Raw genomic sequence first — 136426 nt, 5'->3', positions numbered from 1 at the left:
TCAGGCTCTACTCACCATCTGGCAGTGCCATGCCCAACGGATGATATGGTGCTAGGAGCTAGATCTGGCCTTTAGGCCAGAGGTTAATCATTCCTGCTCTAGATCTACAAATAAGATCATTCTGTAACACAGGGGCAGGCAAAATATGGCCCATGGACTGCATCTGGCTTACCAGGCCATTCTATCTGGCCTGCTGGACCCCTAAAAAATTTAGAAAATTAATATTTATCTGTTCCTGGCTGCCTGTCAAAGATGACAGGAGCCAGGGGCAGTAGGACCCTGGGGGAGCTGCCCAGACCCAGCCATTTCCTTGCCTTTCTGCCTCCGCACTGCTCTAGCACCATGTGGCTCCTGGCTGCATTGCTGGACCAGGGAGCACAGGGCTTGCACCAGTACCCTGGGGGGGAGGGGAGTTGCATGCATGTAGGGAGGGTGTGTGTGTGTATGTGTGTATTCATAGGGTGAGTCCCACAAGCACACCCCACCATACACCTGCACCCACACCCCACTTGCACTGCCATACACGCAGACTTCCACACCCACACCACCTCACACACCCCAGCCACCCTCCCCCATGCACAATCCCCCACAAACCCCATAACCACCCACACACTCCCTCACTCCACACCCACACCCCCCACACCTATCCACCCCCCACAGACACCCCCACACCCCCCTACAAACCTATACCCATGCCTCCATTCCCTCCACCCCCCCACAATATACAAGAGTAAGACTTCATTTTAACCTATTATATACAGTCACCTCTATCCGCATTACACAAATACATGTCAACCAGGACAAAAAAATTTTTACAGATCAAATTAATATTTTTGATGTTCTCTTTTTAGAATATAATTTGTAGGCCTGTGTGAATAGGGAACTATACTATTTGAATTCAGATTTGGCCAATTCAGATGCCAGCGATTCAATTTGGACATTTGGATCGCTTTTCCAATTCGATTCAGCTTAATCAGCTTCGTAAGATTTGGAGCTGATTCGGAGAGATTTGGAGATTCGGCCATAGAGTATAATGGAGATTCAATTAAATATTTATAACTTCGTTGGTTTTGGGCTGATTTGGTTGAAACTTGCAGGGGTGGTAGCTTCTGCTGAGGGTATGAAGCCTGCCGAGTTTCAAGGTAAAAGGTGCAGGGGTTTCTGGGAAACTGCACCTCAAAGTTGTGAAAGCAAAGCTCATGTCATGTATGTGTTACACCAAAGCAGGGTAAAAACTGCAGAAATGGTAGTTCTTGCTGAGGCCACAAATCCTGCCAAGTTTCAAGGAGATAGGTGCAGGGGGTTCAGGGAAACTGTGCCTCAAACTTCTGACAAGCAAAATTTGTGACATAGGTGACATTGTGTGTGTTACGGCATGGGGGGGGGGGGTGTGAAAACTGCAGGCCTGCTAAGCCCTGCTGCAGCTATGAAGCCTGCCAGCTGTCAAGGAGATAGGTCCAGGGGGAGTCTGGGTTCTGGGGCCCTGCACCTCTGGCTGCTAACAGGCAAAACTTGTGACATGCATGCTTGTGCAACTGTGTCTGTCTTGAGGCACAGGGGACTGAAAACTGCAGGCCTGCTAGGCCCTGCTGCAGCCATGAAGCCTGCCAGATGCATCTGTCTTAGGGCACAGGGGGGTGAAAAAAACTACTGCAGGCCTTCCAGGCCCTGCTGCAGCTACGAAGCCTGCCAGCTGTCAAGGAGATAGCTGCAGTGGGTTCTGGGGCCCTGCAGCTCTGGCCGCAGGCAGACAAAACTTGTGACATGGGTGGGTGACACTGTGTGTGTGTTCAGGTTCACCCTTCCTGGTGCTGGGGCCTCTGCACAACACAGCAGTGTGCCTCAGTGAGGTCTCCTCCTCCCCTACAGCCTCATTCCGGTCCACCACTGTAAACGGAAGCAGGTAAAAATAACTTAGTGACTCAGCAGTCAGCATCAGTAGCACCAACAGCATCTAAGGTAGCCAAAATGAACTGTCAGGCCTTTCTTTCCTCTCAAGTAGGAGCACCTAGTGCATGTCTGTTAGGTGCACCCTCACTCTGTGTGTGTGTGTGTGTGTGTGTGTGTGTGTGTGTGTGTGTACACGTTCAGGTGTGCCCTTCCTGGTGCTGGGGCCTCTGCACAAAATGGCAGTGTGCCCCAGTGAGGTCCCCTACACCCCTACAGCTTCAGTGCAGTCCACCACTGTAAACGGCAGCAGGTAAAATAACCTAGGTGACTCAGCACCAGTAGCACCTGCAGCAGCATCTCAGGTAGCCAAACTCAACTATCAGGCCCTTTTTTCCTCTCAAGTAGGAGCACCTAGTGCGCATCTGTTAGGTGCGCTCTCACTGTGCGACTGTGTGTGTGCACGCATAGGTGTGTGTGTGTGTATTTGTGTTCAGGTGCACCCTTCCTGGTGCTAGAGCCTCTACACAATACAGCAGTGTGCCCCAGTAAGGCTTCCTCCTCCCCTACAGCCTCATCCCAATCCACCACTGCAAATGGCAGCAGGTAAAAATAACTTAGTGAGTGAGCAGCACTAGCACAGTCCCACCAGCAGCATCTCTGGTAGCCTAGCCAAACGGTCACAGAGCCTTTTTTTATAAAGGAATTGAAACAAAAAGTATAGATGTTGTGTTGGATATATGTTACTTGTGGTGTGTGATGGCTTATCTTATGTTTTTATGTTTATATGTTTATTATGAAAAAACAGAATAGTTAGAGAAATACATCTTAGGAAGCTTTTGGGTTGAAAAACCCTTTGTCAGGCTGAGGAAATACCTGCAGTTGGTGTGTCTCCTGGTCCTGGATGTAAGGAATAGTAAAGAAGCCAGAGGCTGGCCTGGCACGCAATGCAGGCAAGAAAGCCGGTCAGTGAAAATGGAAATGGAGGCATCAGGGAGTGAGGGAAAGGCTGAGGCAGTGCGGGACCATCAAAAAGGCAGCTGGGGAGAGACCCAGCTGCCTGGACCAAGACATCGCAACTGTAAATTTAGAACTCGTGTTTGAAAAGATACCGGGGGTAGTTTGGGTGGTTTTGAATTGGATGTGTAAATACACAAATTAAATCTTATTGAAAGCTTATTTTGCAATAATTGGGGTTCACTTCCCTTTCCCTCCAGGTAGAGCTTTGTTTATTAAAGCTATGATTAATTTTAAGCCATTTTAGTTGTATGCTCTTTTATCCCTGAGCCAAAATACTTTGGTGTATAAAGCTTGCCAAAGGGTGGAGTATCACATCTTAATCTATGTTACCCAGGGCACATTCAGCTAAAATTGTGGGGCCTTGAAGACTGGCCACTGCTGGAACAGAGACAATATAATCATTATCATAACTGCTGACAAATCTCAGCAGGGAGGTCATTGTTAGAATGGGCTTTGTGGCTGACCCTCAGACCTAGAGTTTCGACCATATAGTCCTTTCAGATTACTGGTAAATTTGAGAAGCATTGGCAGAAAGGCCGAAGGAAACTTACTGTACTCTTCTGAAAACCAATAGAGAATTTCATTCTCTGAAAGAAAATCCAGCATCTTTCATCAGAAGTAAATGAATAAGGAATTGTATTTTTGATTTGTATTATTTATGCAGTGCCATAAGTATGAATGAAACAATCCATTTATCAAATGCAATTACTTGAATATTGTGATGGGTTTTTTAAATCTCACTGAAGTTGATGGCTGTTACTGTCACACATCATTAACCATTTCCTGACTTGATATGGGCCTTCAACCATAGACAGGCATGTGTCACAGGCCAAACTCGGACAAATGTGAGGCTACTGGGGAATTCCAACTGTGCAAGTTTGAAAGCCCTTGCTAGGCTCAATTCTGGATTTGGGAGTGAGAGAGAGAAGCAGTTACTAAGGAAGAGTAGCAGAGAGACAGAATACAGTTACTAAGAAAGAGCAGGCAACAGCCATCTCCCCAGAAGCATTTGCAGCATGACCCTGAGAAAGAGACCCTGGAGAGAGAGCTTTTCAGTTGGGTTCTGGCTGAAAGAAGCTTTGACCTATGAGCAATGAAACTGTTTCACTATTCCCAGGTGTTTGATATTTTCTGTGTGCAGAGAAACAGGACTTAAGACATTCTTTCTAAATAAACAGAATTGTATCAGAGATGCCTAACTCCATCACCCAGTTTCCTTCAGAACTGGAATAACCTGCAAGAACATACATTTCGGATGCCAGAGGAATAAAAATATGGGGTTTATGAATATGCAAAGGCATCATAATGTGGTGTGTTCTTATACACATGCATCAGTTTACAGTGATCATGATCGCTAGTAAACATGTCTACATGCTGAAAAAGGTACCATGAATCCCATTCCAAGCTAACTCAGTTGCCTCCACACAGTGCTGCATTATGCTGGATAGGCTTACTCTTTATTTGATATTTGAGGGGTTAAAACTCAAGGACTCAATAGAAAATACTGACCTAATTCTCTCAGTAGCATAGAGCTAAGAGCAGGTGAGACTGGCCATTCATAGAAAAGTGTGTCTGTAACTTCTGAGAGATTTACCAATGAGATGCAAATTTCAGTAGAAATCAGAAAGGAATAATTGGGAGTAATTGGAACTTGCAGCCTCAGCTGCAGGCCACAAACATATGCCAAGGTGTTCAGTGAAGGTCATACAATACCAGAAAGTAGATGCTGGCATTGATCCAGTGGAGTCCAGGGAGTTTTCTGGGTCTCTAGCTAAGAAAACATAGGCATTAAAGCTCATAGTAGGTGTGGGGAGGAGGGAGCAGAGCACAAGACATATGCTGATTACTTGCTCTTTTGTCTTTTAGTGCTCTGTCCTGTAGACACATACACATAGTAAATCCTACTGAAGTCATTGTAGAAGATGAGTCTGTAAGATCAGATGCTTAGCAGTTCATTTTGAAAACTCACATCACAATTCACTTTGTCTAATGTCAAGATCTCTCAGATACTACTGACCCAAAAATTAACTTCCTCCTTAGCTGCTAATGAGCTTTTGTTCCACATAGGAGACACTGAAAACGTTGCAGAGCTGGCAGAAAAAACTAATTCAGTGATGAAATAGGTAGGCGAACAGAGATGAGAACAGAGTGAAAGCAAATCAAGGAGGACTCAAAGATGGAACAGATGGGGAAGAGAGAACAAATCATTGGAAAAGCTGGCACAATTAGAGCCCCTGTTAAAGATCTCAGGTTCCATTTAGATACCTGAGGGAGGGTAAGATTTTCTAAGGGGCACAGCCCCTAAGTATCTGTTGTGTTCTTTTGATAGCCTGGCCTTATATAGGTCACCCACATTTGTCTTCTTTGTTGAGCTTCTCCTACAATGCAGGTTTCCTTTCAGCAAAGGTATGGAACAACCCCACTGAATTTTGTGACCTGAAGAAAATCAGGTCATCTCATTCTTGGTGCCTGGGTATGGATTTAGAAGCCAGTTTTAAACACCCAACTGTCAATCTCCTGGCCTTTATTTTTTCAGAGTTCTGTGGCACTTCATTGTTTGCTTCACACCTGCAATCTTAATCCTCATTCTTGACCTCATGAACATTTCCACAGATGCTATTTGTGACAACAACTCTAGTTGAGAAAAACAGCAAATGAATTCTCTGTATAATGATGATTGAGAAAAAATAGAACCTGCCGTGCACTATATATTAACACCCTGACAAAACTAACTTGCTAAGCTAGTGCCCTTCTTATGACCCACCTCTCTCAGGAGGTTCATGATAAACAGCCTATTGATATGGCTGGACAGGTGGACTGTTACTGATACGTTGATACCTCTTCTCCATAAAATGTATTAGAAACAAACTTTTATGCTTCAAGACCATACAGTTAGCTAAGACATTTTCAAATGGGGTTCCTGCTACTGGGGTGGCCCTTCTTGTATGGGGGGGGGGGTCATGTGGCCTGCTGCCAGGGTGGCAGGTGGTACTTTTTAAAGCAGTAGTTGCATTGGCAATCCTCAGCAAAGCTCTCTGAATGGCAGCTGCAACAGTAACCTTGGGCAGTGCTTTCCAGAGCTGTGGCAAATGGCACTCCCAGGCAATGGTGTGCAAGGCCAAAAAACTTCCCCAGTGACATGGTGAAGAACCCCTCTTGTGCCCACCCCTTCCCCCACAGCAGACTGGGCAAGGTGCGACTCCCTGGGCAAGGTGTTAGCCCTTGAAACTGCAGCCCAACCGGCCACAGAGTGGATATGTTAAGGTGCATAATATTTATATGTTGAATGTTTTCAAGTCCTCTATATTTGATATTTTAATGTTTGGGGAAGTTTGACATTAGTTGTAATTGGTGTTAGGTTGTCAAATATTTAGAAGTGTTTTACAACTGCAGTCCTTGTTCATTTTGGGGGGTGCTCAGTGTTTGGGGTTATAAAAGAAGAGAGGGGCTTAACAGTTGAAAGGGGCATTAGATAAGGATTAATTATTTAAATCACCTTTAATAAACTCTTCTATTTATTTTAACTGCTTGCAAGTGGGACACTTGTTCTTTTAGGACTCCCAGTAGGGTCAGTTTTCCCAGATTGCTGGGTGGGGGTGTGAGCCAAAACCCCTTGAATATGAACCATGTTTGTCCTGCCTCCAGAACCTGGCAGAAGGGTTACACTATCACCCTTGTCTCCTCTCCCTCCATTGTGTCCTACACCTCCTGTTGCTGCTTGACTTCATTTACGTCCTGACTTTTCAAACACCTATAGACATGCTTCAATTTAAGGGCCAGAGCCATCCCACAGATATCACTTGGAGTGTTTATGCATATATGCATAAACATATGCATAATCAGGGCCTTTGAGTGCAGCCCTGTTTGGGACAGGGACGGTCTTTTATTTTATACTTGTACAGCATCCACTAGTATGAGGCTCTGCTGAGCAGGGCCTCTGGACACCACCGAGGTAAAAATAATAAATAGCAATAATATGAAGAGCTCTTTCAAAATGTTTCAGTTTTCTACAAGGCATCAAAAATCCATTAAACAGCAACATGTTTAGCACGCTCTTCCAGACCTTGCCCATGCATCTTGCAGAGCAGCTGCAAGACATGCACTGCTTGTTGTTTTTCACTCCAAGAGGCAAGCAGCAAAATTTGAAATCTCCCGAAAGAGGGTCATTAAATTAAAAAAAAAAAAATCATAAAGACTCCCCACACACACACTGGGTTTTCTAAATGCATAACATGCACCTGAAGGAAATGGAATGTGTTCTAACAGTATGGGCTTCATTAATTAGCTGGCGTTTGAGTGAGACGTGGAAGTTTACAAAAATGTATTTAAAAAAAATAAGAGTGGTTGAATGTTTTAGCAGGGAGAACAGAAGAGGTATTGAACTAAAGGAAAAACTGGGTGGGAAAAGCAGTCCTAAAGGTTTAGTAGGCTATCCTGCCATGGATGTTAGGTTTTTTTCTTCTTCATTTTTAACCATGACAACCTCATTTGTTGTGGAGCATCTGGTCTCAATATGTGACCAATTTTAGTAAGTTTAAAGACATCTTCTTTAATCAAGCAGACTTGGAAGATGTTACAGAAAGAGTGGTACTCTTTATTCTTAACTGTGTGTATGCACACAGCACAAACACACAAATTTAAGTCAAAACCTTCTCTGAGTAGGGTTCTACCTTTCAAGTATTACTATAGTAATGGGGGCCATAGAATCTCAATCTCTTGAACATATCTAACCTTGCAGAAGTCTTGTGGGGGTAGAGAAACACTATTATTCCCATTTTACACATGAGAACAGAAACACCAAGAGGCTACATACCTTATCCGAGGTCACACAGGAAGTCAGTGGTTGAGCAGGCCTTAGTTCAAGTCCTAGTATCCAAACCACCAGGTCATCCTTCCTCTTTTCTCCCTTTCAAGAGATGGGACCAGACAGGGTGACCACCTTTTCAAAATGGAAAGGTGGGACACATGATGCTTGCCTTTCCAGTCCCGCCCCTGACAGCAGTGTAGCTGCAGCAGAGCAGAGCAGAGCAGATCAGAGCGGAGCAGGGGCTGATGTGGGTTGCCTGCCGTGGGCTTGGGGCTCCCTGCCCTGCTGCCCATCCTCTGGGCATCCATGCTGGCTGCACACCCGTTTTTCCACCTAGCACCAGCAAGGGCCACAACTCCAAGCCACCACCACTGCCCCCGCTGCTGCCAGACAGGAAGTGGGCACTTCACCACACAGGGCTCCTGGGGGAAGAGCAGCAGGGCAAGGAGCCCCAAGCCCGCAGCAGGTAGCCCACATCTGCCCCTGCCCTGTGCAAAAATCTGGGGGGGGCACAGGGCCCCCCAGGAGTGCACACACTGGTGGGGAACCACAACCCCCTCATGAACCTCCCATGGGTCCATCTTGTTCCCTGCCCCAGCCCCATGCACCACCACGGCTAGGCAGTGCTCCCAGCCCCACTACCTTGCTTACCGAAGAGTGTCAATCTGCCCCCCCATTTCCCCTCCTTGCCCATAGGCTTACCTGCATGGAGCTGCTGTCCATGCTGCCTGGCTGTATTCCTAGCCATGTGCATGTGCACAGGTGTGCACATACACATGCTGCCCCCCAACCCCCCTGCGTCCCACTCCCAGCAGCCCATTGCAGACTTGAATGCTGCCAGCCTGCATGGGGAAACCCACTATTTCCCATGATTTTCCATGGCAAATGGAAAACTCAGATCCCTGCATACTCCCTGTGAATCCAGAACAAATACTGTCCCAGCATCATGTAGCCTGGGACCGGGACTTGAGGTTCCCATTTTGGGACTGTTCTGCCCAATTACAGAAGGGTGGTCACCCTGGCTAGGGACAGGAGTTGTACATAAACCGGTTCAAGTCATCCAAAATTGGTTTAAACCTGTAACAGAACAGAAGCTCAGTGCACATAAACCAGTTTCAAAATGTCTGAAACTGGTTTAAGATAAACTAGTTGAATGTAGTATCAGACTTAACTGATTTGGGACAAAACATTTTATGAAACTTCTGTCCCAGACCCTTCCTTTTTCAAGTTAAATCACAGTCCCCCAGCATCCCAGTATGCTTTTCAGCCCTGAGCTGGACTGTGTTGTTTGCTCCAGCAGAGAAGGGTTGGGGAAGGGGAGGCAGGGACTGCCCACCCTCCAGGCAAACCCCAGCTGGGGTCTGGGGCCAGGGAGGAGGGTTAAACCTAGGTTCCTCCAAGTACAGAGCTGCCCTGCTGCTACACTTACTAAAGCTGACTGCTGGCTGCGAATGTGGACTACAATCCCAGAGACACCTGGAAGCAGGAAGAGGAAGTGATGAGCAACCTGGGAGAGTCTTGCTGCTGTGAGCAAATCCCAGAGACCTTGGGGGCAGCAGGAAGGGGAAGCAAGCACACAACTCATGGGGGCTACATGCCAGACAGCCATGCTCTAGTGCCTCCCCCCCCCAGCTTCTGGCCTGAGCTAATGTAGGCATGTGGCTGCATTTCCTGAATCAAAAGTAAATGTGTGTCCAGTTGTTTTTCAGTTTAATCTCTGCAGTTTAGGCTAACCTACAAAGACTGAATCAATTAAGCCTTGGGCTTTTGGACTGTCTGTACTTAGCCCCTAGGACCAGATCTTCAGCAGATGTAAATCAACATAGCATCACTGAATTCAGTGAAGCTATGTCAATTTAGGTGCTAAATCTTATAAAACTAGAATGTAAAAATATTTACTTGTAGGATTTTAAAGGAACTTGGTTTCCATACTAATAAATGCAGGATAGAGAGACAGGCAGGCAGGCAGACATCCACTTCAGCCCTGCTACGGTCTTGGATTGTTCATGTTAACTGCTTTTGTGGTTTGAATTCATTGTTGTGTTTGTACAATGATTCTCCTGCCTCCTCAAAACACAGCTCTTTAATTCTACTGGAATGACAAGCAGCCATTCCTAAGCAAAGTTTGGTTTCCCCAAGTGAATTGGTGTTTTGTTCTTACCCTTCCTGCTGCAAAAGTGAAAACGTCATTGAGTTCAGCTGGATATCCTACAGATGTGTTCATGGCTGGGAAGGATTTGCAATTCATGTAATTTAAAATCTCTTCAGATATTATGAGATGAAAACACTGCCAACCTGTAAGCAACGACGGTGGGGAAAACAAGATGTAAATCATAATGCAAAGTCTGAAAAGAAATTGGAACACATTTCCATTTAGAAAAATCAAGTATAAATTTTTGCTAACAAGTAAGAAGCAGGGTTCTAAATCTCAAGTAAGAGACTAAGAGTCTGCAACATAACTTCTCAGAACATTGCACTGCTTCTTTCAAAGAAGACTTGGCTCCAGCCCCCCAAGTAAGACAGTGAAGGAGATGTATAAAAAGACTCTGATATTTGTTCAAACTCTAGCTACTTGTGCAAGAAACTAGGAAATCAGTTTATCTGCCACACCCCTCCTCCACCCCCGGATGCTGCTGCAGCTATTCAAGATGCACAAGAGTCTTCTTCCCCAGTGAACCCAAGATGAACCCAAGTTGCCAACATGACCTTTGTGGGATCTGCCCCTTCATTAAGAGAGGCCATATCATCTCTGAACCAAATAACTTGGATTAGAACATCCAAGGTTCATTCACCTGCAACTCTACCAATGTCATATGCATCAGTACCCACTTACAGTGCCCCTCTGGTGTCTACAATGGACAGACGGGGTGACCCCTGTGTGTAAGAATGAATGAACTCTGATCTCAAATAGTTCCAGAAAGGCACACAGACCTATGGCAGAACAATTTAACCTCCCTGGATGCTCCATTGCTGACCTCAGGGCAGCTCTTCTTAGACTGCAAAACTTTAAAAACCAACTTAAACAGGGAATTACAGACCAAGAAATCATCCACAGACTGGATTGTGTTAAGCGTGGTCTCGAGAGGGACTATGGATTCTTCTCCTATTACCTGGATTAGCTTTTGTCACCCTTTTGCCCCTATGGGCCAGCCTGCCAACAGACAGCACCCCAGCCACTGTGCTAAATATATGGAACTGAAAAAGGAACTGGATTTTGGGCAGGATTATACCCAGAAATCCTTCATAGGCCACCCCAGAACATGTCTCTGTGCCACGGGAGGACTCTCCTGGACATTTCTGACAATGAGACTGGCTCGGCCCAAAGGGCCGTTTGGTTATGCCAGGCTGTGAAAAGACAGTACCCCAGCCACTGTGCTAAGTACATGGACATGAATAAGGAACTGGTTTTTGGGCTGGGATTATACCCAGAAATCCTTTTTAGGCCACCCCAGAACATGTCTCTGTGCCACCGGGGGATGCTCCTGCACATCTCTGACCAGAAAGTTGCCCAGCCCAAAGCACCCTTTGGCCGTGCCAGGGTGCCAACTGACAGCACTCCAACAAGTGTGCTAAATTTCTGGACCTGAATAAGGAACTGGATTTGGGGCTGGGATTATAGCTATAAATCCTTCTTGGGCCACCTCAGAACACATCTCTGTGCCACTGGGGGACTTTCCTGGACATCTCTGACCAGAGAGTTGCCCGGCCCAAAGCGCAGTTTGGCCATGCCAGGCTGCCAACTGATATCACCCTAGCTACTGTGCTAAGTATATGGACCCGAATAAGGAACCAGATTTTGGGCTGGGATTATTGCTAGAAATCCTTTTTGCACCCCCACCCTCCAGCATACCTCTGTGCACCTGGGGGACTCTCCTGGACATCTTTGACAGGAGGTTTGCCTGACCCAAAGCGCAGCTTGGCTAGGACAGGCTGCCAACTGACAGCCCTCTATTCCTACTGTATAAAGTGTATAGGATGGAATCTGGGATTACAGATTAAAATCCTTTCAAGGCAACCTGACACCATGCCTGTGTGCTACTGGGGACTCTCCTGGACATTTCTGACCAGAGCCTTGCCTGGCCCAAAACATGGCTTGGCTGTTCCAGACTGCCAACTGTACTAAATATAAGCTGCTTAGTACAGCTGCCAATGTACTAGGTATATAAACTTAAATAAGGAACTGGCTTCTGGGCTGGGATTATAGCTAGAAATCCTCCTTGGGCCACCCCATGGCATGCCCCTCTGCCACTGGGGCACTCTCCTGGACATCTCTGATGAGAGACTGGCCCGGCCCAAAGTGCCCTGTGGCCATGCCAGGGTGCCAACTGACAGCACCACAGCCACTGTGCTAAATTTCTGGACCTGAATAAGGCTCTTGTTTATATAGGCAGCCAGATCTCTAAAATGGCTACTGTAATCAAACATCTGCTGAGTGTTTAAGATAGCCCTTAAAGTGGCAGGCACCACTGGTGTCCTGCCACAATGTCATGCTGCTAACTGTAGCTAACTGTAGCCCACTGCACTAAGTATAATGGCTCAAATAAGGAATTTCTTTTGGGCTGGGATAAGCCATAGAAATTCTTCTTGGGCTACACCATGCCTCTGTGGTACTGGAGGACTCTTCTGGACACCCTTGACCGTGTTTTCATTTGGTCCAAAGAATGCTTTGGCCATGCCAGGCACCAATTTACTTGCCATTCACATGTGCTATTTACATTGCTACCAATAAGGAGCTGCCCTTCTGCTGGGTTCATGGGGCAAAACCATCACGGAATCATCCCAAAACATGTCCCCACTACCAACGAGGATCCTGAAGAAATCTGGGCATGTTTCTGTTCGACGCAATGCTAGCTTTTTGAGTGTCTGCCTGCCAGCTGACACCCAACATTTAAAACCTTTATGTGGCTGTTCCACCAGGGACTAGATGGCAGGACGAATGGCAACATGCAAAATTGGGGCAGAGGTCTGTCACTGGTGCCCCATGTGTGGTATTTTGCATGTGTCAGAGCAGACTTGATTACTTGAGTCTGCTGTCAGTCTGCTGAAGCATGCTAATTAGTGCACTTCAGCAGCCTCTGTGTCATGTGTATTCACTGTACCCATATTTCAAAATGGCAGGAGAAGTGCTTTAATTAAAGCTTTTCGAACCAATTTTGTTAAAGCATCCCCACTGCCATTTTGCAGCATGGGATGCTGAATACATGTGATGCTGAGGGTGTCCACACCTGAGGACAGGAGGGCAATCCAGGCAGATCTGGACAGACTCATGAAATGGGCGGACGAGAACCTGATGGTGTTCAACACCAAAAAATGCAAGGTTCTCCACATTGGGAGGAAAAACCTTCAGCATGCTTATAGGCTCAGTAGTGCTACGCTGGTTAGCACTACAGATGAAAGGGACTTGGGGGTCATGGTTGACCACAAGATGAACATGAGCCTTCAGTGTGATGCTGCGGCTAGTAAAGCGAGCAAAACGCTGGCTTGCATCCATAGATGCTTCTCAAGCAAATCCCGGGACGTCGTTCTCCCATTGTACTCAGCCTTGGTGAGGCTGCAGCTGGAGTACTGCGTCCAGTTTTGGGCTCCACAATTCAAAAAAGATGTGGAGAAGCTTGAGAGGGTGTGGAGGAGAGCCATGCGCATGATCAGAGGTCAGGAAAACAGACCTTATGAAGAGAGGTTGAGAGCCATGAGACTCTTCAACCTGGAAAGGTGCAGGTTCAGGGGTGATCCGATGGCCATCTATAAGTTTATCAGGATGCTCAACAGGATCTGGGGGAACATCTGTTCACCAGAGCGCCCCAAGGGATGACAAGATCGAACAATCACAAAATCCTCCATGACCGTTTCAGGCTGGACATAAGGAAGAACTTCTTTACTGTCCGAGCCCCCAAGGTTTGGAATAGACTGCTGCTGGAGGCGGTTCAAGCACCCACTTTGAACGCCTTCAAGACACATTTGGATGCTTTTCTTGCTGGGATCCTATGATCCCTACTGACTTCCTGCCCCTGGGGCAGGGGGCTGGACTCAATAATCTTCTGAGGTCCCTTCCAGCCCTAATGTCTACGAAATCTATGCTTTAATTACAGTGGCTCTCGGAGCCGCTCTATTTAAAGCACTGCTCTCCCCATCCCAGGACAGTGGCTAGGGTGCTGTTAGTTGGTACCCCGGCATAGCCAAGCCATGCTTTGGGCTGAGCAAGTCTCTGGTCAGAGATGTCCAGGACATCCCCTGGTGCCACAGAGGCATGGTGTGATGGGGCCCAAGAAGAGTTTCTAGCTATAATCCCAGCCCAAATTCCAGTTCATTATTCAGGTCCATATACTTAATGCATTGGCTTGGGTGCTGTCACTTGGCATCCTGGCATGTGCAAGATGCACTCTAGGCTGGTCAAGTCTGTTCTCAGCAATGTGAAGGAGAGTCCCCCAGTGCCACACAGGCATGGCGTGGGGTGGCCCAAGGATATCTATCTATAATCCCAGCTCAAATTCCAATTCATTATTCGGGTCCATATACTTAGCACAGTGGCAAGGCTGCTGTCAATTGGCAGCCTGGCACAGCCAAACTATGGGTACTAATGTGGGTACTAATGATGCGGCCAGGAGAACCCCCGATCACCTGATGGCAGACTACAGTGCCCTGGGCGGCGTGCTGAAGGAGTTCGGTGCACAGGTGGTTTTCTCTTCCATCCTACCAGTGACCGGACGCGGAAGACGGCATGAGAACTGCATCCAAGAGACGAACTGGCGGCTTCGGCAGTGATGTCTCGAGGCAGGCTTCGGCTTCCTGGACAACGACCTGCACATTACAACGAGGGACATGCTCAGCTGGGATGGGCTTCATCTGTCCCCCAAAGGTAAGCGTGTGTTTTCTTCTAGGTTGGCGGATCTCCTCCGGCAGGCTTTAAACTAGGCTTGTCGGGGGGAGGGGAAGATGAGGGCGGGGGAAGCTGTGGACCACCAAACCATGTGGCACCCACAAGGACAGCCCAGCCTGAAGAAAGAGAGCATTGGGAACCTGAAAGCCATGGGGAGGCCAGCACTACAGCACAGGTAAGAAACAAGAAGGTAAGAAACAAAGGGCCCCTTGGGACTCGGAGCAGGGGGGCAGCAAAGGCACCAGTCGCAGGGCTCAAGTGCCTATATACTAATGCTAGGAGCATGGGAAACAAGCAGGATGAACTAGCGCTCCTGCTTGCACTAAACACCTATGACTTAGTGGGGCTAACGGAAACCTGGTGGGATTCATCCCATGACTGGGCGGTACATATTGAGGGCTATAGATTGTACAGAAAGGACAGGGTGGGGAAGAAAGGGGGAGGGGTTGCACTTTATGTCAATGAGCAATATACATCAACCCTCATCAAGACGGAATCCAAGGATGAGGAAGTAGAAGGATTGTGGGTTAGGCTACATGGGGGGCAAGGAGAAAGGGATTTGGTGGTAGGGGTCTGCTACAGACCCCCACATCAAGGGGAAGAAAGAGATTCAGGGCTCCTGAGGCAACTCTCAGAGACCATAAAAGCTAAAGAGGCGGTAGTCATGGGGGACCTAAACTATCCGGACATCTGCTGGGAGTCACAGACAGCAAAGTCCCACCGCTCACGCAGGTTTCTAACCTGTGTACAGGACCTCCATCTGACACAGGAGGTACATGGTCCCACTAGGGGGAATGCCATACTGGATCTGATATTGGCAATGGGGGATGACATGGTAGGGGACCTCCAGATCGGTAGCCATCTGGGGGACAGTGATCACCTAATAATAGAATTCATCATAAGACATCAAGTGGGTAAGGTAACTAGTAGGGTGAAAGTGCTAGACTTTAGGAAAGCTGATCTCAATGAACTCAGGCGATTAGTCAAGGACGCACTGCAGAGTAGGGGTTTTGAAGGGATGGGAGCCCAAGAAGGGTGGCTGTGCCTTAAGGAAACGATCCTTCGGGTACAAAGCAAGACGATCGCCGAGCAAGGCAAAAGAGGGAAAGGGGCCAGGAGGCTTCCCTGGCTGACCAGAGAAATCCAGGGCAGCCTAAGGGCCAAAAGGGGAGCACATAAAAAGTGGAAACAGGGAGAGATCACCAAAGATGAATATACCTCCTCTGCTCGTGCTTGTAGGGAGGCAGTTAGACGGGCCAAAGCTACCATGGAGCTGAGGATGGCAACCCAAGTAAAAGACAACAAGAAATTGTTTTTTAGATATATAGGGAGTAAAAGGAAGGCCCAGGGAGGAATAGGACCCCTGCTAAATGGGCAGAAACAATTGGTGACAGACAGGGGGGACAAGGCTGAACTCCTCAACGAGTTCTTTGCCTCAGTGTTCCTAAGCGAGGGGCAGGACAAGTCTCTCACTGGGGTTGTAGAGAGGCAGCAGCAAGGCGCCAGACTTCCACGCGTAGACCCTGAGATGGTGCAGAGTCGCTTGGAGGAACCGGATTCATTTAAGCCGGCAGGCCTGGATGAGCTCCATCCGAGGGTGCTGAAGGCACTGGCCGACGTCATTGCAGAGCCACTGGCGGGAATATTCAAACGCTCATGGCACACGGGCCAAGTCCCGAAGGACTGGAAAAGGGCCAATGTGGTCCCCATTTTCAAAAAGGGGAGGAAGGAGGACCCGGGCAACTATAGGTCAGTCAGTCTCACCTCCATCCTTGGCAAAGTCTTTGAAAAAATTATCAAGGCTCACATTTGTGAGAGCCCGGCAGGACAAATTATGCTGTGGGGAAACCAGCACGGGTTCGTGGCAGGCAGATTGTGCCTGACCAATCTAGTTTCTTTTTATGACCAGGTTACAAAACTCCTGGACACAGGAGGAGGGGTGGATGTCGTATACTTAGACTTCAGGAAGGCCTTCGATACGGTATCCCACCCCATACTGGTGAACAAATTAAGAGGCTGTGACTTGGATGACTACACAGTCCAGTGGGTGGCGAATTGGCTGGAGGGTCACACCTAGAGAATCGTGGTAGATGGGTCAGTTTCGACCTGGAAGGGTGTGGACAGTGGGGTCCTTGGACCGATACTCTTTAATGTCTTCATCAGTGACTTGGACGAGGGAGTGAAATGTACTCTGTCCAAGTTTGCAGATGACAGAAAGCTATGGGGAGATGTAGACACGCCGGAGGTGTTACCAAATTTGCCCATTACTTTGGGGTGTGCTCATTTATTAGGGATAGTTTCTAGGGTCTTGGTGATTCTGTCAATGTGCTGCTTGTGTTACTATATGGAGCTGTATTTCTCCCTTCTGCAAGCCCTCACCCCCAGTGGAGCTATCTTGCAGGACTCAATCTCAATGGGACTGGGTTCCTCCAGTCACCAAATCAGTCATACACACAAACACACACAAATTAACGTGGCACGCCTGATCTGGCCGGGCTGATCAGCATGGACAGGCTGACACCCTCCTATGCCAAGAATCAGTTCATAAGAGCAACAATAAAATGCAGTCAGACACAAGCACACAGGTAAACAGAATCCCTCTGAATCCGGCTGGGTGTCCAGCTGACACCCTCATGGGCCAGCATTCAGTTCATAAGGGCACGTCTGAGTCAAACTGGGTCAATCAGCCTGTACAAGCTGATCCCCTTATGTGTTTCAAACTCAGCACGTCCCAATCTTTGGCCTCTTGATGAGCAAACCCCACAATAATTTAGGCTTCACAGGGATCTTTAGCATAGGTAAAAGAAGCGTTGCTGCAGAGCACAGGAGGAAAAAGAAGCAGAGAAGGAAAAATATACCCAATTACTACCAGTTTGCCTATAAAAGTTATTTATTGCTAAGCATATGAAATATATAATAGTACTAGTAGTAATAGACATGCAAAAGAAAAACAAGCACAAACAATGACAATACTACCCTGGTTTCACTAAGTATTTGGGGAAACTTAGCTCAAGCTTAACTAATACAGTTCAGGTTCAGAAGTTTATGACTAGAAAGAAGAGAGAACGCTGGGAATCTCACCGAGTCCACGGTACCCAGGCTGCAAAGCTGACAGGCACAGTCTGTAGCACAATCCTTGAAGAGAGAGACGATCTGTTCTTCCAGCGTCCCAAGAATGACAGGGGATGGTGTCAGCACAGGAGTTTTCTTCTTCTTCTTTCTTTCTCCTTTTCTTTCTCCCTGCTTCTTCTTCTTCTTTCTTCTCTTTCTTCTTTTTTTAAGCACACACACTTACAGATCTTTATACCCTCAGTTCAGCTGCTTTGAAGCACCCTCAGTAGTGTAAATCATTGTCTTTTCTATTGACAAGGGGTTATCTGGTTTGGACCATCTCAGGAAACTGATTGATAATCAGGAAACACTTAAGATAAGGGAGTAACCCAAATACTTGGGAGCCAGCTTGAGATTCCTATGGATGGCAGATATCCTGATGGGATATCTCATGGTTTCTTCAGGAACAATAGATAGCTTGCAGTATCAGGATTTTGGATTTTTACTTGTTGTGAACAAGCCTCAGCTTAGCATGACTTTTCCAGATTTTACTATAGTCTTTTAACAGACTTAAAGCAATTATTGGGGTGCTCATAACCTTTTGTGGAGAGGACTCCCACCAGTCGTCTCGGGAAAGATACGACAACACCTGGGATTAGGGCGCCAGCAGGCTGGATGCTGTGATGAACCCTTAACCATTGTTCAAATGTTGCCCGTACCCCCTCTGACTCGGTCTCTTGCCTCAGCATTCCCTAACCCGGCAACCGAGTTTTAGTCAATCAAGTTTAAATAGGCCTCCCATAGTGGGACCGGGGAATGTACGGCCCGAGATGCCTATTAAACTTAGAGCTGTGTGTGTGTGTCTGGGGGGAGAAAAGTCCTTAGCAAATCCAGATTAGAACTGGTCTAATAAATGCTGAGCTGGGTGTGTGTGAACATGGGTTAATTAACATTGGAAGCACAGATTCCCCATCATGCAGCGCTCTCCTGCTTCTCTGGTCCCAGAATTCACTGCAGTCTCTGCTTCAGGCTTTCTGTTTTCCATCTCTCATGTAAATGAATGGTCATCTGGTTCCATCTCAGATGCAGATGAGACCGAGGGCAGTTGTTCACTCTTATCACCCTTATCTGGAGAGTTTTAGGTGCGTCTCTCACTGCATCTTAATCAGTTTCGTTTATGTAGAGGAGGGGAGGGAGGGGGGGGGGGAGTCCTTTGTGAGTCAGACAGACTGCATCCTGTACCAGGGTTGCCCAAGAATACAGAGCTGAGGCGTAACAGAGGGCAGGGAACAGCTGCAAGCAGACCTGGACAGGTTGGACAAGTGGGCAGAAAACAACAGGATGCAGTTCAACAAGGAGAAATGCAAAGTGCTGCACCTAGGGAGGAAAAATGTCCAGCACACCTACAGCCTAGGGAATGACCTGCTGGGTGGCACGGAAGTGGAAAGGGATCTTGGAGTCCTAGTGGACTCCAAGATGAACATGAGCCGGCAGCGTGACAAAGCCATCAAAAAAGCCAATGGCACTTTATCCTGCATCAGCAGATGCATGACGAATAGGTCCAAGGAGGTGATACTTCCCCTCTATCGGGTGCTGGTCAGACTGCAGTTGGAGTACTGCGTGCAATTCTGGGCACCACACTTCAAGAAGGATGCGGATAACCTGGAGAGGGTACAGAGAAGGGCCACTCGTATGGTTAAGGGCCTACAGACCAAGCCCTACAAGGAGAGACTAGAGAAACTGGACCTTTTCAGCCTCCGCAAGAGAAGGTTGAGAGGCGACCTTGTGGCTGCCTATAAGTTCATCACGGGGGCACAGAAGGGAATTGGTGAGTATTTATTCACCAAGGCGCCCCCGGGGGTTACAAGACATAATGGCCACAAGCTAGCAGAGAGCAGATTTAGATTGGACATTAGGAAGAACTTCTTCACAGTTCGAGTGGCCAAGGTCTGGAACGGGCTCCCAAGGGAGGTGGTGCTCTCCCCTACCCTGGGGGTCTTCAAGAGGAGGTTAGATGAGTATCTAGCTGGGGTCATCTAGACCCAGCACTCTTTCCTGCTTATGCAGGGGGTCGGACTTGATGATCTATTGAGGTCCCTTCCGATCCTAACATCTATGAATCTATGGCGGGACTGTGGTTTGGGTTCTTTGGGACAGTCCCCCAGTAGCATCGACAGGAAGTTTGGGGTGGCCCAAGAAGTATTTTGCCCCATAATCCTATCCTAATCTGACCTTTATTTAGGGCTGTGTACTTGATGTGGGATATTAGTTTACATATTAATTAGTACATATGCATAGCTAATGAAATTCTCTCTCTTTAGGATGTGTAATTCTATTTGGGTCTAGATTAGCTTTGAAAAAGGAACCAGGAATAAGGAACAGGGAACTGGGAATAAGGAAATGGGAAAAGCAACCAACTTCAGCCTCATACCTTTCCAGAGCAATGCAGATGCCAATTCAAAACCAATGCAAGCAAGGTTACACTACAAGTAAAACCTATAACCAAACTGCTTTTCCAGAATATGTGAATATTGGTGCCAGCACTGTCAGCACTCCTAACTGTACCACAGACCTCCAAGACAAATGCTGTAAAGTCTGTAAGGGTTACAGATCTTATTGATGATTTATCAGCCACCAGCAGAACTAAAAGGCTGCTATTTGCACTGAATGTTTGGCTTGCTCTGTTCCACATTACAATGAAGCCTACCTGAATCAGTTCTACAATAGAGACACTGGTGGGAGATTTCCTGGGAAACCCATAGAAACCCAGCTGACTGGCAAAGGAGAAACATTTTTCCATCATTAAGACTTCAACTCAATGCAGATGCACAGTCAAAGTACCCAGGGAATAAATTAAGAGGAATTAGTTTCAGAACCATACAACCAATTACTTGCAAAAAATCTCCTGATGGTGAAAACTCTTCCTGCAATTTCCAACAGTAAGAAATGTTTATGAACCAACTTTTAAAACTAGGGGTTTCCTTCTTTCTTGTCTTCTCCTCTGATTCTCTGTTCCTATATTAGTTATACATTTTTTTAGATGTAGTACATACAGTACCTAGTGATTTGTCAAATCTGCTTCCAGATGCCGGTTAGTATTGCCTTTGATGTGACAGAACACAGCATGGTTGGACTGGCTGGCTCCTGAAGTGGCTACAAATGGCAGACTCATAGCATTAATTGCTCCCCTGGAAGCTCACCTTTATACTAGAAGGCTGCTCTCAACTTGTGTGTTTGCTGTATGGGAGACAATATTAAACAGTGATGTGTCCTTTGCAAAGCTTTCTGTTATTCTTCACATTGGGTCAGATCAGGAACATGCTGACACATGTTTTCTGTTAAGACACAAAGTGTAGACCACAGGACAGTAATATCTGAATTCCTCTGCTCTGCGCAGACACCTCAATAATCAGATCATTCCTAACACCAACAGAGGCTGGTTCCACTACATATAACCCTTGGGGGGCAGGACAAGAGCAATGCACATGTCTGATCTGAGGATGGGGATTGGTGACAGCAGGAATGGGAGAAAACCTAGATGAGCACTGAGCCTGAATGATCCCCTAAGTTCCAGGTCATGATTAAAATACTCAGTTGGACCAATTTTGAAAAGGCTTGAAGATCAATTTCTTCTTCAGCACTTCATTTTACAGGACCAATTTCTTCTTAGTCTCATCTACAGACCAAGCAACACAGCATTCGCAGACATTATTGAACTACTCTCCAAAACACATCTTAAGAACAAATCATAGATATTTTCCATTAGGGCATGACCAGCTTTTCACATGCATGAGAGCTCATCACAAAAGCAATGAACACAGGAAACATTTGTCCTTTGTTTTATGCTGAGGACAGCATGGGTGAAGCTACTTTTTTGCCTTCAAGGCTAGGAAAGGACCTGCGAATGTTTAAAGAAATGACACACAGATGCCCATATTAATGACTACCACCTCACAGGAGATTTTGGTCCAACAAAGTTAGATACTAAGCTATAAAAGGCCCTGGGAACACAGCCAATCAGTACTGCTGCAAGCTTTAACTTAAAAGTAGAAAGCATCAGCTTTCAAGTCAGGCTTATTTTAAATAGATTTTTTGAAGATCCACCATGTTCATATTAGTACTTGAAGTTCTGGAGCTCCTTAAATGCTGTATGGGACACAGCCATGTTCTCAAGCTGAGATAATATAGCCACCAGGAAATGTTTAGGTTCTCTGCTATACAAAAAAGAGGAGTAATTATGCCAACATGTTCCAACCCTGAAGGCTGGTGTATGTGATGGACTGGGGCATAAGCAGTTTGGCATAATGGTTAGACCACTGAGAGAAAGCAGGGGCCTGGGGCTAGGTCAGAGGGCAGGAGCCATATTACTGAAACCAGGAGGAAATCCAAGGGCAGAGTCTGCAACACAGTCCACAGTCCAGCATTCAGGGATCAGATACTGAATACCAACCTGAGGCATAATCCACAGGGCAAAGTCCAAGAGCAGTTCCAAACCTGGGTCAGGAGCCAGGAAACAGATCCATGAGGAAATCTAAAAGCAAAATCCAGAAAGAAGTCAAAACCAGAGTGCAGGACCCAGGAGGCTTGCCACAGCAAAACTGTTGACTGGCCTGCAGGCCCAGGGCCCCAGCTGGTGTCAAGGGGATAGGCACTGGCAGCGCTCCTGGCTGATCAGAACGCTCACGGCTCCTAAACTGGGGCAGAGTTCATTAGCGGAGGCTTACTGCAGGTGGCTGTTGAGGTACTTGGCCCAAGCTGGTCTGCCTGGTCAGAGTGCCTGACAGTGTATACCAGGAGTACTCAACTCCTGGCCTGTAGGTCAGATCTGGCCCATGGAGCCAAGCCATCTGTCCCATAGGAGTCCCCATGGGCCCAACAGTTTGTCAGGAAGGGAACAGTAGCAGCAACTGCCTTACCCCGGTAACAAATTTCCAGACCCTTGGGGCCAAGTGAGGCAGTGTGGAGCTACAATCAGGCACCCAGGTGGAGGTGGCACAGGGCCCAATCTGGTTTGTGGACTGGCCTGTGCCATTCATCGGGCCCACAGCACCAAGAAGTTGAGCACCACTGGTGTATGCCATCTGTATTAGACTTAAAGTAATGCAAGGTGCTTCAATGCTAGAGGTCCCTAAATCCTTGACAGAAGATGAAAGGCATTCATAACTTGTATCTGCCCACTGGAGATACAGTGGTGCTGTACTGCAGCACAGAACTGATGCGTCAATCTTGTCTTGGTGTTAGCTATGTCTGGGTGCCTACTATATCATAGCACAGATGTACCTATTCCAAAGCATGTATTTCCTATTAAAGTGGAAATATTCCATATTAGGGAAATTTTGGATGTGCACAGTACTTCATTCTGTTTAAAAAAAATGGCAAACTCCCAGGTCTGACTCTTGAAATCCAAAACATGGTTCTCTTTCATTTAAGAGAAAGGGGAACTATTTCCTTTGCTTCTCTTTTTCATTGGCAGTCACACTATCATTTTTTATTTACAGATGGATATAAGAATGGTCAAATTTGAACAGCTAAAATGTGTGACTCCAATCAGAGATTTTTTTTCTTCTAAGGAAGTTTAATAACTTCTTTGCTTTCCAAAATGATAGATCATTTTGAGGGCTTCTTCCTTCGTTCCTAGCATGTGTGACAACTGAAAATTATGTCTGTGTGATAAAGGTGCTTGCTGAAGGCTCTATGAAGATTAGACCAAGTGTTTTTCTGTCATTTGTTCGGATATTAAGTTATATGTTGTTGCTAAGAGCCTAATTAAAGTCAAAGATTAGTAAGGCCTTGTATGTAGGGAGGCCTAGCAAATTTAGCAAAGTCTTGAAGTAGTAGGCCCTGTGGTGTAGTAAAAATTAACCTTATCAAAAGAATGTACTGCTTGTACTGCTATTGGTCAGTCCTAAGGACAGTTTGAAGTAGGAAGAATCTGGATGTCTGTAAGTTATCAGCATAGCTCAGAAGTTACAAATTGTCTGGCACATCCGGAAGTCATTTAGAAGGAAGACACAGCTCTGTAAAAGAAGCTCCTGATTTAAGATTACCTGCTGACCTGGATTCGGTGGGCCCGTGGATCTCGAGAAGCCTGAGGACTGAATACCAGTGTCCTTCCTGGTATCCCTCAGACAGTGCTGATCAGGGACACCTGACTTCACTGAGCTTTGTGGAAGAGGAATTTGTCATACATCAGGCATCAGAGGGGACTGCCGATAAGTTGCCGACGTGAATTATTATTGTCTGTCCTTGTTTGTCTTGTTACTACACATACTTGTGTTTTTGTTAAGTTAATAAACCTTTCTTACCTTTCTACCCCTGACCACACTCTCAATCCCAAACCTTCTGCAGGCAGCTGGGACAAGCATGGAAATTAGAAGAACCCTGTATTTTCTAGTTAATTTGAAATGCCTAGAGAACAGAGAAAATGGGGAATGAGACCTGAGCTAACCTACACTGTTAAGCAGTTGATGTCAAAGACTAAACAAATCATCTGACAATAAATACAAGGGAAAGAATGCTTAGGCAGAACAACCCACCCCTTTGTGTTTGTTTCTCTCACTTAGGGATACCTAGTTCAATTTGTATTACGTTAAACAAATAAACAGAATAATTATATACTAATATAAACCTGATACTAATTTTGGCAACATATCTTGGCTTGCTGATGGAGGCTGATCTGTATTACTGAGACCACCCCCTGTACTCTATCAATGGGGTACAGAAATATACATTCAAGATGTATATCAGTTGGACAACTGCATCTCATTAACAGTTACACAGCTGTAAACTGCATTGTTCCTGAAGAGTTTCCAAGCCTGAGTCTTTCTCCTCTTAAATGAGTTCAGGAGGCTTTGTACACTTGCATTTTAGTGCTGTACTGTAACAGTGTCCTGCTCTATGGGTGGCCATAATGTCCCTGGAGCCCCCTGAGCTCTTGTCTTCTATACTTTCTTTGGGCAATCTCCCCTTCTACTCACCTGCCATGCTTTGATGTCATTATATCTTTAGAAAAGGGAGGCTGAACCAGGACTTCCTAAGTTTGATCTCACACTCCTGAACTCAAGCGTCTCCGCCCTCTGCCTTAAGGGTTAATTATGTGGGCTCCATCATCCGCAATACCCACACCCATGCCTCACATTATTATGTCACACATAATAATCCCATCATAACCACCCCTACAGGCTCCGGGCTCCGTTCATCCTTACACCAGCCCCTCTCTGGACTGTGGGCACTCTTGTGCCCCTCTGTCTCTGATCATGGCTCTCCTGACCTTCAGTCCTTCACCTTAGACCCTGGTCTTGCTCTTAGGCCAGCAGAGACCTATGGGCTCTCCAGCCCCGCCAGTCTCTGGCTGTGGCCCTTCTTGGCCTTTGGCCCTTTCTGTGCCCTGGCCCCACACCTAGGCCAATGAGATCTATGGGCACCCAGCCCTCTGCTCTCTTTCCAAGCCCACTAGCCCCTGCTCTGCCTCTGGGCCCTCTGGCCCTCCATCCTCTTCTCTCTATCTGGGTCCTCTCTCCCTGGGCCAACTGAAACCTCCTTACTTCCCCTTAGCCCCTTCTACAAACCACCAGAGCTGTTTACCCCAGCTCAGGTGTTAACCAGGAGCCCTGCTACCCAGGAGCCCCTCCATGGCTCTCAGGAATAGACAGTTTGTTTAGCTCCAGCTCAGGGCTTATATCCCAATAGCCCAGCACCTGTAGGTCATGTAGCTCCTAATTGCCCCCTGACACACCTGCAGGCTGCTTCTCAGGTAGCCTGCCTTCTCTTAAAGTAGCAGGAGAGCCAAGCCTTCTGCTATATGTACCACCATTTGGCTTTTAATTCAGCTGAAATTCAGCCCTGATTCTGAGATCCTGACTGGCTAAATTCCCTACCATAAATCTACTGCAAACCAGATATGCACCCCATGATCATCTGTAGTTGGCTGCGCTATAAGATTTTGCAGGAAAGTTTGTGGGGACATATAATGAGATTTCATAGGTTTCATAGACATTTGGGCTGGAAGGGACCCTGGAGGATCGTCGAGTCCAGCCCCCTGCCCCAGGGGCAGGAAGTCAGTAGGGATCATAGGATCACAGCAAGATAAGCATCCAAATGTGTCCTGAAGGTGTTCAAAGTGGGTGCTTGAACCGCCTCCGGCAGCAGTCTATTCTAAACCTTGGGGGCTCGGACAGCGAAGAACTTCTTTCTTATGTCCAGCCTGAATCAGTCACAGTGGAGTTTGTGACCGTTCAATCTTGTCATCCCTTGGGGTGCTCTGGTGAACAGACGTTCCCCCAGATCTTGATGAGCACCCCTGATAAACTTATAGGTGGCCATCAGATCACCCCTGAGCCTGCGTTTTTCCAGGCTGAATAGCCCCATGGCTCTCAGCCTCTCATCATAAGGTCTGTTTTCCTGACCTCTGATCATGCGCATGGCTCTCCTCCACACCCTCTCAAGCTTCTCCACATCTTTTTTGAATTGTGGAGCCCAAAACTGGATGCAGTACTCCAGCTGCAGCCTCACCAAGGCTGAGTACAATGGGAGAACGACGTCCCGGGATTTGCTTGAGAAGCATCTATGGATGCAAGCCAGTGTTTTGCTCGCTTTACTAGCCGCAGCATCACACTGAAGGCTCATGTTCATCTTGTGGTCAACCATGACCCCCAAGTCCCTTTCATCTGTAGTGCTAACCAGCGTAGCACTACTGAGCCTATAAGCATGCTGCAGGTTTTTCCCCCCAATGTGGAGAACCTTGCATTTTTTGGTGTTGAACACCATCAGGTTCTCGTCCGCCCATTTCATGAGTCTGTCCAGATCTGCCTGGATTGCTCTCCTATCCTCAGGTGCGGATGCTTTACCCCAGAGTTTGGTGTGATTGGTGAATTTGGCCAGTCCACTTCTGACGCCAACGTCCACATTATTGATGAATATGTTAAATAGTATAGGCCCTAGGACAGAGCCTTGTGGGACCCCACTGGTCACAGCGCACCAACACGATTGGCTCCCATCGACCACTACCCTCTGGGTCCTACTGCGGAGCTCCAGCCAGCAGATCGTGGTGACGTCAAGGCCGCAGTTAGCCTGTTTAGCCAAGAGGTGATCATGGGATACCAGATCGAAGGCTTTTTTAAAGTCGAGGTATACAACGTCGATCTCTTCACCCTTGTCCAAGTGATAAGTCACCTGGTCATAAAAGGAAATGAGATAGGTCAAGCAAGACCTATCCACAACAAACCCATGCTGGGTATCCCTCAGGATATTGCCTTCAGCTAGTCTGTTAAGGATGGCCTCCTTGATAATCTTTTCCAAGACCTTCCCCAGGATAAAGGTCAGGCTGATGGGCCTGTAGTTTGCCGGATCTACTTTCCTCCCTTTCTTAAAGATAGGCACAACATTAGCCCTCTTCCAATCACCGGGCACTTCACCAGAATGCCAAGAGGTCTCAAAGATCTGTGCCAGGGGCTAAGTTATGATGCTCACCAGCTCCCTGAGTACCCTTGGATGTAACCCATCAGGACCGGATGACTTGAAGGTATCCAGCCTGGCAAGGTGTTCCTTCACAAGGTCAGCTTCGATGGAGGGCAAGGAATCTCCCTCACCTGGGCCTCCCTGACCCATAGTGGGCAGGGCCGTCCCATGGAACTGGTGAAAACCTGATGCAAAGTACACATTTAGCAAGGTCACTTTTTCCTGGGCTTCAGTTGCCAGTTGCTCCATCTGGTTTAGCAGGGGTCCAATGTTTCCCTTGCTTTTCCTCCGGCTCCCCACATATCTAAAAAAGGACTTTTTATTTTCCTTGATATTTGTAGCTAGCTGGAGTTCCATCCCAGCCTTGGCTTTCCTGATTTGCTCTCTGCAAGTCCAGATCAGAGCAGAGTATTCCTCCTTGGTGGCAGTTCCAGTCCTCCATCCTTTGTAGGTCTTCCTTTTAAAATGCAGGAGGTCCGCCAGTTCCCTGGAGAGCCAAGGGGGCTGCTGTGCCCTTTTGCTGCCTTTCCTCTGAGACGGGATGGACTTCGCTTGCGCATCCAGAATTGCTCCCTTGAGGAGCAACCACTCGTCCTGAACTCCCCTCTCCGTTGGGTTGTGGCCTTTTAGGGCCTCTCTGACAAGCCTCCTGAGCTTGTCAAAGTCAGCTTTCCTGAAGTCGAGGACTTCTGTATTACTGACTGACTTGCCAGCTTTACGGCAGATGGTGAAGGTGATCAGTTCATGATCACTGTCACCCAGCTTCCCTTCGATTGTTAGGTTGCTGATTAGGTCATCCCCAGTTGCCAGTACGAGGTCGAGCAGCACTTTACCTCTTGTTGGCCCGTAGACTTCCTGTGTTAGATAGAGGTCATCCACACATGAGAGAAAGCTTTGCGACCACTCGGATTTGGCCAAGTGCTCCTCCCACAAGATGTCTTGGGTAGTTAAAGTCTCCTATGACAACCATACACTGGGATTGTGCAACTTCAGCCAATTCCCTGGTGAACTCCTGGTCAAGGTCTTGACCCTGAGTAGATTCATGGAGGCTTTTGCAAGAACAAGGAGTAGATCCAGGATATGACATACGAGGTCATATGAGGAGAAGCTGAGGTCATACGAGGAGGGGCTGTAAGACATGGGACTGTTTAGCCTGGGGAGAAGACTTAGAGGGAACTTGGTGGCAGACTACAAGTACATAAGAGGCATACATCAGGGCTTGAGGAAGCATCTGTTCACCAAGGCGCCTCAGAGGAAGATAAGAAACAATGGACACAAACTGCTTGAAGATTGCTTCAGATTGGACATAAGGAGAAATCTTTTCGACTTAAGTGCCTAGAGTGTGGAACAGACTCCCCACAGAGGTGGTACAATCACCTACCCTGGAGATCTTTCAAAAATGACCCCAGCAGTCTTTCCTGCCCAAGTGCAGGGGGGCTGGACCCAATGATCTTGTGAGGTCCCTTCCAGCTCCTATCATCTATGAATATGAGAAAGGTGGGACATGGAAAGGTAGCTTTTAAGTGGTAAGGTTTGAGATTCATATAAAGGAAGAAGTAGGGTCCCTGGAGCTACTGGCTTGTGTAGTGTTTCTTTCCATTCCACACTTCCAGTAGGCAGGGGCTCTCTCAGCTCCCTGCTTCTCAGACTGAACCCTCTTGCCCACCTCTGACATCAGAGGTACCACAAGATGGAAGTTACTGAAAGATCGGAGGGAGAGAAGGAGAAAAAAGGAGCCCAAGGTACAGTGCCAGATTATGACATGTTGAGGCCATAAAAATGTCCAGTTTAAGAGGCCCCATATGATAAAAATAATCCACGAAATCCACGAAAATGGATTTTCATCAAATTTTAAGATAAATTATTGTTATTTCTCCACAAATTAATGAACTCAATATGAGTAATGACTGTGGAGCCATATATATGTATATTTTTTGTCATATTAGAATGAAAATGTCCAGTTTTTTTCTTATTTAGAGGCCCCTCATATTGTGAGGCCCCAAACTGTAGCTTAAGTAGTTTAAGCCTAAATCTGGCACTGCCAAGGTAGGAGCTAAGAGGTTGGGAGGAAAAGGAAATGGGGAGAAACAGAACAGACAGGCAATTTAAAAATGAAGAAAACAGGCAGAATAAGGAAACACAAAGACAGTGGTAGGAAATTGCATTAAATAGATTAATAATTGTAGAAAATAGATTAATAATTGTAGAAAGTAATACCCAGATGGGACCACAGTGATTATAGATCTCATCTCCTGCATAGCAAAGGCTGTAGAACCTTGCCCAGCAATCCCTGCATCAAGCCCAGGAAATCCTGGCTGAATGTGAATGTATCTTTTGGAAATACTCCAGTCTTATTTTAAAGACCTTACATGACAGAAAATCCACTACACCCTGAGGTAAATTATTTCAGTACTAAATCACCCACATTTTAAAAACCTTCCCTTTATATTTCTCAGCAGGATTTGTGTAACTCTAGCTTCCAGCTATTAGATTCTGTTATGCTCTTGTCTGTGAAATTGAGGAGCCACCTCCTATCAGCAATTCTTCCTCCATGAAGGCACTTATAAGCCAGGATTCTTTTGTAGAATTTAAGTAACTTTGATACAGGGCTTTAATTAAGAACCATAAAAATACATGTGAGAGATGCCCTGCTCCTGGAAAAGCCATATCACATACAAGAGAATTTAATTTAAGCAAAATGTACAGTGAAGATACAAGGAGCCACTTTCTGAGGGTCCTGCAATGATGCCTTTAATTGCTGGCATGGCTTCTGGCCTGGAAGGTTTCTTCATTTGAAAACTTCAGATGTCATTCAGATGTCAATGTGGGCATAAGTGCAGCTAGGGGAGGACACTCTGTTGTGAAATGCTTATGGGAGGCAATCTCACTATTTTGGAAGTTCTTGTCTGTGAGCAAAGAAGGAAGACAGACGAAATAAAATTGCCCTTGAAAAACAGGTCAGGCATATAGTGTTTACTCTATGCCACTGGGTTCCAGGGATGGGGTACTCACCCAGACCTCCATGCCTCTGGGGTTCTGTCGAGTCACCATTCAGCACAGACCAGTGCGGTGGTAAACAGCTTTATCTATATTAGGAACAGGATTGAGCAACTCACATGCTCACAGCTTGCAGGGAGAACTACAACTACCCACCACCACAAACCACACCCACGGGGCATCAGAGGGAGAGACTGGGTCATCCCACTTCTGGTCCCTTAAAGGTACATTCCATAAACCACAAGGCAGGTTAGCACTCGGATTAATAAAGCTTTGGCCTAGAACAGAGGTCTCTTTCTTGAGACCACAGCAAAGCCCATACCAACACCCTAAACAGTCTAATTTCAGCCAGTTCCAGAGAATAGAAGGAAACCTGCACATGGTTCTCTTCTCATTCCCACCTATTCAGCTAGAGAGACATGGTGTCCTTTCCCCTGACTCTTGCTGTGAGACTCAGCCCCTCGTCCTTACCCTGCTTTTTCAGGAATTAATTTCCACCACCACCCCTTCCCCCCCACCCCCACCCCCATGGTGAGATCTTTGCAAATTCTTGTATTCAGGCCAGGCAACTGCGATCCTTGCTGTAGCCAGATGAAAAGGGTTAAACCCTTCTTTGCTAGTCTCTAGTGGTGTCTAAAGATTCATTCACTTTAAATAAATCTCTGTTTATTTGCTGTTTCTAGCCACTGTTTGGTCAAATTCCATTTTGAGGAATCTGTTCACTGTACCCTGTGCCTGTGGTTTCATCTAACCCCCCTCCCTACCCTACCCTACCCTACCCTTCCCTTCCCTTTTTATCCATCCCCCATGCTCAGTGCAGCCTACAGTGCAGAGAGGGCTACTTTTGAATGTGTTTCTTCTGAACATTGGAAAGTAGTCCTTCATTCAAAATCCCAAAAAAGGGTTGTCATAAGGAAGATGGTAATTAATTGTTCCTGAAGTCCACTGGGAAGTAATGAATGTAAACTGCAAGAAGGGAGATTTAGGTTAGACACAGAAAGAACTTTCTAGCTGTGAGGAGTGGTTAAGTACTGGAAGAGATTACCTAGAGAGGCTGTGGAATCTGGTTGTACTAGTTGTATGGGATGGTTTAACTTTAGGCCAAAAAGGTTGGATCTCACTGACATCCATGATGGTGGAAAGTCAGGTCCTATGAGCCTACTGCCACCTATGTGGTGCAATGCATTCTGGAACCAATGGACACTGCAACTCCTTATACTGTGCTAGATTTTTCCCATTGGGCATTAAACATCAAGTTTGCTGTTTAAACCAGCAATACCAACTCAAATCACATGCTTTACCACAGAGCTGCTTTGTCACTTGTGGCCTGTCATCATTAGAACTGTAGCCTGAAGTCTATGCTCAATTCTCATTGGAATGATGTATAATTTTAAGTTAAAATGTATTATCTTCATTTTCACAATTTACTGCAGTAAGTGCTGAATGCCAGCTTCAATCAAACACCTCATTTTCTCTGTGTGACAATTAAGTAAATCAAAGAATGCAAAGGAAGGATATTGCTCATTATGAATTACCAGCTCATTGCTGGGAATATGGAAGTTATTCCCAATAATCTGAGTTATTGGGAGAATATCAATGACTATCACACATTCAGAGAAGTCCAAGAGTAGCACTTGAAAAACGCAGTGAAACCACAGTTAACAGAAACTGGGAATCTGCTAACAGTATATATATATATTTAGAGAACATAACAGCCTTTTGCTGTAAAAAAATGATTATGCTTATCTTCAATTGACACAAAATCTTGGATATGGGCTGAAATTAACGTCTAAAACAGACTGAGATCTATATGCAAATTTAGGGACACGCTTGCTATGACAATGAAGTCACTACCCTGAAATAAGAACCTTTAAGTTGCCTGAAAGAAAATGTCTGTATTTTCATTAGAGAGATCAGGAGAAGCTACAGAGAGTGGCAATGTAACAGAGACTATGAACCCTCTGTCTGTGTCAGGCCATGAAGCTGAGTGGAGAGAGGGAAGCATAGAAGATCTGCCTCAGCAAGCATGAAGTTGGCAGTTGGACACCAGCCATGTTGACTAGTTCCTATTTTCTCTTCCATTTAGGGAGAATTTAAGTGTTAACTAATGTGGGTTTAATCTATGCTAGGAAGTTTGGTAATTTACCCACGCTGCCTCATTCACTCCTTAGCTAAGAAAAGATAAACAAAACTTTTCTCATATTAATGTGTTTCAAGATAAAAGTAGCACCCTATTAAAAAGGACCTCTCTAGCCAATGCCACGGATTCTGTATGGTGGTACAATCTACAGTTTGTTAAATAATGTAAATTGTAAAAGATCATGGGACATTTCTGTTTATCCCAGAAGGAAACCTCATCTTTGAGGAAACAATTGATTGAGTTGCTAATGAAAGCGACATTTGTACAAGAGACCCATATAAATTGATTATCAGGCAGCTCCCAGCCTTCTTGAGTGAGACTGAATAGGCATAAAGAACCACATTCAGAGTTAAGTCTAAAGGATGAAGGATGACAAGAAGATTCCAGTCACATCAGCCTGGATGACATTAGACTCCATGAGCCAGATTCAACTCTGGTATAATTAATTACACAGGAGGAGTGGTATAGGGACACAGCCAGGTGCCTGGGGCAAAACAGATGAGGTGAATTCTGGTTCACAATTGCAAGTCAGTGCTCAGGCAGTTGCCTCTATCATCCTTCTCTAGCTACACCACTGCACAGGAAGCAAGGAGGTTGTATCAGGATTGTATATGGGTGTTTTAGATGCCCTTATAATGATTTATGCTCATTTATTAATAAGTAATTTAGACTCTTGTATACATCATGCAGAACTGATCGAATGGATGGGATTCTTGCCCAGAACATAATCAATTTGTGCCATTTCAGCAGAGCAAATTGACCCAGAAACTGCCCTAAATGGACTCCTAAATTACTTCATGCACAGGGAATGAAACTGTAGTTTGGTAACCAATAGTGCATTTTCATAAGAATCTCTAACTTTATAAAAGGTCCCATAATCCAGGCTCAGAGTTATCCAGACATTAATGAAATTTTTGTGTGCCTTCTGGATGCATGGAGGGCTATGCTAGCATATGGAACATATATTGAATCTGGCCCAAAATATGTGATATCCTTGAAAATATATATTTCTAAAAATGAATTATATAATTAAAAACTGAACTGCTAAGGAAGCTGAAACAAGAAGGAACATTTTAAACCAGTATCAATCTTTCTTTTAATACTGTTAACAGAAGAGAAGATCCTTTCCCTCTTTCAAAGAAGGCCATCTGACTATTGTCTTCTACATAACAATGCTAAGTATGATCTTATAGTTAGCTATAGCCATGTGTCTTCTCAGGCTACAATATTATGAGACCTTCCAAACTAACCAGCTTGAGCCTGATCATATTTTGAATGGAAGATCTCAAAGATATGCTGCCGGAAATTATGATGACAATTTCATCAAGTAACATGTTCTCTCTGCATTGATTCTAGGTGACTAGTGCAATGTTGCATTTGCGTGCACTGTATCAATGGAGGTACTAATGTTGAGCTAATATACAAAACTAACTAAGACAATTATGTATCATACATGCACACAGTGGAATTCTGTGAATTTTTCACATATGCTCATTTGGGGCCAATCTCCCAAATCACTGCTGTGCACTTCTGTGAGCTATCCCTCTGCATATATGATAATATGATTCTGTGTACAGGGCCAAACTCTGTTTTTACCATGTATCATCTGTGATCCATCAGATGGTGTTCACTATATTTTGTGTTTTAAAAGCTCCAGAGACCAGTCACGGTATTTGCATGTGTGTAGCTACACCATGGAAGTTTCTGTGTATTGAGTATACATAGTTATTTGGGGGGCAGTCATGCCAATGTGATATCATCTCATTGTTTTTGTTCATAATAAAAGACACAAGAATTTAAAGGGGAACAGAAGCAATCCACAACTCCAGGCTGGAGTGAGGTCTCCACGGCCACTGCTGCTCCCCTTTTACACCGCATGCAGAAAATGATCCGTGTCAGCTTCTCCCCTTTCCAGAAAGGGAATTAGTGCTATGCCCCAATATCCACATAGTGAAATATCCAGTGCCATGTGTCTCACTCAGATGCTTACTTTTCACTGAATCACAGTAAGCCTGCATAGACATCTGCTCCACATTACATAACCATGCCTGACAACGCTGACAAGGGAAAACTCTCAGTGGTGCTCTAATGTTTGAAACTGTAATAGATACCATACCTTCTTGCATACAATATGACCCCACTAAGACAGTCACCATTTTTTTGAAAGGCAAAATGAAGAAAAGAAGATCTTTGCTTAAAAATACTGGTAAGTAGCAGTAAGTAACTGAGTAGCAGCTTCTGCAGCAGGAGTCTCTGCCAGGTCGAAAGGTTCACAGCTAGCAGGTAAGAAGCTCTAAGTGCAGTACTACAGCATTACTTTTGTTCACTTTCCACTCCCCACAAGCCCCACACAGACAGAAACTGATATTACCATATTCCTCACTTATGTGTACCCTAGTTTCCAGAAGCTGAATTTTGGAGGTTGTATGTGAAAAAAATGGTTGTATGTGAAAAAAATTAATGTGAAAGGTTGTATGTGAAAAAATATAATATTCAGTACAAACTCATTATAACACACCTGCATGGTACTGGGAGAAACATTCAATAAAAGAGGGTGCTCATTATAATGGAGTTAGCCATTTTTCTGGGGTTAATTTCCATTGAAAAAATCAGTTCCTGCAGTTGGGATTCTTAAAAGCAGGGGTTTGTTATAAGCAGGTGTAACAGGGGCTCAGGCAGAAGCCCTGTTACTAAGGCAGGATTGGACATAACTGACTCGACAATGCACCCTGCCAGGTGGAAGGAATTACACACCCGGGGCAGGACCAGGTGATTAGCCTGCCACAGCCGGTATATATCTGGTGGTGGGACAGATACTTTTTGCCTTTGGGCAGGAGAAGACAGCGAGGGGCAGCCAAAGCCCCAGACTGTGAGGAAGACAAGAAGCCTGCCTGGTGACCTTGTGTGGCACCTCTAGTGGGCGGGGTGAGTACTGTACCATCCCCCTTTACTGGAGCGCCCCTCAACTCTCCTGCCACGACTTGTTATTGAGTGAAAGGATGGGGTTCAGTGGTGTTCCTCTTCTTGGGTGACTCGGTGACAGAGGTACTCACGTTTGCACGGTGATGTTCCTCGGGGCTCCGCCTCCTCTACACCTCATCCACTCGCCAACCACTTGGGCGTTGGTATCGTTGTTTCCGGTGTAAGGTCGGTGTAATGCTGGCTCATGCGGCCATGGCTCCAGTTCCAGCTCCGGCTGCGCTATGAACGGTAAGTTCCATGGGGTGTGGGGGGCCTGTGTGTTCCCCGTGGGGGCTCTCTGGGTTTTCTCACTGCCACACCTTGGAAAGACGACAAGACTGTGGGACCTGAGATGAGGAGATGCCAGGCAAGCTGCATACCTTATGACTCCTGTGGCTTCCGGTGAGTGCAGGGCTTGGCAAAGCAGTGCGGCGGGGGAACCCCAAGTGGCAGTAGGCACCCCGAGATGACGGATGGGCAGGAGGATCCCATGCTGGTCCAGATCCCGACCCCAGATCTGCAATGTCGCTGAGAGCGGCAGCGCGGGAAGTAGAGGAGCAGCCGAGACCACTCCAGGTACGCGGCAGATGCGAGAGACGTGGGGAACGTGCCTTGTTAACGAGATAATCAGTGCTTGGAACATTAAGTGCTACATTGTAACTGGGAAGTATCCAGTGCCGAGACATCTAACCGGCATCTGAGATGTGCCTCGCTAATGAAGTAATTAATGAGGCTATTGTTCTTGAGCTACTTTATTTTTGGAAAATAAACCAACAATAAGCATGTACCATCGGGGCGGCGTTTATTGATCCCTAGCCTTGAAAGACCACTGATCTCCTTCATTTTCTTTTAATCCAAGTTGTGGCAGGCGAGTACAGCAAGGAGATGAAGCTAGGATCGCTCACCTGCTCACAGCAGGGTTCATTACAATAACTTTGTACTGTAAAAATACTCCCCATTTACAGATCGCTTTCCAGCAAAGCAGATCAAAGCGTTTAACTTTTATGAAAGAACAGAGCTCCATGATTTCTTTGGGAGCTAGAGAAGTATTATCCCAGCCTCACTCATTGAGAAACTGAGGCACAGACAAGTTCATTAACTTTGTAGCAGAGTTGAAAATAGAGCCTAGATCACATGATTCCTAGTCCTTTGTGTTTCCTATCAGCACATGCTCCTTTTCATAAATCAATGATTTATTAAAAGTTAGTACAGCATTCTAGAGTGATGACCTCAAATGTGAGAACAATACTATACACTCTTTGGGAAGATGGGGGCAGAGCAGTTACAGCATCTTGCTGCATGGGTGAGTTTGAGCTCTGCTTTGGACTCTTGCCAAAGGCTGGCACAACTGTACTTGATCAATCAGACTGGGGAATCAAAGGTGGTGAAACTGGATGCTAGACACATCACTCCCTTATGTGCTGTTGGTTATAGAAACTGAGTGTTAAGATAAGCCACTCAGCTCAGGAGAAGCTTTGACCTTCTTGAAGCACTCTTCTGAGCTGTTGTGGTGTGGACAATTTCTGCAGCATGTTCCCATGTTTGCCACAGTCAATATGCAAAGCAGAACTGTATCGACTAGTGTTTGGATTAATCTTTGTTATGCACCATGCTAAAGAAATACATTGTGAAAAGCTATAGTACAACAAGAAAGCAGCTTGCCAAGCCTAAGCAGTCATAGCCAGCTCTTTCAGCACCCAGAGTGAGGTTGGAGAGTTATATTGACTGGAGGGAAAAAAGGAGGAGAGAGGGAGAGGAGATTTACTTGCCTGAGCTCTCCTCCCTTGAGTACCAGAAGTTACTGCTGGATAGGGCTGTGTGAGGCTTTGGACCACACTTCAGATCCGGAGAAGATTTGGATGCTTCGGACACCAAAGCATCATGTCTGGATCAAAGTTCTGGCTTTGTTAGGCTTTCTGAAATGGTTCAGAGTTTCCGAACAACTTCGGAAAAGCTTTAGAGCCGCTTAAGAGATTTGGCCATAGGGTATAATGGAGAATCAAAGAAATATCTATAATTTTGTTGTATTTTGTCTGATTTGGATGAAACTTGCAGAGGTGGTAGTCTCTGCTGAGAGTGTGAAGTCTGCCAAGTTTCAAGAAGATAGGTGCAGGAGTTTGGGGGGAACTGCACCCCAAATTCATGAAAGCAAAACTCTTGTCACCTGTATGTGTTACACCACAGGAGGGTGAAAACTGCAGCAGTGGTCACCCCTGCTGAGGTCAAGAAGTCTGCCAAGTTTCAAGGTGATAGGTGCAGGGGGAGTCTGGTTTCTGGGGCCCTGCACCTCTGGCTGCTAATAGGCAAAACTCGTGACATAGATGACCTTGTGTGTGTTAAGGCACAGCAGGGTAAAAGCTGCAGGCTTGCTAGCCCCTGCTGCAGCCGCAAAGCCTGCCAGCTGTCAAGGAGATAGGTGCAGGGGTTCTGGGTTCTAGGGCCCTGTACCCCTAGCTGCTGACAGGCAAAACTCGTGCCATGGGTGCTTGTGCAACTGACTGTCTCTGTCTTGGGGCAGTTGATTATCTGTATTGATTCTTTCCTCTCCTTAGTCTGTGGTTTTGTAGGTGTTATTCCTTGCTTAACTGGTTACATTAGCTAGCTACTGTGTATTGAGCTGGTCCCTGAGTGAATCCTGATTGACTGGTAACTGGTAACACAGTAGCTTAGCAGCCAGGCCTGCAGTAGTACTCCCCGCCCCCTGCAGACAGACACAGTTGCACAGCCACCCATGTCATGAGTTTTGCCTGTCAGCAGCTAGAAGTGCAGGGCCCCAGAACCCAGAAGCCCTGCACCTATCTCTTTGAAAGCTGGCAGGCTTTGTGGCTGCAGCAGGGGTCACTATCCCTGCAGCTTGCATACTGCTGCGCCTTAACACACACAGTGTCACCCATGTCACCCAGGTTACGAAATGCCTGGACACAGGAGGAGGGGTGAATGCCATATACTTAGACTTCAGGAAGGCCTTCGATACGGTTTCCCACCCCATACTGGTGAACAAGTTAAGAGGCTGTGACTTGGATGACTACACAGTCCGGTGGGTGGCAAATTGGCTGGAGGGTCGCACCCAGAGAGTCGTGGTGGATGGGTCGGTTTCGACCTGGAAGGGTGTGGGCAGTGGGGTCCCGCAGGGCTCAGTCCTTGGACCGATACTCTTCAATGTCTTCATCAGCAACTTGGACGAGGGAGTGAAATGTACTCTGTCCAAGTTTGCAGATGACACAAAACTATGGGGAGAAATGGGCACGCCGGAGGGCAGGGAACAGCTGCAAGCAGACCTGGACAGGTTGGACATATGGGCAGAAAACAACAGAATGCAGTTCAACAAGGAGAAATGCAAAGTGCTGCACCTAGGGAGGAAAAATGTCCAGCACACCTACAGCCTAGGGAATGACCTGCTGGGTGGCACGGAAGTGGAAAGGGATCTTGGAGTCCTAGTGGACTCCAAGATGAACATGACTTGGCAGTGTGATGAAGCCATCAGAAAAGCCAATGGCACTTTATCGTGCATCAGCAGATGCATGATGAATAGATCCAAGGAGGTGATACTTCCCCTCTATCGGGCGCTGGTCAGACTGCAGTTGGAGTACTGCGTGCAATTCTGGGCGCCGCAATTCAAGAAGGATGCGGATAACCTGGAGAGGGTCCAGAGAAGGGCCACTCGTATGGTTAAGGGCTTGCAGACCAAGCCCTACGAGAAGAGACTAGAGAACCTGGACCTTTTCAGCCTCCGCAAGAGAAGGTTGAGAGGCGACCTTATGGCTGCCTACAAGAGGTCAGGGAAGCAGACCCTACGATGACAGGCTGAGAGACCTGGGGCTCTTTAGCCTGGAAAAGCGCAGGCTCAGGGGTGATCTGATGGCCACCTATAAGTTTATCAGGGGTGACCACCAGTATCTGGGGGAATGTTTGTTTACCAGAGAGCCCCAAGGGATGATGACTAGGTCGAATGGTCATAAACTACGACAAGACCGTTTCAGGCTGGACATAAGGAAGAATTTCTTTACTGTCCAAGTCCCCAAGGTCTGGAACAGCCTGCCACCGGAGGTGGTTCAAGCGCCTACATTATGCCGGGGCCGAGGGGCTGTGGCCAGCAGCCCGGGCACGTGGGCCGGGGAAAAGGTCAGCACTGCGAACTAGAATTAGGCACTGACGCGTAGAGCTTGATTAAAGATTGTTTTACTTACATCGTAGCCGGTCGCGGTGCAGACAGGAAAAACTTTCTTGAGTTGCAGTTACAAAAAGACACACGTGGAGTTTGCTAGGCTCCACAAAACAAACACGAACAGAGCTCTGGATACGCACTCATGGAGTTTGCTAGGCTCCGTGGAACGACCAAAATGAGAGTCCGAAAGGTGACTCTCGACGAGCGTGCAGGGTAGGGTACGTCGAGGGATCGTGCAGCAACGGGGAGAGAGTCTTGGTAGCTGATCAAACCACTGGTCGGCTCTGAGACATGCGCAGAGTTTGTTAGGCTCTACCACGTGGCTCAGAGTTCTCCACAAGATGGATGCGGAGTCCCCCTAAATGAGGTCCTCCCCGGAGATCTCCGACTTGGGCGGAAACTGCTCAAGCCTCTTATATGGCTACCAAGCCAATCGCTAGCTGCCACGTGGGAATAATTTAGAAACAGCCAATAATGGGGTACGAATTTGCATGCAAGCGGCGGGAACTCCTTTGCACCGGGGTTTTCTCTCTGCAGCTGAGAATTGCACCGTGCAAAGAAAGCTCCATGTGGCAGGAAATAATTCTGCAGTGCCGAAGCACACACAAAATCATTGGGTCATGACACGTTGAACACCTTCAAGAGCAAACTGAATGCATATCTTGCTGGGGTCCTATGACCCCAGCTGATTTCCTGCCCTTTGGGCAGGGGGCTGGACTTGATGATCTTCTGAGGTCCGGTCCAGCCCTAATGTCTATGAAATCTATTAAATCTATGAAATATAAGTTCATCATGGGGGCACAGAAGGGAATTGGTGAGGTTTTATTCACCAAGGCGCCCCCAGGGGTTACAAGAAATAATGGCCACAAGCTAGCAGAGAGCAGATTTAGATTGGACATTAGGAAGAACTTCTTCACAGTTAGAGTGGCCAACGTCTGGAACGGGCTTGGGGTCTTCAAGAGGCGGTTAGATAAGCATCTAGCTGGGGTCATCTAGACCCAGCACTCTTTCCTGCCTATGCAGGGGGTCGGACTCGATGATCTATTGAGGTCCCTTCCGACCCTAACATCTATGAATCTATGAATGAATGTCACAAGTTTTGCTTGTCCACATCTTGAGGTGCAGTTCCCCCCAAACCTCTGCACCTATCTCCTTGAAACTTGGCAGACTTTGTGGCCTCAGCAGGGGCCACCAACCCTGCAGTTTTCACCCCCCTGTGGTGTAACACATACATGTGACATGAGTTTTGCTTTCAAGAATTTGGGGTGCAGTTACCCCCCAAACCTCTGCACTTATGTTCTTGAAACATGGCAGGCTTCATGCTCTCAGCAGAGGCTACCGCCCCTGAAAGTTTTATCCATATCAGACAAAATAAAACAAAGTTATAGATATTTCATTGATTCCCCATTATACCCTACGGCCAGATCTCCAAAACAGCTCCGAAGCTTCGGAGCCGCTTTGGCTGAATTGAAGCAGGAAACTGATCCAGAACTCTGGATCAGATCTCTGGCATCTGAAGCGGCTGGATCCAAAGCCGAATCAAATAGCTGCCTGTTCACACAGGCCTACTGCTGGTGCGATAGCAGGACAGACTAGGGATGCTGCTGCTGAAGGACAGGTAGCAGCAGGGCTCCTGGTGCCCTTTTTGCCCAACCCCACCAGAAGCAGGCTATGCCTCCCATGCCATAACTTCCTGGGGAAGCGGGGGCGGAAATTCTACCCTCCTTTGTTCCCCGAGATACACTGCTGAGCTTGGGGCTGTACCTGCCTGACTCCAGTGGCTGGCAGGAGCACAGAGATGCCTCTGCTGTGGCAAAGACTCCAACATTGGAGCTTGAGGCTGGTGTCGCCCAGCATTCTAAGATTCTCAAGATACAGAAAGCTGGGAGTGGATTCTGAGCTACATTCCTCTTTTGTATTTTGTAGAGGGCTTAGCCCAGGGATTCACATCAGTGTCTTGTTTTTCGATAATGCACCATTTTAGCTCTTACATAAGTGACATCTTCTGGTCTGGAACAGTGCTGCAGCTTTCCTAATATGTGCATTAGGCAAACACACTTTTGTAAAGATCACTCTGTGCTGATAAATCATAGTCCTTCTCACTGCTATTCACTAGCAGGTTTTTTTAAAAAACAATATTGATGAAATCATAAAAGAAACCTTCCAAGTAACACATGCCCTTTTAGATTATAATTGTGATTGGATGGTCTTTGCAGAACTGAATATACAGTTTTACTTCATATATATTTGCCCTTGCAGCATATTGCACATGGAAAATGGTAAATTATTTGGCAGGATCTGGAGCTTCTTGGTACAATCTACTTTATGAAGAGGATAGTGCATAGCTGCCATGTACCAGAAGCAGGCCAGAGAATGCAGGGTAGCTCAGAGTCACCTATCTTTCCTGACTTGAGGGGACAAGGAAATTGTTTTCCTGATTTTTGTGGAGAGGTTTATTCCCTTGTGTACCCAGACAGCTCCTCTGGATAGACAAGGGGGAAGGGGAGAGTGGAGCCAAGTCATCTTCCCATTCCTTGCAAGGCATAGTGTTCTTACCCACATGCCCTCAGCAAGCAATTATAGGCTGTTGGCAAAGACCTGGCACAATCATCACAAATGCAGGCTAGGGCTATGTGACTATGGCTATGTGACAGACCTAAGGTAGCAGGGGAGGCTCCCAAACTGCTTGGGATGGTGTGATCAAATAAATAAAGCAGGAAACTACATTTATATTTCAAAGCAGAACCTGCAAGGGGCAAGAAGCTGGAACACCTGAGCAGGGACAGAGAAACTGAATGCATGAGAGTTGTGAGGAGTATGTGATACATGAGAAACGTCAAAAACATGTTATGGTCAAGGTATCCAAAGGGAAGAAGGAGATACAGATTTGCCTATACAAACCCAGGCAAAGATGAGGCCTGTGGGGTATCTTCCTCATCACCTAAGAAGACCTGTGGATCCCCAAGAAGTATTTTATGAATACCTGGCTACAAGGATCCTGTCCTCAGGATTAGGTAAGACCTACAAGGCTTTCTGTTGTCTTTTTGGCTTATTATGTTACATTTTAAGTTAAGCTATTGTGTGTGCTGTCACTGTGTCTTACTAGGCTGCATCTCAGCTTAGGTGAAGTTTTTCTGTTGTTCCTTGTCTTGTGCTTGAAGTTGCAAATTGCTGTGCTCAATAAATGCTCTCTTCAGAGAAGGGACTATTCATGTTCAAGCATTTATGCATTCAGCTTCCAGAAGCCTAACATTAAGTTTGGTACCAAGGTGCATAGATGCAGTTTTCCTCACTAACCTGAAGTCACAGTCAGAGCAAGGCTGAGCAAAAGGGCTAAAGAGGCTAAGAAGGTGTGTGGACTTAGAGCTAAGATCCTGTCTTACCTCCTCAAGGACTCTGTGTCTTTCTCTGTGTCAGGGTACCTTTAAATTTCAGGTTAACTTTGTATTTGTTTCAGCTAGTATTAGCTTGGTACTACCATGTAAAGCACATTGAGACCTTGTTATTTCAGTGAAAATTCTTATTATAAAGAACAATCTGAATATATTTATGTAATCTTGTCCATCCCATTCTTTTTTCTCTGTTGTGTCCCTCATTTCTTAATGCCTTTTGTTAAATATGGAGGTTTCTCAGTGGCACCCTCTAAGTCAGGGGATGGGCAATTATTTTGGGCAGAGGGCTGCTTACTGAGTTTTGGCAAGCCATTGAGGGCCACATGGCAGGCAGCCAGGGGCACATAAATATTAATTTTCTAAATTTTTTATGGGCCCCATGGGCCAGACAGAATGGCTTGGTGGGCCACATCTGGCCTGCAGGCTGCATTTTGCCCACCCCTACTCTAAGTTCTTCAGAATGTTTATCAAGAACTTGACAGTATTGGTCCAGCATTTAATAGAGAATGAGAGATGAGCAGAAGGCAAAGGTTTTCTGTTGGACAATCAGAAGGTAAATTACCAATGCATGGTGCAGTTACTAAAGGCTTTTTATGCCAATTCTTCACCAAACAGAACAGAAGTTGCTAATGGATGTGCAATGAGCCATCAAAAGTGAATTCCATCTGGAAGCGCCCCATAGCAAGAGCAGCAGCAGCAGGCTCCTGATCTCACGGTTAATATAATGAAGACTCATTCTGTCACTTGTGTTATTTATGCATTAGCAAGGGATATGGCAGGTGTCAGAAACAAAAAACAAAAATATATAGCCTCATTACAATTCAAGCTGAATGATTTGTGCTACAAACTTACAGGAAAGTTGGAAGCTTGCAAAATAGCCAAGAACCAGGGAAAGCCAGCCACTTTTATTTCATCCAACTCCCCTATCATATTTACAGTTGTAAGCACTACATTTCTAACTACAATATAAAACTCCACACAGGGGGAAGAGTCCGTTGATCTCTCACCCTCAATCTTTTTTAATGTTGGATTCAGACATCTTCACTGGATTCTTATACAGATCTAGTCCCTGCAGTAATAGGCATGCTGGGATGAATACAATAAACTGGCTTAAATAAAATATGAGGTGGCTGGAACATTTTTCCAAAATACAAGCCAACCTGAGACTTTCTTGAAGCTTGAACATAATACGTTCTAAAACTGTGATGCCAAAGCTATTTCTGTTTATGAAGCACTCAGAGGTCCTCTGACAGGAAGTGCAAAACAGTAGTCATTCTTACTTATTCATCCTGAGTAGGTAGAATTCCAGAAGATCAAATATCTTCAGAGGGGCTTGATCTATAATGTTCAGCAATAGCAATATTTAGTATAGGCACTGCTGTCACATATATGGGTGGAAAAAGAGTTGTTGCTTGGTCGAGGAAATGGCTACAACTGATCCAATCATACCTGCTTGGAGGGTGAAGATTATATCCAGTACCAAAAATGATTACGGCAGTTACCAGGAGAGAAGGGTAGCAGAGGGCTATTTTTCAAGTGTCTGAACTTGAAATGTCTCAGGTGCCTGGTGTGTTCTATATCCCATTACATTACAATGAAGGAACTCAGGAATGATTTTCTCATGCAATATGTTTCCTTCCTGCTCTACAACTCAGACGGGAGCAGTATAAAAACTTCCACTGACGGAAGCTTTTTTCACAGTCTATACTGATTCTGTTTTTCCAGGGTGGCCCTGAGCCAGATGATGTAAGCTGATTTCCATAAGGGTGGATTTTTGTGGATTCAGCTTTTGTGTCCATAGCTGAAATTTGACCAAGTGCAGCTATAACATTGGCAGAAAAGGGCACTGATTTTCATAGCTGACCTCCCTGATGAAGAGTAGCTTCTTACTGACTGAATGTATATGACTTTAGTTAGTTCATGTCTACATGAGACACTTAGTGCATAGTAGTTTGTTACCAGTGCGCAGTAGCTTGTTACTACTGTGCAGTAGTGTCACTGGGCACAAACCGTGATTGAACACTACTGTGCAGTAGTAATGAGCTACTGCACAGTAGTAATGAGGTACTGCGCAGTAAACATCACTAGGTAACCGTACCACGATGCTACTGCACATTCATGTAGTATTTATGTGAGTACTAAATGGGCAGCTCATGTAGACATGCCCAGTTTGAAGTAGTGTTTTCATTTCCTGGCCATGACAGTGATTCCAGGACAGTGATTAGGATTGCTTCCAGCTTTTTTGTAGCCCACCTGAATTCTATTAATCTATTAAATCACTTGAATTCTATTAATCAAGGTTGACTGTGTGGCTTGGCTAAGAGGTTAGACAACAGATTTGTATATGATGATTTAGATAGAGACAATCCTGCATCAGGCAGGGGGGGTTGGACTAGATGATCTATGGAGGTCCCTTTTAGCCCTACTTCTCTATGATTCTATTATTCTACTTCCCAGTTTTTCATCCTGTTTACTTCTGTCAACTGCAATGAGCACAAGACTTGGTAAACTTCAGAGAGATCTTCTTTCTTCCACCTTTTTGAGGCATTTGGCTAATGGTTCCCTCTTCTAGGTATCTGAACTTGGTTGCCCTGGATTATAAAATCCAGCCTATCTTTGGCAGCCCAACATGCTATTGTAGAGGAGAGAGATTAGTGCCTATATGATTAGGGTGACCGCATTTCTTGAGTCTCAGAATGGGATATGTCTCCTTCCCTCCCATTCTACAGCTTGCTCAGATGTTTCCAAACTCTAGTTTCAGTGGTACATTAGGGAGGGTGGGTTGCAGAGCAGAGTGGGGGGAAGAGGCCTTTCAGTATCTGAGCAGCCCAATGTACAGGAGGGAAAGGAAGTGAAGGGGCCAGGTGAGGGTGAGTTCAGTTTTTGGGGATGGGGGGAAAGGAGCCTGTGCTAGACCCTGTGTAGGTGTCTTTAGCTGCTCTGTCCCCCTCTGTTCCCTGCTTCTACTAAGGAGAAGATGCAGGCTGCAGGAGCAGACCTGGCTCAGCCAGGGTGGCTGCTCTGGTTTCCTTGTCACTTGCAGGGGTGGGAAATGGTAAACAAGTCTAATGATCCCCTAGCAGCTCTGGAGCAGCAGGTAGGTGGGCACAGGGAAAGGAAGGAATTGGCAAAGGTACACTAGACCTAGGAATGGAGGGGTGGTAAGTACCAGACTTCAGCACTGGCTGGGCAGCTCAGTGACAGAGGGTCTTAAACTGAGAGGACAGTGTGAGGAGCTTGCTGGTGACTGGGGGTGAAAGGGGACCCCTGTCTCCAGCAGGGAGGTTTCTGAAAATGTGACAAAAGCATTTGTTTGAAGAAACCAATAGGGCACCTGGGACAGTTGTTAAAAATAGGACTGCTGTGGTGAAAGCAAGATGTATGTTCACTCTAGATATAGCTCTCCGGAGTGTCATTGACTTCTGGGCAAGTCTCAGGCATAAGAAAAAGTTTGATTCCTCCTGCTGAAGCCCTGATACTAGAACAGTGGGAGAACTGGGGAATGGTCTGTAGTCTTCCCCAAAGAGTGGTAAAAACATATATTTGAGTAAAATTTGTGAATTAAAAGAAGAGAGCACAGCACAAAGTGAGACTCTATGAATAAAGCCCATAGTCAATCAGTCCCCTTGAAACTGCAAGTCCAGTTTCAGACTTACTATTTTTAGTATTAATGTGATCAGTGCTTCTAAGGCAGTGGCTCTCAACCTTTTTAGATTCAAGGCACCCCTTTATTAGACTCAAGATCCCACTCAGAAAAATGCAGGCTCTTAGCTTTCACTCATTTTTTGACTATGGAAAAAAATAGAGCATTTCTCCTGTTGTAAAGAACTCAGAAAGACCGTAGCAGGTCAGAATGGTTTTGACACTATGGATTCCTGTTTGAAGTCTCTGGGTTTATCTTGTGAATCTCTGTGTAGGTGTTTGCACACCTCACAGTGCTCATATTGCATGACATTCCTTCGAAACCCCTAAAAGGATCTTGTGGCACCCCAGAGTGCTAAATCACCCTGGTTGAGAATCACTGTTCTAAGGGCTCTTGCTTTTTATTTGAACTGTGGTGTGAACAAAAGAATAAAAGCCCAGGCAAGCACTAGGCCACTTGCTGAGCTTTTCCTCTGCTCCCAGTCTGTAAGGTGCATTCTTTGAGAGGGCTGCAAGTCCAAGCAGAGTCCTAGGCCTGTGCAGTCTTGGGTGAAAGTCTAGAGATGATTAAGACTTTGTACCTCTGTGGTATCCCCTTGGGTTTAGTCTATGCCGTTAAAGTCAAAGGCAATTTTACCATTCACTTCAATGGCAGCAAAACCAAGACTTCAAACTATTTGTATGCATGAACAAACTAAGCCTTGCAGTACCCACAGTGAGGCAGGAGAGTAGTGTCTGCCATGATTTACCCGAGGTCACAAATTAAGCCTGTGGCAAAGCAGGAACAGAACCAAGGACTCCTGCTTCCTAGGTCATGATTAACCCAGAACATGTTTTGTCCCCTTATGTGGCTTTCCATAATGAGAATAAATACATGCAATATATTAGGCTTGTGGGAGCATGCTAACTTCTTTCAGACACAAGTGCTGTTGCAATGGAATTCCAGAGTGCAGAAGAAAGAAATACAGAAGTGCCACTGTATGCTATGAAGTTAATATATCAACACAGATGGCAGGATGGGTTAATGATACAAATACATTTATATGTCAGAAGTGATGTTGTAAAACAAGGCAAATAATCAAAGCAACGTGTACTAATCTTGATGCAGATTGCCCATCCACACGCTCTCAATTATCATATTGTTCCATCCTATGAAGAAAGTTATGCCTAAGAATGGAAAAAAATGAATCATTAACAAGTATGCCTTTTCTAGCAAGAATCATTGTAAGGCATAATGTGGGACTTTTGACTGTGGGGAAGCTATACAAAAAGCTCTAGGAGCAATGTAGAAGCAAAGCAGTAAAAGAACATCTGCTATGGGTAGGGTGACCATATTTCTTTTAAGGAAATCCGGGACACTGCCTTGCCCCCCCTCCCCTGTCCCCACCCGCAGTTAGTGGCACTGCTGCAGGCAGCAGTGCTCTACCATAGTGACTGCCTGCCTTGCACACCATTCCACTCCACCTCCCTGCCAGACTGTGCCCCATACCCCTGCAATTGCAATTCCAGGATTTATGATTTAATTTTTACCAGTCAGGCAGGACCAGCCTACAAAATCCGGGACTGTCCCAGCTAAACCAGCACATATGGTCACCCTAGCTATGGGGTAACTGTAGCAAATATCATAGGTGTTCTGGAAATGGGAGAATTGTACAAAATACAATAGTAGCATTGGCTATGGGGGAGCTGTACAGAGTAGCATAGGATCATTGGCAGTGATGATATAGGAGCATTGGCTATGAGGAGCATTTTAACAGGCCAGACCAAAACTTGAGGGACTGTTTGCCTCATTTTTCCTGGTGAGGCTGGTGTAGAAGCACTGGCTGGGAAGATCCTCTCCCATTGTATACAGGGTGCTTTCAGGTACATAATGCAAGTGTCTTCCAACAGGACTTTAGCTCTTGCTTGTGTTGGTGTTTACAGTTATTCTGGTCCTTCCCAGAAGGAATTACTGTAGGACACTGAATAGGATTGCTCGCTGTAGGGAGTTCTAAAGTCTTCTAGTTTCAGCTTATATGGCCTGTTTGAATAGTGTTTTCCCTTTCCTAGTATAATCCAATTTGACATGAGACCAGCAGACATGCCCTACCTTTTCTCTGCCTCTTTCTCAAAGACACTCATGGTTTGTTCTGGAGTGGTTGCTGGCATTACTACCACTGCCATTGAGTGGACAATTTTTGTTTGAGTTGGCTCCAGCACTGGGATCTGGAAGAAGTTCCAAAAATCCCTTACCTGCAGGAAAAATATCAACAACCATTAAAAAAACTCATTAAATAAATTAGAGACACAGCAACTTTGAAAGCAGCAGCATTTTCCTTTCCCTTTAAATCCAAGTTCAGTTTCCTCCTGGCCTTAAACTGGCAGGGTATTTCTTTTAGTAATTTATTCTCTGAATCCCTTTCCTGATAGGATCTGAAATAAATAAGATGACTCAGGACTCTAGTTTCCATACTTAGGCAAACAAGTACAAGGTAGGGCAGACTGACAGAGAGAAAAATGGCCAGCTAATGTCAGACAAACAACTGTCTAGACTCATAGCTATGTCTCTAGACTCATAGATAAACAGAGAATACAATTGTATACAAAGATATAACAGGAAATAAACAGGAAGAAATATGGGGGCAGAGGTGAATTGTAAACAGTTCTGAAGTCTGTGTTAGAGGAAGGATATTAAGAATTGTACAAGTTACAAATGTTAGCAGTGATCATACAAGAGAATAGTGGCTAAAACTGAGATAGGGTTAGAAAAAAAATGAAGTATTTTGTGTTCCAGAGAGGAAGAGCAGAAAAGGGAAAGCTAGTGAGATTCTGAGTTAGGGAAGGTTAAATAATTGGGAGAGGTGCTCAAAAGCAAAACAGCATGCATGAAAGCTAAATAAGGCTTGATCAGGAAGGCAATTCAGGAGAAAATTCTTAAGAAAGAGTGTAGTTATCATATAGAATGCAAGTTCCCAAGGCAGCAACCATGCAAAAGGGAACAGGGAATACTTGCAGATAGGGAAAAACATTAGAAGACATCAACTTTCATAAGATCATAAGAAAGTAGGGCTGGAAGGAAGCTCATAAGGTCTAGTCCAGCTCCCTGTACAAGGCAGGATCAAACCATACCAGTCAAGTGTCTAACTTGCTCTTGAAAATGTCCAAGGATTCCACAACCTCTGTAGGCAGCCTGTTCCAATGCCTGACCACCCTCAGAGTCAAAACATTCTTCCTAATATCCAACATAAATTTTCCCTGCTGCAGTTTGAGACCATTACTCCTAGCCCTGTTCCTTACAGCCACAGAGAAAAGCCCATCTCCATCCTGTGTATAACTGACGGTCAACTAGTTGAAAACTGTAATCAACTCCCCCTCAGTCTTCTCTTCTCCAGACTAGATAATCCTAGTTCTTTCAGCCTTTCTTCATAAGTCACATTTTCCAGGCCCTTAATTATTTGTGTTGCTCTGCACTAGACTCTTTCCAAACTGTCCACATCTTTCTTGAAGTGTGGGGCCCAAAACTGGACAGAGTGTGCCAGGTGAGGTATTGTAGTGCCAAATAGAGTAGAAGAATTACTTCCTTTGATTTGCAAGAGACACTTCTGTTAATACAGTATGCTGTTGCCATTTTTTTTGCAATAAGAGTCTACTGTTGGCTCATATTCAGTTTATGGTCGACTGTAACCACCAGGTCCTTCTCTGCAGTACTGAAGCCTAACCACTCATTCCCCAGTTAGTTGCGCATGCAGTTATTTTGTCCCAAATGCAGGACTTTACACTTGTCCTTTTTTAAAATTTCATCTGATTGATTCTAGATCATTTCTCCAATTTATCTAGGTCATTCTAGATCCTAGCCATATACTCCAGTGTTTGCAACTCCACCCAACTTGGTGTCATCCACAAATTTGCTAAACATGCACTCAAAGTGTGATGAAAGACCCAGTTACCTGAAATATTATTGTAGAATAGATCAACAGTGTTGGCACTGGATTTATGACCCAGATACCTTGTTCCAGGCAGATGCAAACCCTCAGACCAACCATGACGTCTCCATTCGATAACAGGCTGATTTTATTGATAAGAATAACGAAGGCAAAACAAACAGGTTCTATATCTACCAGTCCTAGGGCTGTCACAGAGGGAAGGTACATCTGGCCAGTACGTGAGTTTCACCCTGAGGTGCTATCTTGAATGTTAGATGTCAGCAGCCTGGAGGTCAAAGGCCAAGGCCCACTCTCCCCTCCCCTGCCCCAGTGATGTGGGTGAGACAGCCTGGTGGTGGGCCTTCTGTCCATGGTGGCTTTGGGTTCCCTTCTTGGGGACCCTTTGCTGCTCTATACTCCCTCCTTTTGTATCCTTTCTCCTCCTTGGATGACTCCTCATTCCTGGACATCATTGATTGAGTCATCATACTGTCCACATTCTGTCCATCCAGCATATACCTTTGTTTCAACAAACCTATCACATGCACACATCTTAATTTGGCTATTTACCAGTGTCTTAATTTGGTCTGTCCACCAAAACTGGAAACCCCAAGGGCTCTACAGTTGGGCACTCTGACCTGGCACCAATGCAGCAGAGTCCCTCATCTCTGGGTACACTGTTCATGTTATGGAACAGTGCAGTACATGTCTTCAATTTCCCAGCCTGTGTGTCTCCTGGCTTCAGACACAGTAGGCCTTGAAGGAAACTTTATCACAAACAGGCTTTTAGAAGCCAATTAACCCTTGCCATTCCCCTGGACCATTGTTCTAATGCAATCTCTACTTTACCTGTAAGCCAATTCCCCAAAGCAAACCTCTAGACATCAAACGGTAGCTATTCACTTTTCAAGAAGCTAATAAAGAGAGAAGGCAAACACTGCATGTTTAAACACAGAAGATTATTTTATTAAATATGTGGTAAAGTTTAAATTTTGAGCTGATGCGGTATTTGAAGTAAGTGTGTGTGTGTGTGTGTGTGTGTGTGTGTGTGCGTATTCACCGTACTATCAGGCCAAACTCAGAGGATGATCCAGACAGCTGGAGGTGTTTGTCAAATTTGGGAGACAAGTTTTAGTATAAGGAAGCACCTAATTTCTTGGATAATTCTATGAACTATCTAATACGAGTTCATCACTTCTACTCAATTAAAATAGGTTGGACTAACTAATATTAGGTCCCTCTGAACATCATTGAGTGGGGCTTCTATTTTAGGGTAATTACACCTCTTAGAAGGAATATTTATCCTTTGAGATCCTCAAGATAAACTCAGTCCTGTTGACCACAGTTGCAATGCTAGGACAGGACATTATGCATATTACACTCCATGTGATGAGACAGAAAACTATTGGCATAACTACAATTCACCCCTGCTATTCCCAGCTAACAAGTCAATCTGGACTGGAGTATGTCTTTATTTTTCATTTAGTCCATAGAGATGCCACCTCTTCCATTGATCCAGTGGAGGAATGAGAAGAATGGAGGTATGGAACCAGCATTTCCCTAAAGGGCTATATTTTCTATTTCGCATGCTTAAGAAACATGGTGTAATCTCTAAAGAGCACATTAAACAGACATTGAAAGGGGGGCATACACTGCCGTGTTGGCTCTTGGGAACGTCTGGCTATTTTTGGGCAGCAAGCATTTTTATGTGTATTACCCTGACTGGAGTTCATTTATTTATACAGTAACACCTACTCCTCCTGAACTTTTGATTTTTTTCCTTTGGGTCAGAGATAGGGCCTCTGGGCCCAAAGAGAGACCGGTAGCTGCAGCATACAGTAACTTTTCAGAATTAAATGGCAAACTCGTGTGAATGTGTGTGTGTGTGGTTTTTTTTAAAAGACTGCATGCCTGACCAGACCATGTTCTTGGTCAGCATCCCATATTTATCCTGTAATTACACATTCAGACAAAAGCCACTTGTCTGTGAGGTTGACTTTTTTTTAGGACACAGTTTTATTATATGCTCTGTTTTCACTGTAATAAAATACCGAAGAAAAAGAAAAGGTAGCACACAAAGCCTGTTCTTACTGGAAATTTTCCCCATGTGGAGAAGGAAAGGCAGGAATTACTCAGCCCCAGCTCCCCATACTACTTTTCTTCTCAGGGAAAAGCATCAACTAACACCCTCACAAGCTCCATACCTCTTAAGGAGAATTAATGGCCAATATTTTCTCCTACACTATGCCAGTTTTCTGTCCCTAAAGAAGAAACATCAGCTAATTAATTACTCCAGTAATTTTTTCTAGTTCTCTGTCCCTCAAGTAGAGTGTTGCCAGAATTTTTCTCCTCCCGTGATCTGCCCCGATCATGTATGCACAGGAAATTTTATCTCCATGGCGGTATAGCTCTGGGCTTCATGATGGCACTGCAGGGAATATTAATCTTGATTTAGAGAGACAATCTTCTGCTGGGGTGAAAAGTGAATTCACTCCACAGGTTCACTCCAGCATCAGTTTTTTCATTTCTTCATCTCTCTTCAGAAAGACTAGCCTTTCTTTGAGGGCTGGGAAGTAGTAGGCATATGTACTGATTCAGGATAACATCAGCATGCAGACCTGTTCTATATCCATTGAAAATGGGCATATATACTAATGGCTCAGCTGAGTCTAGCAAGCTCATTACATTTGGGACCATAGGTTGGACTAGAAGCAAGAGAATCATTCCCAGAAAAACTAACCTCTATTTAATCAACTATCAGATCTTTTCTGTCTTGTACTGAGAAATGGGGAAGAGGAGTTAAGAGGCTGAGGTATGGAAGGATATTGACTTTGTTGCTTGTATTTTGCAGCATAACGTGTGCGTGAATGACTCGGCAGGAAGAGTGATGGGACTTCTTAAGAGCTCTTCTGTTTCAGTGGTTCAGGCCAGACACAGAGCACACAGTAAGCTCCTTCCTAAATCCATCTTTCTACACAAAGCCTTTTTCATAGATTGGGAACAAGGGAAATAGTCTCGAGCCTTACCTAGTCGAGGTAAGTGGAGGACAGACCGGACTCATGTTGGCAACTAGCTGAAGCCATTTTTTTCATCTGCTTCTTAGATACAAATATAAATTCAACCATCTCTTGGGGGCTTGCTTCACATTTGGATTTTCTTTTTTCTGAATCCCATTTCCAGAGGGATTTGTGCAAACAGATACGATTTTGCATATACACACGCTGTATATAAATATATGTATCCATTTCATCCAGCCTGACAAAAATAAGACCATTTTAGCTGAGGCCTGGGGCTTGTGGTCTGTGGAAATGAGCCAGTGGCTGGTGTTCTCTGGCCAGTGCAAAAGTAAAACTGGAAATGAAACATGAGTTTTTGCAAAAAGAATAAATAAAAACATACTTGTTGATTTTTGATAAAAGTAGAGTTTATTTATAAAGCAAAAATACCCAGTGTTCGTTTTGAGAAAGCAGCCAGGAACTAGTCTGGAGGTGGTTTATCTAATGTAGGGGTTTTCAACCTTTTAAAATAAGTGTACCCCGGCAGCCCCCTTTTTTATAAGTGTACCCCTGGGAGGGAGGGAGTGGGAAGCAACCAGATGTGGAGTGCGGGCATGGCAAGCAGAGGAGCAGTGACACAGCAGAATCTGTGCAGCCCTGCTCTCACCCCACCCCGGCCCTGCTCCTGGGAGGCAGCAGTATGGGGTGGGTGGGTGGGTTCTGTCCCTGCCCACCACCATGTACCCCTGGGACCTTTCAAAGTACTCCCAAGGGTGTACGTACCCCCAGCTGACAACCTGATCTAGTGAATTATCTGTGCTTTAACCAGATTTGATTGTAGCAGACTTACTTTTTGAGCTCTAGACGAGTCCTGGGCTCAAGATTCTGCAATTTTGATTGGTGGAGCCCACCCACCAATCAGAAGCAAGCCATGGTAAGCAAGGCCACGCCCTTTCCCTGAAGGGAGGGCGGTAAGGAGCAGGCCGGACCTGCTTTGAGACTGCACCCTGCCAGGTCTGGAGGACTTCGGGGGTGGAGCCCCTGCAGTATATAAAAGGAGCAGCATGCCCAACATGCTGGGGGACGTGATGAGGAAGCTGAAGAAGGAAAATCAGAACAAGAAAAGTGGGGAATAGCCCTGAGCTCCTGAAGATCCCTTGGAGGGTGAGACACCCTGGGGCTTGTCATGGTGTATAGTCCTGAGCTAGAATTTGTGAGCACTGTCTGAGGTCAGAGCTGGTACCATTTGTGAGCCTGAGCAAGTGTTTACGTGTGTAACCCTGGGCGTGACACTACACGCGCCCTCACCTGAATAATGGGATTCTGGGGTACCCAGTAGCCAGTAGCCCTGCCCAGCCCCCCTGGGAAGCTGCTGCAGTGCCCCCAAGCGGAGAGCCTCCCCTTACAACCAAGCACCCTTGCAGACAGTTCTCAAACTATTTACAAGATTTAATTATTTACAACATAACAAATAATCATTAAATAAGCACATGGATATACTGTCTAATAAACCCTCAAGAACTTATTTACACAGTCTCTCACTTGCACACGGTGTTCTGGGGATCCCGTGTGCACTGCCCCTGGCGAGATAATTCAGGGAGCGGGACTGTCTGTGTCCCTGCACGTGGTCTGTGGACGCTCCCTGGCACTGGTGTCCGTCTCTGTGCTCCTGGGGTCTTTGGGCAGCAAGCAGCAGCTCCTCTGCAGTTCCTGCAAGACAGCCTTCCCCTGCCTTTGACCGCCTTCCCTGGTTCTGCTGTGCGCAGTGTCTGGGCTACAGGCTATAAGCAACCCTCCTGTCCCACACAGCCTCACAGCCCCAGCAAATGCAGCCCCTCCCTGGGCTTTGCCTGCCCCTGGGGCCCCTCACCCCTCAGGGAAACTAGGGCAGACTCCGGCAGTCCCCACCCCGGCTCTGCTGTGCTTACCCAGCCACACCGGCTGCAGTCAGGTCTCTCCAGACTTGGCTTCTCCACATCAGCAGTCCCTGCCTGCTCCTGCCGCTGCAGCTTCTCCATTGCTGCTCCTGCAGGCCTCTCTCAGGGGCTCTCTGAGGGACCACTGCACTGAGACACTCAATCTGGTCTCCAGCCTGTCCCTCAGCCCCTCTCTCTCTCTTGTACCCCTCATGGGAAAAACTGCTCCCCCTTTTATCCAAGCCTCTCAACCAATCCCAGCTCAGGGCCCTTCCTGGGCTTTTGCTAACAGCTCTCTTTCAAAACTTTGCTGGGGTTACATCACCCCTCCCACTTCCAACAGGGCTGCTCCCAAACAGCTTCACTTGCCCTCAGAGCCTACAGTGTCCCCTCGGGGACAAACTCTGTCTCTCTGCCAGGCAGCTCTTCCCATTCTGTTCAGGTGGGTCCATTTTTGTAAAGGCTGCTACACATGCAACACAAACACACGGCCTCATGTGTAGGTCAATGATAGCCCCAGTTCATAGGTCCAGATGGTTGAACTAAATTATTAGTCCTAACCTAAGTTAAGAGCTGAAACCATTTCATCAGTCTCATACCATATTCGTACACAGGCACACACTACATGCATGAAGTCAGACTGCTCTATGTCCAGGAAAGGCTTGAAGCAGAGGGTTTTCCTGCTCAACCCAGTAGCATAGGCAGAGGTGCTACAGTATCACCCATACGAGTGTGGTCAGCAAAGAAAAGGACACAAGGTCCATGTGTAAGTGCTCCAGCTGTAGCCCTTCCCTTTGCTGCACCTATTATCTCTGATGGTCTGAGGGCCTTCAGGTAGAATAGAGGGGAAGAGGGGAGCACTATTTTTCTCCTTTGGGTGTGAGACAAGTTTGGTATTCTGTGATTGTTTGTGTGGCAACTGTAACTGAAAAATAGACCATCACTTCCCTCATATTCATTCCCACCTCACTTGAAGTCTAGTCCAACTGTTTTTTGGGGTTTTTTTGCAGTACAGACCATTGTAAGAAGACAATTACTCTCTTCAGACATTTGTTTGCAGAATGCATAACATCAAAACAAGGAGGTATGCAACAGTATTTGTAAAGTAGGAAAACACAGATGCAAAGTGCACAAAAATCTCTGATCCAACCACACTATTTTCTACCTTTCCATTTTCCTGTAGTCTGATGCAGTGCCTCATAATCTAGGTGTCCTCTTCCTTATAAAGGCTTCTTTTATATCAGTTGTTTTGTTTGGGCACATGTTTTGCCATTGGCCCAGTCTTTCTTGTTGGTTAAGCTCCAGAGCTGTAGTCGTCAGGCTTCAGAAGGTTGTTTTGCTGCAAAAGGAGCTGCCTTTGGCCCAGTACTGAAAGGGGGCACTGTTGAGTAGTTTTGCTTGTGAATCTGATCTTCCATAAAAAAAGTTTATGATCTGTTTGGAGAAATGCCATCTGGGTTCTAAACACCTATTTCCTTCTCACTTATATTTTCTTGACTTTATGGCAGGTTGAGAAAAAACAGTTACAATGCCCAGGCAATTTTTGCCTCAAATAAGTGCTGATTTGCATAACTATTTCTAGGCCAAAGAAGTCTGCTGTGAGTCTGCTTAATAGGTTTGTCCAATACAAAAAGATAAAACTAAATTCCATTAGTGAACTCTCTAGGGTATGTCGCTTTACACGGGTACCAATATGTGGTGTAGACTGCCAGAACTCCATAAATGGATCTATGACAGTTTATACAAGCAGAAGATCAAGTGCAATGCAATTTATGGTGTTTTGTCATGAGGATGGCCTTAATCAAGGTTTATACTGCTTTTAGGTATTCTAAGAGTGCTGTCAAGAAGCATGCCACACCTATCCACTTCTGTTCTACACATGCCAAATCCAGAAATGAGACAGTGAATTCACAGTGAAAAGCAGAGCTTAACCTTTGCTTTAAGTGCTTGTTGGCATATTTAAAAATGCTCTTATGCAAGTAGATTATTCCAAGAGTCTGCCTTACAATAAATTATGAATCAGACTAAAGAGATACCAGGAAAATATCAGAGTTGAAAAAAATGCTGCTTATGTTAAAATCCTTCTTGCACTGATGGGAAATGATAGAATCAATATCTTGTTGCCAGCAATGCTGAGCTGGAAGCTGCTGGCAATAGAGACTCTCCTCTACGACACAATCTGCTCTTTCAAAGACCTTTGCCATCGGAAATTGCAAGCAACCTCACTTCCCAGTGGGACCACCCTGACACAAGGACTTTGTACAGAGGGGGAGGAGGTGGTCAGTAAAGGGGCCACAGGTTCCAAACCAGACTTGTTCCTAACTAAAGTGTGTTCTTGGCGTCTCAGGAGCATCAGTGAAGAACCAGGTAAGCAATAAGAGATGAAAAGGCCTGAGTGTGCTCACTCAGTGGCAAACAAGATTTAGGGGAGAAGAATGTTAACAAGTCCATCGAGGAGTACTGCGATGTATTGTGTCATGAGTTATTGACTCTTTAAATAGCATAACTTTGTGTGCCTTCCTAGGCACTAGGTTTACTTGCAGTTTTGGACTCTGCTCAGAACAATAAGGTCATCAGTTCCAGTAGTTGTGTTGTGCTCTTCATCTCCATGGAGTCAAAGATTGAATAGGTACTGCACTGGATATGAATTGTGTTAGACCCCAACTCCATGCGGTGCCCAACGACTAGGGAGATGACAATCCAATTGCTCATGGATCCTGTTACTCATTAGCCAGAGCAAGCAGAGAGTAAACACTAGCACACATTGCTCGCAACAGCTTTATTCAGAATGGAGACAGCTTTGGGTAAAGGTCCCAAAAAACTCAACAAACCTGGAACCTGCACTGAACAATAGTTTTTTTTCACATTTTATACACCTTGGTTTGTACATATTAACATTTGTTCTGCCTGTGTTTACTGTTTGCTTCATTAGCATGGTATTGCCTATGCATTTCATTCCTTTACATGCCTCTCTGCTAAGGGCACATGTGTAAGACCATGAACCTGGCTACTCTCAGTCAACTACTGGTTCTTTCTAGTTCTTTGCTGATTTCAGCACTATCTCCAAGGTCTTGCTTCTGCTTTATCTCCTGACGATAGCTGGTGGGCTGCATTTTTTTTTTAAACACAATGGGCTCTATCACTATGACTTGGTTTAGAAAACTGCTTGCCTAAGCATCTGCACGGTTATTTTAATACATCATTTTGCCTTGTGGTCAGCAGTTCTGGCGAGACACAGATTAAAGCCTTGTTCCAGCTGCAAATCCAATGCTCCCCAAAAATCCACATAGTGTTGGGAAGAGTGTGGGGCACAGAATAGCAGCAACTGTGTTGCTGGCCTGGCTATTGCAGCACTGACTTTGTCCCAGGTGCAGCTGCTGCCCAAGGTGCTCAAATGCCCAGTTGCACTTCTGCACAAAATATTCACCAAGTTCTTATTCTTAAATTCTCAGAGCTGAACTATATGCTTTCCTTCCTCCCTGAGTTAGTCAGTGCCTGGACCTAGTCATGCTTTGCCTGGGTCAGTTATGCCCCCTGGTGGCCATGTCCCCAAACTCTTCTTTGATCACCCACACCTCCTTGTATTTTTAATGTGATTCCATTGAGCACAAACCCATGGGACTTCTGTGATACTATGATACCTCCCTAACAAAAGAGGACTCCACAGGAACAGTGAGGGCTTAGGAGCAGCAGCTGTCAGAAGAAGATAGTAACATGGCTCTCCAGAGCTGTGCTAAGGGGTTGAAGAGGGCTTCAGCCCAGCGCAGAGACAGGCCTCCATACAGATGACTTTGACCACCAGCATATTAGCATATTTCCACAGTATCCAAAGAGAGAGATCTTCTGTTTGGAAAGCAGGGTGGGGGGGGGGGGGGTGTCAGGATCAGCCAGTATAAATGTCTGACAGAATAACAAAATAGGGGTGTCATTTGCCACAGGGAAAGTTGTGCTTGATGGTGACAACACACACCAGCATTGCAAGCTGACTTCTGAATCCAGACCCTCTAGGTCAAGGATTGACTAAGCACAGAGAATAAACTGCCATTTCACAGGAACCTGTGCTAGTTGGGGTTTTCAAACTCCAATGTTTTCAAAATCACAGGTCAGACCCAAACACCTGGGGAAAAAATCAGCCCAAAATTCATGAGCTTGAAAAAAAAAAAAAAAGTTTTTATTGTGCTTTGGACTCTTTAATTTCTGACCATCCCCAAGCAGTTTATACAGGACAGTTAGTATCACCAGCTCTCCCAAAGAGCAGAGAGCCACACTGATTTTGACTGCGCTGTGGGAGCTCTCCCTTCCCTTGTGCTTGCCTGGCCCCTGCTCACAGTTAGTTCTACCCCTTTATCTCATCATTCCTGGCCCCTGGACTACACATCAGCACCCACATCTACCCAGTCTTCACCCAGTTCCCATATCAGTTCTGCCCCTCACCTCAACTCTCCCCATAGCTCTTTGGGCTCTCCATTCCCTGGACCTGGAGGAGAGCACCTGTAGGGAAATCCCCTGTCCCCACTACCTACATGGGAAGGCAGCTTGTTCATTGCCCTCTGCCCTCATCCCCAGCCCCAGTCCCGTGTCACAGAGAAAGGAAGAGAAGAGGACCACTACTCCCAAGTTTATGGGAGGGGAAGGCAGAGCAGGTCTGCTCTGAGTTGCTTGGCTTTCCCCTCCCATGAAAAAACAGCTGCGTCTTTCAGGGAGAAGCAAGGGAGCTCCACCTGCTTTCTGATGATTGGATTTCTTTCCTCAGGAGGTGGGTAAGTGGGGTAGTCAACCAATCTAAGTGGGGGGTCCCTAGTCAGAGCTGATGGGGTCCATGTCTCTATTCTCAGCCACACATATCTGGGGAAGTAATTGAGGGAGTTTGTAATGCTGCGTTTGAAGCATAATTGTGACGAGCTTATTATTTCACACAAACCCTTCTAAGCGAGTAGCAGCCTTATTTCTAAAGCCTGTCAATCCCTATTGCTCTTTAAAACAGCACAAATCACATGAAGGAAGGAAAAAGGAAAAGAATGAGAAACAAATTCTGTACTGCCATAAACTCAGTGCAGCTCCATTGAAGACAAACAGTCAAGCTTTGTTCCACCTAGGAGGTATGTTAGTGGAGATAGATGCCCAGGTGTGATCATATTCTACCCTGCCCAAGTGGAAGTCTAGTAATTTGAAAAATAGTTCAAATAAAAGGTGAGGAGGTCCTTGTCCTCCTCCCTGGTTTTTTGATGATTCATTCCGAATGCTAAGATGGCCACTCTTACAGAAGTAGATGCATTCATGGATTTTCAGGGTCTTGAGCATGGTGGAATAGAATTGGACTTGTGTCTAAGTCCTCTTATATACCTAATAGGTGGCCCAAAGGATCAAACTGTAGTCCACTTAAGTCAATGAGAGTTTTGTCCTTGGCTGCAGTGGGACTGTGCTTTGGCCCCAAGTCAGTGGGGTTGTACATGGTGTAAGAGCAAAATGTGTTCCTTAGTAATCAGAGGATGAGGAGGAGCATCTGTAAAGTAATTTATATAGATTTATCAGCTCACAAGAACTGTAGTGTGGCTAGAACTATATTTATCCAAGTGACTAGCTATATTTATTTGCAATGCCCCAGAAGCCGAATCTCTGAGGGATAATTTTCATCTACAAAGTAACGTGTCCTGGCTGTCCCTTTTACAGTAAAACTCCCTCTCGGGTCCCTACCCCCACTCTCCAGACAAATGGGCTCCTTATCAACACTGCAGTTTCCTTTAAGACCTTGGATACTTCTTCCCACCCCTCCTCATCTCTCCTGGCATCTCCAGAATCTTTTTGTTCTGTCTTTGATGCCAGCTTCATTCCCTTGTTTGTCATTCCCCTCCCCCCCCCACAACCTTCTCTGCTTTTTCCCCCTGCTGCCTTTGCACTTGTTTGGCCTTTCTAGAGGCAAACCGGAACATTCTCCTCATTTCAGTCTCTCCTGAAGGCCTAGTTCATTCACAATGCTCACAAGTAGCAAGCCTTCTCCAAGTCTCAGTGAGGCCCACAGCCCCTTACTTACCTGTTTAATTCTGTTTTCTGACAGGAGCCATTCTCTCAGAGAACACAAGGTGCTTGTAAGTGCTGTGATACAGGTACTAACTCTTGTAGTGTAGATGAAGACTTAAACTAGCAGGTTTATGGCAGGGCTGATACTATGGGATTGAAACCTAGTTAACTGAATGGGAAAAAGCTTTTTTAGTCACACAGTAATGCTCTTTGATATAGGGTTGGCTTTGTTTAACTCAAACACCCGAGGGAACTGATGAGCAAAAAGGCTATTTTGGTTCCTTATTCTGAGGATGTCCTGTCTTCTGTGGGAGAAGTCAGCGTGAAGGCCAAGTTTACAGTGAAACTCCATTCTAGCCTTCATCATTAAAGAAGAGCTGGTGTGCCTGCTGGCTGGTCCTGCAAACATGGCAACAACAAGAAACTTGGCAAAGCCAGTTTGCCACAAAGACAGGGGTAAAAAAAAAAATAAAAATCCACACAAACCAAGTTATTGTTTTGCTGCTGTAAACTAAAGGGAGGAGCTTGTGCACAGACTGACCAGCCATTTAACCGGCTGCTCACATAACAGGCCCAGTTTTTTCCCCATTCCTGTTGGATACAACATTTGTCATATAGCAACTCCTTTTCTGAATTAACTTGTGCCTGAAGATTACCTGCACTCAGAAATAGTTGCTGACTGTGCAATAGTCTCTACTTTCTTCCATGAAGATTAGAGCCAAATTCAACCTTTACAGCAGAGAGTAAAATGTTGCCATACAGCCGCAAATGATAATTATGTTTGTTATCATACAGTCATAGAAAATATGGCTGAAAGAGATCACAAGAAGTCACCCTGCCCATCTTATAGATTCATGGATGTTAGGGGCTGGAAGGGACTTTACAAAATCATCAGGTATGGCCCCCCTGCACTTGGGCAGAAAAGACTGCTGGGGTCCGATGAGCATGGGCGTCAAGATGCTTTTTGAAGATTGCCAGGGTGAGCGACTGTACCACCTCTGCGGGAGAGCCTGATCCAGACCCTTGGCATTCAAATTGTAAATACGTTTTTCCTTATGTCCAATATGAAGCAATCTTCAATCAGTTTGTGCCCATTGTTACTTGTCCTCCCCTGGGGGCCTTGGTGAACACATGGTCCCCGAGGCCCTGATATATGCTCCTAATATACTGTAGGCTGCCACCAAGTCCCCTCTGAGTCTTCTCTTCTCCAGGCTGAAGAGTCCCAAATTTTTCAGCCTCTCCTCATATGACCTGCTCTCCAGACCTCTAATCATGCATGTGGCCCTCCTTTGGATTCTCTTGAGGTTCTTCACATCCTTCCTGAAGTGCAGCACCCAGAACTGGATGCAGTACTCCAGCTGCGGTCTCACCAAGGCTGAGTAGAGTGGGAGAATGACATCCTTTGTCTTGCTCAAGATGCCTCGGTAGATGCATGCCAGTGTTTGATTTGCTCTGCCAGCTATGACATCACACTGGTGGCTCATGTTCATTCTGTGGTCTGTCATGACCCCCAGATCTCTTTCAGTTGTGGTGCTGGCAAGCATAGCACTGCCAAGCCCATAAGCGTGTTGTGGATTATTTCTCTCCGTATGGAGCACTTTACATTTAAACATGGAGAAACGTAATCAAGATCCACTCACCTCACCACCCTGTCCAGGTCAGCCTGTATTGCCAGCCTGTCCTTGAGTGTGACCACAGTCCCTCATAATTTGGTGTCATCCGCAAACTTTACCAGTTCACTTTTAAATTCCCAAATCCAAATAATTGGTGAACATGTTAAAAAGCACTGGTCCAAGTACAGAACCCTGAGGGACACCACTAGTCACCTTCTACCACGATGACTCAGTTTAGTCTATTAATACTCTCTGGGTCCTGCCTTGGAGCCAGTTTACCTAGCCAGTGGACCATAAAGTAGCTGAGGCCACATTTTCCCAATTTTACTATGTGGACATCATGGAAGGCTCAGTTGAAGGCCTTTTTGAAGTCCAAGTATAGGACATCAACCTCATTTCCCCTATCTAGGTAGCAAGTTACTTGATCATTGAAGGAGATGAGGTTGGCCAGGCATGACCTGACTGCAATGAAGCCATGTTCGCTGTCCTTTAGAATACTGCCTTCTGTTAGCCTATCAATAATGGATTCTTTGATAGTTTTTTCCAGGATTTTACCAGGGATTGAGGTCAAACTAATTGGCCTGTGTGACAGGGGGCATGCTAGGGGTCGGGTCCTATGCCAGCCTGCCCACCTGTCTCTATGGAGCAATCTGCCACATCTCCTCTGCCATGACTTTGGTGTTCCTGTAAACAGATGGTAAAGGCAGAAGCCTACCCATTATGTGCCCCAGTGCCAGGGGGTGCTATCTGCAGTTCCAACCTCTTCTACACCACAGCCCATGCCTTACAAATGGCATCCACATGATGTTTTTAATGCCACCATGACTGGTGCTCCAGGATCTCACAGGGACTTTCATTCCCCCACTGGAGCAGCAGGTCATTGTGCTCAACTACAGGTCTTACTTTTGACCCACACTTGGCCTCCTTGTAGTGGAGGATTTACCAGAGTCAAGACTTGCCCTGTTTTCTCTGACTGAACCCCCTTACTCGGCCTCTGGCCCAAACTATGGCCTCAGGTGTCTGAAGATATGTTTTGGCCTGCTCCCCTCACATGGGGCTCCGACCATGCCCCCTCTAGGGCCTCTACACCACGCCCCACCCTGGGGTCTGCTCATTGTCTTTCCAATCAACTATTCATGGGGCTGGCCCTTGCGCTGCTTTTTAGGCTTACTCCTAGTTCAGCCCTACTCAGAGCACCCCTGGGGCTGCCCTTGAGGTCTACTCCTGGTTCAGCCCTACTCAGCCCCTCTACGCACAGTCCTTCAGCCTGCTCTCATTCAGCCCTACTTGGTACGTGGCCACACAACTCTGCCTTCTTCCCTCAGGCCTCACTACACCGCCCTCTCTCAGGGCGTTAGGGTCAGCCACCCCCATAGGCTCAGGTGGCACTCCATTTGCCATGCCTGGCCCCACTACACTCACTTCCTAGGGTCTTGGGCTCTCATGGGCTCAGGTGGCCGCAGCTGTGCCTGGCCCCACTCCTGCCTCCAAAGCCCACCCGAAGATGGGGGCTGGGGTTAAGGTACCTCTCCTCATCTTTCATCAGGGAGGTAACCAGCCTAGTATTTCCTGGGGACTCCCGTGCTACCAGGAGACCCACCAGGCCATCCTTCCCCAGCAGGATGGAGTTTTAGGTCATGCCCAGGACCAAGCGCCTCCAGCTTCTACCTGCTAGATGTTCCATACAGGCCAGCCAGGTGATGTTTCTGCCTAGACTACCAGGCAGAAACTGCTCTGTTTATATAGGCAGCCAGTGTTCTGAAATGGCCACCACAATCAAGTACCTGCTAGCTGCTTGACTCAGCCCTTAAAGTGGCAGACAGCAACAGTGTTCTGCCACAGCCTGTAATTCCCTGGATCTTCCTTTCTCCCTTTCTTGAAGATAGGCACCACATTGGCCCTCTTCCAGTCTTCTGGGACCTCTCCTGAGTGCCATGAGTCTTGCAATAGCTGTCCCATTTCTTTCATCAGGGGTCCTGTGTTTCCCTTATTTTTTCCTCGACTTCCTACATATCTAAATAAGGACTTTTTGTTGTCATGGATTCTGGTTGCCAATGTGTATTTGGTTTGTGCCTTTGTTTTCCTAATCCGCTCCCTACAGGTGTGGGCTATTGCTGGGTACTCCTCTTTGGTGATAATTTCTGACTTCCATCCCTTATAAGCTTCTTTTTTTAATTTCAGGAGGTCTATGACATCCCTATTGAGCCAAGTGGGTCTCCCAGCCCTTTTGCTGCCTTTCTTATGAAAATGAATCCACTTCCTGTCTCCTCATCTCAAGATGAGATCCATTCCTAAACCAGTATCACCAGGACTGTGCTTGAATCCAGGTGAGACTAGTTACTAATTTGGATCTGATTCAAGTACCAGGGTCTCCCTCTCCTTCCAAAGATGCACTGAAAAGGTAACTTCTGGGTTTTACAAATGCTTATCATCTCTGAAGTGTCCCACTGTTTCCTCCTCATAACTTTACCCTTGGCAAAACAGTATGTTAGAAATCAGGATACTAATGGACAACACGTGTTCCCAATTAGCTGGAAAAGAATGTCTCCCACATACTATTGCAATCCTGTGCTTAGGGCTAGGAGTTTGTCATGAGTTCGTGGTACAGGTAATGTGTGATTTTAGTAAAAGGATAAAGTTACACAGTCATAGTAAAAGTTGCCAGGAATCTCTAACTGAATCCTTTTTAATGAAAATAGCCTTTTTATTTGCAATAAAAAATGCAAAGCCAATTACTAGCTTCTAGCTCATCATTTCAGGTCATTGTCCCAGTGCCAGGAAATTCAGTTCCACACTCCAGCTGAGGCAGCCGCAATGCAGGAGAGCAGCAGGGACTCTTGGTTTCTGTGCTGCTTTCTTGCCTCAGCCTTTACAAGGAGCAAGCACATATAGCCCACCTGTTGTGAGCACCCTGACTTTCCCCCACTAGCATAAGGACCAGATGCTGGGTCCCATGTATGCCAAAACTTGACACATCACTGATCCAGGCTTGCTTTCTCTGTAGACTCCAAAACAAAGCCATAACTTGCCAGTTTTCAAATGGCTCAGCCAAATTCATTCAGTTGTTAGCTGCTGCATCCATACCAAACGGTGAACATTTCCAACATCAGCTGAGCCCACGGAGACAGTCATGGGAATCCATGACTCTACTATGGGGGTGACCAAAAGGAGGCTTCACTCAGAGCATCAGTTGCCCTCTGCCTCTATTTCATCTTCACAAGACTAGCCTCTTTGTTACTTTAAGGAAAAAAGAGTATTATATCTACCTGTCATCCACTTTATCCCTGTCTTCGCTGCAGCTTGCTTGTGGCTCCATTAGATGGCAGCAGGAGCACATATAACTGTTTTATGCTTTCACCCTTCCCCCCAATCTTTCGACTGTGTTTGCTGAATCATCATGATTAAACGAATGAGGTTGGAGAAAATCAAGCTTTTGCTCAAGACCCCAGCTTGGGCTGCTGCTTCCACGACCCACGGAAACTTGGGCCGAACCTGCGGGATATAACTTGCTGCTCAGCTGCTGGCTGTAGAAGCACGATTTTGTCTACTCTTTTTATGCTGTGTTTATTGGCATGAGGTGATCCAAGAAATTCAAGTCTTGTTCTCTTGAGTGCTGGGTTCAGTAGGTAAGTGAAGAATTATGAAGCTGGAAACAACAGGGTTTGCCTTGCTTAAAGTTTATGTGTTAGCTAGTTTGTAGGCTGGCAGGGAAACGATCTCTGCCTGCAGCTCAGAGGCCAGCAGAATTTCTTAGCACCGAAGCTCCTGCTCTTGTTTCACAAAACAGGAGGCAGGGAAAGCCATTTAAAAGAATAATGCCAGGATATATAGCTGCTGTGATCAGCATGGCTTTACCTGAATGCACTGGGGGGAGCTTTTTAAAAATTTAATCTGATACTAAATAATAGAGCTGGCTGGGAATTCTCCAGCAAAGCTGGTTGGATCTGTTTGAGAACCAGTTGTCTCCTCTGCCTTGCACAGATATTAAATATCTGCAAAAAGTGCAAAACATGATAAATTATAACAAAATGCCTCCAAAGTTGTTTGCTGTTGCCTCTGGCAGAGTCAAAGTTGTTCCTGTACTCTCAATAAAGGAAAAAGCAAACTCGTTTGCCCCTACCCTTTTGCCTTTCTGTACCTAGTGTGTGAAGCAATTACTTTGTTCATTAGAGTCTGTAAGTAACATGTGAGAAGCCACACAAGTTCCTAGAAGAGCCTGTTTGGCTTGTATTGTAATTGCATCAACCTGAACAGCAACCCATGTATTGCTAATGCAACAAATGCCAGAAGGCTTCTCCAGTCTAATGCCCCCATGCTGTTTCATAATACACAAGTTTAAGTAACAAGGTAAATTGTAGTCACAAGTGAACTCCAGAGAGGAAGAATAAGAAGGGATATAGGTGGTAACCACAGATAAGGTAGGACATGCAGGATGTCAGCCGTGGGAGGAAGCAGGCATTGTTTAGTTTGTTTCTTTAATTTTTTGAACAACAGCCTGTTTCGAGGTTTCACCTCAGAATAGGATTCCTTAGTTATGTTGTTATGGTATCAAGGCTATGGTGGGAAAGGCACTTTTATGCCTTAGTGCTATTTTTCAGATGCTGATAACTAATCATGGTTCCTCTGAGTTGCTCTTCTCTTTGGAGGAACTTCTGATGCTGTCTTCATTGGTCTGTTCCCTCCTACCCTATCTTTGAGGGGGGAAATGGTGCGCTTCTGTCTCTCCCTCCCCAGTAACTCACTAAAAATATTAAGGAGGAAAGTGGATGCTATTGCTATGATGAAATGTAGGAAAGGGAGATGGAGGTCTTGTACTACTGAGTGGTCTCCCTTTTTGCTTTGCTTTACTTTGCTGCTGGGTTACACTTTAGCAGAGAGCTGTAAGATTCCTCATCTTAATGACAGCTAGGTTTCTCACAGCTCTACCCTATGTTTTCTGTTATCTAGATCAGGGGTTTTCAACCTTTTTTAATATGTATACCCCCAGTGGCTGGACAGGCAGCAGGGGTGGTGTGCACAGGGGAGGGGTGGCACGTGGCCGGATGGGCAACAGGGATGGCGTGTGGTGGGACGTGCAGCAGTGCGGGTGGTGGGTGGCAGCACTCCATCCCCACCTGCCTGTGTGTACCCCCTAGGGCCTTCCCAAGTACTCACGGGGGTGTACGTACCCCCGGTTGACAACCCCTGATCTAGATGCCGTTTTGTTTTTTTAAAACTTGGGGGCTGGGGGAGAGGTACTGCAGTCAAAAACCCAGAGCAGCTGACAAGCACATTAAGGGCTGTGGGATTTCCTCCAATATGTTGTTTTTGGGAACGGAACAGAAGCCCATGCTACTATATTGTTTTGTAAGTGCTTGGTATGTTGTTGTATAACGGGTGAAGAGCTCCAGGTGTGTAAGAGGTGCTATACTGACTAGAGGCAAGTAAGAGCATTTTGCAGAGCACACACAGTTGGCATCCAGCCATTGCAAAAGGTAGTAGAGGCATATCCTATAAGTGCTTTGTATTAATATTTTAAAATGTTCTGCTGACACAGGCCCCAGGCCTCCAGCGACTTCTGCACACAAGTGCTAATCACTTTATATTCAAGTCTTAAGACATTAGTTTCCACAGGAAAAGTATTCTCATGGCACCTTGTTTTTTCCTCTTTCACCTTAGATTTTATCTTGAAGTTCTGCCATCCACAATGGGATCCAAGCTCTCTGTGGATGACTCTGTGTGCGTGGTGATCGTTGGAGGTGGTTTCGGGGGAATTGCAGCTGCCAGCCAGCTAAAGTCCTGGGGAATCCCCTTTGTTCTTGTGGATATGAGAGATGCTTTCCACCACAATGTTGCTGCCCTCCGAGCCTCTGTAGAGAGTGGTAACTACTTATTTGTTTTTTTCCTAAAGTCTGTGGACCATCTCTGGTCCCTTGGGATTCGTTTACTTCACTGAGAGGTGTGGTACTTCAAGCTGAAAGATTAACTGCAAAGTTTTTGAAAAACAAACACTTTTATAGCACTCCAAAATAGACAATTGCTCAATGACCATTCCAAAAAGACAATAGGCAATGTTGTCAAAAACGGACAAAATTCCAAAATATACCATGGCTCATGATTTAAACTAATCGTGCAACTTCTCAAAATTTGAGACCATTGTTACCTTCTAAAATCAAAAGTTCAAATCCCTGATTTAGTGACGGCACAAATGTAGTTGTGCCGTTACAGTAGCTGTGTGTTTGAAAACAAAATCATAAGCTAGGAACAAACATTGCATTTGCCCTCGGTTAAATTGTGCCTATGTTTGACATGTACACGTATCACTCTTTTTAGTAAGGGTTTAACAAGCAGCTGAATGCACTGCTGCTTTTCTGCTATTAATTCAGTGATACAATTCCTGGATAACTACGGACATGCTTCTGAAATTTCTTAGGATAAACTGTTATTACCTCCTTATTTGGCTAAAAACAGATTTCTACCAAGACAAATTCTGGGATCCTACGGGTGTATAAGCCCATTGTCCCAATGTAAATACCTATGAAGTAGAGATGAGTTCTGACGCAAGTCAAACCCCAGGATAATGGGTATGGGCCTCTGTATATTTGCACTTTGTCCCTCATTTATCCTAGGATCAATACAATGTTTACAGCCTAGCAACTGAGCTTCTCCAGCAATAGGAATGCTGTGCTAGCATTAATTACTTGAAGGATCATTTTCCAAGATTTAATGATCACTATTATAAGCAAAAGCTTGAAAGCACCGTTCCACTTGAACTTGCCATTTTTATCCTTCTTGGTACTTTTGAGTCATGAGTTCTGTAGCTGAGACTCCTTAGGATTTGGGGAATTGTCTCTCTTGGGGTCTTGGCTATGAAACTTTATAAAGGGCCCTGCAATATTTGGCATTTCTCCTGGAAGTTGAACTTCCAGGAGTCATGAGATAATATGAGAAACCCATTTCACAGACTTTTTTTCTTCTAATCTAAAGGAAGTTATCTAGCCTTCACGTTTGAATGAATCTTTAAACATCAAAAGCTCAAAAACAGGAGGTCAAAACAAAAAGGACTGTACATCAATAACTTCATTTAAAAAAAAAAAAAGTCATGCTGTTAAAGCCAGACGAGGAACTCTTTTGCAGTGGGAGGTTGCAGAAGTAACTGAGCCATGACTTAATGAACATTGGGAGTTATCAACACTAATATAACTGCACCCAGGCAAACCCCACACTGTAGACATGCTGTACTAGTATTAGATGTGACTAGTAGCTGGCTCACCCTCTTTGTGTCTGACCATGTTTTAAAACTAGGTGGTCACTATTGAGAAAAATACCTTGATTACCCTTCTCTCTCTCTCTCTCTCTCTCTCTCTCTCTTTACCTGCTACACAGAGAGCAAATACTCTGGTTTGGTCCCGGTCTTAAACCATAAACCCAAAAGACCTGCCAAATTATACAAGGCGAAATTTAGATCTGCATTAAAACTGAATAATCAGGGAATGTTTCTCAGTGTCTCCCAGTATTTTCATTTGGTTGCTGTTAGCAGTATAAGCAGGGGCACTAACACAATTGTTTTCCAATTCTTTCATTCAGAAGCTCGCTGCAGATAGCTTTACAAGAGATGGAGACTTTTATGAGCCCATCGCTCCTCCAGACATTGATCTTCAATTTTTTTGGTATCAGTGTTTATATCAGTGGTCACCAACCAGTGGATCTTGATCCACCAGTAGATCTTGGAGACTCTTGTGGTAGATCTTGGAGCCACTTGGAGTCAATCCGAGGCTGGGGTGGGGGGATGAGAGCTGGTGTGCATGCACACATGCGCTCCAGCCCAGCAGCTCAGTCCATGGGGGAGAGAAGGGGCAGTGGGTAGATCAAGGCCACCATGGTGAGGGACAGTGCCTCAGAGGCAGGAGCAGGGGTTAGTTGAGTGGGGTTTTGGCTGGGTGGGATTTACCTGCTGGGGAGGCGTGCCCCCGAATAATTTTTCTCTTTCTGCCTTGATCAGGGTGGGGGGAGGGCAGCGGTGCATGGTAGATCTTGGGTTGCTTCTAAATGCCAAAGGTGATTTCCTACTTAAAAAGGTTGGAGACCGCTGGTTTATATTCTAGTTGTCCATGGATTTTCAGTTTAAACAATACTGGCCTTCATCCCTGAAGCTAACACAGATGATAAAAGTTAATATTGTTTTGCCTTGCAGGCTTGTATATTGTAAGAAAACCAAAACTCTTGCTTCAAACTCATTTGATTCTAAATGATATTTTATTGTTTTCAATTGTCAGCTGAGGTAAAAATTTCTAGGATTTTATATTGGATGGAGAAAATAGACCTCAGGAGACAAGTGCCGTGGATCGGGTAGTATTCTGTGCAATAAGCAAGAATTTAGAACTAATGGAGGGTTGAAGTACTGTTGTAGCTGTAATGGTCCAGGCAGAGCCGACCTGATCAGGGTGCGGGGCCCTGCCCCTGCTTCGATCCCAAGGGCCCCGAATCCAAAGAAGCTGCTGCTGCCATCGGCGGTGGCGGCAGCACAGGGGGAGGGTAGCGAGCAGCTGGATGAGGAGCCGCTGCTCTGCCCAGCTCCGCGGGGACCCACAAAGCGCAGGGCCCAGGGTGGTTGCCCCGATTTGCCCTTCCTTTGGGACAGGCCTGAGTCCAGGAAATATATAAAACCTAAACCTCACAACTAAAAGAGGGTCATTAGAACTGGATTACTGGAGATGTAGTGGAAGATGGACTTCCTAGTTCCCTACTTTCCTTGTAACTTCTTATATACTTTACTAATACAGAAATCGTGTTAACTTCTTCCCCCCTCCTTTTTTTTTTTTTTTTTTAATTCCAGGATTTGCCAAGAAGACTTTCATTTCTTATTCTGTGAGCTTTGGAAGTAGCTTTCGACAAGCCAAGGTGGTTGGGATAGACCTAGAAAAAACCCAAGTTTTGTTGAATGATGATAAAGTGAGTGTGTCCAGATAAGAGCTGACTTGCAATGAATAAATTATGTGCTGTATGTGTGGAGTAAATACTCCCTCTCATGTAGTGTTTGAGATGTTAAATTGTGAATTTCTTTGCAGGGATTTTATTCAGATTGTTCAACCTGTCTCCTGTAAGAATTCAGTATGTGAAACCCAAGCTATATTAGGCAGACAAGGTTCCTTGGGTGAATTTGATATCTCTTATTAGACCAACCCCAATGGTTGGAGAATAGTTATTAAGCAAGCTTTCGGGTTCAAAAACCCTTCGTCAGGCTAAGGAAGCTTCAGCAGTTGGTGTGTGCTCTTCCCAGGAGGTTGGGGTTGGTCTAATAAGAGATATCAAATTCACCCAAGGAACCTTGTCTGCCTAAGTCCTTAGACCAACACAGCTACAACCCAAACCCCTCCAAGCTATATTAGATATTTTTGATTGGTCATTTTAGTATTCTTTTCTGTTACATGACTGGAAGAGTCTGAATTAGAAGGATTTAAAGTAGCCATCTGGCCTTTGAATAACTCAGTCTAAAGTAGCAGGTGAGAAAGATAAAGGAATTGTTTAGTATTTTAGGTTTTCTTCTTTCTGGGACACCTGATCCTACCTGAAGCATCATTCCAAGAAAGCAAGGTAACTGAAAACTACTGGATGGATGTGGTGTCCCCCTAATATCTGGTTTATACACATCCAATGTAACTGAATGTACGCACTGGATACAGTCAGAGCCTGGTCTGATTTATATAATTGCCTCTGTGTCTTATTTTGTCTAGATCAGTGGTTCTCAATCTCTAGGCTCCTGAGATACCTCCATAACTCCTGTGAAATGAACAGTGCCCCATTTCAATGACAAATGCATTTACTGCAACACTTAACTCCTGGTACAGCACTGTGGAGGGGTAAGACTCGAAGTAAGCACTTAGCTCCTTGCAGGACTGGGATAACTATGGATTTAGCAGCTGGCACTGGAACTAGGCATGAATGAACCTGCACTTAGCTGCTCACATGGGGCTGGCAGGAACAAGCATGAGTTTATCTCTTTGCACTGGAGCCAGGCAGAGATGAGCCTGCACTTGCCTTTTGCATAGGAGCTAGCCAGGGAAGAGCTAGTGCTTATTGCTTTGCCCCCTCCTCAAAAGAACCATCATTGCAAACTGCTGGCCTAGAGTTTGCAAACAGATTATTTTGATCTACAGCAGGGGTGGGCAACTATTTGGTCTGGAGTGTCACTTAATTAGTTTTGATGAGATTTTGGGACTGCACAGAAAATTGATTGGACATTTATATATGTGCTGGGGAGTAGGGGGGGAATGCTTTAATTAGAGTGAGTCTCAGAGAGCTGCTCTAATTAAAACACCTGCAGCATCACATGTGTTCAGAGTCCCACGCTTCAAAATTGCAGTGGGGGTAATTTAAGTAAGTGGTTTGATAAGCTTTAGTTGAAGTGCCCCCCTGCCATTTTGAACCATGGGGACACTGAATACATGTGATGCAGAGGCTGCTGGAGCATGCTAATTAGCATGCTCCAGAAGCCTCCTAGCAGACTTGATTACTCAAGTCTGGTCCGATGCATGCTAATTAGCACAGGTTGAAGCAGAGCTCCATCGTGTATAGATGCCCATTGTGTTTAACAACAGCTATACTTAAAAATTGTTATGGCATTTATAGTATAAATGATCCTTCATGTTTCCACACTTAATCAAAATAACAGCATTTATTAACATGCTAACTAATGTGATACAGGTCTACCCAGAACTTATATGCAGGCTAGATAGAATCAATTGGCGGGCCAGATATGGTCCATGTGCTGTATTTTGCCTACTCCTGATCTAGAGCTTCTCAAAAGGTTTTGGAAACACTGTCCTTTTGTCGCAGTATACAGATTCCTATAAAATACAAATAAACTCATAGGATCCCTAGTTGGGTTCTGCAATATTTGGATTACTGAAAATTCAGCTCCCAGCATTGGAAATTTGGATATATTGTTGAGATATATTTACCCTGGGATAAACTGGCATCTAGTTTTAATTAGATAATGGAGCTGGGGCACATCATTTATGAGGCGAGGCTGAGGGAACTGGGCTTATTTAGTCTGCTGAAGAGAATACTGAGGGGGAACTTGGTAGCAACCTTCAACTACCTGTCAGTGGTGACAGATGACAGAACAAGAAACAATGGTCTCAAGCTGCAGCAAGGGAAGTTTAAGTTGGGTATTAGGAAAAACTTTATCATTAGAAGAGTGGTAAAGCACTGGAATGGATTACCTGGAGATGTGGTAGAATTTCCATCCTTGAAGGTTTTTTAGGCCTGACTCAAAGTCCTAGCTGAAATAATCTGGCTAGGGATGGTCCTGCTTTGAGCAGGGGGTTGGACTAGATGACCTCCTGAGGTCCCTTCCAACCCTAATCTTCTATGATTCTATAAGTAGGCTGTCACTTACAAAAGCTTATGCCTGTGTAAACCAGGTAGTCTCTAAGGTGCTGCCTTGCCCTGCTTTCTACCTTCTTTGTCAAAGGTGACTGCAAAAATGCAGTCCTCAAGCAACATATTTAAAATTTAGATCAATGCTTACAGAAATGCTGACTAGATACCCCAAACTTTAATTGGTGAGCATTGCCTGGGAGGCTTCTTATTCCTTCATTTCCCATTTGAGCCATATGTGGCAACTTTTCAGTGATCAGAGTGAGCTGGCATAGGGTGTGAGCTAGGGACTGGAGCACAGTGAATATTTTTAAGAAGGCATAAATAAATGCTGTGCACCAGTCTCATCAGGTTTGTAGCCTTGCTGCTCACTCTTACTGCCAGTAAAAACAACTAAGTGAAGGACTCTGAAGTCCTTTAAATATGCACAGAGTAGTTAAAGTGCAGGAAACAAATATATAAACTTCCAAGGATGGTCCTGTTAAAGTGTCTTAACATGTCTGAAGGGAAGAGTGTTGATCAGTCTATCTTCATTCAGTCTCTAGCCCAGGGATGGGCAAAATACAGCTTGCGGGCCAGATCTGGTCTGCAAGGCCTTTCTTTCCAGCCCACAGGGCCCCTCAAAAATTTAGAAAATTAATACTGATCTGTCTGTCCTTGGTTCCTGTAAAAAAAAAAAAAAAAAAAAAAAAAGACAGGAACCAGGGGCAGTAGGACCCAGGGGAAGCCTGGCGGGCTCCCACAGCAGCAGGGCCTGAGTGGTCCCGCCCCTCAGCTGGAAGCCCCAGCAGGGGCTTCTGGTCTGGGACCACCTGGCTGCACCGCATCAGAACCTCAGCTAAGGGGGGGTGGGTGGGCAGGACCCTGGGCAGGGAAGGAGCCCAGATAAAAAGCTGAGTGCAGGGAAAAGTGGCCATTTGCCTGCCCCATGGCCCATGCTCCCTGCTGCAGCTGCTTGCAACCTGCGTGGGGCTGTCCTGAGCAGGCACAGGCAGTTCTGTGTGGGCTGAGAGTGGCTGCAGCACGGGGCAGGCGAGGGGCTGCTTTTTCCCTGCGCTCAGCACCAGCTTGTAACCCACCATCGCTCCCAGCCTGGGCCCTATGCCAGCTACGGGCTCTCCCGTCAGGGCTGCTCCATGGCAGGAGCAGCTGCGGGCCCCTCCCTGCTTGCTGCACTGGGCAGTATTTGCTGCTGCTGCCCACCCAGAGCTTGTGTGCTGGGCAGCCCAGATGTGGCGGTGGCAAATGCTGCCCAGCATAGCAAGTGTGGGGGCTGCAGCTGCTGCCGCTATGGTGCAGCCCTGATGGGTGAGCCTGGAGCCAGCGTGGGGCCCAGGCTGGCAGCGGGGGTGGGTTACAAGCTGGTGCCGAGCGCGGGAGGTGGGGGGAGTGGCCCCTTGCCTGCCTGGTGCCCTGCGCTGCAGCCGCTCACAGCCCGCCTGGGGCGGCCTGTGCCTGCTCAGGACAGCCCTGTGTGGGCTGCAAGCAGCTGCAGCAGGGAGCACCAGCAATGGGGCGGGCAAGGAGCCGCTTTTCCCACGCACTCAGAAGGAGCTCCTTCCCTGCTGGGGAGCGCGGGGTCAGGGCTGCATGCTGGCCCCTGCCTGTACTGCAGGGCCGTGGGGCATTGGGAGTGAAGGGGCACGGGAGCGTGGGGCCCACACTGATGTCCTGGGGCCAGCGCCGGTGGGGCCCAGAGCAGAGCGGCAGGGGTACAGGGTCCCAGGGTCCCGGCTGGCAGGGGCTCTATGGAGCTGGGTCAGCTCCCCGCTCTCCCTGCTGGTGCAGTCCAGCCCAGCTCCACAGACCCCTGCCAGCCTGTGCCTTGCTCTGGGTTCCACCAGTGCTGGTCCTGAGACATTGGTCCCAAGATGGTGACCAGGGGGTAGGGCAACTGTCAAGGAGTGGGGCTACCCATGCGGCCCTTGACAGCTTGCCAAAACTGGGTAAGCAGCCCTCTGTCTGAAATAAATGTCCGCCTCTGCCCTAGCCTGTCAGCCAAGGGTGCCAAAAAGGAGCCACTTGTAAAGGTAACTTTTTTGTGATGTGCACAGTTGGGTGCTATAGCTTAGCCTGAGTCTACAAAACGTATCTTTTATAGTTCATCAGCCTGAGAGAGAAGGCTGTAACACTCCATTAAATGTTCAGACTCATCTAGTTCCTATTAGCATGTTCAGATCATGTCCTGTCAACTTTATTCTGAGTTCTCTGAATACATTAATCCTGCAAAGCTGTGGCAGAGGGTTGCATCACAGTTTTGATGCAAGTGATGGAGGAGACATAATACCAAAACACTGCCCAGGAAGTGGCTCCCATATCCTGGACTTCTCAAAATGAAGCCTAACATCCTGTTCCACCTTTTCTCTCCCCAGGAGATTTCCTATTCCCATCTTATTCTTGCTACAGGCAGCGATGGGCCTTTCCCTGGGAAGTTTAACCAGATTATTGACATGGAAACTGCCATTCATACCTATGAAGACATGGTCAAAGAGGTAGGATTGAAAACTTTTGTTGAAAATATGGTGGGAGGTTTGGTTGCATTGTTGCAGTTTTGGTAAGAAACCAGGGAGGATGAATTAAAGAGTGCTGGAAGCATCTGAGTTTGGAGTTCAGGGGGAATGAGTGAGCAATAGAGAAATAGTATAGGAGGTGTCTGGATCCGAGAGGGAGCCAACAGAATGGTGCTACATGGTGTCAGAGCAAGGAGTGGGACCAATGGAAAATATATCTTATAGTTTTCTGTTTGCCATAATCAAAATATTTTGGGTTGGAGTGCTGGTGAACAGTTCACCATTGATACAGACCTCTTTGTAATACATAATAGTTTGAGTGACCATACTGCCTATTCCAAACTACGCTTGGACAAGATAATTTGATCACCTTGGTGAGCAGTTGGGAGCTAGTCCCCAGAAGAGAAGGAGAAACCTACGCCCTTTATGTAATAAAAGTTGAAGGATGGTTTTTAAACCAGGGCTGATGATCATCCCGGACTTGCCTGGCTGCATAGCAGTCACTTCCCTTTTGTCTTGCAACAGGGCATATTTTCTGGCATATACCCATACGTCTTACTCCAAAACGAGCTGGGAAAAATTGGGGTGCACGTTATATGTGAGGAAAATATCCTATGTCTCTGGGAATCACAACAGCTAATGCTGCCACTGTTTTTCCCCCCCCCACCCTTCCCTCCAGCCATCACATTTCTGGACCCTTAGGGAGGCCCCCTCACCAAACCCATGCTAGATTGGGATGACGTGCAAAGTTGGTCCATATCGAGACCCAGAGTGCCAGGTCCAACTCAGCATGTGACCCTGGACCCAGCTTGTGGCTCCAGATTCAGCAGTACTTACAGTTGAACCTAGCACTGGTGTGACAGGTCAAGTCCTACTGTACCTTGTGGCCCCTAGTCCTGCAGACCCCAAACCTCTGGTACTTACCCGTACTCCAGGGTAAAATTTTATTTTTATTTTCTATTCTTGGAGCCTTCCAAAAATAGTGTGTGTGCGCGTAGATATTTGGGGGATGTATAAAAGAAAATTGGGTAGTCTTATAATCTTTCCAATTACTCACATTTACAGTGGAATTCCATAATTTAAAAATATGTATTCCTGCATCCCAAACAGGTTCAGTTTTGCTTTTTTCAGGCTTGTTTCTTTAAATCTTCCAATTCAAATTTGCTGCAAACCACTCTAAGGTATACATTGACAGAAGGTCTGAACCTATTTCTCAATGTACCTGAGGCTGCAACAGTATGCTATCAGCTAGGAGTGGGTCACTGCTGTGTAAATACACAAACAATCCTCTTCCTTGTATTTCTGTAGAAAGCATTGGTTGGTAAATCAGAGTCCTAGGAAAGGACTGGTAGCCATTCAGTTCAGTTACATCCACAAGCCACATACACTTGAAAATTGCTAACGTATGTGTGTGGAGGGGGGATATCTTTTGGTGACCCTCAAACAACCTTCAGAGGGACAGCTTCATTTCTCTCCTTCTGGAGCATGGAGACAAGCTGACTGTTCACTGTGGCAGTTTCTGCAATGATTCAGTTTTACTAAGAAAAAGGGCTTGCAATAAATCATGAAAGATGCTGAGATGTTGCTGGCTGAATGCTGCCCTTCCCCAGTTTGCTGTGATTTCTGAAGTCCTGTAACATCACAAGGTGATTTTGTTTATTTGTTCTTGGTTTTGAAAGATCCAGAAATCTTCACGTATCGTGGTAGTGGGAGGTGGTGCTGCTGGAGTAGAGATGGCAGCAGAGATCAAAACAGAATACCCAGCCAAAGAGGTACTAGAAATGGATTATGTGATTAAATACCCTAGCTGCGATCATTCGCTTGTTTGCGTGACTTAAACTTTTTGTTCTTCTGCAGTGCTTCCTGCCAGAGGAGGTTGGAATTTCAGTAGCTATGAAGTCCCTGACAATGGCTGATTCCCAGTGCCTCCTGTTTATCAAGGCTAGACCTGGAGCAGCTCTGAGCAACCTCACAGCCCACTGTCCTACGGTGCTGGCTGCTGGAAGTGACTGGAAGGAGAATTGTTTACAGCCTTTCCATTGGTCTTCTCCTCCTCCCCTTCTTCCCTATTCTGCCTTTGTACCCAGAAATGCATACTGCAGGCCAGCAACCTACCTAAGGCATATCTACTGCTTTGTTTCCCAGCAAGCAGGAGGAAACATGCTTATCACACTTCACATTAAAGGCTTATTTCTGGTTCTATCTGATACCTTTTCCTCCCTTGACACTGTCTGTAGTTATTTTTACATTGTCTCCACAGATCACTCTCATTCATTCAAAAATGGCACTTGCTGATGTAGAACTTCTACCATGTGTCCGGCAGGAGGTGAAAGAGATTCTCCTTAGAAAGGGAGTGCATCTCTTGTTAAGTAAGTTCTTAACCTTTTCTTTAATGCTTCTCTGATTCAGATGGTTTCAGTTTTCCCCATTTCAAATCCCTTTCCTGCAAGGTACCTAAGTTTCTCAGAGTAAGGACACGTCTTACATTTATAGAGCTATAACTGCCCTTGTACTGCTACAAAAATGAGTGTCTCTATGTCCAGGCCAGGGCTGGATTAATTCATGGGGAAACTAGGCATATGCCTAGGGCCCTGAGCGACGCGGGGCCCCAGTCCTTCCCTTCACAGTGGCGGGGGGAATGGCTCCATCCACATCCTTTTCCCTTCCCTTCCCCTCCCCTTCCCTCCCCTCTGCCGGCCTTGCTGCTGCTGCAGCTGCTTCCTAGCCGTGGCTCCAAGCTCCACTCCCCATGGGTGGCAGCACCAGGGTGGAGATGGGGGCCTCGACTGGCCTGGGTCCCACAAGATTGTTTGTCTAGGGCCCACTAAAGGGTTAATCCAGCCCTGGTCCAGGCTATTTGTAGTGCCACAAAAATGATGGCTTGCCATAAAAATGTCCTCTCTCAAAGAAGAACTCTTCTGTAGCACTACGTTTTATAGTGTCACTTGTAATCGTTCAGTCTGAACAGGGGCTTTCTTGTACATGGGCGCCAGCTGGAGGCAGCCTCTTTGCTGTGGATGCCTCACTGATAAGCTCTCCTCGGGGTGAGAGGACCCAAGAATTAGCTGCCCTATTGCCTTCTGGCTGGAGAGCACACTTTGTAGTGCTCCAGTCTGGGGACTGCATATGTGCACACCTGCATAGTATTTTATTTTTGAAGCACTATGGTATCTCAACAAAAACAAAACATGAGAAGTGTCTCAACACTTTGTAGCACTAAAAATGGACATGTGTCCATACCCTGACATTGCTTTCCATATCATTTAATAGCTGTTTTATCAGATACTTTACAGCCACCTTCTATACTCTTAGTTGGTCTAAAAGTGAAGCAAGGTTTGTCGTACTCTTCCCAGCATTTCCAGAACTTAGTAAAAGAAAAAGGAACTGTTCCTGTAATGAGATTCAACGTTCTCCTGATTGGTGGTTGTTTTGGTTTTTTGGGGATATGTAGCAAGAGGCTTGGAGCTTCTGCTCCTTTAGGAGCAGGCAGGCTGTGACTGAGGCAGGCTGTAGGTACAGCAGGAAGGCAATTAGGGACCATGCCTCAGAATCAGCCTACAAGTGTGGCTTGGGCTGATTGTGTAGTCATCTGACCCAGGAGGAAGGCTGGGCCTAAGATATAAGCCCAGGCCCTGAGCTGAGACAGCAGTAAGATCCTGGAGGCTGCTGAAGGAACGTCTCCTAAGCATGATGGCTGTAGCTCCTGAGTGCCAGCACAGAGAGAACAGCCTACAGCAGTCTGGAGGTTTGGAAAGGGACTATGGGGAGGAGGAGGTCCTTGGGGGCTTAGTAAGGGGGTCCAGGAAACCAGAGAGGGGCTGAGAGTGAGGCAAGAGCCCCAAGATGGGCTGAGGGTGGGACCAGAAGGGTCCAGGAGCCTAGAGAGGGGCTGAAGGTGGGACCAGGTGGTCCAGGAGCCTGGAGTGGGGGATGAAAAAATCAGAGTGGTGGCACCTGCATTGGCATGGAGTGTGGTGTAGGGATGAGTGGTGCCATGCAATTAGACCATAAAGCAATAATCACAGATACCTAGTGGTCATTAGAATGAGAGCAGATTGGGGAAGCCCTGGGGCAGCCTTCCTTACATAAAGCAAATACATAAAGGTGTGGTGAGTGAATGAAGGGACTTTCACTGTTAGGTTTGTAAATATGTTTCACAAGATACACAGAGACCAGAGTGGGTAAAGGTTGAAGGGACTCCAGGGGCTTCATGGCCACCCGTAGAGACAATGCTGTTACAGGGTGGCAGAGGAGGTGGATCACTTGAAGTCACGTAAAATAAATTTCTAGAGTGATCTCAATCCCATGAGAAGCAAGGGCTTGAATCCTCTATGGCAGTTTGCTTAGTTTTTTATTAATTTTTTCTCTCAGAGGATAGAGATAATGTGCATTTGCTTCAGCCTACAGTTCTAGAAGTGAGGCAGCTGAGGTGAGGATGAATGTTCCCAATTATTTGAGAAAACGTACGTCTGAAGGAAGCGTGTCACTGACCGTGCAAAAGAGAACTCTCTGCACTGACAGCAGTGGGAAACTGGGAGTATGGTTCCCTTCTTAGCAGCATATTAGCCTCTGACATTTGTGAGGAATAAATTATTTCATGAGCACAAAATATGTTCCTTCCAGGCCTGCAGAGGGGCCCCCGAGAACTTAGGTAAATATATATTAAAATGGAGACTTTTTAAGAGCCTTATAAATTGGCCAAATTTGGTTGCATTTTCATAGAAGAGGAAAATTGCATCCCTGTTTCACAGATTCACAGAAGTTTAGGGCTGGAAGGGACCTCATGAGATCATTGGGTCCAGCCCCCCTGCTTTGGGCAGGAAAGACTGCTGGGGTCAAATAGCCCCAGCAAGATGTGTGTCCGGTCTCCTTTTGAAGATTTCCAGGACAGGTGCCTGCTAGGGCTGTGCGAAGCTTCGATGGCTGTTTCGTTTCGACTTGTTTCAAGCTCGAAACAGTGAAATTGAAATGAAATGAAGGGCTTTGAAACAGCCTTGAAATGAAACAAGGCCAGTTGAAACGTTTTGAAAGTTTCAAAACGTTTTGAATTTTGAAACAGCCAGCCAGGTGGTGGGAAACATGGGAAAGTGCCAGGCTGATTGCAGCGCTGGGGAACTTGGATGAGCTGGAGGAAGCCCCTCCTGCAGCCTGGTTGAGTTCCCCAGCGCTGCCATCAGCTGGGAACTCAATTGGGCTGGAGAAGGTGCTTCCCCCCAGCCAGGCTCAATTCCCCAGTTCTGGGTCCCAGGTGGCAGAAGCAGCATCCTGTGATCCAGCAGGCAGACAGGGGCCTGCCCGCACCCCCAGGAGGGCTGCGGGGGCTCTGCCAGACTGCTCCCAGGAGTGAAGGCCCCTGGTTGGTCTGCCAAATCACATGATGCTGCTCCTGCTCCCCAGCTCCTGCTTGTCAGCAACCTGAAGTGCAGTTTCCTAGAAACCCCTGCACCTATCTCCTTGAAACTTGGCAGGCTTCATACCCTCAGAAGGGGCTACCATCCCTGCAAGTTTCCTCGCAATCAGGCAAGAAATGACAAATGTACAGGCTGTTTTGTGTTTCCCTATTGTAGCCTATGGGTGAAACATCGAAACAGTGAAACCCTTTCAATGAAATGGAATGGAACAGTGCTTTTGAAATGAAACAAAACTTGAAATGAAACACTGTTCCATTGAAATGGATGTTGAAGTGGGATGCTGCTGTTTTGCACAGCCCTAGTGCTTGCACGACATCTGCTGGGAGTCTATTCCAGAGTCTGGTCACACAAACCATGAAGAACTTTTTCTAGTATCCAGTCTGAAACCTTCTTCTAGGAGTTTGACCCTTGTTCCTGGTTTTCCCCTGGGGCACTTTGGTGAACAGTTGTTTGCCTAGCTCCTGATGCTCTCCCCTGATACATTCATAAGCTGCCAACATACCCCGCAAAGTCTTCTCTTTTCTAGGCTGAACAGTCCCCTATCTGTCAGCCTTTCCTTGTATGGCTTGCTCTTCAGGCCTCTAATCATACGAATGGCTCTTCTCTTGACTCTCTCATGCTTCTCCACCTCCTTCTTGAAGTGTGGCACCCAGAACTGGATTCAGTACTCCAGCTGCAGCCTCACCAATGCCAAGTAGAGCGGGAGAATAACTTCCTTAGTTTTGCTTGAGATGAATCGGTTGATGCACACCAGTGTCCTGTTTGCTCTGTTAATTATAGCATTACACTGATGGCTCATATTCATTTTATGGTCAATGATGACCCCCAGGTCCCTTTCAGATGTGGTGCTAGCTAGCATAGCACCACCGAACCTGTAAGTTTGTTAAGGATTTTTCCTCCCCAGATGCAGCACTTTTTACACTTGTCTGTATTGAACTGCATCTGTTTCTGTTCTGCCCATCTAACTAATCTGTCTATGTCCACCTGGATCATCAGCCTACCCTGATGCACGGCTGCATTTCCCCACAGCTTAGTGTCATTGGTGAACTTTGCTAGTGTGTGGGTTTTTTTGTTTGTTTGTTTGGTTTTTTTCACCCCCACATCTAGATCATTCATGAAAACATTGAAAAGCACTGGTCCAGGTACCGAACCCTGGGGGACACCACTGGCTACCTTCCACCAGATTGACACAGATCCGTCTATTAGTACTCTCTGAGTCTGACCCCACAGCCAGTTTCCTACCCATCTGACCATTGAATTGTTGAGCCTATAGTCCCCTAGTTTTACCTTGAGAGCCTCATGGTACACCAAGTCAAAGGCCTTCCTAAAGTCCAAGTAAATGACATTGACCTCATCTCCCTTATGTCTCGAACGGCCGGAGCTGACTCAAGGTGATTTTAGAAATTACTCATTCGCTGGGTGGGCTGGTGAATGGAGAGGCAGACAAAGCTTAGTGGTTGCAAAAACTTTACTTACGCCGCTTGTAGCTGCGACGCAGGTGGTCCAGTCATTTGAACAACTATGGGAATGATATGTTAGGCTTTGGTACCTAAGGATGTAGCGTATGCTGCCTAGAGGGTAGTGCTTTAATCTACTAATGATGATCACAAAGACCTCCATTCTGCTTTTTACAACAGGTGAAAGTGTCAGCAACCTGCAGATGCTGACATTAAATCAGTTCCAGGAGGATATGGTAGTAAAGACGGATAAGGGCACAGAGATTGCTGCTGACCTGGTGATTCTCTGCACTGGGATAAAGATCAATTCATCAGCATATAGCACTGCATTCAGTAAGTGAAAACTACTATATAGGGTGTAACAGACCACTTTCTTCAATCCTTGTAATAATGCTTCAAATTTGACTTGGTAGTGGGTTGGCATGCAATGCTGTATTAAGGATATTTTCCCAACTGTTGGCAATTAATTTGGTATTGTTAATGGTGCTTGTCTAATCTCTGTTCAAAGTTTACACTTTAATTTTTACACCTTGCTTGGGGGGAGTTTGTGGTAGAGGGCATATATTTATGCCCTTTCCCACTTGTTTACATTTTTCTTTTTACCTTTTCCTGCTATTAGCTAAACTCCCAATGCACTCTAACATTGTAGTTCTGGGGTAAAATCCTAGCCCCACTGAAGACCACGACAAAATTTCTATTGACCTTAGTAAAGCAATCTGGAGTACTCTGTCCAGTTTTGGGCCCCCCACTACAGAAAGGATGTAGACAGATTGGAAAGAGTCCAGATGAAGGTAATGAAAATGGGTAGAGTGCTCAGGCACATGACTTCTGAGGAGAGGCTGAGGGAACAGGGCTTATTTAGTATGGAGAAAAGAAGACTGAAAAGGGATTTAATAGTGGTCTTCAACTACCTGTAGGGGGGATTCCAAAGAGGATGGAGCTAGACTGTTCTCAGTGATGATAAATGACAGAACAAAGAGCAATGGTCTCAAGTTACAGCAAAGGAAGTTTAGGTTAGATATTAGGAAAAGTTTCTCATGAGGAGGGTAGTAAAGCATTGGAGCAGGCTACCCAGAGAGGTTGTGGACTCTCCGTCCTTGCAGGTTTTTAAGACCTGCCTAGACAAAGCCTTGGTTGGGGTGATCTAGTTGGTGCTGGTCCTGCTTTGAGCAGGGTGTTGGACTAGATGACCTCCTGAGGTCCCTTCCAACCCTCATTTTCTATGATTCTGTAAGTCCAGGATTCACTCCAGTTCTTACCATCCCTACCCACCACAGTTGGTGTTTCAATTCTGGAGTGGTTAACTATAGAGAATGTCAGATATGCTAAACTGTGAGGTTGGCAGGCTGAGGACAAATATTATCTAATGACTGCACTCATTCTATCAAATTAATTACACCTGTCACCCAAGGCAATCATTAGACATATGATTCTGTAGCAAATAAGTGCATAAAGCTCAATGCCCTTCAGAAGTCTTTGGCATATAGACTTGTTTGAACTACACATGTATTAGTAATAGTGCTTTTGACCCAGGGTGGGCAAAATATGGACTGCAGGCAGGATCCAGCCCACCAAGGGATTCTGTCCAGCCTGCAGTGGGTCCCTCAGCCCTGCCCAGCTCAAGCATGGGGGCAACTCTAGGTTGTGGCACATGAGGCCAGCCCTTCTGCCCCTGGTTGCACTGCAGGGTGGGGGCAACATGGCAGCCCCCACAGTGGCAGCTCAGTCTGCCTGGCTGCTGTTGCCAGTCTGCCCCACACCCACTACCGGGGCGCCAGGCAGAGCCGGCAGGAGGGCAGCCGGGGTCTCTACGGAGTCTGGGCCAGGACTCCCACAGGGCAGGGTGCACTCAACCAAGCAGATGGGATAAAGCTGTAGGCAGACAGGAAGCACCATCCAGGGGTGGAATAGGTATTCAGGGACCAGGACTAGGATAGCAGGGTGGTGATAGCGCAGGGCCAGGGCCTGGGGCAGAGTTGTGATCCACCTCCTGCACTTCTCATCAATGGCATTGGATGTGCAGGTAGAGGGGAGCAGATAACAGCCCTGGCCCTGTGCAGTCGCCACCTCATGATCCTGGCTTGCCCACTACGGGTGTGCGAAGTAGGCTCTATTCAATTTAGATTCGGCCCAAATTGGGGACAGTGGTTCAATTTGTTGATTTGGATCACCCCGATTTGATTCAGCCAAATCCAGAGCTGATTTGGAGAATTAGCAATTCGGACACAGACACAGCTTTAAATGTTTTTTTCTATGTAACTCGAGGTACCAATGCGGCTTGTGAACACTGCAATGCTGGGGCACATGGAGCGTCCCACAGGAGTGCGGAGGGGTCCTCCACATGCTCTGCAGTGAACCCAGAAGCACTTCTGGTTTACTTCTGGATCCGCTGGGGGCGTGCTGCCCCCCTGCCCCCCCAGCTTGGCAGTTGGCCATAGGAGGACCCTGGGAACCCACCGACCCAGGAGGCACCAGTCGCTGAGCCGGTGGCTCGTGGAGGGGGGCCCAGCACGTTCCCTGGCAGACCTGGAAGTGGACTGGAAGTACTGCCTTTTGCCTGTCTTGTAGGAGTAAATCTGTTTAATCAAGCTTTGCTTTCCTCCTCTCTCCACACCTTTCCCTGGTGTGCACAATGTAATTTCTGTTAACTGATTTACCAGCATCTGGGGAATTTCCTGAGTGTCTTTTGTCATTTGTCACTGTCATGCAGTATTCAGTTAATCGCTAATTCAACTAATGCACAGTTTGTTGGCTTTCTGTTTTTGGGTTGATTAAAACAGAGGACAAGATGGCAAGTAATGGTGCTTTAAAAGTTAACAAGCACCTTCAGGTGGAAGGCTATGATAGCATCTATGCAATTGGTGACTGTGCTGATGTGAAGGAGCCAAAGATGGCCTACCATGCAGGGCTCCATGCCAACGTTGTAGTGACCAACATCATCAACAGTCTGACACAGAAACCTCTGAAAACCTACCAGCCAGGTAAAGCTGGACTCTCCTCCTAAATCTTAGCTGATGGAATCCTCCTTTGTTTCTGAGGGAATTATTCTCAAGGAATATGCAGATCTAAAACTTATATGGGACTATTTAGAGATTGAAGGAAAGTACGTAAAATTTGAATTTGGCAGAAACGAGTAAGCTAAACAAGGATAATATTGATTAACTGGTGCTTAGATAGTTTTCTTTCTCACAATTGTTGATTGATTACCAGGAGACTGGTGAGTATATGTAGTGGTTTCTATTTGTAAAAGAAATCATTGTCTTAGTGAGTTGCTAATAACATTATGATATGACAGCCTAAGGTCAGGAGACTATCTAACTTAAAGCTTTTTTTTTAGGACCTGAACCTGTAAAATCTTAATTGTACAACAGGCCTTTTGCCAGCCAATTAATCTGATTTAAATCAATGGCACTTCTTGTGTGAATATTTACTGGTATTACTACCTACGTTCCTACTGATCATTTGCTGATTAAGCTGTGAGGTACTGTGAGAAGCAGAGTATGCTGCCAGCTCACTTCTGATGCCAGTTCATGTGCAGGTATTCCAAGAACTCTGGGGTGGCTATGCTGATAATCTGCAATCGCACTTCAGAGGCAAATCTAATCTTACATCAGTATAATTTCATGAATTCAGTGGTGTTATTCTTGATTATGGAGCAGTATGCAGCAGGGAAGGGGGAAGTAGGTTCATTGTATTTAGAAGTGTATATATGCCTCCTCTATATGTATGCACTTCTTGTCTTTAGCCTTGACACTGCAGAAAATCAGTCTTCCATAAATGGAAACACATTTCCCCCGCCTCAGTTTATCAGAAAGTTAACTCTGGCCTAGGACCAGGGGGGAGGAAGGGGGAAGGGGATGCATCAAGGCAACCTTATTTCACAGTTTACCAAATTGTAGAATTAAAGGGCATAGCTGTGCAAACTCCTCATGGGGCCCTGTGTTTCTGTGATTCCATGCATTTGCAGTAAACTTTTCCTTGTTTCAAAATTATTTTCCAGAATTTCAGCTTGCAGTCTAACCCCCCCACCCCAAAAAACCCCCCCAAAAACAAAAAAAACCAAACCCAACCTTTTCTAGGTTGTTTTTATAATCATATGGTGACCTGAGTACAACTGCTGTCCATCTGCAAGGAGCTGAGCCAGTGGCAAAGGGACTAGAATGAATGAGACGGTTCATATTTGAGTACCAGATAGTCCGAGATTGTGGAGTTTGCCATTTGGCCGTAATTGTGGAGTTTGCCATTTGGCCAAACCTTCTTTTTTCCCCCTACAAAATTCACTTCAGAATTAAAAAATCGTGTTTTCTTGTTTCCTCACTCTGTTAGAGCTGGTCTGAAGATGCTTCTTGCTCTCCACCTTCTTTCATAAGGGAGAAACAATTGGGTTACTATGCATGCTTCCTTTGCTCTTCTGTAGAACCAGCCAGCAGAAGACCTTGAAGCCAGAAGTTTAGGTTGAGTGACTAAGACTTCCTGGAGCCTGGGACAGCAGCTTAGGCTAGGTTGATGAGAAGATAAAATGCTGAAGCTGATGAGCTTCTTGCTTCCCTGGTGCATATAGGGCAAAAAATTCTGAGACAGGCTGTCCAGGCAGTATTGGCCATAGAACTGGGCCATCTAAAGAACAGTGGTGGTGGGATATCTTAAGGATTTTTTCCCATGGGATAGGGTCTCATTGTCCTGTGAAATATATCAGATATTATCATGGAGAGATCCAGATTTATTCAAGAGGGGGTACAATGTAAACCCTTAAGACCACAGGAGGATTGGGGCAAGGCGTAGTTGGAGGTTCCAGGCTTGTGGGGAACAACAGTAAACTATAAGCAGGGAGCAGGTGCCCACCACTGCTGCTCCCGCTGCCTCTGGTATGGGGAGAACCCCAGAGCTGTTCCTGCCCTGCTCTAACCAAGGCTTGTGCGAAGCAACCATGGAGCAAGCCAGGCTCAGCCATAGACAGGTGGCAGCAGCATACAAGTTCTTCCTTCCAGAACCTGCTTCCTACGTGCCCCCCACCCCTTCCCTACCACCCTGCTGGCTGGGAGGAGGCACTAGAAGGAATAACCTGCATGCTGCTACCACTCTCCTCTGCTGAGACTAGCACCGTTCTCTGCAGTCCTTTGCTGGAGCAGAGCAAGAGCTGGCACTCCCCCTGTGCCTGTCTCAGCTGGGCGCAATGGCAGTGGCAGTGGAGTAGGCTTCTCCTTTCAGTACCTCCTCACAGCCAGTTGGGCTATAACGGGGGTGGGCAAAATATGGCCTGTGAGCCGCATCGGCCCACCAGGCCATTCTATCCAGCCTGCAGGGCCCCTAAAAAATTTAGAAAATTAATATTTATTTGCCCCAGGCTGCCTACCAAAGATGACAGGAGCCAGGGGCAGTAGGACCCAGGGAAAGTCATGGCAGGACCCTGAACAGCAACGCCTTCCTGGCCCCACTCCCACAGCCAGAAGCCCCTGCTTAACAGAGGCTTCTGGCCTGGGACTGTGGGGCTGTTTGTGCCTTCCTGCACTGGGGCAGGAAATTCAGGTAAGTAGGGGTAGGGAAGCAGGAGAGGACCATGAGCAATTGCCCCAGTCCTTGGGGCTGGGCTGGCTCCTGCTGAGTCCTGCAGTCTGACCATGCAGCTGGGAGCCATGTGTTGCAAAGCGGCTGGCGGGCAGGCAGGCAGGAAAGTGGCAGTGGAGGTGGCAGGGAGTGGAAGTGAGCGGGCTTGCGGGAGCGTGGGGCTGCACTGGTGTCCTGAGGTCAGTGCTGGCGGGGCCCAGAGTGGAGTGGCAGGAGCATAGGGCACGGACTGGCAGGGGTCTTTGGAGCCAGGCTGGGCTGTGCCAGCAGGGAGAGGGGGGAGCTGGCCTAGCTGCATAGAGCCTGTGCCGGCTGGGACCCAGTGCTCCTGCTACCCCACTCTGGGCTCCACCAGCGGTGGCCCCGGGACACCAGCGCAGGCCCCATGCTTCCATCTGGCTGTCGCTGGTTCCCGTGCACCCGCTTGCTCCAAGTCCCGCCTGCCCCAGCTCCCCAGTACAGGTGGGGACAAGCGCACACAACTCGGGCCCCACGCACCCTGCTCTAGCCCCTCCAGGCTGAGCAGCAGTGGCACAGGATAACTGCTGCTCAGTGCAGGGGAAAAAGCAGCCCCTCTCCCTCCCCATGGCCGGCGCTTCCTAGTACAGCGGCCTGGAAGCCATGTGGGGTTGTCCTGTGTCTCTGCCATGTCACCACCGCCTCTGGCCTCAGAGCAGGCACAGGGAGCTCTGCGTGGGCTCCAAGCAACGGCGCCGAGGAGCGCCGGCAGTGGCAAGGGAGGAGGGAGGGGGTCGCTTTTCCCCCCGCACCGAGCAGCAGTTTGCCCCAGGCTGCTGCTGAGCCTGGGCTCCTTGCCGGGGCTGAGCCTCAGCAGCCGAGCAGAACCTGCTGCTTGGCATGCCTCCACCAGGCAGTTTTTGCTGTGGCTACTCGTAGCCCGCACCACGCTAGGCTGCAGTGCGGCTCCTTCACTGCTGCTTGTGAGCTGCTTTGCGGCTGCTTCAGTCACTGCTGCTGTGCTGGGCAGCACAGAGACAGCGGTGAAGGAGCCCCACCGCAGATCTAGCGCAGCACAGGTTCCGGGCGGATGCAGCTAAAGCTGCCTGGAGGGGGCGAGCTACTTTTCTTCGCGCCGAGCAGTTTTTGCCCAAGAACACGGGGTTCGGGCCAGCAAGGGCTGTATGGAGCTGGGCTGCGCTGCTCAAGCAGCGAGAGGAGCCAGCCCGGCTCTAGATCTCTGCCGCCTCGCTGGCCCTGGCCCTGGCCCTGGCGCGCCGGCACGGGCCCCGTGCTCCCACCCAGCTGTTGCTGCGCTCCGTGTTCCTGCTCGCTGCCTCCCCACCCCGCCGGCGGCTCTGGCACCACCTAGTTCCTGGCTGCATCACCAGCATTGCAGGAGCAGCTGGGATGTGGTGCTGGAGCCATGAGCAGCTGGAGGGGGAGAGCAGGAAATGGCAAGAGAAAGACAGCAGTGGCAAATGGGGGTGGAAATGACAGCGAGCAGTACAGGGCCCATACTGGTGCCCTGGGGCCGGGCTTGCAGGAATTTGGTATTTTTCTGGTTCCAAGATGGCAAACTGCCTTGCTGAAAGGAGTACTTCCAGGGGACAAGGGGAAAGACTTCTGGTGGCAAGGTTTAGGGGTTGGGGCTAACCACCCGGCCCTCCATGACTTGGCAAAACTCAGTAAGTGGTCCTGCACCCAAAATAATTGCCCACCCTGGGGCTACAGGGAACAGCAGAGAGCAGGTATGGGAAGAAAACCTGCCTGCTGCCCTCTGCCAAATCCAAGCTGCAGCTTATGCCAAGTTCCCTGTGTCTGGGTGAGCCAGGGGCATCAGCAGAAGGGGAGACTTCAACCGCACTGCTGCACCCCCCTGGATCTGTGCTGGATGCTTATCTTCAGACATACAGAATGAGAATGGATTTGCTATAACCAGTTTCAGTCTTGGTGAAATCACTGTTCTTCCTTCCAGTTAAATGGCTTTTTTTGTCTCCTGTCTAGGATCACTAAGCTTCCTGCTGTCGATGGGCAGGAATGATGGGGTAGGCCAGATTAATGGATGCTACGTGGGACGTCTTTTGGTGACTATTGCCAAGAGCCGGGACCTTTTCATCTCTAAGAGCTGGAAGACTATGGGACAAACTATGCCCTATTAGTCAAAAGGGACAATCTTGAAGGGGCAAGGAAATGCAGCAACTGATTAATAGTTGGAAAGCATTAAAATGTGCATCATTTAAAAAAATACATGAACTGCACTGGCATTGGTGATGAATTGATATTGTACTAAAGGGCATCTATTATGAATGTCATTCTTTTTTTAAAGTTTAGTGTTCAGATAATCTGCACAGACGGTATCTCTTCATGAAACTTTTTTCTATTTAATTCACATGTTAAATAGATAAAGGAATTCAGTTCATACTAATTTTTTTATTTTTTAATTTGAACAGCAGTGGAAAAATGGCTCCAAAAGCCATCTATTTTTGCCCAATACCACCCACCGCTTTATTTGTGCTTGATACACGTGTGTCAAATACTCCCACCCACTGGAGATACTATTGAGTGTGTGTGCGCATGCGTGCATGTGTATGTGTGGGAGGAGGATGAAACGTGTCTTAAATTCGTAGAAGGTTTATAATAAATACACTTGGCACTTTTTCTTTTTTGTTTTTTCTTATAAAACAAACAAAAAATCCAAGATGAAATATCCTCAGTAATTACAGAGATTATGGACTAAAACAAAATAGAAGCTCATCATGCGTTGTCTTTGAAATTCTCTCTCCACTATGGAATGTAGACAAAAAATGAACATTTTTGCCATCCACCCTCAAGAACAGAAAAGGGAATACAAAATTAAGAGCTTTCTTTAAACAAGGTATGTGTGTGTAAAATTCATTGCTACAAATCTAAAATGAGGTTACTTTTAGAAGTCCTAAGCTAAAAGAACAAGGAGACACATTAAACAAATTCCTGAAGAGAGCTGGTAAAGTAATTATGATTTCTTCTAGGTGATATGAAATGGTAGAGGGTGCCAACAGCATGAAGTAATCACAGACTAAACCCTCTCATCCATAGCAAAAGCTCTCCATCAAGTCACAAAACATCACACTACTATCACTTCCCCCTCCTCAGCACATTTTAAAAATAAAACCTCTAATGCTTTTAATGCTACGCAAATTTATGTTGAAAAATAAAGTTTAATTTGGCTGCCATTGCTACTTGGTGTCTAGCTTGGCCATTTCTTGCACATAGATGCCGATGCTCTCACTGTCAAAGAGCAGAAAGTAAATGTTCTTCAAGGAGGAAGAGCTGGTGTCATCAAAATGGGCGGAAATGGCTTTGAGAGTCACCTGGGCTGCAGTCTGTTTTGGGAAGCAATTTCTATGTAGCAGGGGGAAAAAAAGAAAATTGAAGTTAGTCTCTGCCATGGATGCATGGGAAGCCTTATATACACAACACTAAAAACAATAAAATGTAGGTCTATTTTGACATGTCTAATCGATGAATGATTGGTTGCAAATTTAAAATATGCAAGTCAAGAAGTAAAACTCTGACGTTGTCATAGTGTCAGTGAATTAACATTGGTATTTTAGTTTGGTCGCTAACAGCCGTTTCTATAACAAGGCTGAAAAACATTTACAATTTCTTTTTAATTTCTATTAGAACTATACAACTTTTAAGTGCTCATCTTCAGTGCTGAATCCTATCAGTGGCCCATGTTTTGAAGTGTGTGTAGTGGTGTTCTAAAATTCAAGTAACAGCGGCATGTTCCCAGTCCCTCCTCTTCATCCCCAGCTGCTCTGATCCAAAGGGAGTGGAAACACATTTTCTAGCTGTCAAACCATTTTCCTTTAAAAATAAAAAGCCCCAAATTGAATAAATTATCTTTTGAACATAAAAGGAATAGATTCTGAAATTTGAGGAGTGTAATCCAAAGTTGGTTGCTTTTGCTGGTTTCAAAGGCTATGTATTTTTTTTTTTTTTTAATTTAAAAAGCAAAATGTACTTATTTCTATGCTACCTGGAGTTCTTCGCAAAGTTCTGTCTACTCTTAGTGTGCATGTGCCCCAAGCACTTAAGCACCTTCTTGGTGAGCAGTGTCCAGTGGGGCAGCAAATGTATTTTGAATGTCCTCAGGCCCCTATACTGAGGTCATAAATGGCAGCATGGGTCTAATTTCTGCTTGCATCTTTCTGCAGAATCCCACTATCATAAGACTCTGGCTGGACAACACATCATGAACTCATTACTGTAAAGGTAAGTAAGTAGCTTTTTACTTACATTTGATAGTACCTCATCTGTTTTTATATAAAATATGATTCTTGTTGATCATAATTTTGAATAGTCAATCCCTGAATCAGCGATACAAACCTCATCCAAGCCTTGCAAACTTTGTATGCCTTATGGGTTGATAGTGGTCCACATAGCTGTCTCTTCCCAGAATGGATATACATGTCAGTAAAGTTTTTGTTGGGAGGGACATTCTGCTGCATAGCTTGTTGGGGTCTTTAGCAAAAAAAAAACAGAGGCATGCTGCTTTCTCATTACTACACACACAGATTGTGGCCAACCCAGTACTTGGTATAGGCGTAATATGACATACTACAGGCCGTATATCTGAGAACATTTAGACAAGTTCTTGCCTATAGTATTGTTTGAAGTTGAGTTATATGGCTGGAAAAGTTTTCAAATGTGTATTGGGACAGAGAGGCTTGGACTTTTGTATCAAATCCTTTGATTTCTATTTATTGTATCAGTGTTCACAAGAACTTTTTATTGTTTGCCTTTTAGAAAAAAAGGCAACAAATAGCTGAAGAATCTGATGGATATAATTTTCTTCCTGTTGTAGTGAATTTTCCTGGGTGAGCTGGTTGTCTAGACTTGGATAGATTATGCCCTTGTCTCCTCTTCAGGTTAGCATCACAATTGCTAGGATTCTGCTGAACATCCCTGCTGGTCTGGACAGATCAAAGGGTAAAACCTTGTTTTGAAGGTGGGTCTGTCCCATTTGGAATCTTAAGTACTTCTTGCACACTGGATATATAGAAGCAGATATCCTATAGGCTATGCGCTGCAAATCAATCTTTGCAGATCTAGACATGGAATTATATCTGTTATAGATGCTAAGGACACCAATCTGAATATGAAGCACCAGATAAAGGTAGTGAATCCCCTGAAATCTAGAATTGCCTTCCATTTCCCGCTCTCCCTGCTGCCACCTAGTCGAAGGAAGTAAAGGAAAAGTTTCTACTCCTTTTTTACTAGACTAGATCCTTTTTCTTTTGAAGGCTACCTACTGTTGTAATAATGTGTCCTGAGAAGGATCCCTAAAAAGGGCTGGGGTAGATGGTGAGGGCTCATTTTACAATATAACTATGAAATAAGCTACTGAGACCATCTCTAGGGACGAGCAATCTACTGTTACCAGGTTCAGTGACTCTGGGGAGAAATCACAGAAATGCAGAACTGTCAGGCACTTTAAAATGTCATTCTGTCCATTCCCCTGGTCCGAGGCATGACACGGAGGCCATCCCCGTCAGATTTGTCTAACTTGTTCTTAAAAGCCTTTGGTAGTTAACCTGTTCATTTTTAACTCTGCTTATAGTTAATGTGGTTAACAGTTAAGGTTATAATAATGCTTATAGTTGAGGTTAATGTGAGGCCCCAAAAATATTATTCCACATAAGAACACTACCAGTGAGGAATAGTAGTTTGTGTTTCCATTGAAATACCTAACTTTAGAGCCACGTATACCCCTGCCTCTGACTCATGAAGCAGTGTCTCCAGCTGCCTGTATGGACATTCTAGATAACATCCTGTTGTTGTTAAAGATTTAAACTCATCCCTGCTTATTTGAGGTACTTATTAATAAATCTATAAAGCTTTCAAACATTTTAAGGGGCCAGCAATGCTTGATAATTAGGAATTCTGAACTGTAGGAGGAGAAGTAATATTTCTAATCAAATAATACATTTGGACTCTGTTTCACTTAATGCCCCAGGTTTTTGTTCATCAGTTGCTGCAGCCACCAACGAGCCAGATACTGGATTCATATAAAGCTTTTTTACCCCTAGCAGATGGCATTCAATACCCTGTCTCCAGATGATTATCAAAGAAGTCTGTCAGGACCCAGTAGTCTTATTGATGGGGATTGCCACAGGTTCAGCATCAAGGCATAGGAAAAAAAATCTAGCAGTCTACATGGAGTTTCCTGCAGCTTTTTTCTGGTGGAATGTGGGAAAGACTTGGCTATCTGCCTAAGCAGATCTTTAGAAGTTCCCATACTATTAGGGGAGATGGAATGAAGACAGTACTGCTGCTGCTAACTTTTCAGTTCTCAGTCTTCGATGTTTTTCCTTTGCAGAAAGGAAACTTCCTACGTTGGCTCGCAGTTGTATTTTCTTGTGTGACACCATAGATTTGTGCCTTGAAATGGGGTTGTGCAGGTGATTAATGCTTGCACAGTAAAGGATTCTAATACAGTAATGATGGAATATTGTAAAGATAAGAATGAGGAGGCCATGCAGAAGGGTACTGGACCATTTGCTTACCCTTATAATCCTTCTGAGAATTTCGTGAAAAAAGAATGGTCTTTTTCTGACTCGGAACACATAAGGAACCTTTGGGAAATAAGTACAATATTTCTCTACTACATTTCATAGAATCATTGAATCATATAAAATTAGGATTGGAAGGGACCTTAAGAGGTAACCTAGTCCAATCCCCTGGTCAAAGCAGGACTATCCCTCAACTAGATCATCCCAGAAAAGGCTTTGTCTAGCTGGGTCTTAAAAATCTCCAAGGATGGAGAATCCACAACCTCTCTGGGCAGCCTGTTCCAGTGTTTTACTACCCTCCTAGTGAAAGTTTTTTTTTTTTCTTTTTTAATGTCTAACCTAAACTTCCCCTGCTGCAACTTTAGACCGCTGTACTCCAGGAGATGAGTATGAGCGTTCCACATTTAAGGAATGGGCTATCAAGCTGGAATATTAAACTTCAAAGCAGGTAGCAAGGTAATCAACCCTGGGAGTAGGATGTTTTTAATGCCAATGGAAGTGTAAGCTCCTTTATTACAGAGTAGGTGTTTAGCACAATTGAAAGCTATGAAGATGTCAGTTTCTCTAACAGCAGGTGGTCCTCCCATATCATATGTTTTCCTGATACTGAGAGAGTGGTGTGAATCTTGGTCCACAAATAAAATCTATCAAGGCTGATGCCACTGATGCCCAGTATGGATACTGGTGTTGAGAAAAGTAGCATAGAAGAAATTAGTGCTGAGAAGCTTGCTGCATAATCCAGCACTGAAGTCCTTGATGTCATAATGCTTCCCAAAAGTCCAGCTTCAACTTCAGGATGCTGAAATCTCAGTAAGCATCAAGCAAGCATAAAGACAATTGGGATATGTGAGCAACAACAGTGAAATGTATATAACAACATTCTAGGAAGGAACAGGAGGTTATAGAGGAGACTTTCCTATTCTGAAAGCTATAATTCAAATCTATTTTTAAAAATCAAAACAGTTGATCTATCAGACTTGACTATGACTAAAATGCTCTTAAATTAGGGAACTATACACTAATGAAACAACACACATTAAAATTATATTGTATCTCTATTCCTTGCACACAACCAGCAACATTGTTTATTACATTCCACTATTTTAAAGCTGTATAAAACTCAAAAGATAAAAAGTTGTACAAATACAACAGAAGGCATAATTTGCAGCCAACAATGCTGTGTAAGTGTAGACTTAATTTAGCTTGCATTACCTTATTAATGGATTGGCAGCTAAAAAAAAACCCAACAAAAACAAAACCCCAGACCCCAAAAAATGTCGTCTTTCATTGTAAACCCAAGAACATTTGATCTACAAGTTCTTGAAAAACAAACCTGTTGCCCCACAACTGTTTGTTTTCATATTTGCTTTTCAGAGCAGAATCATGGTCTTTAAAAAGTTGATTTGTTTTTAAAGAAAACATTTTAAGCAATGTGATATAATGTAGCTTCTTGGTATAACCCATGCCAGAGGGGGCCAACCTTTTTGACAGGTGTGCCACAAATCAGCTCTGCACTCTTCTCATTTTGCCACTTCGATCCTATTCCTCTGCTCTGTCTGCTGTTCTGCTTCCTTCCTTGTGCTCCCTCTCCCAGACCCATCTGCTGTTCTGCTCTTTGCTTTTGCCCTGTCTGCCGCTGTGCTGCCCTCCTCTTTGATCTGCCATGTGCCAAACACAGAGGTTGTCCATGGCACGTGCACCATGGTTTGGCCACCCCTGACTTTTGCAAATAAACCCAAATTTACATGGCTCTCTCAAATTGCTGAGGTGACAGAATTCTCAAACCACTTGGCTGCTTGGTTCATTATTGCTTATCTTGAACTCTTACTGGTACAACTTCACTGGAACTAATAGAGTTTTATAGTGAGGAACACCACTGACACTAGGTGGTGGTGTGAGCTAATGCAGTGAGAATTAAGTAGCTGGAAATTACTTGCCACCAATACAAAATGTAGTTGGTAGACTTGATGTATGGTATACCAAACATGAGTATCTTTTAAATTAGATTACTTTCTACATAATTGATTATAATCTTTTATGCAAAAGTTATACTTAACGATGTTTTAATTAGAAAAAGCACAATGCACTGAAATCTACACTATTGAAATCAACTGGAGTTTTGCCACTTATACTAATGGGAGCAGGATCTTGCCTCTGATAATCCCCTTTCCTGTCAGATGCCTTTTAAAATAAATAGTCCTTCTGTAATAACATAAACCTCTTTTTGGTGTTCATACCTGCCACTGGGAAATGGGGGGAAAGCCACTGACTTCAACTTCTTGTCTTCAGCAGCTGTTAAGCAGTTCTTTACTGTCTCCTCCAACTGTTCTTCACACTTGTCTGAACCCCACTGAGGGATGTGACAATGGATGACAAACTTTGCTGCAAGCCCACTGGACTGGGTGAGAGCAGCTAACGCATAAAGAAGAAAAGACAATGCCTCATTTGTCATAAGCTCATTTTACATTTACATAGGATGTTCCATCCCAGAGTACCCCACTCACTGCACTAATTACATTAAACCTGCCAGAATTAAGCATTCCTTTGCAACCTGAACCTGGCTCTTTTGTGATACACTCATTAATTACATGATCACACAGAATTTTTTTCCCCAGGACACCTGCCTCATCTGATGAATAGGCAGTTATTTAATATTTCTTTTCATCTTCTTCAGTGTATGGTCTCATGTCAGCCCTGTACTGAATACAAACTTATTAATTTCTTGATAGCATTTCTACTGTGAACTTGCAACTGTATCTGGGTGTTTTAAAAAATGTTAATGAATTTATCTTTACTGCACCCATGTGGGATTAGGTAGAAGTGGTATCTTCATTGTACAGCTGGGTAATTCAGGCACAAAGATCATAAGTGTGACAAATAAAGGAATGGGAATGTTGAGGCCAGTGGGTCTCAACTTGGGTGCTTTAAGACCTGCCTCCGGAGTGCTGTGATACAAGTGCCACTGCTACCATGTGCAGGGCTCCAGCACACGGGCTCCTCCTGTATTAGGGTTCTCTAATCAGCCTGAAGCAGGCAGGAGAGCTCGCTTGGGCTGCAGCTCTTCCTGGTCTACCCACACCCCACAATGCTCTTCCTGGAAACGGGCACCCAGAACAGTTCTACCTTCCCCTGGTCTGTTTCTGGGAAATGCTGTGCAGGGTCAAACCAGGGAGAGCTGAAACTCTAATGCAGGGAGAGACAGTGAGAGTGTGTTACAGCCTTCCCCCATCTGCTGAGCAACAGGTGCACAGGGCACTTTAACTGCAGCAGCACATAGTTGAGAAGCACAGGTAAATTGAACGCAACCAGCAGTTGGTCCAATAAAAGCTATCACCCACAGAAAACATTTCCAATCCTTTTAGTATGGAGTTAGGCAAAAGGCAGGGCAGGGTGGCACGTTTTATAGACTAACCTGTTTATCTTCTATTGATATTTTCTATGATGTTTAATGGGGGGGAAAACAACATGTATTTATGACTGAATGTGACAGTGAGATGACAAAGTTGTCTAAAAACCTCCTAATGATAGTAGTGGATGCCTCATTACATGGGACTTAAAACTAGGCTACTTATTTTGGGGATTTTTGAAGCTAGACTAAGCATCAACCAGAAGAAAAACGTATTTCCTTGTGCAAACATTTTTAAATGTAACTCTATATACCTTCAGCAACTTCCAAAGGTCCCTGTGATTTGCGGAGCTCTTTCACTGTTTCTAAGAACTCTTTTCCTCCAGCCTTTTCCAAGGCCTTACCTGCAATAAAAGCAAAGGACCTTGACTTCAAACAAAATATGAGAATAAGGAATCTTATTTCTTTAAACTAAACTCCATAAATTATTTTTTTAAATGATACATGTATTATCTTGGTTCACACTAACAGCTAGTATTTATTTATCAGTGCTAAACTGCCTGTTTTTCACTTATGCTAATTTAAATATACAGAAAGAGAGAGTGCATACATGTGAAGGGTAATGTAAAAGGTTTACATTTTGCTAATGTTTTTAAATGCTAGTTACCCATGAAGAAGCGAACTTAAATTTGATCCTGCTGTTAAGAGATACCAGTGGGATGAACTTACTGTTAAATCTTACATCTAAAATAAACTGTTGTGGGACTATTCAAGATGGATGCTTGCATATTATGTGGCATGTGAGAGTTTTTTGTTGTTGTTGACTTTGATCCACCTTTTCACTTGTGGACTGGAGAGTCTGGCTCTCATAGTCCTGAGAAGGATGAAAACATGAGAACGTAGTATCTAAGATATGTGCAGCCTATGGACAAGTTCTAATCAAAATGCAAGATGAGTCTTGCAAGAGACTTCAGGGAGAATTTTCCCAGCAGTACCAAAATCCTGCTAATTTAAGTCAGGGCCAGCAATTTGCAGTATGATGCAGTGTTTATTGCTAGTGATATCCCCTCTTTCCTCTCCCCCTCCACCCAACTTCACTTCAGTTCCTTGGTGCAGAAATAATTTAAAAATTGCAGGAAGAGATAAAATTTGCATCTTAAGGGACTTCTAAAATTAGTGCAGGGAATAATCCAACTGCTTTTTGGCCATCAAGAACCAAAACAGTTGGGATGCTAGTGGGGATTAAATTCCTGCTGAGGATTGTATGAAGCACTGATCCAACCCCAGCATTCTACCCATGACAATGCAACTAACACATTATGTAGCCTGGACAAGTAGCTTCACCTTCCTGTGTTTCAGTTTCTCCATACATACAATGGAAATAATGTTACTTAGGTTACAGAACAGATCTCAAGCTTAATAGCTCATAACTGGACCTGTTATTGGCAACAGGGGATGACATGGTAGGAGACCTACAGATTGGTGGTCGCCTGTGGGACAGTGATCACCAAATAATAGAATTCACCATAAAACGTTGAGTGGGTAAGGTAACTAGTAGGGTGAAAGTGCTAGACTTTAGGAAAGCTGATTTCAATGAACTCAGGCGTTTAGTCAAGGACGCACTACAGAGTAAGAGTTTTAAAGATTTGGGAGCACAGGAAGGGTGGCTGTGCCTTAAGGAAATGATCCTTCAGGCACAGAGGGAGATGATCCCGATGTGAGGAAAGGGGCCAAGAGGCTTCCTTGGCTGACCAGAGAAATCCAGAGCAGTCTACGGGCTATAAAAGGGGAGCATATAAAAAGTGGAAGCGGGGAGAGATTACTAAAGAGGAGTATACTTCCTCTGCTCGCGCTTGTAGGGAGGCAGTTAGACAGGCCAAAGCTACCATGGAGCTGAGGATGGCATCCCAAGTTAAGGATAACAAGAAATTGTTTTTTAGATATATAGGGAGTAAAAGGAAGGCCCAGGGTGGAATAGGACCTCTACTAAATGGGCATAAGCAATTGGTGACGGACAGGGGGGACAAGGCTAAGCTGCTCAATGAGTTCTTTGCCTCGGTGTTCCTGAGTGAGGGGCAAGAAAAGGCTCTCACTGGGATTGTAGAGAGGCAGCAGCAGGGTGCCAGACTACCAAGCATAGACCCTGAGATGGTGCAGAGGCACTTGGAGGAACTGGATGCCTTTAAGTCGGCAGGCCCGGATAAGCTCCATCTGAGGGTACTGAAGGCACTGGCTGACGTCATTGCACAGCCACTGGTGGGAATATTTGAACACTCGTGGCGCATGGGCCAGGTCCCGGAGGACTGGAAAAGGGCCAATGTGGTCCCCATTTTCAAGAAGAGGGGGAAGGAGGACCCGGGCAACTATAGGCCAGAGTCTCACCTCCATCCTAGACAAAGTCTTTGAAAAAAATATCAAGGCTCACATTTGCGAGAGCCCGGCAGGAAAAATTATGCTGAGGGGAAACCAGCACGGGTTTGTAGCAGGTAGATCATGCCTGACTAATCTAGTCTCTTTTTATGACCAGGTTACAAAACACCTGGACACAGGAGTAGTGGTTGACGTCATTTACTTCAACTTCAGGAAGGCCTTCGATACGGTATCCCACCCCATACTGGTGAACAAGTTAAGAGGCTGTGACTTGGATGACTACACAGTCCGGTGGGTGGCGAATTGGCTAGAGGGTCGTACCCAGAGAGTCGTAGTGGATGGGTCAGTATTGACCTGGAAGGGTGTGGGCAGTGGGGTCCCGCAGGGCTCGGTCCTTGGACCGATACTCTTCAATGTCTTCATCAGCGACTTGGACAAGGGAGTGAAGTGTACTCTGTCCAAGTTTGCAGATGACACAAAACTGTGGGGAGAAGTGGACACACTGGAGGGCAGGGAACAACTACGGGCAGACCTGGACAGGTTGGACATATGGGTGGAAAACAACAGAATGCAATTCAACAAGGAGAAATGCAAAGTGCTGCACCTACAGAGGAAATATGTCCAGCATACCTACTGCCTAGGAGATGACCCGCTTGGAGGCATGGAAGCGGAAAGGGATCTTGGAGTCCTAGTGGACTCCAAGATGAACATGAGTCGTCAGTGTGACAAAGTCATCAGAAAAGCTAATGGCACTTTATCGTGCATCAACAGATGCATGATGAACAGAACCAAGGAGGTGATACTCCCCCTCTATCGGGTGCTGGTCAGACCGCAGTTGGAGTACTGCATGTAATTTTGGGCACCGCGCTTCAAGAAGGATGTGGATAACCTGGAGAGGGTCCAGAGAAGGGCCACACGTATGGTTAAGGGCTTGCAGGCCAAGCCCTATGAGGAGAGACTAGGACACCGGGACCTCTTCAGCCTCTGCAAGAAAAGGTTGAGAGGTGACCTTGTGGCTGCCTATAAATTCATCATGGGGGCACAGAAGGGAATTGGTGAGGCTTTACTCACCAAGGCGCCCCTGGGGGTTACAAGAAATAATGGCCGTAAGCTAGCAGAGAGCAGATTTAGACTAGACATTAGGAAGAACTTCTTCACAGTTAGAGTGGCCAAGGTCTGGAATGGGCTCCCAAGGGAGGTGGTGCTCTCCCCTACCCTGGGGGTCTTCAAGAGGAGGTTAGATAAGCATCTAGCTGGGGTCATCTAAACCCAGCACTCTTTCCTGCCTATGCAAGGGGTCAGACTCGATGATCTATTGAGGTCCCTTCCGACCCTAACATCTATGAATCTATGAACTTTGTATAATAAGTGAGATCTTACAATGAAAAGCATGATTAGAAATATTACAATACGTTTAATTTTCTTCCAGGATTTTTCAAACCAATTACAGTTCAGAAATAGATATAAAAAGTGGTCATTTCAGATAATTAGTTTCCATGTGCTTTACAAAGCTGAAGACTCTTAAAAAGTGAAAATAAATGAAAAAGCTGGAGCTATTAATTAGGTCTACGATTAATGTTTATTACAGGTTACAGAGAATTTAGTCAGTCCTAAGATAAAAGGGTAAATGGTTGATATCAACCTTTATGCCATTTTAGTCATGGTCATATGGCATTTGTCACCTCATCTGCAATCTGACTATCATTAGGAAGTCACTGATTAGTAGCAAATATTTGGACGCTATTAGGGCTGTGCAAAGCTTTGGGTGCTGATTTGATTCGGAGGAGATTTGGCCCGATTCTGTGGCTGAATCTCCACATCTGAATCGAATCAGGGGACCAATTAAAAGGTCCAAATTGATTTGAAGCTTTCCGAATTGACTTGGAAAAAATTTGGAGAGCTTCGGCAATTTGTGCAGTCCCCGCCTGCTGCAGCAGGGAGCCAGACCTGGACTCTGTCCTGGTAAGTACGGGGTAGGGGAGGAGGAGCTGGAGGAGGGGGGAGGGAGGACCGTGGGGGGACCCCTGCCAGGCCCCATACCCTGCCTGCTCCTCCAGCCGGCCTGAGCGCCCCCCAACCCCTGCCTGCTCTCCCAGCCCCCCCCATGGCTGCCCCGCCTGCCCCAGCTCCCGATTGTTTTAAAAAACGAGCCCCCACTCACCAGGTGCTACCTGGTGGGGGGTGATCCCCGCTCCCCCACTGCCCCATGCCATGTGGGGGGCTCTGCCATGAGCCCCCTGACCCCGATCTGCTCTCCCAACCTCCACCCATGGCTGCCTTGCCCGCCTCAGCTCCCAGCCCTTTAAAAAACAAACAAACAAAAAAGCCCCCACTTACCGGCTGCTGCAGCAGCCTCAGGGCTTCTGGGGGCTTGTGACAGCCCCCCATGCAGTGCGGGGCAGTGGAGATCGCCCCCCCTGCCTGGCAGCAGCTGGTGAATGGAGGCTTTTTTCCCCCCAAAGAGCTGGGACGGGCAGGGGATGGGGCCTGTGTGATTCGGAGATTCAGCCAATTCAGCCGCAGCTGAATCAGATTCAGCCGAATCAAATTGGAACAGTGATTCGAATCGCCTAATTGAATCGCTGTCCCACAAATCAGCTGAATTCAAAGCGAATACTAGCTGCTTTGCACAGGCCTAGAGGCTATTGCTCAATTTCAGCCTGCTTTTCAGGACTTTGAAGGAGTGCTTTAAGCTAGAAGTTGGCAGTCTATGGCTTGATCTGGGTGGTAGGGGAGTTGGGGGCACCTGGGAACTTTAGGGGCATGTGGTAAGTGAGCAAAGGGAGTGGCAGAGTTGCAAGAGGTGGCCTGTTTTTGGGCCAAGCTGCATTACTTTGACCTGCTGTTTTTAAACGTTTGCCAACCCTTGCCCAAAGTGATTCCAACTTCAGTTCTTTCATGCTTCCAAAGCAGCCTTACCTATTTCTTCTTTGAGATCTATTTCAGCAGTTGTTGGGTGAACAATGCCTTCTACTTTCATAGAACCAATATCGCTGATGTCACTCTGTGTCAGAGAAAGCTGTAAGATATTGATGAATGAAGAAAGAAGTAAAAATTAAAATCTGTATTGTAAGATCATTTTCAAGCCAAATTATTAAAACAGACCACTGACAGACCTAACTTTCAAGAATCATTCATTGCATTGTAATGAAGTTGCCTGCTTTCAGCGTTTAAATTTCAGTTTTATGCATGCTTCCTCTTATACCAGTTGGATTATATTATGAAATTCCTGTAACCTGAATGGACACCACAGAGAAAACTACTGTTGCAAAAAGTCTATTCTAGCATCAGAGCTTGGCTACTGTTACTGTTAAGAAAAACATCCTTCTGCTCTAGAATGAGAAAATGCTGATTTTTTTTTTAGAAACAATGGTGGCTTTTGGTTCAAGAGAAAAACAAAATGGACAAAAGATGTTTTCCTTTCCTTTTCAATTTATGCCCCAATCAGAAACTGTAGAAGCAAAGTATGAAGATAGGCTATCCTGATGTAAGCAGGTCTGTTTCTACTCAAGGAATTTCTTTTCTCTTTCATCTCGGAGCCTAGAAATGTAGAAATGAGAGAGAATACTTCCTCATCCAGCCACCAATAAGGGGACTGTAAACAGCCAAAAAATCTGAAGACTTAATAAGCTCTAAAAGGCTGTTCTCCAAGCTTTGTACCCTTTAACCTCTCTTTTTTTCACTCTTACCAACAAGAGACAGAGGAGAAAAATATTAAGAACATTACAAAAAATAATACAAGTTTGTAAACCCCAGGAAATCATCATTTGTATATATTCAGTGGAGCTTGCTGCAAGCTTGCTCTTAACTTCTGGATAAAGCACAATGGAGTCTCCTGCTACTGCTGCAAAAAGGCCCTTTGCAGAAAGATTCATAGCTTTAATAATGCTGATGGTGCATATCAAAATAGTATGACCAACAGGAATTAATCTAGCAAAAGTGAATTACCCAATTTGTGCTGGAGTATTTCCTCACATTAATTGAACGTGTGTATGCATCCTCTGTGTAGAACAGGTGCAGAGGATTGGATGCACTAGGATGTAGAGGAATACAGATTCTGTTTCATGAGAGGAGATAAAAAGAGCTTCATGTGCTTAGCTTGATACATTTATGAAAGAGAGAGATTGTAGGATAGGGACATTTATGGAGCATGTAATAATTGGTTTTTGGCATTTGGGTACCAGCCCATCTATTTCACTTGACTTTGTGTTAATAACTCTGTGCACCTCACAATTATTATTCTGAACTAGGTGTATTACTTAACCTGGGAGGAAGGTGTACAGCAGTCCTTCCCTACTTACAGAGTAACTGAGAGGCTGCAGGAAGTAATTTCTAACAGAACTGGGAACAAGTACCAGCAGCCTCACCAAACAGACTCAAGACTCATCCCTTTAGTCATGTAACTGTTCTGATGCTACCTGCTATATAGATTAATTTTGGTATGTGGTCTGTAAAATGGGGATCCTCCTGGATGTGCTAAAGTAGGAGCTTAGCAGGTTCTGGGGAACCAAAAGGACTGGGACCAATAAGGCCCAGTTGCTGGCACATCAAACCAAAAGGGCACTGGAGTACTAAAGGGGAGGTGAGCAGGGAAGCTAGAGGTTTGGTGCATATGCAATAATCTTTCATACTCTATGTAGACTCGGGTCAATCACCTGAGATGCGATGTTCCGGTACACTAATGGTGCTGATCTCAAATGGTGTTAGTGTCAAAGAGGGTTGACAAAGCATAGTATAGCGCTAGCGACTAAAGACCTTGTTACACATAGCACTTCAAGCAGTAAAACATGTGCTGAGTGGCATCATAGCATAGAAGTCAGGACTTTTCTGGCAAGGGGCATCTCCAGATCGTATTAGCTAATGTGTTGTCTCTTCCATGGAGGTAATATGATCAGGAGGCTGCAGTGTGGTTTGGGGGCTGGGAGCAACAGCCGTTTGTTGCTCTCAGCCTCTCGCACTGCACCAGAGCCTGAAAAACAGCTGTTTGTCACTCCCAGCCTGCACAGCACGGCACAGCACAGCACAGCACAGCACAGCACAGCACAGCACAGCACAGCACAGCACAGCACAGCCTTCAAGAGCTCTGGTGCTTAGGATGTACTTTATTTAGACCACAGTATTACCATGCAACTGCTCAGAAAACTTTCTAACTCATAGTAATGCTTAATACAATCTAAATAAAACACATCATAAGTGTAACGTGCAACAAGACTCTACATCTTGTAAATGATTCTGAAATTTATCTAGATCAGACAATTACTACACAAGAAATTTGAAGAAGTAGTTTCATATAAAGTACATTATTCCAGAAGAGTCTACCTTTAAAATGAAAAAAACACAGAACTGTCTCCATAATTATATCTGTAAAACATTATATGCTATTTTTCAAATGAAATTACTGTCAGAGGGTAAAGAAGGGGAAAAATCAGTTTGAAACAAGAAATAAAAAGACGAATTAGAGAATGTTGTCAGAGGGCATGGAGAAACTGAAATCTTGTTAGAATGATTTTATAAACCTAGGTATTCAAACTGTTCTAGAAATTGTTCTACCTAGAATAAAAGCAACATGCCTTAGCTAAACACAAAAAAACCCAAAGACAGCTACACCTCAAGACCTAAATCATTATTTTATTCTCAACAGGAAGAAACAATGTCCATTCTTAATTTTAAAAATCTTTAGTCTCCAGACAGAGTTTATGAGGCGTGATCCAAAAGCTACTGGAGTAAACTGAGTCAGAAGTCTAGAACAACTGAGATGGAACATTACGAATGTTCTGTGTTAGTGGTGGATGCGAAGTATCTTTCTGTTGATGCTAGACTCCACTAATGTGATCACACTTTATTATATTACATATTCTGATTATTTTATTACCTTTTGTCCTGGCATGAGGCTCTTGGACGACAGAATGGTGAATCCATCCCCAGGTCCATCCTCGGATGTTGAATTTGATGCCCCTTCTTTTTCATTCTCCTTATGTTTGTTCTGGTGGGGGGGGAAGCAACCATCAGAACAAATCAGGAAAAAGTTGGTAAGTGTCATATTTCAGAAGGTGAAAGCAACAAATCTGACCTTTACAGGATAACACAATAGCATAGCTTTTTGGTAGCTCTGTAGTCCTACAGTGTTTCATTGTTTACCTAATACAAAAGGATTACTGGTTAAGGTGAAACATTACAGAGGTTTGTAATACTTTTGCGACTCAGCAGTATGCATACATGCCTATGTAGTTCATTGAGCGTTTTTGTAGTGTTTGCTTACTTTGGCCACTACGAAAGCAGATGCTGTACTATGAGTACTCAAACTAAAAGATATAACTAAATGTACTAATTTAAAGAAATCTCATAGGAACTTCCTAATAAAGCAAATCAACAGAATGCCGATTAGCAAATTTGTGAAGCGTTCCATATTTAAACAAATGCTACACAGTGGCAGCAATTAGTCTTGGTGGAAAGAGGGATAAAGAAGTGTAAGAGGGATAAGAGGTGGGTTAATGTGAATACCATATTTTATCAGATTATCTCACTCATACCCCAAAATTAGCCTTTCAAAATTGGGGTGCCTGTCAACCCACTCTTTTTTAATGGGTTGATGTTCCACTAATCTATTCTTTGGAAATGTTGCTGTCTGTTAGCTACTCCTGGTCTCTCTTCTCCTATTTCACAGCCCTGAAGACCATGTTTAGCTCTTTTCAAAATCCATGGGTGTATACCCATGGAGTCCAATCTTCAGCAGCAGCTACAGTTTCAATTTGTGGCTGAGCAACCAAGATCTGCTAACAATTCAGCTGTGAAAGGGATAAAACTAGCTTTTGCCCGAGTAGGAATGGGAGGGTGAGTGAGCTGAGCAGTAGGCAATGTCCCTACTCTATGCAGCCATAACTGAAAAAAAATCTCTTTTTCTTCATTCTGTTTTCCCCAAAATAAAGCACATTTCTTATTTGGGGATGTGTGTATGCAAGAAAACATGGTAATTCTTATTAAGTAGTTTTACTTCCTTCTTAAAAGTGGTCTCTATATATTTCCATATTTGTGGTTGTTTAAAAATGTAATGTAAGCCCCTAGTAAAATGGGTTAAACTATTGTACTATAGTAAAGATTGTGCAACTGTTCTCCTAAAATAAGTATTGGAGCTAAGTGCCAAGTCAAGAAAATACTGCTGCAGGTATGAATGGAACTCTAGGTAGAAAATTAGTTTCCCTGCCTAAGATGGACACCCCGCTTGATTGCATATTATCTATTATAGAAGGAGCTCTAAAACATTCAGGAAAAGGTGTTTTCTTTACACTGTCACCAAACACTTTAAAATTCTAAGTGACGAACAGTTTATATCCAAACAAAATTGTGCAGATGTTTTAACACTGAGGGTTTGCATCCTCACACAATTCTGGAATGAAAAAAATGAGACACATTCTCAGTTCCTTCTAACAAAAAGGAAAATTTAGGGTGAAGGTATAGGAAAATCTTGGGATGGTAGAATGACAACATGTTTTGGTTGTCAAGTGGATAATGGTATACTTTGCTGATTCATTGTGGGGCTTTTGAGACTAGGATAAAAAAAAAAGTCAAGGGCGGTGAATGACAGGGTGTGTTTTAAATATTAGAGCAGCTTTTCCATGTAGCCGTTGTAAAGGCCTACTGATTTTATGGGTTTTCATGAAAGCACTATGTGGGGAAATGTGAATGAACTTACGAATTGTCCTTTGAAGCTCTAAAGGTTGTCTGTCACCACTTTGGAAGTTCCTTATAGAAATTATTTAATGACTCATTTCTCATTTGATTTTTAACATTTAGGGAGAAACTCCTGGACTATGTAATTCTCACTGATTATATCCTCTCCCTGCCACTTTTGGTGGTCATAAGCAAATACCAGTCAAAAAAAGACAAAAGAAATGAAGACACCTGTTTTTTTTCTTTTTCCCTTTGCCATTCTATCAGTCTCCCTTACCTCCTAAAACACCACTCTGGGCTCCTGCTTACCTTTTTGGGGGTCCAGGCTTTGGTGGCCTTTGCTTTCTTCCCACCCTTCTTGCTTGCCAAAGGTTTCCTTCCTCTCTTCTCAGGAGATGGGGAAAGAATCGTCTCAGATTTGCTTTTAGCACCACGTTTTTTGGCAAGGAGCTCTGGTTGAATTCTGGGTAGGACACCTCCACTTGCAATGGTCACTCCCTTTAGCAACTGCAGGGCAGTATAAAAAAGTATGACTTATTTATTCTAATCAGCATCCTTTACCCAATATTCTAGCACTCTTGCCTCAAGCTGCTGTTAATTGTATATAGTGAAATGCAACCATTAAGTGGCATATTTTAAATGCTTGTTTTGTACAGTAACTCTCACACCAACAGAATACTTCACAATAATTATTTAAAAGCATAGTTAAATGAATGGGTTTAAATTAAAGTATGCTGGCTAGGTCATAGAGAACTACAGACATAAGAAGAGCATTTAAGGAGGTCTCCATCATGTAGGCCTTATATGAAAAATACTGAGCTATACTTCTAGTTAGCAATCCAGTAACAGAGGAAGGCTAAAAAGGATATTTACATTGTAACTGGAGTTGTTTTTTTGTTTAAATGAGTTGTCTCCATGTATCTTACACTCTTGGCATATCCTGTGCACTCAAAATAGGAGTTTCTGGCCAGTGGTGCCACTGGGGCCAAGCATGGATCCCAAGTGTCTTGTACTTGTGCATCAAGGGCAGCCTGGGTTCAACTCCACTTCAGTTCATTGCCACCCCAGACTCTAATCAGTGGCAGAACTCTGAAGCAGGGCTATTTGTGTAGGGTATATATAGGGACAACACATCTCAAAAAAACTCCAGATACTGTACAGTTAATTAACTTGTTAGTGTGTATATTACGCTCCTGGTGACCCATATAAGCAGTGATGCAGGTATGAGTTTACCTAAACATGTGTTGTATACATAGATCTGCTAAAAGAAGTGTCCTTTATGGAAGCTTCCAGTAATTTAAAGGGTTTAGTGAAGGTGTGTATAGAACACCACCTGGCTGGTTTGCAGATAAAAACAGTGCTTCTCAAAAAACAGCAGAGGCTGTTTGCACCCTGGTGGAATGGGCTGTAATATTACCTGGAGGAACTAATGCAGGTAATTCATAACATACTTTGCTATTTCCCTAAACCCTTTAGATAATCTTTGAGCAGAAATAAGTTAGCCTTCTATTGTATCAGAATAAAACAAAACTAGGTGGGGGGGCGGGAGTTCTGAAGGGCCTAGTTCAGACAATCGGCAAAAGCCCTACAGGTACTGAGAGAAACCAGCTTAGATTCTCACCGATTAGAATGTGATTTGCAAAAGTTGACTGGTAAATAAACAGTTTAAGAGGAAATCTGATGATACTTATGGCAAGAATTTATGTTGTGGTCTTATCAGAATGGAAAAATGTGTAAAAGATTTTATAATGGATGTTCATAGCTCCCTGTCCTAATATCTGAAGTAACTGCTTCAAGAGAGGTTTTTCCAGGTAAGTGTAACAAATAAAATAAAGGTTTGAGTAGGAGATCCACAATACTCAGAAGTACTACATTAAGGCCCTGGCTTGGAATAGTTCTTGTGTGAATGGAAATATTTTTGTAAAGCCCTCCAAATGGCTAAACATGGTGGAGTGAGGGGAAAACATTACCATATTTTCTTGCATACAACATACCCTGCCCTAGAATATAAAACACACCTTGTTTTTGAAAGGCAGAACAAAGGAAAAAAGATTTTTCCTTGTAGTAGGTAACTGAGTAGCAGCAGTTAGAGACCCGAGCCTACTCACTGTTCTACTCCCAGTAGATCACTGCAGATTTTACTTTTGGCTTTACCCAGTAAGTAGCAGAACCTGCTCTTATTGTCTTTCTCACATACAATGCACACTCTAATTTCCAGCGGCTTGTTTTGGGGGGAAAAGGTGCATGTTTTATGTGAGAAAACATGATGTATACCTCCTTATTGGAGGATAGTAGACATTAATAGGCATTAGCTTCACCTTCAGAGAAAAAATTGAAAGTCAAGATGTCTCCAGAAAGAGTATGTAATCCCAATTAGTAGGCATTTATGTCAATTTATGTTGTACACATCAAACTGGATATCTCTTTTGCTTAGACAGGCTTGTGTGGTTGAATCTTTTATATTTTATGTATCTGAACAGGAAAAAAAAAAGATTCTACTATCCATTCAGGAGTCATGCCATGAGATATAAGGAAGATGGGTTTGGGTAGAGAATGGTTCTGTCATTCTAGGATATCAAGCCTGAAATTATGAGTTAAACATTTTAGAGGACAGCTCACTGAATCCGTTCCAAGTGCCAAAACTACCTCAGCCAATTGCTATATCCTGTTTGTTCTTTCTGAAAACCTTGGCGAGTAGTGGAATCAGTAGATAACTGCACTAATGCAAAGGTACACCGAACAAAGAATTGATGTCTTCTTTTCTAGATGGTTTCACTGTTCTATGGTAACAAATGCTTTGTTCTGTCTTCTATCTAGAGTAGGAATAGTATCTATTCTGTTTTCTTTTATTCCAAGAATTTAAATTCCAGGAGTGAAATGTGATGCACAAATTCTTTAGGGTATAATGAGCATCATCCATTTTCACTTTGAATAAAATGAAGCTCTCAAAATACAGGATCATCCATTGGTGATTGAACTTCACTTAAGGTTTCCAAAAAGTGGAGATCAGAAAGTCAGTCTTATGACCCTAGATCTTAAATGTGCACAGCAGTATCTGTAGTTTCTAGACTCGCTTGTAAATAGGTTCTTCCCACTAACTGCCCTTCAGACATTAGGGGTCTCAAGTCTTCCCTATGTTTCTGTGGCAATTTATCATCAAAATGTAAAACTTTACTGCAATATAGGCAATTATAACATTCAAATCAAGTCTGGTAATTTGAAATTATGTACTGTAAATCATGCAGAGGAATAACATGCAAGACTGAATGCATGTATTTGTTTTAGCTTTTTCAGCTGGACTTTTCTTAGATTGACAGCATCTACTGTTGTTATTCAGTGCTGCAACCAGTAAACAGCCTTGTACTGAGTACAAAGATAGATATTTTGTTTCCACAGACAGCATTTTAAATTGGTATGACTAATGATAGTGTCCACCAAATATTTTTTGCAAAATCCATTAAAGCTTCATTTATAAGAGCCACTCTTTCTGGCATACAGATTTTGACAAGTCTCCTACACCTCTGCAAGTGAAATCTGGAGCTATTCAGCTATGTTTTTTAATTAAGCCATGTAACCTTCTATATTCTTCTGGATAAAATGGTGTTGATGGGACTACTGCCTCATAGGCAGTGATGCCTAATAGCCTATTCTGGAGCTGTTCCTCCTCAGAAACATACTTTGAAAACTGAGGATTGTCCAGGGGCATCTGAGGTGGCATCAGTCTCTTCTTACTAAAGAAGAACTTTAGCTGTAAGAGGGTTGGGGAGTGACCATAAAAAGCCCAAGAATTCTAGTACAATCATGCAGGTAGAGTATATGGATAGGAAGTTGGTCCCCCTTTTTTTTGGATAAAGGCATATATTTAACCTCATATCCTATAAGGTGTCTTTGAGGCCCCCAAGGAGTCTGATAGAGCCCTCCCGGGAGTGCGGGTGGGAGGCTGCTGCTGCCACCTGGGACTGGCACTGGGAGCTGAGCCCAGTGGAGGGAGGTGGAGTGCAGCCCCGGCACTGCGCTCCACCTCCCCCCACACTGGGCTCAGTTCCATGGGGCTGCAAGCCGCTGGGCACTGAGCCCGGTGAAAGGAGGTGGAGCGCAGCCCCGGTGCTGCACTCCATCTCCCTCCACCAGGCTCAGCACCAAGCGGCTTGCTGCCCAGGGGAGGGAAGTGGTGCACAGCACCAGGGCTGCCTCCCTCCACCAGGCGGAGTTCCCAGTGGCTCACAACCCTGTGGAACTCAGCCCAGTGGTGGGGGAGGTGGCATGCAGCGCCGGCTCTGCCTGCCTCCCGCCACTGGGCTGGGCTCCATGGGGCTGGTCGAGCCAATCAGAGTGTAGCCCCGTGTTGGGAGGTGGGCAGAGCTGGCGCTGTGCTCCCATTGGCTCCGCCAGCCCCACAGAGCGCAGCCCAGTGGCAGGAGACGGGGAGCACCAGGGGTGTGCTCCCTGCCGGGCTGAGCCACATGGGGCTGTGAAGCCACTCGGAGCACAGCCCTGGCTTTCCCCTGCCTCCCACCACCTGGCTGGTGCTTTGAAACTTGAAATGGTTTGAGGCTGTTTCGAAGCCCTTTGTTTCATTTTGATTTCACTGTTTTGTGCTTGGAACAAGTCGAAACAGTGTTGAAACGAAACAGCTAGCGAAATTTTGTACAGCCCTAATAAGCAGTCCGTGCTAGGAGGAGGCCAGAAGCAAGGAAATGGCAGATGGGCAAACTACAGTAATGTCATGTTTAGCTCAGGTATAAGTAAGGGAGACACTAGCTCTTCTAAAAGTTGGAAGGCAGAACTTTATGATTCATGGACACCAGTATAGTGATGTGTACCTAGGGTACCGCATACCAGGGCTGCCAGAGTAATTGTGCTTAGTACTGACACAGTACTGAAACAATCAATACTGAGGAAAGGACTGCAACTGGTGTCAAAATACTTGGTGCACCACTGACCTCAGAGGCTATAGCCTTAGTATCAGCCTGGCAATCACTCTTATCTAGAAAACAGCAAGCAACTGTGCTACCTTTGAACTTCCTGGTTTCCTGATTTAGTCTGTGGAGTCTTTCTTCAGAAGGACTGAATAAGTAATTCAGACTTCTTAGCAGAACCTTTGTGAAGACATCTGCTTCTGATCTCAGACCAGGTTTAACCGGAATGGTCCTACCAGTGTCCCTTGAAGCCTGAACCTTGGGAATTGGAGTCCTGGAGCTAATGTAACCTAAGGTAGAGGGGAACATTCCATCCAATGGAATCAGTCAGACCCAACTCCAAGGAGGCTAATAAAAAAAAAATTAAGTCACTATTTTTTACTTTTTAATGTTTCTTTGAAAAGAATTTACTCATGTCACACTGGGAATATGGGGATGTCCCTAAACAAAAGCACTATGAAGTACGCCCACATTTAATGTGACTGTCCATTATGAGGTGGCAGATATTTAAATCCAAGACGCTTAGGTTGTGATCTTCCAAAATCCTGGTACTAGGAAGGATCCCACTAAGAACAATTTAAATGGAACAAAATCTTCTAAAACTGTGCAGTAAAGAACTACGTTTTACCAAAATGATGCAAATGGGCAATCACCAGATAAATATAAGGCTAATACTAATATATGCCTATCTAAAGTTTAAATCAAAAAGAGACAGTTTGAGTACATGGACACCATGAACTCCATTCCAAAGGCAATTCAGTGAGCAGGAACTGATTGTCCATTGGACCCACCTTGCCCTTTGTGCTCTAGGTATGGTAATTCAGGAAGCATGTATGGTCCCAGTAAACATTGCTGGCCAAAAGACTGATCTCTAGCACATAGGGCGCATTTGCACCAAGAGTGGAATACACGTATGCACAAGCACTTGGGGATAACCTATAAGTTATAAGCAACTATGTGGGATGGTGGCATATCTATACCTATCTATGGGGCTACTGAAAGAGTGGTCCCTGAAGGACAGCCAGTAAAATCTTTCCCACAAAGTCAGCTATGAATTCACATAGCATCTGAAAACTCTTTTTAAAAAATGGGATCTTGAGCATCCATATCTCACTTGACAGAACATGCAGCTTGGCCATTAAGACATAAAGAAAAGGGGTACCTAGTGCTCTTTTCCACTCCCTATGTGAATAAAAACCCAACACACAATGACACTTTTGTCTTTATGTTGGTAGATGGATTTTTGTTTCATTTTCTGTTGTGATAGCCATTCTGGTCTCATCCAAATTCAGACTGGAGTGTTTGAACTACACTGTGTGGAGAAGTCCATACACTAAAATATTGAAAGCATACCTGGTTCAACTCCTCATCATTAGCAACTGCCAGGAGGATGTGTCTGGGGGCAATTCTTCCCTTTTTGTTGTCTCTTGCTGCATTTCCCGCTAGTTCTAGTATTTCAGCTGCAAATGCATTAGAGTAAAAATCAGAAACAGAATAGCAAATCTACATCTAGATCTACTTTTAATCTACTTGAAGGCCCATTTATATTTCCAGAGTGGCATAAAGTGACCTTAGTACCAATGAAAATCAGGCTAAAATGACCATTTATTAAAAGATTCTATTAAAACTTATATACAATCTTCCACTCTTCCAAAATCTTCTCAAAATTAATGCTTTATACATTTTTACAAAATACCTTACCCTTCCTATTTCTTCCAAAGGATAAGCACTGTACAAAATAGCATGCCAAAAAATTGTTCATGTAATTCTGTATTGTTTTTACAAATCTCAAGTTGAAATGCCCTTTCAAAAATAAGCATACAAAATAAACATTAGCAATCCAAAACTGACCATGTAAACCCACAATACTAAAGCAGGTTGAGCACGTAACAAAAATCCCTTGAATCTAGGAAAGAACATTTAGACACAGCAGGAAGGATTCTCAGAACTAAATAAATAAGAATATTGATGATAAACACTGGGTTCATCTACATGTGCAATTAATGGGTAGGTCTTTGTGCAAATATTAATGCAAAGCAATAAGCTATGTAGCTTATTGCTCTGGAGTTCATTGCTCCGAGCATGCCATTTGCACGTGCACCCAGGACCACAGCACATTGAGCCAGGTCATAGCAGCCTTGGTTGGAAGGGGATCCCAGGGGTCAGCCTGCCAGTCTGGGGGTGCTCTCTGCAGCTCAGCATCCTGTGGAATGGCTGACTGGGGCATGAGGGTGCTTCAGTGTCAGGCTAGCTGGTAGGCAACTCCCACACTAAAGCACTCTTGTACCCCAGCCAGCCAGGGCAGTGTCTACGTGTGTGCTGCTAGGGGGTAAATTAGTTTACTCCAATCTAATAGGGGCGCATGTGCAGAGGCGCAACATTTACTGTGCAGCTAATTAGTCTACTGTGCAGTAAATGTCTTATGTAGACGTGCCCAATGCAAAGCAATAAACTTTGGAGCAGTTTGAACCAGAGTAAACTACTTGTGGGTGCAGCATCTACATGTACACCCAGGACAGCAGCAATCTGAGCTGAGGCAAAGCGGGCCCAGGCTGGCACAGGGTATGAGAGGTCAGCCCTGGGCTCTGGGTGGTGACACTGGGCAGCAGAGAGGCTGGCTGGGGCAAAAGGGTGCTAAAACCGTAGAGCCGTGCAGCTAGGCAGCAGGCAGTAGTATGGCCTCCAGCTGGCTGGGCACAATTTATGCCCACAGTCAGGATCTACACCTGCATTTAACTGCAGTAAGTTATTCCAGGATAAGATAGTCCTGTCACCGACAGTACTGAGGCTTTAATTAGTTTACTGCAACCTAATAATGTCACAAATAATTAGTCTACTCCGTAGTTAAGTGCATGTGTAGACATGACCACTGAGGCTTATTTGTAGGGTTATGTTGAAGATCAGAGAAATAGAATAGGAAGGACTGGGCCTTGACACACCAGTGTGAAGCTTTGTTTGAGAACAGGACATAATACTATGGTTTAAATGCAGTAGGCAATTTTAGAGATTCTGAGTGTATTCACTGTTAGTTGTGAATTCCTTTTAGAGACTACCGGAATTGAATGTCAAGGCATGGGGCTCTTTATCTGGGTATTTTTTGTTCAAAGCAAGCGTAAGAATGATACCAAAACATTTCCTCATTTTCAGTGTCCAATTTTCCCTTCCTTTTGTGCTTTTTACATGAAATAACAGCAAGTCAAAAACCTACAATTGTATCAGTTCTCCAGAGGCTGCATTCTATTCTTTCCTTATAAACAAAAGTAACTAACTTGAGAGAGAAGGCTGAGAGGTGATCTAGTGGCTGTTTACAAACTCACCACGGTAGGACCAGCGAGAATTGGGTGAGGCTCTGTTCCCCTAGGCACCACCCGGGGTTACTAGGAATAATGATCACAAATTGTTAGAGAGAAGGTTCAGGCTGGACATCAGGAGACATTATTTTAGTTAGGGCTGCCAGGCTCTGGAATGGGCTCCCAAGTGAGGTGGTGCTCTCTCCTACCTTGGGGGTCTTCAAGAGGAGGCTGGACAGATATTTGTCTGGGGTGATATGACCTGGCACCTGTTCCTGTCCGGGGCAGGGGGTCGGACCTGATGATCTCTTTAGGTCCCTTCCGACCCTAAGTACTATGATACTGTGATTGACAAATACAAAGACTTCCAAGGAAAACCCAGCTGAAATGGACAAAAAAGCTAGCTGACTAAAATCCAAGGCCATCAGCAAAGGGCCTCTCAGTTCATGGGTGAAATACAGGTTTTCAATTTTCATTAACTCAGTTAAAATTGCAAACCTGTCCTCCAATTTTTACTTCTATTAACTATATAAAATTAACTCCGAGCAGCAAAATATGGATGCTAAAGCTGAAAAGTTATTCTTTGGTGGTATTGGCAATACACTGTATAAAATGTTTAGCAGCTGTTTAAAATACAAACTAGTCGACATGCAAGAAAAAAGATTGGAAGAACCTTATTAGGATTACAAAGTCAAGTATGAATGAGGCTGGGGGCCTGCGAAGAAATAGTATGAGATGAGATAATTAGAAAATGTACTTTAACACATGCAGGGGGATGTGGATTAAGATTGCACAAGCAGCTTTATTTCTGGTATTGCCCAACTTTTGGGCATTTGACTTTCCAACCTGTATAACGTTCTTTTAATGCAGATTTGTGTGTGTAATTTCCTAAGGTTTTAAAAAAAGTTAATTGAAACATTTTTTCTGTATTATGTCATATTAATGCCCACTGGCCATCAGCAGGGCTTGAACCATTAGATTCACTAAGCAGACTCTCTGCCACATTAGCTAATGGAGTAAGTAATAACAATAGGAGGTTGTCCACTACATTGATCAACAGTAAGAGAGACAGTCTTTGCAACTAGATGTCATAGATATGTGCTAACAGGAGAATGGCGAAAGTCCAGAAAGAGAAGCTACTTACCTATTCAGTAATGCATTCTTTCAATTGTGTTATTCATACATACATTCTGGTAATATGTGTACCCGATGCACTCAAATTCATAGGCTCTTGGCCAGCATTGTGCATATAGTGTACCCCTTAATGTCTTCATGCCTCATATTAAGGGCAAAAAAAGTGCAGGGTACTGCAACCACCATTCTGTTTCCTCCAAACTACAGAATCTTAGAGGGTAAAAGCCCCAGGCAGAGGGGATAGAAGATGGGTCAGGGATATATGCATAGGGTACAGGTAGGTAAACTCACTGATTCATTCATACAATTATCTGCATATACATTACGTACAGATACACATATAGATCCATGTATACATTATTGCTTCCAAGCAGTGAACAAATAGAATAGAGGTGGGAGCTTAAGAGTTTTAAGAAAATAAAGATTGTAGAACTTCACAAAATGCAGCATCTGATCTAGAAGCTTCAGTAATTATCTAATTCCTTATGAACATAGGAATGTAATCCAACAAGACCGCTTTCTATGTTTCTCCCAGAATCATTTCTCAAGATGTTGCTGAAGCTACAGTGAACACTGAAAGTGATAGGGTGATTCAGCTTAGCTAACTTGTGTAACATGATTTCAAACAGAAGTCCACCTTGACAGGCTCTAACATGATATGGCTGTGCTTTCATCTTCTTGGAACAGTCTGAGTAAAGACTTAAACAGTTTTGTTCTTTGTAGATAAAATGCCAAAGAAGATCTGACATTTAAGGTTGAAGAGAAGCCTTCAACTTGGACACATGAGGGTTAGAAAATAAACACAGGTGTGCTGGATCAAATGAACCTCTAACTAAAGTCAGCAAGAACTAGGATGTTCTTGCTGACTTTAGTTAGAGGTTCATTTGACTTTAGTTAGAGGTTCATTTGACTCAGTCCAACTAGGACTTGCACCTGGCAGCCCTCCCCAGGGTGCAAGTCCCTGGATCCGCGCCCTAGTGAGAGGAAGCTTGGCCTACTTTTCTCACCTGGGACCAGTGCCCCCCGCTCGCCTCCCTGCCCAGCTGCAGCCCCCCTGCACACTCCCCTCCTGGCTGCAGCCCCCCACAGCTTAACAGCATCAGCAGCCAAGCTCTTGGCCCCCTGCACAGCAGGAGGCAGCACAGCTCAGTCCCAGCCGCCAGGTATCCGCCACCTCTGCCATAGCAATTTTCATCCAAATCAGGCAAGAAATGACAAAGATTTAGGCATTTTTATTGCACCTGTCTGGCCTCTTGTAGGCACTCTCTTGCCACTTTGGAATGTGTACCCAGTGCCAGCTGCAGGGTGTGTTCCTGTGGCCTTAACGTCAGGCCACATTCACCCTGAAGGAGGCCCCAATACTCACCTACCGTGACTTGATCTTTCCCTTCAGTGGTGGGGCTCCTTCTAGCTCCTTGCTGACCAGGTGCTACCCTTAGCGGGTGTTCTTGGGGCTCCACCTCCCCTATACCTCAGCCATGCACCAGTCCTCAGGCTGGCCAGATGACGTCTTTGCTTGTCTCCTTTTCCCCCTGCTTGTCTCCTGGCCTCCTCCTGATCTGTGAAGGTCATCCGTGACCCCTCTCCCTGCCTCAGGATAACTCAAAACAAAATTAAAACACAAAAGGAAAGGTTGGGATACAGGGCCTCAGCCCACCCCACTCATGGGTCTGGTGTCTGTAGGTCCAAGGTCCCTTGACGCATTTATCCCTGGCCTGGTTGCACTGCTGGGCCGCTGTGGTGCCTCCTTCAGTTGATCCCAGGACCCCGTCGGGTTCTGGCCAGGATTCCCTCTGGGCTGCCGATGCAGCCTGTGTGTAGTTCGGAGAGCAGCCTTGCTGTCTGGCTCTGGTGGTGCTCCCCCGGCCATTTCCTGCCCACCAGCTTTTAAATTGGCTGGGCAGTGGTTTTTGATGATGTCATCCTCCTGCGCCATCCCCAGCTGGTAATAAAAATGGCTAACGAACCGTAAGGGCGGTTCATCTCAGTGTGGCTCCGCTTCTTCTAAAAAAGGTAAGTTTGCCCTGTCCTCAGGGCTTTTCTCTTTCTTCCCAAGGCTGGCTGGCCCTGCCTCGGGTCCTGCCATGGGAGGGGGCTTGCGTCCCCCTGGGACGTTCATGATTCCCCATTATAGCCTATGGGCGAAATGTCAAAACTCACTGAAACAGCGAAACAGTTCCAACGAAACGGGACAGTGCTTCGAAACGAAACGACAAAATCAAACACTATCCCTTCAGAATGGCAAAATGGACATCAAAATGAAATGGTGTTTCACACAGCCCTACAGAAGAGAGACAGGGCAGGAGGTGCAAAAGTAGCCACTACTGCAAGTAGTGTGGCAGGAGCTGGCACTGCCCCATGCATTGTGGCTGCCGTGGGCAAAGAACTGCCCTATTACATCCCTAGGATGGGATCGCTAATATATAGAAACATCTTTGCAGAGCTTTTCAAAACCTCAGTTAGAGCTGGGTGATTACTGTGGATGGTGTGGAGAAAGAGCTGCCAGATGGACTTTGAATGCACTAAGTAAAAAAATTGTTAGTTTCAAATATAGCAAATAGTATAAGTATTGGGAGTTGGGGATTTTTTACATCAACTGGAAAATCTTGTCCACCTTGCCAGGTAAGCCTGTCTCACAGAACTTCTCCTTCTGCTCATTAAAATATTCTGGACAGGTGCAGAACAATTCAAGCCAGCAGTCAAGCAATGGGATGAAAGGACTTCTTATTCAGGTGCAAGATTTTCTGTTTTGTTTTATGATAAAAGATCTGAAAGCACAGGCAGGCATCTTTGGCTGGCAGATCTGCTGATTCATATTATCTGGGAAACAAAACTACCTAAGGCAGGCAGAGCAATCTGTCAGTTTAGCCAAGTCCTATCTGAACTTGTGTTGTGTGCTTAGTGGGACCAGTGATTGATTAGGCACACCTGAAGACTCCTGCTAAGATGTTAGACAGGTAGCCTTGGTTCCTGCCTCCTCTTGACTTTAAGTCCGACAATTCTTGTTGCACTGTGTTGCAAATAAGTCTACCTGAGAATGATCTCATTTGGAAAAAGTGGTCCACATGATCAAGTCTTTAGTCTCTCACTTATAAAAAAAGAAATCATTCCAGCTCTGTTTGCTATACTAAGGAAATATGGTACTAGGTAAACCAGTTCTTTAATCTGATTACTTCTTGACATTGCAGGATGGTCTTGCCCTCCTTTGACTGTCAAGGCAGAACACAATGGCTTGTATGACTGTCATTACCTGGACAAACTGCCTTGTGACGGAGAAAGTACTTGCTAGCTTTGTATAACACCCAGGTTTCTAGAAGAGTGATATGTACTAATGCTTTGCCTGATTTCACTGTCATTGCACCTTTAGGCCAACCAATAAGTGTTCTCCATCTAATAGTTTTGGACAGGAGGACTCTTTTACAGACAGTTCAAGGTTTTCTCCTACATTCAGGAAGTATAAATTATCCTGCTCTTGGGCAGGAGTTGGACTAGATGACTTCTCATGGTCCCATCCAGTCCTATTTTATATGACTAAGATTGTATAACAGTATGAATAGAGGCACATGAAAGGACCTATCCAAATGAGGTTTGATAGGGACATGTACCAACTGTAGCCAGTATAGGTGCAACGATAAAGTTTTTTTTTTGCCAATACTGATGGATGATTATTAATCAGCCGTATCAGCTGATACCGATCTGATTGCCAATATGCAGCCTGGCAGCTTGGAGAGCAGCGTCTGGTGGGAGAGGTAAGGGGCGTGGGGGGAGTAGATCGAGGCCCCCATGGTGAGTGAGGGAGTGGGGCTGGGCAGGGGCAAAGAGGGGTGCAGGGCGGAGCTGTGGGCAGCTTGTCTTGGGGGCGTGGGGGGCGGCTCCTGCTGCTGTGTGCACCCCCAGGGGAGGCACGAAGGCATGTGGTCCCCAGATTTGTTCATGGGGTGAGGACGGGCTGCGGGCTGGGGCCAAGAGCTGTGCGAGCCTCTTCCCGGTTAGGGAGGCTGCGCTTGGGGTGGGTCAGAGAAGGGGGGATGGCAGTGGCGCTGGGAGGGGGGGCTATAGTCACCCCAAAATTCACCATAGCCCCCCCTCCCAGCATCGCCACCTGCCTCAAGCACAGCCCTGGCCCAGCTGCTCCCCACTTGGAAGAGACTGGCACTGCCCCCCCCAGCCTCAGCCTGCAGTGGGCAGCCCACACCCCATGCACAGATCTGGGGGGCGCATGCCCCCATGCCTCCCCCAGGGGTGCATGCAGTGGAAGGAGCTGCCCCCCACAATTCCCGCACCTCCGGGATGTGCCTCTCGTTGCTCTGTTCCACCCCCACTCCTCCCCAGCTGGGCAGTGCTTATCCATGTCCCCCCCATGCCCCTTCCCTCTCCCCACCTCTTCCCTACCCCACAGGCTTACCAGCCAGATGCTCCTTTCCAAGCTACCGGGCTGCATTCCTGGCCATGTCCATGCTGCAGCTGCACATGTGCACACAGCATTTATCTGTGATATTATCAGCCACATCAGCAAAAAAAGGCCGACTGCCAATGTCAATTTTCCTTTTATTGGTGCCAATATGATACAGCCTGATATATCTGTGCACCTCTGGTAGCCAGTCCTACATGCTCCAAAGGTGTAGTCTGGCATTTGTGCCACAAAGATGCATGAAGCCATGTGTCCTAACATAGCAAATCAATCCTTACTGTGGTAGCTGGATTTGATTGCAATTGCACTATCAGGGCACTTAAGTTCTTAAATCTGTCTTGAGATAGGTAATTGTAGACCTGGTGAAGTTCAGGACCATTGCTGAGTCTCTGGGTAGGAACCAAGTTGGACTTTTTGCTTGCTGACTTTCTAACTTTTGCAGACTGTGTTTAACTCTAGCTAAAAATATTAAGTCAGGTGTGGAAACATTAACACAAGTGAACATTTACTCAGGTGGAAAATAACTTTCAGAGAGGCACTGGATGCACTGTCAAGATGCTCAAGAAGGCTTGATTTTGTTTTATGACTGAAAGAGCTGTTCAATTAATTCTACTGATTACAGGACTAAAGAAACATCTTTTGATTATTTTTCCCAAGTCTGATATGTTTTTAATGCACAATATATGAAATAGTAAATGAATGCACATTCCAATACAGTTAGATTTGTTTCTGCTTTAATCTTATACTGAGTAATATAGCTCTAGGCCCCTGACATATTAGTAAAGCTAGTTTCTTTTTACCTGAAGAAAAATATATGTTGCATTATATGTAATGGTGGACCTCACTATCTGCAACCTTTTTTTAAAATCCTAGATCTGCCTCTGACAAATATACGTTTTGACTTGTAATTTGAACCTGAATTCACTACTCAACAAGTGCTACAACGTTTGCTGAGGTGCTCTTTTGTAAAGCAGACAAATTTCCTTTTGAGAGGATAAATTAAGGCTAATTCTTATAAACGTAAGAGGGTTTGGATTTAAATATCATAGGACAAAAGTTAATTTCACAGCAGCAGCACGCATAATGTCCATTTTGTAGCAAAAGGTGAACTTTACATATCAACAAGGTTAAAATACATGCAATATAGTTAAGTGGGATTCCTTTGGCCATCCAAAAAACACAAAGAGAATGTGGTATATAATTTAACTTGAAAATACTATGTAAATGAGAGGTACATTCTTTTTTTTTCTCTTCTGCTCTGCATATCCAACTATTTCCCCTTGAATTAAAAAGGACTGGATGCCACTACCTTTTTAGCTCATCAGCATTTCTAGATCAAGCAGAGATCACTGCAAAGCAATAAAAAACAATCCTTCCATTTAGGGATTGAGTATGGTACATCTGCAATATTATCATCTCCTGTTGCTCCATGAAGAGAGTAAATCCACTTCAGCCCATGAAGTGCATGTCAGTATACTTTTTACACTTACAGAGCCTAATTTTCAGAGCTGCAGAGCACCTGATTGTCTCATGGACTTCACTTAGTGCTGTACATGATCAGTATTTTAAAAATCAGGCTCTTAATTTACCTGCTAGATATTCTATGACAGCCGCCATGTAGACTGGTGCTCCCATACCTATCCGGTACTTGAATGTTCCTTTCTTTAAGTAGCGCATCATCCTCCCCACTGGGAAAATAACACCTGCCCTGGTGGAGCGTGACATCTTGGACATTTTCTTTTTCCCACTTCGGCCTGACATCTTGCTGCTGTATACCTTTCAACTTGCTGACAGACTGTTCTTATTCACGTACACCAACCCAAAAGCTGCAAGAGAAAAAAAGACAGGACTGATGGTGGGTATAGTCAAAAGAGTCATAGAAAATCTGTAGAACAAAATCAGAATAGATTTCCTTGTGCATGGAGAAGGAAAAATCCAACATAACAGAGCCAATGATCTGGCCTGGATGAATATAAGTATTAAAGCAGAAGCATGAGTTATCAAATAGCAGACAATTTGAGCATTTACAACAGTATAATCTATGTTATTCTGAATATATAATATGATATAAACAGCTCAGAAAGAGCAGTTTGGGGAATTAAAAAAAAGTGCATGTTAACTGAATATCATAATATCTAAACAAGGGTCTTGGTATTCAAGGGATCTGTAAGTTTGTTTGTCTGTTGAATATAGTAGGTGATGCTTCTGCTATTGAAAGATTCTTTTCCTGCTAAACTTGAGAATTGTTTTACAAAGTCACGGGAATCTTTTCAGCAAAGCATAGTGAGAGTGAGGCATTTGACTCTCATCATTACTTTAAAAATGTATATTGAATTCTCCCTAATAAGATAAATAAAAAATATACAACTGATATTTAAAGAACTCTGAGGTTGCAAAGTTAAACAGTAAAAATTTTAAGAAATGTCAGAAGCCAGTTTGCAGTGTAACCTTAACGTGGCTGCCTTACATACATGCATTCTTACACAGTCTTTCATGACATAAACGCATCTTTTACCCCATGGGGCCCCTGCTCACTCAATGTGCAAAAAAGATAGTACACAATGGCTGCATCTATGTGAAATGCTGACAGTGCAGCTGCTACTGTGCAGTCATTTAGTACTTGTATAAATGAATACTAAATGACTACACAGTAACCTGATTAACTGTGCAGTAACACCTCCAAACAGCTTTACTGTGACGCTGACTGCACAGCAGCCCAAGACTACTGTGCAGTAGTGATGTGTCACGGTTTCTGCCACACAATGCTATAGCACAGTAGTCTCGGGCTACTGCGCAGTCAGCGTCTCATGTAGACATGGCCAATGAGTAGTAATTCAAAATTTTCTATCCCTATCAGTATGTACTCACATGCCTTAATTCCTGCACAACAGCCAAAACTTACATTGAATAAGAATTTACTTTTCGTGGACTTTTAATGACACTCATCACTGTTGCAGTAATAAATCTATTTTCAAAACCTCCTACTTGTTAGATGATGAAATAACATCATAGCCATTTTACAGGTGGCTAGCTGTGGCACAGAGAGATCAAGGCCTTTATTGTTTAAAGCATCCAGCAACTTTGCCTGATCCACCACTAAACCTAGAAGGATCTAGATAATTCTCTAGGGCACATCTACACGTGCAATTAATGTGACTTAATTTATTGTGCTGCAATTTGCACCAGAGTAAACTAATCTAGGCACAACGTCTAAACGTAAGCCCAATGACAGAAGCAAACTGAGCCAAAGTGGAGCAATTTAGGCTCGGCAGCAGGCAGGAACCTAATTGTGGGGCATGTGTAGATGGTGATGCTTTACTGCAGAGCAAATTAGTCTACTCCATAGAAAAGTGCACATGTAGATGTACCCCCTAGAGATGTATAAAGCTTTCCTCAATTCTACATGGGAGAGAGTGAAGGTCACCTGCAAGAGACTCTATTTTTACCTGTATGTTTTGCAAATGGAGTATATATAGTAGGTTCAGCTTCAAATAAGAGAAAGCAGGGGACCTATCTGGGCCAACCCACCCCTCCCCCCCCCTTATTCTGCTGCTGCTTTATAAATGGAACTCAAAGACAAATATATGATAGTGTTCAGAACCATGTTATTCATAGATGTTAGGGTCGGAAGGGACCTCAATAGATCATCGAGTCCGACCCCCTGCATAAGCAGGAAAGAGTGCTGGGTCTAGATGACCCCAGCTAGATGCTCATCTAACCTCCTCTTGAAGACCCCCAGGGTAGGGGAGGGCACCACCTCCCTTGGGAGCCCGTTCCAGACCCTGGCCACTCGAACTGTGAAGAAGTTCTTCCTAATGTCCAGTCTAAATCTGCTTTCTCCTAGCTTGTGGCCATTATTTCTTGTAACCTCCGGGGGCGCCTTGGTGAATAAATATTCACCAATTCCCTTCTGTGCCCCTGTGATGAACTTATAGGCAGCCACAAGGTCGCCTCTCAACCTTCTCTTGAGGAGGCTGAAAAGATCCAGTTTCTCTAGTCTCTCCTCATAGGGCTTGGTCTGTAGGCCCTTAACCATACGAGTGGGCCTTCTCTGGTCCCTCTCCAGGTTATCCGCATCCATCTTGAATTGCGGCGCCCTGAATTGCACGCAGTACTCCAACTGCAGTCTGACCAGTGCCCGATAGAGGGGAAATATCACCTCCTTGGACCTATTCGTCATGCATCTGCTGATGCATGATAAAGTGCCATTTGCTTTTTTGATGGCTTCGTCACACTGCTGACTCATGTTCATCTTGGAGTCCACTAGGACTCCAAGATCCTTTTCCACTTCCGTGCCACCCAGCAGGTCATTCCCTAGGCTGTAGGTGTGCTGGACATTTTTCCTCCCTAGGTGCAGCACTTTGCATTTCTCCTTGTTGAACTGCATTCTGTTGTTTTCTGCCCACTTGTCCAACCTGTCCAGATCTGCTTGCAGCTGTTCCGTGCCCTCCGGCATGTCCACATCTCCCCATAGCTTTGTGTCATCTGCAAACTTGGACAGAGTACATTTCATGCCCTCATCCAAGTCACTGATGAAGACATTAAAGAGTATCGGTCCAAGGACCGAACCCTGCGGGACCCCACTGCCCACACCCTTCCAGGTCGAAACCAACCCATCCACCACGACTCTCTGGGTGTGACCCTCCAGCCAATTCGCCACCCACCGGACTGTGTAGTCATCCAAGTCACAGCCTCTTAGCTTGTTCACCAGTATGGGGTGGGATACCGTATCGAAGGCCTTCCTTAAGTCTAAGTATACGACATCCACCCCTCCTCCTGTGTCCAGGCGTTTCGTAACCTGGTCATAAAAAGAAACTAGATTGGTCAGGCACGATCTGCCGGCCACGAACCCGTGCTGATTTCCCCTCAGCATAATTTGTCCTGCCGGGCTCTCACAAATGTGAGCCTTGATAATTTTTTCAAAGACTTTGCCAAGGATGGAGGTGAAACTGACTGGCCTATAGTTGCCCGGGTCCTCCTTCCTCCCCTTTTTGAAAATGGGGACCACGTTGGCCCTTTTCCAGTCCTCCGGGACTTGGCCCGTGCGCCACAAGCTTTCAAATATTCCCGCCAGTGGCTCTGCAATGATGTCGGCCAGTGCCTTCAGCACCCTCGGATGGAGCTCATCCGGGCCTGCCGACTTAAAGGCATCCAGTTCTGGAGAGACCAACTGGCGGCTTCGGCAGTGGTGTCTCGAGGCAGGCTTCGGCTTCCTGGACAACGACCCGCACATCACGACGCGGGACATGCTCAGCTGGGATGGGCATCACCTGTCCCCCAAAGGTAAGCATGTGTTTAAAGCCCGCCGGAGGAGATCTGCCAACCTAGAAGAAATATGTTATGTCTTTCTTCATATCTTGCTGGTGCTGCTAAGCAGTTACAGGGCTCAGCCACCATTGATCTGGGAGAAGGACCTTAATCTCTATCAAAATGTTTTCTGCAAAAAGACCCAATATAGGCTAGGCATATGAACAAAGAAAATAAATCTATTTCCTCCCATATTTCTTCCTATTTTGCTGAGGACAATAAAATGGTATTCAAGGAAGTACTCCAGGACACTGAAGTCAGCCACTTCACTTTAAACAATATAACCGGACTTGAAAAAGGGCACTTTGTCCCTGAAAGCTTATCTAGAATTTCTCCCAAGTTTAAAGCTGGCTATCTAAAAGTTATCACAAAAAAAACTTTAACTACAAATATGTTTCTGATACTAGTCAAATAAATGTTAGATTTTACCTATGTAAAGATAGGTACCCATGCCAGTGACCTAATACTGAACTCAGTATTATGCCACAGTAAGTCCAGAGTCAATCCACTGAAGGCAGTGGCTGTTTCTGTCAATGAAGATGCAAGCGCAAAATTCATCTAACACAGCATTTGAACAAGAAATAAAGGAAGAAGATTATTATGACAAGAAAGGGGGCATCATAGGAAACTCTGCTATGGCTACAGATTATACCATTCTTTACTTGAAGGTTCAAGGGATCTTTTCCAATACTATGTGTTTTACTTCTTCGAGGTCCTTCATTTTCATGACCAATACTGCTGGAGAGCGTTTGAAGTACTGCCCTCAAAGGCAGTAGGAGCTCAGTTTATTGCTTCAACTGTCCTTGTAACCTTGCCAAGTCTCTGACTGAAGGACAAATTCTAATTGGTAGTAACAACACATGATCACATATTATATAATCTATTATGATACTCTCAGGCCTGTGATGGGGATTTAACTGCCATCTAAAACAGCCCTCGACATCATTCAACTACAAAGATACAGTCAAAATTAATTTGAGGAAAACATCAAAATCCATGCCTGATTTTTTTCCTGTTCATTTCCTGTACTGAATAGAAAAAGGTCCAATTCAAATTCTAATTTAGAAGTTCAAAAAAAAATGTTTCTCTGTAACAGCCATAAGGAAATTCAACAGTGAGTTTTTAATGACAATCTAAATTGAATTTTGGCTACACTTCTGGTACACCTAAAAAATAAGAATGCTAGACGGGTTGTGTTGGTGTAAAATAGCACAATGTGTCCTTATCCACAATGCAGATGATTTTCCTTTCTTCATTAATCATATAACATAAGTAAAAAACTAAGCTTAGGAGAGAATAACATATACTGTAGTAATAAAGGACACCCTAAAAAAATAAAGTTTCACGTCACCCCATTATGAGTTCCAAAAGAATTTCCAATTTTTAAATTAAGGGCTGTCTTTAACAATTTAATAAATTGCGAGACCAGAGGAAAAGTTCCTTAAAAGAGCATCTTCACTATAAAAGGGTTAATCAATTTGCTGTATCATAATAAAAAAAAAAATCAATTTCTGTTGTTGGGTTTGTTAAAACTCAGGGCTTGTTTTAAACAGTTTGTTATGATGAGGTTGTACTGTATATTTTTGTTAAGTTTCTTAGATAAGTTGTAAAAGTAAAAGCAGCCTTGTCAGAGAAGATTGTAAAACAATGTGAAAAGAAAGCAGGCTGGAAGTAAGCAACATGCCAGATGATTAAGGAATGTGGAAAGAAATCCCCTTTTCCAAAAACTAATTTTCACTGTAAATCTCAGCTAATTGACATCCTCCAGGGCTATGGAAGAATTGATTCAGTCCAGTTTGCAAAGTTTCAATAAAGCAAAAAAATTTAAATAGACCTATCAAAGAATGTTTCTTAGAGTAAACCATGTCTAAATAGAGCATGGACTGAGATGACTGGAGAACTCAGCAAGTCTGTTGAGAAGACCTGCTGCAATCTGCACGATTAGCTCAGTCTCCCTTATGAGTCTAGCTGGCTGGTACAGGTGAGAATCTATACTGAACTCCTGCAAGTAGACAGAAGAACACTGAGATAAGTCTATATTCTTGTGCTTTAGGGGTGTACAGCAGTGATTTTCAACTGGGGTGTCATGAGATCCTTTTAAAGGTGCTGCCAGGTACCATGCAATATTAGCAATATTAGGTGTGCAAGCACCTATGCATAATTCACACAAACCAAGAGTTTCAAATTGGAATCTATAGTGTCAAAACCATTCTAACTTGTTGGCATCTTTCTGATCTCTTTGCAACAGAAGATTTGCTCTATTATTTTTTTGTAGTAAAAAAATAAGTGGCAGCTAAGAGGTGGCATTTCCAACTTCTGAGTGAAAGCTGTAGCACAGCAAGTTGCTTGTATATGTTCAGACAATCCGTTCAGGACTGGTTACCTGAGCTGGAGATTACTCATTGATTTCACTCTTTCTAATAATTCCTGGATCATTTATCTGTGTCTGCTTTAATGATACCAGACAGGTGGGTGGTAACTCTCTTTGGAGAGATCTTCTGTTTCTGTGCATCTGGTGGATTTTATGATGCATCTGTTACCTGAATAACAGGTGCGCAGGTAGGCTGGATTCTGGTAAAAGAGGCAAGAGATAGGTCTAAAGTCTGCCTTTTAGGCTGCTTGCAAACGTTAAAAAATAAAACAAAAAAATGCAGCATCTGTAAAGATTGTGCGCTTCAGTGGGGCTTTTAACTAAATCTGGTTCAATCAGCTATTGGATAAAAGCCCCCCAAAACCCACTAAAGTGCCTGCTCTATACAGATGTCAGGTGAGCTAGGCTGAAGTAATGCTGCCTCTTCTGGGTGTGTGCAGGGCTTGGCGTGGGAATGTGCAGTGTATAAAGGGGGGGGGGGGGGGGGGAGTTACATCTGCAAGCAACCTTACGGGTTTTTTTACATATGCTCCAGGGACGGCAGGAGGACACACTTTAATATAAGTGACTCTGAGAGCCACTCTAATTAAAGCATTGCAGCATCTCATGTATCAGTGTCCGTACGCTTCGAAATGGTAGCAGGGGTGCTTTAACTAAAGCTTGTTCAACAAACTTTAGTTAAAGCGTCCTTGCCACCATTCTGAAGTGCGGGGATGTTGATACACAAGAGGGGGAGGCTGGCTGGAGTGCACTAATTAGCACACTGCAGCAGACTCAATTAATTCTGTTCTGGCACTGTAATTACAGCGCATCAGAGCAGACTCCTGGCATGTCTACAGGCAACCCTTAATGTCTAAACCAGGGGTTGGCAATCCCTGGCACATGTGCCAAGAATGGCATGCAAGGCCATTTTCCTCGGCATGCATTGGGGCCGGGAGGCAGCAATTGTTTGCAGCCTCACAGCTGCAGCTCTGGGTAGCTGCTGCCAGCCAGGAGCCCAGGCTGTTCCCAGCAGGCAGCTAGGTTGCAAGCCCTGCTGGGAGCAGCCAAAGCTCCATGGCTATTAGCAGCTAACCAGAACCTGGTCCAACTGCAGCTGGGAGGCTACAAATAGCTACTGCCTCCCTGCCCCCAGCCCGGTCTGAATGGGTGCAGTGCTGGCACCTGCTGCCTTCCCAGACCCCAGGGCCAGAAGCCAGCCAGGGCCGAGAGGCAGCAGCTGTTTGTAGCCTCCTGGATGCAGCTGGCCCAGGCTCTAGGAAGCTGTTGACAGCCACGGAGCTGGGGCTGCTCCCAGCAGGCGTTGGGAGGATGGAAGCCCTGCTGCAAGCAGCCTGGGCTCCATGGCTATCACCAGCTACCCAGAACCTGGGCCAGCTGCAAACATCTGCCTCAGCTGGCCCCAGCCCCAGCTGCTTCCCAGCCCCAGCCCTGGCCCCGGGCTCCAGGGAGGCAGCAGCTACCAGCAATGCGCCCCTAGCCACCGCTTCTGCAGAGCAGCATTGGAACCCAGCACGCCAGGGCACAGCGGGGGGGTGCGGAAAGCTGCCTGCCGCTCCGAGGAGCTCCCTGCTGCTCTGGCAATACTTCCCCTGCATGCAGGGGCAGCAGCGAGGAGCACAACCCTGGGTGCTGCCCACACTGCTCCCATGCGCACACGGGAAGCGTGACCCAGGCAGTGCCGAGCTTGCAGCAGCAGGCAACTTCCTTGTGTGGCCACTTTGTACGCGGCCACTCTGGGTCGTGCACACTGCACTCAAGAGGGCCCAGAAGAGGGCAGCAGGGCCAGGAGCAGTGTGTGTGACCCAGAGTGGCAGCACACAGAGGGCCGCACAGGTAAGCTACCTGCTACTGCAAGCTCCATGCTACCCAGGTCACACTTCCCCGTGTGCATGGGAGCAGTGTGGGCAGCATGCAGGGTTGTGCCTCTCACTGCAGCCCCCGCTTGCAGGGGAAGTGTGGCCAGGGGAGCTCGGAGTGGCAGGCAGCTTTCTGCGCCCCCGCTGCGCCAGGCTCCAATGCTGCTCTGCAGAAGTGGTAGCGAGGGCAGCACAGCGGGGAGCATCACTGGTATCTGCTGCCTCCCCAGAGCCTGGGGCCAGGTGTGGGAAGCAGCTGGAGCCAGGGCGGAGAGGCAGCAGATGTTTGCAGCTAGCCCAGGTTCTGGGTAGCTGCTGATAGCCACAGAGCCTGGGCTGGCGGGCAGGGCCTTTGGGTGGGGGGTACAGGGCACAAACAGGGCATCCTGCCATGTACCCCCTGCCCTTGATTTGTTTTTCTGGCGTGCCGGCACTCCAGCACCTTCTAACGTAGGCATTGCAGGGTTTTTCAGCACTGGCCAAAAAATGTTGCCTACCCCTGGTCTAAACCACTAAATTTACAACAGGGGTTTTCAGCCTTTTTGGGTAAGTGTACCCATGGCAGCCAGTCGAGATGGCAGGAGTCCCCTGACAGCCAGATGAGCGGGTGGTGGGGGGGAGGGTGTCCCCCCCAGCTGCTGACTGGGAAGGAGGAGGGGTCCCCTGTGGCTGCCCCATGGTGGCAGAAGTGCCCTGCTGCCAAGTACCCCCTGAGGCCATCCCAAGTACCTCCAGTGGTACACATACCCATGGTTGAAAACCACTTGTTTACAACCTTTCTAGACTCAAGGCACCCTTCCCTAACTTTTCTGAATTTAGCAGTACCCTATTCCAAAACTGCTTACAAATATGACTGGAAAAACATTTTTATAAACAAACAGGAAAAATGCTTGGTTAACGATATAATAATAATATATATATATATAATAATAATATATATATATATATATATATATATATATATATAACATTATATATAATAAATGAGACACTTGAGCCTGGTGGTTCTTGTAAATATCTTGCATTTCTTAATCACAACAAATAACAACTCAAATGAGTAGATTCTCAGTGCCGACAAGTGTGAAATGGTGGTATGATGTCAGACTATGCAAGAACTATGAGCTTAGCTAACAAGTTGTCCCTTACTTTTTGACTATCAGTCATTGTCAGGGGAGAAATAGAAAAGGCACTGAAATAGATGCAAACAGAAAAGCTTGAAGTTTTGATAATGTATCACCAGAACTACTGTAACATTTTGGGAAAGCAGTCAATACCAGCTGCCCTCCCTAATGTCTGGTCATGCAGGGGATCCTGGAGAACTGCAGCCTGTAGAGCTAAGGTACGATCAAGGAACTTCCCAACCAAGCTGAAGCACCTTCGGTGAAGCACTCGCCCACCGCTCCTCAGGGCAGCAGCGCGGCTCGGCCGCGGGCTCGGTTTGGCGCCGACGCGGCGAGGACGACACAATGGCTGCGGGCCAAGGCGGTTAAGCGAGACCGAGGTGCCCCGGGGGTGGCAGGGCAAAATGGCGTCACGTCTCCGCTCCGGCGCAAGAGGCCGGGATGGAAGCGCGGGGGGAGGGGCGGAAACACGTCTATGGACACCACAAAGCGGCGGCGGATCCCGCGCCCCTTCACCAGTGCTCGCCGTCGCCCGGGCTGACCCGCCGTCTCTTTCAAAACCGCCCCGCCCCGCCATCATCTGCCACCGCACGACCCCGCCCCTCGGCCCCGGCCGTGTGAGCTCATTGGCCAGCCAGAGCACGCGCCGCGTCCAGGCGCGCCACTGGGCGGCGGACTAAGGACAGGCGGTGGCGGCGCGCGGGCGCTGATTGGCCGAGCGGAGGGTTAGAACCTCTCGCGTGCGCTAGGCCCGTAGCCTACGGGGGGGAGGGGCGCTCCAGGAAGGCGCCGTTAACCCGAGGGGGGGAGCGGGGGGGGCACGCAGCTTAGTATCCGCCCGTTTTCCCGCGCAAACGCTCGGCCGCTGCAGGGAGGCTCCGCCAGTCGCGGCCGCCATCCCGGAACGGGAAGCGGAGGGGGAGTGCCCGCGCCCCATCCCCCGGCCCGGCCCGGCCCGGCCCGGGCAGGCGCACACAGGGCGGTTACGGCCCCGGGGAGCGGCCTGCGCCCCGCACCCCCTCAGCGGCCCTGTCCCGCCGCCGCGCTCCGCCCTCACCTCCGCTGGGGCGGCCGCCACTCCGCCGCCGCCGCGCGTCCGGTGCTGCTGGTGCTGCGGCTCGGCCAGCGGCGTTCTCCTGTGCGGAGCGTCTCAATGGCGGCGGCGGCGGAGGGGGCGCCTTCTGCTCCTCATACCGCCTCTAGGAGGAGCCACCGCAGTCCGGTCCGGCTAGAGCCCCCTGCCGCCGCCGCCCCCCCGCCGGCTCCGAGGCGCGGGCCGGGCCCGGGGGCTGCGTGGGGCTGGTTGTTTCCGCTCTGGGCGTCCCTGCCCCCGCGGACTTACTTGGTTTGGCCGAGGCGGCGCGGGCTGCGGGACTTGCGGGGCGGGGGCCCGCACCTGTTACGCTGCGGTCTCGAGGAAAGTTGCATCAAGTTGTGTCTTTTGTGTGAGGGACCTTCGTGGCCTCCGCCTACCGGGTGGCTGGGCTTGAAGAGCCGCTGGTTCCTCCTCGCGGTGTTTCCTGCACAGGCCTTTGCTCGACCCCTCAAGGTGCCGGGGACAAAGCGGTGTCGCCCTCCTCGGGTCTGTTCTGGTGCCGCCAAAACTCTTGTGCCCGCAATGTTGTGCTTCCCTGGAGGAGAGCGAAGGGTTCATTTTGAAGACTTGCCTGAGAGGCATTGTGGCACTGCACGGGGTTTGGGGGGGGGGGCTGTGGCCAGCTTTGCTACTAGTCCTCTCTGTGATCAGCAGGGATCCTGGTTTTCTCTGGTTTAAAAAAACATCCCCAATTGGGAAAACAACCCAATACAGGAAGAAATTACACGTATTGTGTCTAAACGGAAGAGAAATATTTTTTTAAAGTGTCTTTCATGGTACAAATAGTTGTATGAGTGTAGTGTTATTAATAAGTATGGTGTTTACACACTTTCTGTAAATATATGATGGTTATACAATACTGTTTTAACAAGAAAATAATAAACGTTTTAAATATTGGAAATGGTCTCAGATTCTTTTAGATGAACGGCAGCGAGGTGCCATGCAATAACAATGGGAAATGTGTAAGCAAGCTTTTGCTGGTAGGTTGCCCTGTTCATATTGATAAAGTTATTCCCCCACCTGACTACAATCATATATAGGATTAGACTTCACTTTTTTGTGCAAGACTGAAAATATAATAGAGAGTATTACTATTATTATTATTACTAGTACTATTATTATTATTAAGTATAATGCATTACCACACATTCTGTTCAAGCTAGCATTGTTTTTACATAATTCACTCTGTCTTTGCATAAGTCCATCTTGAGTTATGATTTTGGAGTCAACAGCAGTGGTTCCCCATGTAAGGTTGAAAAGCATTACTGTAAATCCTGATTTTCATGCCACTATATCAATTGCAACAACATATAGCTTAATATCTAAACAAATACAGAAAAAACACTTGATATAATCTTCATAGAGCCTTCAGCAAGTACCTTTATTACACAGACATAATTTTCAGCTGTCACACCACCTTTCCTTAAAAAAAATAAAAATAAAAATTCTGCTATGTTCTAATTGATTGATTATTTTGCTTGTGGCCAAAAGGATGCTGATCTCCATTAGGTGTTTAAGAACATAAAAGAACATGTGCATCTAGAAGCAGTTTACACGTTCTGGTATCAACTTTCAGGATAGAAACATCAAGTAAATCAATACAGACTTTGAAAGAAACTACAGGAGAGCGGCAGCCCCTCCTAGCTTCTCCCCTTCCATGGGAAGAGGTCATGAAATCTCTGTGGTGTACCCTTAGAGGTTTTGGGGAAAGTATAGGAAATAAGTATGCTTGAATGGCATTACAAGTTGCCTCTGGTTTTTTGAAGTACTTGTAGGTGTAAACGGTTTGATAGCAAATTTTCTCTCTCTAGTATATAAATTACTAGTTAAAGTAAACAATCGTTATTACTTCGCTCTTTGTAGATGGAACAC

General features: G+C 45.5%; 2 protein-coding genes and 2 long non-coding RNA genes across 10 annotated transcripts; 2 read left to right on the top strand and 2 right to left on the bottom strand.

The window, feature by feature from the left end:
* Positions 1–20893: 20893 nt before the first annotated feature.
* On the bottom strand, positions 20894–30191 carry LOC109282414 (uncharacterized). Its single transcript, XR_002089386.1, has 3 exons — positions 30111–30191; positions 22093–22173; positions 20894–20977 (listed from the first exon to the last, which is right to left on the bottom strand). It is a non-coding gene; the product is annotated as an uncharacterized LOC109282414 (long non-coding RNA).
* A 36020-nt stretch (positions 30192–66211) lies between these two features.
* On the top strand, positions 66212–91763 carry AIFM2 (apoptosis inducing factor mitochondria associated 2). 5 transcript variants are annotated; one of them, XM_019484372.2, is made up of 10 exons: positions 66217–66466; positions 68499–68701; positions 71656–71771; positions 76574–76693; positions 78391–78483; positions 78569–78700; positions 78972–79080; positions 83760–83912; positions 86360–86560; positions 91110–91763. In XM_019484372.2, the coding sequence occupies exons 2-10, from the start codon at positions 68527–68529 to the stop codon at positions 91262–91264; spliced, it is 1254 nt and encodes a 417-aa protein (XP_019339917.1). In that variant the 5' UTR covers positions 66217–66466; positions 68499–68526; the 3' UTR covers positions 91265–91763. The 5 variants fall into 5 exon arrangements, 4 of the variants coding, with proteins under 4 accessions (XP_059585877.1, XP_059585878.1, XP_019339917.1 ...); XM_059729894.1 differs by lacking the exons at positions 86360–86560; positions 91110–91763 and adding an exon at positions 85845–86344 and having other exon boundaries at positions 66212–66466; XM_059729895.1 differs by lacking the exon at positions 86360–86560 and having other exon boundaries at positions 66215–66466.
* Positions 91516–135051, bottom strand: LOC102571775 (core histone macro-H2A.2). 3 transcript variants are annotated; one of them, XM_019484375.2, is made up of 9 exons: positions 134801–135051; positions 124390–124626; positions 115319–115425; positions 109356–109553; positions 107251–107361; positions 104298–104397; positions 99323–99412; positions 97900–98074; positions 91516–92486 (listed from the first exon to the last, which is right to left on the bottom strand). In XM_019484375.2, the coding sequence occupies exons 2-9, from the start codon at positions 124559–124561 to the stop codon at positions 92321–92323; spliced, it is 1119 nt and encodes a 372-aa protein (XP_019339920.1). In that variant the 5' UTR covers positions 124562–124626; positions 134801–135051; the 3' UTR covers positions 91516–92320. The 3 variants fall into 3 exon arrangements, with proteins under 3 accessions (XP_019339920.1, XP_014464819.1, XP_014464820.1); XM_014609333.3 differs by lacking the exon at positions 134801–135051 and adding an exon at positions 134516–134718; XM_014609334.3 differs by lacking the exons at positions 109356–109553; positions 134801–135051 and adding an exon at positions 134516–134722.
* On the top strand, positions 92482–97002 carry LOC132251175 (uncharacterized). The gene is made up of 2 exons (XR_009463050.1): positions 92482–94098; positions 95107–97002. It is a non-coding gene; the product is annotated as an uncharacterized LOC132251175 (long non-coding RNA).
* Positions 135052–136426: the final 1375 nt, after the last annotated feature.

The sequence above is a fragment of the Alligator mississippiensis genome, chromosome 6 (assembly GCF_030867095.1).
Source record: "Alligator mississippiensis isolate rAllMis1 chromosome 6, rAllMis1, whole genome shotgun sequence".
Lineage (NCBI taxonomy): Eukaryota > Metazoa > Chordata > Crocodylia > Alligatoridae > Alligator > Alligator mississippiensis.
Note: the sequence above shows the minus strand (reverse complement) of the source record. Positions and strands in the feature narration are given on the sequence as shown.

Excerpts from the sequence above, each read along its gene's own strand:
- AIFM2 (XM_019484372.2), top strand. The coding sequence starts at position 68,527 with ATGGGATCCAAGCTCTCTGTGGATGACTCTGTGTGCGTGGTGATCGTT. Across the intron at positions 71,772-76,573 it reads TTTTGTTGAATGATGATAAA|GAGATTTCCTATTCCCATCT; the intron begins GTGAGTGTGTCC and ends TTCTCTCCCCAG. Across the intron at positions 86,561-91,109 it reads TCTGAAAACCTACCAGCCAG|GATCACTAAGCTTCCTGCTG; the intron begins GTAAAGCTGGAC and ends TCTCCTGTCTAG.
- LOC102571775 (XM_019484375.2), bottom strand. The coding sequence starts at position 124,561 with ATGTCAGGCCGAAGTGGGAAAAAGAAAATGTCCAAGATGTCACGCTCC. Across the intron at positions 109,554-115,318 it reads ATGATGAGGAGTTGAACCAG|TTGCTAAAGGGAGTGACCAT; the intron begins GTATGCTTTCAA and ends ACTGCCCTGCAG. Across the intron at positions 107,362-109,355 it reads AAGCCTGGACCCCCAAAAAG|AACAAACATAAGGAGAATGA; the intron begins GTAAGCAGGAGC and ends CCCCCCCACCAG.